This window comes from Haemaphysalis longicornis, unplaced genomic scaffold, assembly GCF_048455015.1.
Source record: "Haemaphysalis longicornis isolate Haplotype H1 unplaced genomic scaffold, Haemaphysalis longicornis Haplotype H1 scaffold_10, whole genome shotgun sequence".
NCBI lineage: Eukaryota > Metazoa > Arthropoda > Arachnida > Ixodida > Ixodidae > Haemaphysalis > Haemaphysalis longicornis.
The window spans coordinates 12,905,520-13,038,590 of record NW_027526204.1 but is presented as its reverse complement, the minus strand read 5'-3'; the positions used below and the strand labels follow the sequence as shown (position 1 = coordinate 13,038,590).

At 48.9% G+C, this 133,071-nt stretch overlaps 3 protein-coding genes and 1 long non-coding RNA gene across 5 annotated transcripts; 2 read left to right on the top strand and 2 right to left on the bottom strand.

The window, feature by feature from the left end:
• Window positions 1-8,411: 8,411 nt before the first annotated feature.
• Window positions 8,412-14,874, bottom strand: LOC144158200 (uncharacterized). The gene is made up of 3 exons (XR_013319982.1): window positions 14,614-14,874; window positions 12,871-13,140; window positions 8,412-9,986 (listed from the first exon to the last, which is right to left on the bottom strand). It is a non-coding gene; the product is annotated as an uncharacterized LOC144158200 (long non-coding RNA).
• A 23,918-nt stretch (window positions 14,875-38,792) lies between these two features.
• Window positions 38,793-54,116, top strand: LOC144158198 (uncharacterized). 2 transcript variants are annotated; one of them, XM_077688894.1, is made up of 5 exons: window positions 38,793-39,290; window positions 41,099-41,222; window positions 41,296-41,358; window positions 43,594-43,690; window positions 53,695-54,116. In XM_077688894.1, exons 2-5 carry the CDS (start codon window positions 41,141-41,143, stop codon window positions 53,942-53,944), a joined length of 492 nt encoding a protein of 163 aa, XP_077545020.1. In that variant the 5' UTR covers window positions 38,793-39,290; window positions 41,099-41,140; the 3' UTR covers window positions 53,945-54,116. The 2 variants fall into 2 exon arrangements, with proteins under 2 accessions (XP_077545020.1, XP_077545019.1); XM_077688893.1 differs by having other exon boundaries at window positions 38,966-39,290; window positions 41,117-41,222.
• An 8,635-nt stretch (window positions 54,117-62,751) lies between these two features.
• On the bottom strand, window positions 62,752-68,472 carry LOC144158194 (uncharacterized). The gene has a single exon (XM_077688886.1). The coding sequence runs from the start codon at window positions 68,354-68,356 to the stop codon at window positions 64,268-64,270; it is 4,089 nt and encodes a 1,362-aa protein (XP_077545012.1). The 5' UTR covers window positions 68,357-68,472; the 3' UTR covers window positions 62,752-64,267.
• Window positions 68,473-69,099: 627 nt separating this feature from the next.
• On the top strand, window positions 69,100-130,305 carry LOC144158195 (glucose dehydrogenase [FAD, quinone]-like). The gene is made up of 11 exons (XM_077688887.1): window positions 69,100-69,352; window positions 69,914-70,116; window positions 74,123-74,315; window positions 80,475-80,609; window positions 85,920-86,041; window positions 89,708-89,878; window positions 99,283-99,439; window positions 108,043-108,200; window positions 115,114-115,291; window positions 122,615-122,837; window positions 128,235-130,305. The coding sequence occupies exons 1-11, from the start codon at window positions 69,223-69,225 to the stop codon at window positions 128,380-128,382; spliced, it is 1,818 nt and encodes a 605-aa protein (XP_077545013.1). The 5' UTR covers window positions 69,100-69,222; the 3' UTR covers window positions 128,383-130,305.
• The last annotated feature ends 2,766 nt before the right edge of the window (window positions 130,306-133,071 follow it).

Here is a 133,071-nt window from a genome sequence, read left to right as displayed (position 1 = left end):
CGACCAAAACGCGTAAATTGTCTCGCCTAGGGGCGGACACCGGAACGCCTGCTGGTGTAGGAAAAGTGGAATAGGGAGGAAAGTGTACATAGGAATTGGGGGATAGGGGAGAAGGTTGACATTAGCATGCATACAACACACAGCGCAAGTTGACATGGGGAAATATAAAACACAAAACACAAAACAAAAACAAACACACAAAAGAAAAAAAAAGGCAGCATCTCCAGTCCGTGGATGATGGCTAGGGTGCTGAGTACGGAGACTCGAAATGACATCCAAGTTGCGCCCCGAGTGACATCCCATTTGCGCTCTGACCGTCATTAAATTTGAGCCGCGAGTTGCACCTCGATTATTCCCTAAATGAAACGGCAACTCACGGTTCAAATCGAATTTCGCTTGATTTTCGCTTGATGGTGGTGTGCGCACGGATGGACACGGACAGACTTGGGAGGTCCTAAGGTACTCCGCACCGTTACAGGCGACGGAGTAAGCCGTTTGACTGTCGGGTACTGAGTCACGATCGTAGCCCAATGGGTAAGACGACTCAAACTAACTCTCTGTGGTCTAGGAGACACAGGCTCGAATCCTGCCGGCGCCTGTGTGATTCAAGGACCCGACAATCTGGACCTGGACGCTGACATACAGGAGTGGGAAGTGAGGCAAGTGCTTCAGGACCTCAACTGTAAATCGGCAGCCGGACCAGACAAAATCAGTAATAAGGCGCTGCGAAACCTCAACGACACGGGGATCGCAGCGCTGACAAGGTATTACAACCGCTGCTGGAGAGAAGGATTCGTGCCCAAGCAATGGCGCACGGCCCTCACGGTTCTCATCCCCAAGCCGAACAAACCCCCGGGGATCGACAACCTCCGGCCAATCTCCCTCACCTCCTGTATAGGCAAAGTGCTGGAGCACGTACTGAACCGAAGATGGACAGAGTTCATGGAAACAAAGGAGCTATATCCCCCCACGATGCTGGGCTTCAGAGCGAAGCTCAGCACGCAGGACGCGATGCTCATGATCCACAAGGACTTGCTGGAAGCACCCAGCAAGGTGGATAACCGCGCCATCCTCGGATTAGATGTCAAGAGTGCTTTTGACAACGTCCTCCACTCAGCCATCCTCAAGCAAGTCGAAACGCTCGGTCTGGGCAAACGCACGTACGCTTACATAAGGGCCTTCCTAACTGACAGAACCGCGCGGCTACAAGTCGGCGAACTGCAGCTGGAAGAACGCAAGCTAGGCAGCATGGGCACACCACAGGGAGCGGTGATCTCGCCCTTCCTGTTCAACCTAGTAATGATTCCGGTGGCCCGCCGCCTCAGTCAACTAGAGCACGTCCGCCACACGATATACGCGGACGATGTGACGATCTGGGTCAAGGGAGGTCCGACCGGCCGCATCGAGGAGTGCCTCCAAGCTGCCGTAAGGCAGGTAGAAGAAGGTCTCCGAGGCACCGGCCTCCACTGCTCTCCCCAGAAGTCAGAACTACTGATCCTCCCCCCATCGGGACGCAACCGCAATTCGGCCGAAGCGGAAGCTGCGAAGATCAGCGTCCAAACGAGCGACGGCGCAGACATCCCCCGGGTATCCGAGATCCGGGTCCTAGGTATGCACATCAACACGGGCACGGGTAACCACGCTGCCCTGACCAAGATAACCACGAAGATCGGAATCGCCTCCCGGCTAGTCAAACAAATCACCTCGAGGAGATCCGGGTTGAGGGAAGAGAACCTTCTCCGACTTCTTCAATCCTTCGTGGTCAGCCACGTTGCCTATGTGGGCGCCTTCCACAGATGGCAGCAACACGAAAAAGACAAGATCAACGCGGCCATCAGAAAAGCCTACAAGTCTGCCCTCGGCCTGCTGGGATGCACTAGAAATAGTGCCCTAGCCGGGCTGGGGGTGCACAACACCTTGGACGAGATCAGCGAGGCCCAGCGCATCTCTCAGCTCGTCCGCCTGGGCACTACAACGACGGGCCGGAGCATCCTCCAGGCTGCTGGCATGAACCCGCTAGGAACCGCGGAAGACGCAGACGGCCCCCCTCAAGGGAAGATCGACCGACAGCTCCTTCAGGGACTGGTCGTTCATCCCCTACCGAAGAACATGCACCCCACCCACGACGTGGAACGACGCACAGCCAGGGCCAAGGCGCTGGCACACACCTACGGAGACGACCGCCATGCTTACTTCGTGGACGTCGCTCGAGTTCCTCGCAGACGACAGACGTACGTGACTACTGTCGTGCGGGCCAGCAGCGGACAGCTGGTTAATGCCTGCAGCGTGGAAGCAGATTCGCCGGAGCAAGGGGAAGAAGTCGCCATTGCTCTGGCCCTCAAGAGCGCAAACGGGATAGGGACGATCCTGAGCGACTCGAAATCGGCAATCAAGAACTACGGAAGAGGGAGAGTGGGCCCGAAGGCGCTCAGACTTCTTCCCAGGGGACTACCAAGCCATGTGTACCTCCGCTGGTTCCCGGCCCATATGGGCCGTCTTCCCGGAGGAGTACCGAACCGGAACGAAGAAGCGGACGTCGCCGCCCGTGAGCTCGCACACCGAGTGGCGACACCCCCCGATCTTCAAGTACGGGACGGGCACCTCTCCCCCAATGACGAGGAAGATGCAGAAGAAGACCAAGACCCTGTGCTCAGCTACGGTGAACTATTGCGGTGGCACCGGGAACAGAGGAGGACCTTCCCCCCTCCGCACCCGAAGCTCACCAAGCAAGAAGAAGTGACGTTACGCCGGATACAGACGGACTCCGTCGTTACCCCGGCCCTTGCGAGACACGTCGCTCCCGGGCTCTACAAGAGTGATCTGTGCAGTGTATGCAAGACGGTTCCCGCGACTCTCGGACATCTACTGAGTGAGTGTAGTGATAGTGACACTAGCAACAGCAGTGATGGCGTGAGGCCATGTGTGCCGGATGAAATCCCGGTGGACTTCATGGGCTTGCTCCGTTCGGGTAACCACGAACTGCAACGTGCAGCCATCCAGCGGCTCGAGAGGGCCTTGGCTAGGCAAGAGCGAACGGAGGAAACTCCTAGTAGTTCGAGCCCGGCCGGCATCTCTTGAGGTCTAGCAAGACAGGGACCCCCTGCCCTGCGCGGTTTTGGGGTGCTCCCGCACGCAGGAATTATGAATAAAGTCTTTTCTCTCTCTCTCTCTGTGATTGTTTGCGATTGTAAATGCTATGCGCACGGACGCAGACGGACATTGTGCGGTGCTAAGGTACCCCGCACCTAAAAGAAAAAGGCAGCTGCTAGTTCGAATTGCTGCAGAGGCTATAGCCGCGGCAGCATCGTCGAAGGTTCTTTTCTATAGACAACGACGCGCGACGCTCGAGGCAGTGGGTGGCAACACGCGCGCTGGGATGCAGCCGGCTGGTCTGTATACAGTTCTGCCTACAGACGTTATGCTTAACACTGCGGCGGTTTGCCGCTCTGATAAGCGGTGCAGATGACTATTTATAATGCAATTTGCCGTCATATGATCACCTCCTTCCTCGAATATCGAGCTTTGTTTGCGCCATGATTGTCATTTAGTGGAGCGGTAACTTGATATCACTCAAGCTACTGCGGCTGCCCGCACGGCGACCGAGCATCTGGTGCTTTACGCGGCTCTCTTACCGCGCAATGCGTGTTTTCGTGTTTTCGTGTAATAAAAAGCAATAAATATAGAGTGCCTCGAATCGCTGCAGAAATTAGGTAGCGGCCAGCTGACCGATGAGCCAACGAAATCCAGGTGCCTCCGCCGCCAACGATTGGATCATTTGTAGATCATGAGTAACCGACCTCCGATCGGAGCGTGTCGAGCCGGCGAGCAACACCGGAATTGCGAAAACGGCCAACAGAAACTCGTGATGTGTTTGGATGTTGTTTATTTACTCCACATACAAGTCGACGTTGATCTCGCGAGGACCTCCGCTGCCTGCTCGGTTGCGTTAGGCAAACTTTAAAACTTATTTTAAATATGTCAAAGGGTGTATTTCCCACTGACATTTTGTAGATGATGTAGGTGTGTTCACACCAATCTATCGCACAAGTTATCTCGCCTTCACAGTTTTCTGTCACTACTCTTTTAAATGAAAGTACGTAATTTCCAGCGGTGACCGACGCTTGGGCAGCCCGCTATCACGCTCCCACTTCGGCAACCTGTTCCTTTTGAACGCCGTGCGTCACAAGCTGACGCTAACCATCTGTTATGAACCTGTCCAGCACCTAAAGCCGCAGGCATGTAACACCACCGATGCACAGGCCTCCGTCCTGACAGCTCTGCAGATCTCCAGCAGTGAATATGCTGGCAGCAGCATCGGCTTCTTCTCGTATTTCTGCGCGAAACAGGTGTAATGCGGTATCTTTGATGTCTTTCTTTTATGCCTTAGGCATTGTCTCACACAAAAAATGCTGTTTGAGGCGGCATCAAAATCTGGCCGCGGGGGAACGCACCCTAATATTTCTGGGACCACGATGAAAAAGAACTGCGAAACGCCCGAACCTGGTTGCTATAATCAGACACCCTTTTCGGCACTTTATGCGCAAATCCCCAATCCGTGTTGTCAGTCCGAAAGATCGGGTATGCGCCATCACAACAAGAACAGAAGAAGTCAGAATGGCGCACCTCGGGCGCTCGCATCCCGTTCCTTCGCCTCCCAAGACGAGTGACGTCCCCGCCAACCGGGCAAAGCTGTACCCCGTCTTGTGGCTCCCCTGCATCGTGGTAGCCTTCGCAAGCGCCATCGTTGCCATCGCCGTGCTTAGCGCGTTCTTCTTCAACCCTCGGGGCCACAGTTCCGCCGACCGGGATAGCCTCTCCTTCTGCTGCCCCCAGGGGGCCGAAAACATGTCTCGGTACGTAAACCTTAGCCTGGACCCCTGCAAGGACTTCTTCGCGCACGTCTGCTCGGGCGTCATCAGGGACCACCTGTGGCGAGACGACCAGCTGCAAGCCGACCTGGAGATCACCATGGTGACGGGCGTCTGGCCGCGAGGTGTGCCCAAAGAGAAGGCCGGACTCTTCCTCGCTGCCGTCCACAAGTCCTGCGTGAAGACCACACCGCGGCACGACTCGCTTCTCCTCGACCTGGCCGTGGGTCTCGCGAAGGCCATGAGGGAGTTCCTCGTCAAGCCACACTCGAGAAACGCCCTCTCCTACGTCCTAATGGCCTCCATTGAGTACCGCCTCCCACCAGAGCTAGGAGCTCAGTACGACCCAAAGAACTCAGAAATGCTGTTCCTTAACTTTGCACGCTGTGGGGCTCGCGCCCACAGGCTCACGCGCAAAGCTTTAACAGCTGCTGTGGTCGCTCTTAAAGACGTCCTGAATATCACAGCAGCCAGCGAAAAGGCTTCAAAGCTCAGATCGACAGTCTGCGAGTTCCATCCCCACAGGTCCGGTGGTTCCACGTACCCGCAGTCCGAACTTCATCGCAGCTTTAATCGCGATGCGTGGAACGCAGACGACCTGGTCGCTGGTCTGCAACTTCTCGACCCACGTATCACTGCCCCGACCACCATCTACGTCGAGGACGTCAGCACTATGAAGGCAATTTACAACACCTTCAGCACTGAGAGTGTGGACCACGCTGACGGGTACAAGTCCGCCTATCTGCTTTGGGGCAGCATCGATTCCTGCGTCGATTGGTTCTACCCGTCGAATGAACAGACTGCTGGAGTTCGAAGCTTCGACATTTGCAACGCCACCATCACGTCTTTCGAAGCACTGTGGCAGTTATTCACTGCTGAAATGTTTACTACACGCGAGAAGGATCTGACCGCAAGCACAGTGTTCGCTAATGTCAAAAACGCCGTGTATATGGACACCAAGTCAAGCTCGCTTTTCGAGCCCGCTGATGCTCAAGAGGTCAACAATTTCTTCACGGGCATCTCAATAATCTCGCCATTGGCATCCTCTGAGCGCCTGCTCGAGGTCCCAAAGCCTCAGAAGAACTTCGCGGAGAACTTGCTACGGGCTCGTGCGTACGAGTTCAAAACTACCCGACTACGGTCCTGGGGCCTGACTTCGGCAGATATACTACTCTACGGCCCCGCAAAACTTTCGGATGGCCGTCGATACGAGCTTCCAGCGACGTTTTACAGGGGCATCGGCGGCGCCAGATCCCGGGACTTGAAGATTCCCGAAATGGCTGATTTGGGACGTCTCGTGGCGGAGAGCCTCTGGCACTTCGTGCTTTACGGCCGGAATTGGAGCCCGAAAACTGCCGCTAACATACGGCGTCTGGAAGCTTGCTACCAGGGAAGCGCGTTCAGACCAGAAACAAACAGAGCAGCTGCCGCGAACCTGACTGTGCGAATTTTGGGCCTGTCGTCTGTTCTCCGCGCCCTTGACCGTACGAAAGACTGGTACACACTAAAAATTTTTACGCCCAAAAGGGTGCTTCAGCTTGTCGCCGCAGGAGCACCCTAAAAACTGAATATTTTACGCCCTTTAGGGTGCTTGGATTTTGTCGCCGCAGGAGCACCCTCTGTGAAGCACCCCAGAAGACAGGTGCCTTATAAACACCCTTGTCCGCCTAAAAGTACCCTAGGGTGCTACTTAGCACCCCAATCTGTAGGAGCATCTTCTGCAAAAGCACCCACCTAAAGGGGTACAAAACGGGTGCGTCATCCTCGGTTCACAGGTGCAGCAGGTGTGAGACCACATATTGCACAATATCACACACGATTATGGTATGAAACATTCGTGCTTTCCAAGCTCGGTTCTGTGAGACATTCCATTGAAGCTCAACATCAGCTGATAATTTCCTTGAACTTGTGTCACCGATTGTTAAAACATCAATTTAAAAAGTCAGGAGCCACATCTCAGTACAGTTATAACTTTAGAGGTAGTTGATTACCCAAAACTTCGTAAAAAACCAATTATATGTTCACTTTGCCGAACTGCAGTACACATCCTTCGAGATTCACTGCAGAGCCTAACCATGCTGTGCAGTGAAAGCAATTAGGTGTGCAACACTTCAACCACACAAAACTTCCTTGAACCTTAAAACCCTTGGCTTCTTAGTATTGCATCAAACTTCCAATCAAGGTAGAGCTACCTGCAATGTTTAGTGCCTTATTCTTGAGCTGAGCAGGAAGGTTCAATATCAAGGAAGACCAAATACAAAATGTATAGTTTCCTCCGTAATGCGGCTCATAATATAGTTCCCTCCGTACTGCGGCTCATAATCTACTTATAAAAGTTGGGTACCCAAGCCATTTATTTTCGTTTGCATTATTCTTTTTGCTTTACGGAAAAATATTCATATGGTACAGCACTTGCAAGGTTTGGTGGTATTTGGAGTTTTATAAACATACCTTTAGACTAAATGACCCCACATAGCAATAACAAGAACTGCAAACATCACAGAACAATGCATACAAGTTCCCTGGTGAAGCCCATGGTTGAAATGTAATGCCATTGTTCAGAAAACATTATTTTATCATGAGGCTAGCTTGTACATGGTGCCTTGCATTATGTCCCTGCCGGTGGATGTGGGGTCATTTGTCACTGTTGCAAATGAAAAGCCAACAGCCAGGGCCCATTAGTTTTGGCTAGTATTACGAGGTGCCTCACGGTAAGCATTCTACGTCGATAGACTTTTTTAGAGTTGACTAGAACTGAAATCAGCAAAAGATTCTCTACAAAACATTCATTCTATCCGCAGCTTTAGGGTTTGCTAATTTTCATAGTTGGGTTTCTTCTGCCTTTCTTAACAACATTTTTCTTTTGATAAGAAGGTGCACAACCAAAAGCAAAAAGCTTTTCTGTAAACCTTTGGTAGCTATATAATTGTTACAAAATATTTTACTCTAAATATGGCAGCTTAAACTGAGAATATTTGCATTTAAAAACATTAAAATAAGTTTAAATTGATCATAAATTTTTAGCTGTTTTTACGCAAAACTGTATATGGGATATGAAGTGCACCACAAGGAGGGCTTTGGATTAGCTTTAGCAAATTTGGGACATTTAAGGTGCACTGAAATCTCTACACATGCGCTTTTTCACTTTCTGTATCCACCAGGAAAATGGCTGCCAATTTAGACAGCGATTCTAAATAGTAGTTGACGTGCATTTTAAAATAATCACAAACATTATAGCCACAAAATTAATTTTTACAAGTTGTAGACATTGCCCGTTACACCAGACATTGGACTACACTGTCAAGAGCTTTGACATCTACAATGACGTCTACAAAGCAGGCTTATACTGGTAGAATGTTTCATACCATAATTACTGTGTGTTCAGAGCTCACGTGTGAAGTATGGATACTGCTGCTTCAGCAAGAACCGAGGATGAGCACCCTTCCTGGTTCTGAAAAAAAATAACAGAGGAAATGCCTTAAGCAGGATTCTGAAACGGGGTTGAATGAAACAAGAATGAACAAGAAATTCTTTCAAAACATGTAAAGCAATGCAAACAAATATTTATTTCAACTTATTTCTACAAAAGACCACCTCATGAAGACTGGTGGTGGGGTATTGGCTCAAAAAAAAGCAGAGAGCACTTATACAAATGCTACAGGGAGCTTTCGCAGCCAACAATTGTTTGAACACACCTAAACTAATCACTGTTCAACAAACTCATAAAAAATCTTTGAATGCATAAAAAACCAGTGGTAAACACAGGAAACAGTTAAAACAGAATGACGGCACAAGTTTGTCCCGTCGTTCGCTTCTGTGTCCTGGGTTTTCCTATGGTTTTTCATCCATTCAAACATGTACCAGCTAGCCCAGTCCAACGCCTTGGTATCATAAAAATATGGATAGTCAATCCTTACACAAAGTTGAAAAAAAAAAGAAAGTATAAAGTAGGTGACAAAATTAAAACGACACCAAATTGGTTGGCTTTTAATTTTAAATGATAATATAAAAAATAATGGCATGAATGAAAGTGAGCAGCACGCGAAGTACCTTGTTGCTAGCCCGACATTCCACTTTGAAGCAAAATGTCCGCTTTCAACACTACATAGGCTAAACATGCAATGAGGCATTCCTTTAGGCACACAAAATATACCATAATTGTTAAAAAAGCTACGAATCAGTTGAAAAAACCTGACCACGACAAATTGGAATTAGTGACTAGATACAGTTTCAGAAATACACAGCGACATCATATAAAAATATATGGTTCCCATACAAAGATTGATCATAACAAAAATTCAGGACATTTATCAGACTGGCATCAATGTGCAAAGCAGCTTAATGAAGGAAGACGGTCTTCATTAAAAACATGTTAATATTGGGAGCTCATGTGCTTCCCTGCAAGTTGGGTGTGTAAACCCACTGATATCTTAACTAACCCGCCTGAATCATCACTTGATAGACATTGAGGAATTTTACGAATTGGTTTATTGTAGCCAGCTGTCTAGTTTATTTCTTTATTTTTCTTGGCATTTCGTGTCTAATTCTAAATTTGGTGACTAGATAGCTTTTACTATGGTCATGCACTGGTGACAACGAATATTTGATTTTACTTTAAAAAAATTTCAGTTTTGTTTTATTGCTCACCAGCCAACGATCTGAAATATCAGAGGTGCTTAAAACGTATGTTGGCATTTCCTTCCTGCAGTGTAGTACAAATAATCATGACTTTTACCATAATTTGTTCACAAATCGTAATATGTGGAAAGTATTCAGCTTAATGAAAATGTCATTTCAGAAGCATGCACAATCAACAAGGCCTCAATGACTCTCATGACGTGGTCCACTTGTTTCTGTCACAAATAACCTGAGTGCAGACACATTCCACCGAAGACGAAGGTATGCCCTCTTGGGTGATGAATATTTAAAAAGCCTTACGAGTAAATTTGCTGCTGAGCACGTGAAATTGTGGCATTAAAACAAAAGATCCCTCTTCGGCATCTTTCACTTGAAGGAGCGCTTGACCACAAACTTTGAGAAGCTGGAAAATGTTCCATGAGCCGCTCCAGCCAGCAGAAACGATGCAGGACACAAGTTGGTAGGCGGACCGTTGGCATCCTGCGATTGTGAAGATATTTCTGTTTAGTAGATGCTCTTCTTTTTGTACCACTGTTTATTTCACCTTTAACAAGCAGCTGAACTCCTTAACGTTCGCATAATAAAATGCTGCAATGCGGAACAGTTAGCAGGGTTACCTCAATTTTGCTTTTCTACGAATTAACACAATGTAGGTAATCTGCACACAACTACAATCAAAGTACAATTTTCACCTACTTCACTGCTAACATCAGCGTTTGACTGCTCAAGCACAAATACAGGTTAGACATGTGAGCAATCTGCTAAACGTATCCCCACAAACTGAACAATCAGGCATCAGAAATCGGCAAGGAAGGAGGTGTCACGTTTAAATGGCACTTTTTTTGTTCAAAACATAAACAACACCTGGAAGCTTGAAGCGTGAGAGGGGGTCTTTCACGCTGACAATGTCAGAACATAGCTTGCTAGTGGGCACCTGCACGATGTGCACAATGTGTTTCTTGAAAATGCGTGCGAAAATTTGATTGATGTGTAGGACGAGAATTGCAGCACGTTTTGACACAGGCCTTGTGGACGCTTCTGCCTGCTAATGTCAATGTGGATTCTTGCTAGTCGCCCTCTTCGCTTCTTTCTGAATATAATGCTTTAGGCATTATATTCAGGACAACGACTGCATCAAAACGTGCAGCAATTACCTACGTCCCACACATCGGTGAAACTCTCGCACACATTTTCAAGACACGCAGTGCATACATTGTGCATGTGCCCACTAGCAAGCTGCGTTCTGACATTGTCAGCGTGAGAGACCCCCTCTCACGCTCCAAGCTTCCGGGTATTGTTTATTAGATTCCATGCGCTGAATGCAAATCAGTGTACATTGGCGAAATGGGCAATCTGCACAGAAGATTAATGCAGCACTGGAACGAAGTGAACAAGGGCCATGCAAAAACAAGTCCCCTGGCAGAGCACCGTGAGAGGACGGGACACGTGGTCGACTGGAACAAGACAAAATTACTGACAACTGAGTGCAATCTATCTTCTCGATTACTGCTCGAGTCCCTCATTGTTCAGACGACGCCCAACATTATCAACATAATGGATGGCAATCTGCACCATATCTATGCAAACTCATTGCGCCGCGTAATGCCCAATATATAGCTTCGTTTTCCACGACACATGCTCACCGTGAACAAGCAACAAACCGTTAAATGGCTTTCTTGACTTGGTCAGTGACCTACGTTTCATCACTGCAATAATGCTTCTACCTGCCTACACGGCATTCCGTCAAACACTGGACTACACCACATGAGCCATTGGCGTTCTTAACCTGCACCAGAGTATATAACCTTTCACTACTGCTATGAGATAGACCCATAAACGCACTTCAATATGGCCTTTATATTTAGCTCTTGGAAACATTATGTATAATTTTACCTTTAAGTTGCACCTGCTACAGCAGCTGGTACTATACCAAAAACATGAAAAAAAAAACGGTGGTTTAACACGCCAAAGCTACACTTGGGATATGGGGAGCACTGTAGGGGAAGGCTTCGCATTAATTTTGACCATCTGGGTATTTTTGTGCGCATCGAAATCTCCAAACACGGGCGTCTTTACGTGTTGCCTCCATCTGAAAAGCGGCTACACCAAGCGGTATCTAACCGACATTCGCCTCCACAGCACACCACCCTAGCCACGGCAGTGGGTTAAACATATGAAATAAAGCGAGTTTTGGAGTGCAAATGAAAATATTAATCACACGTCTTATTTTCCCAATCGATGTACCTTTTGAAATCCACCATGCAATCCCCCCTCCCCTACCGGCCTACCAAAACACCTTTGTCTCAAGAGGTAATCAGGCTGTTGTTAATGAAGTAAGTATTTACAATCCGAGACTTGCTACCGTTAAAGTCATGCACTTTGTTTTAGAGATAAGCGACATTAGCCATTTGCAGCACCAGGAGTTAATTGCGCTAAGATCAGATTGAAAGCATTGACGGTAGTAGTTGAAAGAAATTGTGTGATAAATTACAACATCATCTGCAAATAGACTTACATGGGAGGATATGCAACATGGAAGATAGACCAAGCAACCTGCCTGGGGGGACAACAAAGTGGCACGAGCAAAAGAAGTATATAGTTATTACAAGTAAACTGCATTTGAGAAGAATGAAAATCTTTTGCTCAAGTGAGGACATTAGGGTGAAGTTTGAGAAGTAGTCTGTGGTGTGCAATGCGATTGAATGCTTTAGAAAAATCGAGAAAAACTACCGCAGTTTGTAAGCCTGTGTCAATGGATCAATGTAGATCGTGAACAAATCCTGAAAGTTGTGTTTCTCAAGTAACCCTTGTGAAAACCGTGGTGATACTCGAATGTGATATTGTGATTTTATAAATAATTAGCGACCTGAGAGTGGATGAAATGTTTCCTGACCTTGCATATGGTGCTTGTTAGAGAAATTTAATGGTGAAGTACCGTCTCCTGATTTAAAGACTGGTGCTACCTCGACTATCTTCCAACCATTGAGATTAGTGCCTGTCATGAGAGACTGCGAAAAAAGCGCTGTCAGAATTCTACAGACTGCGGGGTGTACTTTTCGGTATAGTATGATTATTACCAGTATGATCTGAAGTAGACCAGTTTGTATTGCAAGTTTAAAACCATATTGAAAGATCCTAAATGTTTGCTTGGCTTGATTACATACGAATACTTGCTTCAAAGTCAGTTCAATTTCTCTTCTTGCCCTTTAGTCGTCAGCCCCAGATTCTCTTCAATATCTCTGCTAAGCAATGACACGCTCCATACGCACAGCACTGCTTCATGAAAATGTTTCAAATAATCAGAGGCCACAGCACTGATAACAGGTATACATCATGGCAAGTTCCACAACATGCAATAACTAACCTGAAAATACATAACCGGTGGGTGCACCGATATGGCAGCAGTGCCTGGACCGATGTGTCGAGCAAATGCGCTGACTTCTGAACGGGTGGTCCAAGCGGCCAGATGATGGATGAATGACCATTCCTGGCGGCAAAGCGTACGGAGCACCAACGAAAGGCCAGGCAGTACTTGGGTACAGCAGGTGCAGTGTCGGTTGGCCAAGGGAGGCCCTGGCAAAGCCTTTGAAACTGGACTGGAAGGCAGCTGACCCAGGACAGCCAGCAGCAGCACCTGCAGGTGCATAATCTGTGAGTGTGCTGACACTTGTTGAAATACAAGAAGAGCACACACAAAGCACGAATGCTTACATCAAGTAGATTTTTAATCGTTTAAAGACAGTAACCTCCAAGGCACTAATAAGAACATTCCCGGAACACCCTAAGTGAAATTTAGGTCACAGTAAGAATGTATTTATTAGACCCGCAGGTACTGTGAGTGGGGTATGCATGATATATGCAAAGCTAGCTACTGAGCTAATTTGCATGGAACGCATGCTAGCAGCTCATCTGTATCCCTTGCTTTCAATCGGAACTGGTGTGTGATAGTTGAGGCTCCTCCATTTCAATGTCTGACTTGTATCTGCACGTTCAATTCTCCAATATAAATCGAGTTGAGTGAGTGCCTACAGCTTTTTTGTTAGTCTCTGTATGGCCTGCGGTTTTGCGAAAATGAGAACTTGCGAATTGGCTCAATTTTCTGCACTAATTTAAACAATACATATGCCTCTGATATCAAGCCCCAGACTTCACGAGAGCTACTCTGACAGAATCGGCAGGCGCCTCGTAGGCGTTGTGAAATCTCCCCCACTACCCCGAGACTATGCTAACTCCCTGCGAGGCCACATGCGCGCATTTCACCTTCAATTTGCACGTATGTGAATTCTATACCTCTATGAACTCTCAGACGGGCGTCGTCATATTCGTGCCGGACTCGTGAAACTCGGCAACGTAAATTACCGCACTCGCTCGCTGGCACGCGGCCCGAACTCTCTCACCGTTTCCGGCCCTTGCATACTATTTTCTCCACCTTGCACTTTGTAAATTCTCATGTTTAACTACACCTCGTGCGCCCTCATCTCTTGCCTGCTTTTCTTCCAGCACAACTCCGTCAGCACCCGGTCGACGCGTACGCTGTCGGGGCGCGTTGGCGAGCGAGTACGGCAATTTCGCTGTTGTCGAGCTTCACGAGAACAGCACACATATCGCGGCCCGAAGACCGCGAGGCGTACGGTCGCCGGTCTCGCGAGCGCAATAGCTGCGAAGCGCACTGCACGGAATTCGTGAGGGGGGGGGGGGGGGGGGGGAGAGAGAGATTTCACAACACCTACGAGACGCCAGTGTACGCGTTTTCACATGCACTTCCAGGGAACCTCCTGTTCATGTTATTTCTTGGTATACCGCGGGTATTCACGAGGGAGGACTAATCACAGCGTTGTGCCACTCACGCGAAATTGCGACTGCGATCTGCAACCGCAAAGGCACTGTTTGAGAGACACATAAACAAACGCCCCGGTGTTAAAGAGCCTTGCGTGATGTGAAATTATTAGCAGCCGTGTACCGGGCGCCAAGCAGCCGGGCGCCAAACAAGTATACTAACTCACGTAGGCTCTCAGAGCAAACGAGATGGGGGTCTAGCGAATTACTGATCCATAAACACCAGAACTCATTCCAACCAAATACAGAATAATAAAAAATGCGTACTTACCCGAGCAAAAACGATGTTTCCAACGTAAAATTCTCCTTCACTGTCGTCTTCATCTCGCGGACACACGAACACGCTTTGTTCTGATGCAATGTCATCCACTTTTGACGCGCAGTATTTTATCCGGCGATGATCGTTCTTCCGGGGTCCCCATGTTCAACACACGCGTAGGTTAGAAGGGTAGACATCACCCATAAAGCTTCTATAACTAGGATTTAAGCTTGAAATAGATAAAACAGATTAAAGAATCACGCCACCAACCACTCGGCACAAAACGCCATGAAAAAACGCACACAAAAGTGAGAGATAGTTGCCAGACTTCAAATGCAGCACCTCTAGTTTGACGAAAATTGTGTTACTACTGTAATGTTGGTAATTATCTTTCTGCTTTCAAAGTCTGAAATGTGTTTATAACTTAAATTTAAGGTTTTTAAACACAAAAAGTGAATACACATAAAGTAATTGACATATATACTGATATTGTAAAGAGGTTTGACGTTTGTTTTGGTTTTGTTTTCACGGCGGGCTTCTCAAGAGAGAACGTGCGAGAAAACGAGCTACTTTGGGTTTAGGAAGAGGGCGGTAAATGTCGGCGTGATAGAAAGCAAGGAACAGGTGCTTACCCTGGTCGTTAAAAAAGGAGCTAATGAAACCCTCACGTAAAAAAAAAGAAAAAAAAAGAAAAAAAACACGTTCGACGAGGAATCGAACCATTGACCTACAAAACAGTAAACGGACGCGTTAACAAACAGCTATGTCGGCGGGCGTGTTCAATGCGGCTAAAACAACTCTATACTTACGTAAGTTGTCAACGAATATTGTTGCTTGTGTCTAGTCATCGCCTCCTTTAACGATGGTCTAGTTTATGCTGCATTTTTGAAATTCTGGCTGTCCTAACGCTTGTTTCTCACGCACCGGTCTTGCAGACGAGGCCGCATTGCTAGCGCTGCAAGCGATTGAGCCAAAGCTCCATTATTTGACTCGAGCAAAGCTATCGCAGTCAACCCGACCTTTTCTGCGCAAGCCACGGCAGCCACGAAATAAATGGAATGTGCCGTTAGAATTATGGCGTTGATAACGCTTGTTTGACCGGCACCGTCTTGCAGACAAGCAACGTCGCTCTAATACTACAAGCGATGTCACTCCTGGCATGTCAGGCGCATCAAACCCATCGTGTAAAACGACTGCTAACAGTGCGAAAACCTCCGAGTTTGTAACAAGTGGGGATTTGCGGTGGCGGCGACGTAATAGGTACAGCAAGCAGGTAGGCAGAACAGCAGCGTAGGGTTACAACCTTTCCCCGAAAAAAAAATCGGGCCTTCCGGGGGGGGAGGGGGGGGCGGGGGGGGGATTGTGTTGACGCCAAAAGACGCCATGTTTTTTAACATGCAGTGCCATTTATTGTAGTGTTTTCTTAGAGAGAAATCAACATAACGTTTGTACTGAAAGTGATTGAGAGCTTGGTTAATCGCTCTGCATGTGCTTCACTGAAAAGTAACCGCAATTGCTGACCGCGGCGGTAGAATTTCGTTATTTTGTTCTTCCCTTAGGTCCCCCTCCATCTGAGGCAGCGCGCTCGCCCGCGTATTTTCTCTGCTCGCGTGTCTTTGCGCAGCTTGTCGACATAGGCGTGCGCAGAGTTCTCAATTTGGGGGGGGCAAAGTCTTACCGCTGCGCCCCCCCCCCCCCCCCCCCCCCCAGAGCAACTCCCGACCTCTTCTCACTGAAGGCCTTGCGGTGCGAACGCAGTGCAAAGAGGGATGGTTATAAGATTTTTATTTCAATGTGATGGAATTGCAACACACACAAAATATTTCTGAGCAGAAATTTTACTTTCATGTGTTACATCGGCAAGGCAGGCATGGGGCAAATTTGGCGCCCCCTTCAGATAATTAGGGGGGGCGGCCGCCCCCCCTGCCCCCCCTGTGCGCACGCCTATGCTTGTCGACACGTATTTATCGTCTTAGTTGTTGAATTGACGCTTATAAAACGCCAAAACGGGCATAATCACGGCACAAAAGCCAAAAAACCGGCTGATGACGACTGGTTTTAGATATGGACCGGCAACCGGCCCGCTGTTTAAAAAACCGGTCGGGCCGGTCCAAAACCAGGAAGGTGGCAACCCTACGGAAGCGACGAGCGAAAATGATTTTACACGACCGCCCCCGTCGGCCTGCGCAAAAAAGGAAGATAGAACCCCTGCATACACGCCCTCGAAGAAAGCTGTACAGCCGATCCAGTTTGTTGTGGACGAAGAGCAACCGAGGCTGCAGCCACAAACGATTGCGCTTGCCGTGGTATGAGCCAAAGCATATCTTCACATAGTTATGTTATCGTCCGTCTGACTGTTACTTACTGAAGGGAAAATTCAGAACACAAACGTTGACGTCTAGCGTCTATGCCAGACATAGACGCTGCTGTTTAGGCCCTAAAAACCACCTTCAGGGCGTCTGTCGGTTCTGTCTGATGGCGCGCTCGCGCCGCTGATTACGAACGAGGCGTCTGTTGGCGTTGACTTATCGTGTTGGCGAGCCGGTAAACGCCATCACGGTTAAACTCCCTGTTGGAAGACTACGCTGTTGGGACGATAGAGTGCCGACAGAGCTTCTTATTGGCCCCACAAACGCCATCAAGGTTAAACTCCCTGTTGGAAGACTAGGCTATTGGAACGATAGAGTGCCGACAGAACTTCGTATTGGCCCCACAGGCGTGCTGTGAGCCCAACAAGAAAGTCTTGTTGGAATTTTTGCCCGGGGCATAATAATACGGGAACAAATTCTTAGGTAAATTCGATTTCGTTGAGGACACCGATGCCTCGCGTAAAAGTTTTATTTATAGGACTACAAGAGGCATTTTGTAGCCTTTCCTTCCCGTGCACCCAGACATCGAAACGAACCTTGTGATACACTCGAAGCAGTAGATTAGTGCAGAGTGGAATTTAAACATTCAGCACGTTTTGTTCAATTTACGAACAGCAATTTTAGAGCCTTTCCCCTGGTCTATGTGGAGAGTTCATATTTATTCTCTCAACGGGCGGTGAAATAGTGCAATGTGCGGTTTAAACATTCAGCCTGTTTTTGTGCAATTTTGCATGCTTGCATTCACACACCGTTCTTTTAAGCACCCTAACGATAAGGTGCCGTGGTAACACCCCAATCGAGAAGAAATACTTTTTAGCACCCCTGTAACGGTCGTAGCACCCTATGAAACTGTTGATTACACCCCTGAATTTCGGCACCCTCGAGGTGGGGTGCCCGAGCAATATTTGGGTGCTTGAAAGGTGCAAAAAGGGTGCAAAATGTTCAGTACACCCTCCTTGCACCTTAAAGGGTGTAAAAATGTTAAGATTTACACCCCTTAATATGTGGCACCCTCATGATTGGGTGCCGGAGCAATGTTTTAGTCCTTAAAAGGTGCAAACAGGGTGCAAAATGTTGAGTGCACCCTTTTAGCACCTTTAAGGGTGTTAAAAAGTTTAGTGTGTATACGGAAAAACTAGCATGGAGCGTTTGGCGTCTTTCACACGCCCAGTTCTTCTACATTCTCTCCACATTCCCACGCTGCCCAAAAAACGCCACGCTCGACAATGCGCGCTACATAAACGTGCCACTTGCCAGCATCGAAGACTTCGCGAAGGCCTTCCACTGCAGCCCTGGAGCGGTGATGGCGGACCCTAGGCGCTGCACGGGCCTGCCGCCAAGAGCGCTATAGCGCTCCTTTATCGCCATAACGCGGTAGTTGTAGTCAAAGCTTGTTTGTGTATTAATGGCGATGAGAGACGTCGCCTCGCGCAATAAAACTGGGCCCCTAAGCCTTGCGAGGCTGGTCTTGTATATCCATGCCGCTCTCAAAGCTGTGCGAATAGCTTCATGCAAATTGACGCTTGAAGAGGGCGATTTTTTCTGGGTGTATTTAATTCTAAAGCGTTGGTTAGAAGGCGAATAACTCGGAGTCATGGACGTCGTAACCTGAGAAATGTCAGACAGAACGTCCGACGGCCTCAACAGAGTAGCAGTTAAGTGGTACGCTCCAAAATACAGCAGGGTATATTTGGGGCTGGGGGAGAATTGAGCCCAGGGGCTCTCATACACATGATCTTGGGGTGCGCACACAACCCAGCCCTCCCACCTTTACCCACTTCCCTTCCCCTCCCTGAGCTGTGGGAGAACCTGACGACCAGCGCCGGCTTGGATGCACAGCAACTCCTGGTGTCCAGGGCTGAGACAGCAAGGTCGCCCCATGGTCTCCTGGACTGAGGAGCCACTCCCACATCACCAGGCTCACAATAAAGTTTTTCCTCCTCCTCCTCCGGAATGTGACACGAGTACTCATCCATAACGCCGCCGCCGCAGTTGGTGGCTCTTGCTGACGGGAGGGGGGGGGGGACTGCGGCCTTAAACTTAGCAACCAGTGCCGTAGACGTGTACTGAGGTCTAGACAAGTTATCTGAAGACGCTCCTCAGAAGTAGCGACAGGTCGAGCACGAAGGTACGCTTGCCTTGATGTCTTCTTTCCTTGGCGATGCGACCGCGGCCATTCGCTGACGTGCCGTGAGGCAGCGTAAAAATCCGATCCCTGAAAACCGCTTCGCGCTTCATTGCGTACAATGCGTTTAATGTTGCTTGGCGCATTCTAAGGTTCAACTTTACGCTTACTATGAGCTCAGAGAAATCAGTCAGATTTTTCAGTCGTAGTAACGGTGCAGTGAAAGAGACGCAAAGGGGAAGGAGAGAGAAAAGTATGGACAGCGGGTGGTGGTAGCCCGCATATTTATTTACAGAAGGTAAAAAATGCCATGTTGCACTCTGGAGGCGTTTGGTGTCTCGGGGATAGTTGTGGGAACTGCGACAATGTAATAAAATAATACTGGCTCTAACGATGTACAGAGGGAAAGAAAGGCGTGGAGACCTGGTGTCTGTTGGAAAATCCGTAGGGCGATTGGCAGACGCCTGTTCACCACTTAGATTCGGCGGGCTTGGGTATAGCCAATCGGTCAGACTCGGTGGACTGATAATTACGCCTTTCGAAGGGTTGTTCTGGCGGCAACGAGGGAACTTCCGCAGAGAGTGTGCAATGTCGTTTTTGGTTGCGAAACTCATCGAAAGTACTGTATTTTGTGGCGCGAATATGGAATTTCGTGGCCGACCCAGTCCGAATTGTATTGATGATAGTAGGCCATGTTCTGGCCCAGTGGTGAGCGATCTCCGCATGCTTTGTTGGAGCTTCACGCGGGCCTTGCGTCCAGCGGTGGAGATGGAGAAAACAGGGACAACAGATCAGTGGGGCGCAAAAAAAAAAAAAAAAAGGAAAGCAGGGAAGAGGCGCCTCTGGTCGAACGGGACATCGCCACTGGAGGGACGGGGCTGCTCGGAGGATTCCGGGGAGTGAAGGAGGGGTCCGCTCTTGGTGGCCCCCGAGGTGGCAGAAAGGAGGAACGAGAACGACTCGGAGGGGCCCAGGGAAGAGCATCGCTCCGGGGACCCTAGTTACACGGTGGAAGTAACCGCAAGTTTCGTTAACCGTGGTTACTAAATTCCAGGGGTGGGGACAGAGCAGCCACGTGGTTACGTTAAAAATTAAAGCCGTTCCACTCAATGTGAAAGCTGTCGGAAGTGCAGAGCAGTGAATCGCCCGAATGGCCTGTACCGCCGTTATCCACTTACAGGTACCACCCCATGCAATTCAAATTTCCCGCCTTCGCAGTGCTCGCGCACCCCCGGCCTGAAACTGTGCCAGAGGGAGTTCTGTTCTCTTTGTGCTTTTTCTCCCTGCACATTCCGGCGTTGCACTGCTACATTTTGCGTTTACTATCGTACAAACCCATAGAGTTTCTTACAATATAACTAGAGGGGAAACTGGCGCTGCGATCGTACGCCTCAATGGGCGTGATGGGTAATTGTGGATTCGGATTGGCGCTTGATGGCTCGTGGAACTTACTATGGATTGCAGGCAGTTTCGTTTTCGTTTTGGATTTGCATGAACGCATTTGCTTAGGCGGGGTGTTGGGAGGAGTGATCAAAAATACGTTTCTCCTTGAACTGCATGCCTCGCGTGCACTGACGCCGCCCTGAGTGGAATGTTTTACAACCGGAGTTGCGAATTGGGTGGGTTATCAATGCATTGCCGCACAGCGAGCATGAAAATACAAATGACGGCGCTCTGTGCGGCGAAGTTGTCTGCTAATTAGGAGTTGCGGCGCTGCTCATTCGGCAGAGCAATGTATTGTCAAAGCTGACGACGCTTGTGAATCGCTTGGAACAGCCACACCTTTCGTGCGAACGCCGGCTCCTACGGCGTAGACCAGCAGCACCGGCGGCTGATAGGAACGCAGCTTGATGGATGTCACTAATTCACGCAAGAATAACTTCTCCAAAGGTAATCGGTTTCTTTTTTCTTATGAGCACAAAACTTCTCTTACTATTACAAACCACCAGCGCCGAAACTTTTACAAGTAGTTTTTAAAGAAGTCCGCGTCCTGCTGTAGTTGGCGGAAAATGGCAAACCTGCTCCACAAACCTTCTCGACTCCGCGTCTGCTTTTATTTAAACGCACCGTTTTATTTCGTACAAAACTGCTTTTTCGTCCCTAACTTTTTTGTTCGCCGTGTAATTTGTAAACGGAGAACCGGACAATAAGAGCTTTTTTGTCAGAAAACACAATTTGCGCAGCCATAAGCCCGTTTTGATCCTACGCAATCCGGTTCCAAAACTACCCATCATTCCCATTGAAGCGTAAGCGCCGCTGCCATGTTCGCGTTGACACTAGCGCCAGTTTCCCCTCTAGTTATTTGTATGAAACTCTATGGTACAAACCATCCCAACGGGTGTCTTTAACTAAAGGAACGCGGGCGCTGCCGGTTAATTACGTATATTTCTCCTCAGATTTACCTGCAGTTTTCTTTGCGCTAAACAACGGGAAGATGGCTTTAGAAGGCTCTGGGGTACGCCGCGAACAACAGCGTTAGTTGGATTGGCTACACTGGCCTAGGTTGACCAGTTTCGCGTTGCTCCTGGAGAGCTGCGCGGCGCCACCGCGAGGATTGGATTGGATTAGATTGCATTGTATTGAATTGCATTGGATTGGTTTTTGGATTGCATTGGATTGGATTTGGATTGGATTATAAGCAGCAGAAAGCATGATAATCAGCTGATCCTAGAACACAAGGAAACCCAAGAATAACCAGCCGAACCTAAGCTCACGCTACGTATATGCTGGCATAGCCGCTTGGATTTCGAAGCCTATGAGTTACGCCGCGTCGAAGGGACCGTGACAGGCTACACCGTAACGCCGTGGCGATATGCTTGGTTCCAGCGAGTGAGCTAGGACCACAAGGCGAGCGCCTAAAGTGCTCTGCACTAAAAGAAACAACAGAGAAGCAGTGTAGACAGAAGGAAATATCGTTTAAACAGTTGCTTCAGACCGAAACACAACGCACTCGCGCGCGGCGAGTTTTAGCAGAGGGAGAGGGGTTCCCCAACAGCGAGATCGCCACCAGGGGTCCTACACCGAGCGGACGTTCCATGCATGGGCTCCACAGTTTTTACACAAAAGTGCCGTAAATTCGTGTCGTGCTTCCAAACTGGTACCACCGCCATCAAGAGCTACGTTCTGTGCACCGGAGGACACCTTTCACTTCTCTGTGAGTGCTGTTTAGCCAATCTACGGCAGTTGTTTACCACGGCCCGAGCTAGGCCTCGTTCAGCGGGGTAGGCCTAGCAACGAGCACGACCAATGCCGGGCTCGACCGTCGACCCAGGAGACCGCTCCGCGGTGCTCCCGAGCAGTGACGCAAGTCAAACTGAAGACAACACAATGCTACAAGACCCAAGTGAAGGCGACTATGATGAACTTGCGGACGCAAACTCCAACGCAGAATGGATTGATGTCGTCTTCCGAGCTCAGCGGCGACGAGAGCGGAAAACCACGCCAGCGGTAGGCCTAACGCCTCCGTCGACTACTTATCTTTTGACTAGACCTAAGACTGCCCCCAGGCCAGCTCCCCTTCCCAGGGACGATTACAAACTCATGCTGCGACCACAAGGTGGCCTCAAAATAGCGCAACTCGACTTAGCGGAGGTGTTGATCGCCTTGCTGAACCCAATACATTCAACGTGGCGCCAAACCAACATGCGCGTTCGCTACGACATGGTGCAGAACATCTCTACGGTCAGCACCCCATCGGCGGACGCTGCAAAAGCCTTGAGCCAGGTCAGGCAGATCCAAATCAGCAACGTGACCTATCCAGTGCAACTCTATGGACTCGCGTCTGATGACTCCGTCAAGGGCATTATAAGAGGAGCTCCCCTCCGCTTCTCAGAGCGTGAATTGCTGGAAAATATGTACGTACCAAAACACGAGATCTACGCATGTAGAAGGCTGGGAAATTCAAATATTGTTGTAATCACGTTCGCGCGATACAAAGTCCCTTATTACTTTACCCTCTTCGGATCGGAGTACCCGTGCTCCTTGTACAAAAAGACAGTGCCTGTGTGTGACAAGTGCCATGAACTCGGACATAGGGAGACCGCATGCCCTCAGCCAAATACACGTGTGTGCCATCAATGTGGCGCCAAGGAACCGCAACCCCAACACGACTGCAAGGCCCTTTGCTCGCTATGCGGCGGGGCCCATCTCACGGCTACCAAGAGCTGCCCGAAACGTTTTCTGGAGCCTTTTACGTCTTCTGGAGAGGGCGGAAAAACGAGCAGCGCGAGCGGACCAGCCAGCTTCGCAAGCAGATCAACGAGCCTCGCGAGCGGACCAGGAGCCACCGCGAGGCCGGGCCAGACACCAAACCAGAACAGCGTCCGCGAGATCAAGCACCAGATCCAGATCCGGGTCCCGAAACCAGGCACTGGGAACCGGAAATGACGAGAAACAGGTGAGCTGGGCTGGCGTATTGTCTCTCACTGCTCCAGGAGATCCCACACCCAAGACACCAAAACACGCAGATCCACATTCGTGTCAGGAATGCACAACCCTTAGATCACAGTTGGCGAAACAGTCGATTATTGCGTCATTAGAAAGCCGCCTAGCAGAACTAGAGAAATCCCGAGAGGACTCGGTCACAGACAAACGCAAACGACCATCACGTAATGCCGCAGAAAATGATGTGGCCATGGACACAACCACCTCTCCCACTCCGGTGACATGCACAAATCCCACGTCGCTAGTGGAAGAGAAAACAATGAGGCAGAACAAGACAGTGCCACAGGACACCACTAAAGCCTTCTCGCCATCTGTTCAATCGCAAGGACACCGAGCCTCCTTCGAAGACGTGGTCAAAGCGTTCTCAGACAAGCAGAACAGCCAACTTGATGAGTTAGGCAGGGCACTCAAGGCCCAGATGAAAGCTCAGTCTGACCAAATTAACCAGCTTCTACAGGCGCTAACCCCTAAGGTAGCGGAGAACGGCGTCCGAATTGATCAAGTAGTAGCTCGGGTCGACCAACTCGGAACTCGCATCGATCGGATAGAAGAGAGACTGGATATGGTAGAAAACACTGCTCTCCGCAGAAGGCAGGCTCCATACTCCCGCCCACCCACGTGTGAAACCAAGGATTCCGTCTCCTTCCCTGATGACTACACAACTAAATAGGCAAGACATCACTGCGCTGCTCCAATGGAATTGCCGTGGAATTAAAAAGAAATCAGCAGTGCTACAACAGTACCTCGCAACACTGACTCCGACGCCTGAAATCATTGCAATTCAAGAAGCGAACAGTCCAAGTAAGCTTCCAGGATACATTACTTACACAGATCCCTCTGGACGATCTACAGCAACCTTGGTTAAGAGCACCATAGCAGCCATTCAGCACCTCACTCCGCAAAGAGATTGTGAGCACACATTGGTAGAGCTCGTTCCACGCGCATCAAACTGCGAAAACAGCTTTTTCATTCTTAACATTTACTGCCGGCCCTCCAAAAAGCAATCAGGCATTGAAGAAACTGTACGAGAAGCCCTCCAACTCGCCGGCAACGCCCCTCTTCTTATAGTGGGAGACCTTAATGCGGCACACCAACTTTGGGGCTACACGTATAACAACAGAAGAGGTAAAGATCTGCTCAACGTCATAGAACTAAACAATCTCACTCTCCTAAATGACCCGCAGACCCCAACGCGCACAGGAAATAGCGTTAATAGGGACACATGCCCAGACTTGTCCCTTCTCCGAGGCTCTCTCGACATCACGTGGACCAACACAATGGAGAATTTGGGATCCGATCACGACATTATAAACACCCTAATCAAAGGTGTGAACTACAGGTCACACATAGGTATGGTCAAATTTACTGACTGGGACAAGTTCAGAAAAGAAAGGAAAGATCGCGACCCCTCGCAAGAACAATCCTACGAACAGTGGGCGGAAAGTGTCATAAGAGATGCAAAAGCCCACACGAAAACGATTTCCATGACATACCAAGTGCCACACGTTGATAGCAAACTCTTGCACATCTGGGAAGCCAGGCACAGCCTCTCAAGACGTTGGAAAAGGCAGAGGCATAACCGCTGAATCAAGAAGCGCATAGCGCAACTAAGTAAACAGGCGGCTGAGTACGCTGCCCACCTGTGCAGGGAAAATTGGCTCACGTTGTGTGACGGCCTTCAGGGTACGCTCTCTACTCGCAAAACGTGGCAACTGCTGAGACATCTCATCGACCCCCTAAAGAACAAGGGAGAAACCAGTAAAGGCCTGGCGCGCACCATGCACTTGTACCCAGGAACGACCGATGACCTCATCCAAGATCTGAGGAACAAATACCTACGTCCTGGAAAGGCAGACCCTCCTCCTTTCTATGAAGGCACACCTAACCTTGAGTTGGACAAAGACATCAATATGTACGAGGTCCGAGCAGCCATTACTGCCACCAAACGCTCCAGCTCGCCTGGACAAGACCAAATCACCAACAAGATATTGGCTAACCTGTACGACAAGGCTCTAGAATATCTCACGGAGTATTTCAACGTCTTTTGGCGCACAGGTAAACTTCCCATCTCGTGGAAAACAGCGGAGGTGCGATTTATTCCAAAACCAGGAAAATCACCCCACATAGATAATCTCCGGCCGATATCGTTGACCTCCTGCGTGGAAAAATAATGGAGCGAATAATGCTTCTGCGGCTTCAGCAACACCTTGATGGCACGCAGCAAATGCCTGACTCCGTGTTCGGTTTCAGAAGGCACTTGGGAACCCAGGACATCGTCGGACATCCCCTGCCACCAGACACTCGCCCCGGGCCATACTGGCCCTCGACCTTAAAGGGGCGTTTGATAACGTGTCACACAGGGCCATCCTCCATAAACTGGCAAAAACAGGCTGCGGGGAAAGGATGTACAATTACATTGCCGACTTCGTGTCGTACCGCCAAGCCATCATAAAGATAGGGGATGTCTCCTCGGACCCAATTACCCTCGGAGACACGGGCACCCCGCAAGGATCTGTCCTATCCCCCATTCTCTTCAACATTGCCGTTATTGAGCTGCCGAACCGATTAGACCAAATTCCCAACATAAAACACGGCCTCTACGCCGACGATATTACTATCTGGACGGGCACAGATTCCATTGGCGGCCTCCAAGACACGCTCCAACAAGCAGCCGATACTGTCAATGAGTATGCTAAAGAGTGCGGACTAACATGTGCACCGCAAAAATCGGAACTTCTGGTCGTGCGCAGGCGAGGCCGAAAGAAAGACAAGGACAATATACAAATCATGCTGGAAGGTCATCCCATCAGGCCTACAAAAGCGATGCGAATTCTTGGATCAGACATTCCTGCGGACACAAGGAACACTGGCCTGATTAAAAAACTCAAGACGACCACAGAACAAGTCACTCAGATGCTACGCAGGGTGGCCAACAGACAGAGGGGACTGAAAGAGCAAGACACCACCAAATTGGTCCAGGCCTTCATACTCTCACGCATTACTTACACTGCACCGTACGTAATTCTGACCAAGAGTGAAGAGGACCAAATCGACGTCATCATACGCAAAGCCTACAAACAGGCACTAGGAATCCCCATCAGCGCTTCGACAGCTCTACTGCTAAAGTTTGGCCTTCACAACACCACATCCGAACTAATCGAAGATCACCTTTCAAGCCACAAATTAAGGCTTGAACTGACACCCGCTTGTAGAAAGCTCATGGGGAAACTTCAGTGGACCCCCCAGGGACAGCTACAACCCAGAGCTCATGGTGTCAAATACGAGGCAGTGCATACAAATCAGGCCAATCCCTCGGAACATGCATCCCAAACATCACGAAGGAAGACGACAGGCCAGGGCCAAAGCCCTAGATAAGACTTATGGCAGGGATGAGGGAACAGTGTATACAGACGCAGCAATCTGCAAACAGAAGAGAGCAATGGTGGCGGTGGTGACGACAAGAGACAAATGCCTCACCAGCGCAACCATTCCAAAAACATCCAGTCAAGAGGAGGAAGAAGTGGCCATAGCGCTGGCTATTACTCAAACCAAGGCAACTACAATCATCTCTGACTCACAGCAGGCTTGCAGAAGATACATTGCAGGAATGGTGACTCCAACAGCACACCGCCTCCTGAGCGCAAACCCCCCAAATCGGAAGGTCGTGATAGTATGGGCGCCCGCACACTCCTCTCTCGCGGGCAACGATTTCGCCCACGAGACGGCCTGCGCGCTCGCCAACCAGGCCACGGAAGGAGATCCTGACCCCACCGCCGTTTTTCCTACCGAGACATTACCCAGCACTACAGGCTCGAACGAAGGATCTATTCACCGCCACATCCCCAGTTAAGTAAACACCAAGGATCCACGCTTCGACTGCTACAAACCAACACGTTCGACTTCATAAGCAATACCCTAACCAGCATTCACCGCATTGCAAGTTCTGCGGACAAACAGGCTCTCTGTATCACATAATTTGGGAATGCAGTCAAAACCCAGACTTGCCAACCCCTTTTTCTAGCCCAAACCTCGAGCAGTGGGAGACTGCGCTGTCCAGCGCACACCTCGCCGACCGAGAGGGCTGAACGTGCTGACGGAGAGGGCTGAACGTGCGAAGACAGCGTTTGGACTTCTGGACTGAGAACCCACTCCCACGCATAAATACGCTAAATAAAAGTTGCTCTCTCCCTCTCTCTCTCTCCCCCCAACAGCTTGCAACCAGCTTTCGTTTCTCGGGCCCGCTCGGTGTTGGGAACTTTAGCCTTAGCATCGCATGGATATTTCAAATTCAAATTCAAATTTATTCAGGTACGTAAAAGAGTGTATACACCTTGGGGTGAATTTAGAGGAGGAGGTCCCAAGCTTTCCGAACGCAGGCGGGACCTCCTATGCTAGTTGTTTTGTAGATAAGTTGTGAGCACAATACAAGCGGTAAGTGTTGCAGAGGTTATACAAATCTTATCAAACATCGTTTAACAATACGATATTGTAGAGAATACAACATGAAACATCGTTTAACAATAGGATATTGTAGAGAATACAACATATCGTGGAAAAATATGGAAAGTTGGAATCAATTGGAACAAGCAGACAAAAACTCCCAAACAAGTAAAATATTTCTCGGAGTTAGTGGTGAGTAGCTAAGTACATCTTCAATTTTCTTTTGAAATGTTCAAGTGAACTAACTACCTTTATTTCCAGTGGTACGTCATTCCAAAAAGAAACAACAGAAAAAAAATTTGCCATAGTTAGTGCTTACCTTCGGCAACAGCAAGTTCAGGCGGGAGGAAAATCTAGTGCAATTAGGGTTGGTTAACATGTGTCGAGGGAAACATCAAGATCCAGGAGGCTAAGCAGCACTTGAAAACAGAATTCCAACGCTATACAAATACATTTCTGGCAAAGGAAGTGGTGGGGACATTTTTGAGGAAAACGTTATTATACGAATTGCTTGAAGTTTCCCTAATGAGGACAGGTGGTTCTTATACGATCGACCCCGGGATGTGATACAATAGTTCATGTGGCTATGAATAAATGCATAATATAAATCCCGCAGAGTTTTCACACTGAAGTACAGTCTAGCTCTAAGAAGCGCTCGAATGCCAAAGGATATTTTTTTACACATGGACGAAACATGGCATTAGAACCTCAGGTGAGTGCCTACAATAACACCTCAAAAGGGCATTTGGTTCCGCAGTAGGATGGGATTGGGACCTATATGGAAACAAGGATTAATTTGCAATTTTTCACTCCGGGAGTGAAATACCCTAAGGGACGATTTTGACGAGTTAATAGATAGCCTGTGATTAGTAAACCAAATTTCAAGGGAAGATAAGTCATTTTGCAAATCAGAAATTAGTATCTGCATTAAAATTGTCTGAAGCGATGGTTGTATCGTAGCGTATAGAATACATTTCGACTGCGTGAGGCACTGCGGCAAGTCATTTACGTAAGTACGGAATAAAAGCGGTCCTAAAGTAGAGCCTTGGGGGACGCCTTTCCTGGTGCAGTGGAACCCCACTGATACGTCCCCCGGCCTTACGACGACCCGCTTCTTACGACGGATCACCGCGGTCCCGGCAAACTCCCCATAGAAACAATTCATTATAAACACCGGTGATATGTTCGGGTGCACGTGGTCCGCTTCATACGACGAACCCTGGCGCGGATAAACCTGCTTTTTCCCATATTTTGCACCGCTTCGGCGCCTCGTCCTGACCTTCCCTATCCTTAACTCCCGTTTGACGCTGCTCGATGTGCAAAATCCGTAAACGGGTCGAGCGCTTACTGAACAGCCGCAAGTAGGCGGGTACTCGTGAGCGGGAGTTAACCGTCGACGGCCCCACGCGGCAGCAGTACGACAACGCGCCAACCGCGAGGAGTCGATGTTCAGGTGGCAGGTGTGCCGTGAATTTGAAGCTCCCGTTGAGCCGCCGACGAGCACGAAAACACACACCAAAGCACATACGGCGATGGCGGGACAGCCGCTTTCCCCACCCGCTTGATCCAAGCTTCTTCCTTTAACGACGCTCTTTCTCCCTACATCTCTGCTCTCTGCTTATCAGTGTCTTTCACAGCCGCGTTGTCCCTCCGCTCTTTCCTTTGCTAGAGTGCCTCAATTCAAGAGTGGAGCAAATGCAGGATGCGATGGGTGGAGACACCCTTTGGCATCGCCATTTCGGGTCACTCGCTGGCCGCCGCAGCAAGGCACTGTAGCAAGACCACACTATAAGTTTCGCCGCAACACGGTTCACTCGCTAAGGTTGAATTATCTTACAGATAGATATTGGTTTGCTGGCTCTTGTGGGAAACAAAAACAGATGTGTGTTGAGCACTTTAACGCAATAGCGATGGCGCGGGAGCGTTCAAAAGGTGTCTCCACCATGTAGGGCAACGCCGTCTTTAGTTCATCTCCGCCTTATACTGTCGTTCGTTTGGCTTGGCCTTGTCAGTTTCACACTCGCCTTTTCCCCTTCTTTATTTGCTCGTCCACGTCGGCCTTATTGGCGGTGAGATTAAGTGTCGCTCCCTGGCTCTGATGTCGGCTTAGGGACTCGCACCGTTGACGTCTGCTACACTCGCAACGCTGCTGCATTCCCGCCGCTGTCGTCCGTTTGTGAGTAGCACCGGTGCCTGTGCTAGAAGTCATCCGCTTTGATGCTTTAGTGCATTAGAAACCGCATTTCCAGTAATTCAGTTATTTTGTCAGCTTCCCAGTTCTTAGAATAAGTTCGAGCAGTATCCCGCACAAGCTTGCAACGCCCGCGGACAGAGAGAACTTCTTCCTTCAGAGCATCGCTCAGACGAGCGTCGGTAAATCGTCCTTTCTAGCTTATTTGCGAGGTTCAGTGCACAGAGATCTTCGATAAGTATTCAAAACGCGTAGGCTTCACAAAAATATTTTCGATGTGCTGTTATAAAGACTCTACAGTCTATGCTACGCACCAAGCAGGGGGCCAGCAGGAAATAAAAAGGCTGTCTTCTATTTCGTTGTCGTTGACTTGTATGAGATGAATGTTTTTTCTGTGCCTAACGTATTACTTTTTCTGCCCCGTCACACACGTCCTACGTATGAGGTGGTTCGGGATGTTTGGAAGGCTCACAAAGTTCGTGCGAATATTTTATTCGGGCTGTAAAGCATACACCACCTTCTGTAAGGCATACACCACAAGAAGGTGCATATTCGAAGCGTGCATTGTTCATTCACATGAAAATGCAATGAGAACGAGACGGGAGCATGTGCTACGAACGCGCCTTATGTCCTTCACTCACTCAAACTACGTCAAGAAGCTACTGATACAACGAAGGCGCGCGAAGCTGAATGTCAACGGAAACGACGAACTGAAAACTAATGGGAACTTCAGTCGACCTCATGGCTGCTTCGCATAATACAGTCAAACCCGGCTATATCGAACCCGGATAGAGCGAATTATGCTATATATCGAACAAAAATAATTCAGTTAGGGAAATACATGGGAAATATATTCCTTATAACGAAGTTCACATCCGATATATCGAACTCTGGGGCCACCGAAATGCATGATTTCGGAGCTGCGATTGAGATGTGGATTGGCCGTGACCACGGAGCAAGAGCCGCGACTGAGACATCGCGCCTTGCATGGAGCGACGTGACGCCCAATACTTTCCGTAACTGTTTCCGACGCACGGGACTCGCGACGGAACCCGCCCAGTCAGCCAGTCCGGACCAAGACAGAAGCATCGGTGAACTGTGGGAAGAGCTCGCCAGCGTTCCCGATAAATGTCGGGAGTGAAATCCGCCCGACGCTTATAATGAAGCGCTTTCGGCAGTTGATGTGCTCCGCCAATGCTTCTTAGATTTTTGAGGACGCGGACTCGAACTGGTGCAAACAATGTTTCGTGTAGAGAATGCTATGTTAGTTGAAGCCGCCGAAACGAAAGTAAAAACAAAAATCACAGCTTTTTTTTTTTTTGCAACGTTGGCAATTAAGGTGAAAAGTAGCTTTAATTCTTGCAATAAATGGATTTTTTTGGAATGGTAATGGCTACTGCACTGTGTTCGTTTCTGCATACGCGGAACGGCAGAGTTGGCGAAGGCGCGGAGGGGGGCTCCCGCAGATTGCGAACTCGTAACAATAAGCTCGTTAGAGGCGGGTTCGGCTATATCGAACTATTGGATATATCGAACTAATCGCGGTGCATATTGCAGTTGGCTATAAACGGGTTTGACTGTACTCAGGGTTCCCCTACGGGAAGATGGTGTAATTTTATTGTTTTACAACTCCTTCAGGCGTGAAGAGCGATTCTTGGCCTGCTCGGGATGACATTCGATGAATTGAATGAAATTATTCCTACACTCTTGTCCTGGACCGAGGAGCCCACCCACTAACCAGCTCGACTTTACTGTTAATTAAGTTTTCTCTTCCTCCGCCTCCTCCACTTCTTGAGTGCAGTTTTACTATAACGCATATCTGAATATTGGGAAGGCATGGCTGTCGGAAATGTACCGAAATATCCCTCCAGGACTGAGGAAGTATAATGTTACAATATTTTTACCATAGACGTGACTCGTTTTGCTCAATGCGCCTCCAAACTGGTTAGAAGCCTGGAATAAAAACCAGCACAACTGAAACTCGACCTACATTTTTGCGCCCCATAGTGCATGTCGGCATACTTTCATGCTATGACAAACTAAAGCGTTGTGATGCAACACTTTGCAGTGGCTTTACCTTACATACGATTACCGGGAATCGCAATGCCGTCTGCCAAAGTCAACAGCCCCGAAGGGCTGGAATTTGTTTTGGTCTGGCATTTTCGCTGACATCGGTTATTAGACTCTGACTGTTATAATTGTTCGAAAGATTGCTCGATGCAGAAGCTGACGCCTAGCTCCGACTCTTCGCGCGTTCCGCACAGGAACGGATTCGCAGGAATGGGGCGACGCTGTCAATGTTTCTTCAAGAGCGGTATCAAAAACTATACTTTAAATCACACCTTCAGCTAGTGTATGCGATTTTAAGTCTTTTATTGTGATAAAAAGTTGCGCGTACGCAAAATCTGGTGCGGACAAGCATCAAAAGTCAACCTCGCGCAAAGAAACCGCAGGGAGAGAAGGAAGGAAGAAAGACTGTTGAATGCCTGCAACAGACACAGTGTGTGCACTGCGCCCGGACGTAGCCACTCGTCGATCCCGACGTCACCCCTACTCGGACCACCCCTTCGCTACTCGCTACGGGGTTGAACGCCGCTTCCCGGTAAGGGAGGGCGTCGCCCCGCAGCTTTCGCTCCGGTGCTGCTTTTCGAGGGCCTCCAGGACCTGCTGGACGGCTGATAGTTGAGTGTCTTTGTCACAACTGCGCACTGCTTCTTGGGTCCACGGCGGTAGGTCTGTCCTTGTTGCCGCCTCGTTAGGTCGCACTTCACAGTCCCAGAGTAAGTGGGCGGTCGAGGCCCTAGCATTGTTACACAACACGCACGTGTCGTCCGCATAGAGTTCTGGCTGTATGTGCTTGATGACGACCGGGGTCATCAGTGAATTCGTCTGCAGCTGTCTGAACGTGGACGCTTCCTCCCTGGTTAGCTCGGGGTGATGCGGTGCCAGCACCCTCCTACTATTTCTATAATATTTGGTGATACCCTGAAAGGTATCGTACCTGTCCTTCGTCTCGGTCCACCACTCTGCAGACGATTCCACTGCTGCCGCGCGGCCAGCTAATCCTCGCGCGACTGCGGTCGCCGTCTCGTTGTGGTTGGTGGCGAGTTCCGATACCTCATTCCCCGCGTCTTAGTTAGGAGGAGATAAGGGAGGGAGTAAACTAGCCAGCTTATGACAAAGGCTTGAAGAATGCGACTACCGCCTCTCCCGCTTGACCTATCCTCCGGCGGACAAAACTTCAGACAATTCTAAGGCTCACACGTGGCGACTTTTAAGTGCGAATGCACTTTATAAGCGACCCCGAACCTTCCGCCGTCCGCATAGCAACAGCTGCGGGTGCGCGCGCTTTTCGTCTTCCTTAGCAACGGGGGGAGATGGGCGCGCGCTGCCTGGCCGCTGACATGGCACATACCCACGTGGGAGATTGGCCAGGAATAAGTGCGAATGCACTTCTTAAGCGAGCCTGAATCGTCCGCCGGGGAGGTGGGGGTCCCGCTCACCTTCCCGATCTAAACTCGGTCGAAGAGCGCCTCATCTCGCCTCGCCTCCCCTTCATGGCCATCAGGCGGCTGACTCGGGGCAACGGTCAGTACGGCATTAAGGGACAGATCGTGAACGTGCCCATCGACGTTCCGAGCGTGGTGGAGTGTCTTTCGCGGCTGGTTCCCGAGGACGTTGCGATAGACGTGCACGTGAAGCGGAGGCTGGTGAGTCCGGCTACGTACAGGCGCGGACTAGTAAAGCGTGGTAGCATCTTGGCGTGGTTGAAGCACCTGGAGCATGCGCCGTTGTATTACAGTGCCTGTTGTATGTCGCTAGCGGCGTGCGCATCGACTGGAGTCGGCTGGGTCCGGCTCCGATTGCCCCCACCTGCCCGAAGGGAATCGTGAAGGGAAGGGAAGGGTTAGGTTTGCACTCACCCTCGGCGCGCGCCTCTCCCCTCGCCTGACAGCTCCCCCTCGCCGGTACTGCGCCTCTCAAGGCGATGGCACAATTACTACGCCGTGTACTCTCGGCGCAAGAAATGCATTCGCACTTCCTCACGATTCCCTTCGGGGAGGTGGGGGCAATTTTTTCAGACAGGCACCTTTCCTAATCCCGCCGTCCTGACGCACATCCACCCAGCTCTGTACCCCACTTCAGCCTACTGCTTATGTAGCGGTCATGTCACACTATCCCACATCATCTGGGCTTGCCCGAAAAACCCCTTTCCCGAAATACCCTCCAAGGAACGGTGGGAGGCCGCGCTGCGCAGCTCGGACCCGGAACTACAGGCCCGCTTGGTCGCCAGGGCTGCCGAGGTCGCTGATCAGTTCACGCTGACAGTCATCAACGCGATCTAACCACCAGCATCGCATGCATAATCACTGATATTCCTCGAAATAAAGTTTATTCTCTCTCTCTCTCTCTCTCTCTCTCTCTCTCTCTCTCTCTCTCTCTCTCTCTCTCTCTCTCTCTCTCTCTCTCTCTCTCTCTCTCTCTCTCTCTCTCTCTCTCTCTCTCGTTTCCCGCGTGGGCGGGAAACCCCTTGATTGTCACCTTGCGTTCATCGATGTTCACCCGCTCGAGCACCCGCACCGCTTCACAGCACAGCCAACGCTTGGCGAAATTGCGCACTGCACTCTTTGAGTCGCTAAGCACCGTCGTCGTCTCTGGGTCCGCGATGGCCAGGGTGATGGCCAGCTCTTCCGCTCGCTGCGAGTCTCTCGTGACGATGCTCGCGGCGTACACCATGACTCCCGTCTTCCCATGTATCACTACCGCCGCGAAGCACCAGCGGTCGCCGTACTCCGCACCGTCGACGAATCTGGTGCCCGGAACGTTCAGGTGATGTTCCAACACAGCCTTCGCTCTGGCCGCTCTCCTGACCGCGTCGTGGGTCTGATCCATGTTCTTGGGTAACGGGCACACTCGGACGGCGTTTCGGACTGCCGCCGGGACTTCGCGCTCTTCCTGCTTGCCGATCGAAGCTCTGGGGGTCGGCCACCGACTCCATTCCGAGCCGGACGAGAATGGTCCTCCTCGTTCACGAACCCTTGAACCGCTCTATCTGGCCGACCCGCTGGGCTTCCATGATCTCCTCCAGCGTATTATGTATTCCCAGGAGAGATCCCCATTGAAGCAGACGACAAATGCCAGCATTCCTAGGCCGACGTCACGGAGGCGCGCTTCGCAGCGCCACCCGGGGTCGCGCTCCCTTGGCTGGCGGGCTACCTGGACGCCATTAAGGGAAGGGGGGCACAACATTGGCGTTGCTTTTTTTTAACTTGGGATTTCCTCTAAAGGGTCTCAAATCACGCGACAACGCACTAGATATAGTAGTTAAGTAAGTTCTTACCCACCGGACGCGTGAGACCGTCTACTAGGCCAGCATTTAACCGCTCCCCGGTCGTACGACCCCCCGGTCATACGGCGCTTTATCGCCGTCCCTTGAAAGTCATATTATCGGTGTTCCACTATAAGCAGGGGAAGAAAAAGTGCCATGGACGCAAACAATTTGCGGTCTGTCAGACCAGAAGCTTCTCAACATCTGATTTGATTTAATTGATTGTAGGGTTTAAAGGGACACTGAAGTGATATGTAAACATTGCGGGATTACTTGCGCAAATTGTAGTCCGGAGTCCCCAGGCCATGTTACGACCACTCTGGGCGCGTTTACACGATTTTATTTAGTAGAAAAATTAATTCGAAAATGCTGTCCTCCTCTCTTTACGCTCGCCCATTTTCTGAGGCGTTTTCGTGTGACGTCGAGGGGAGCCGAGCTCGCAATTGGCTGCGCTACTGCACGGCTCCCCGGCCTTCAGACAGAGTCAGTCGGCCCAGCGTTTCGTCCGCCGGCCGCCGACGGGTCGTCGCAATTTGTTCGCTGAGTTGAAACGAAGCCAGGACACGTTTGTGAATGGAAGAATGGGCCTTTCTTTACTTGGTTAGTTTGTACACTGTATCTAGCTCCAAGTCAAGGTCGCTTCACACAAGCGCTGCACAAGCGCACATGCGACGCTTCGCTGACTGGTACGCCAGTAGGAAAATATAAGGCCTCTTGAAGGCGGGAGAAGAGTCAGCGAAGTCAATATAGGTACTAAGCAAATAAAATCAACTGATATTTTTAACGTACAGCGTAAAACTAGGGCGCGGGAAGCACGTTTTTGCGCTGGGCGAACAAGCACAGCGGTCAGCAGCACGACTACGCATCTGCGAACGCTTTTTCGTCTACGAAATGCAATTGCTAGACGTGAGCTACTGTGGAAACTCGGGCGACGCTTACTGCACGAGCGCAGTACAACAAATAGTCACCTAAGCTGCTTGAAATACGAAAACTAAATAAAAGTGTAAACCGGTTGTACAATATATACCCTATATTAGCATGTCCATCGCATCCCGCTCCGTGGCTCAGTTGTCTGGGGCGCTAGGTGTGTCACCGCAAGTGTTTTGCGAGTCACGAGTTCTAATCCCCGCGTGTGTGTGCTTTTAAGTTAACTTTTTTGTTTTCCGCCGATGTTTTCTGTATTGAGTTCACCTTTTTTTGGGCCGCAACGTTCATGTCTACACGAACTAGTTCACAAAACGCGCGCAGGCTGGCACTGGCGCGCTAGCGAGTTCTCGTTAGCGTGCTGTTGCCATAAGCACCGACTGCTTGCAGGCAGTGGGCACAGGCCAGAATGAACAGACCCTTGGCCTGGTGCGAACACGCTTTTTACGATACAGGCATGAGGGAGGCAAGCTCCAAATATGGGGGAAAAGCGCATGACATTTGGGCGTCTGCGGGTACGCGGAGGGCGTTCATGCACTGCGTAGGTCTCGGCTAGTGAATGTTACGACTACAAGCCGTCCTGAGAGGCTTATCTTGTGTATTTTACAGCCGACAATATGGCAGAAGCGCGGTACGATGATTACTGAGATATTGAGAATGCCCATCCAACAACGCCATTGGTTATGTTTTACAGAACCGTAACCGAAACCGAAACTTGTTTGATTGCTAACCTTGGGCATCGTCCAATCACGGCGCCCCTCCTCCCAACGTCACAGCCTTAGTTGGTGCGGCCGCCGCAAACCGCGCATGGTAGTTTTTCTTCTTTCGCGCTTTGTAAAATAATTACCGATTTGTCAACCGGATAAACGATGAAAAGTGTGCTAATTTGAGCCAGTCTACACAGTGCAAGCAAAAACGGGAGCTTGACAAATTCACTTCAGTGTCCCTTTAAGGTGTCTCTCATGATAGTGGCGTTGATTATGATAATATTTTAGTGCCAGGTGAAGATGCAACCTGGGAGAAAATCCGCAGGCCGGCTCGCGGGCCGGGCTCGGGCTTTCGGGCCAGCCGGGGCCCGTGCAGTGCACTAGTGTGGCCCCATTTTTCGTCGCACCGCGGCGCGCGTAGGGCGGGCGCAGACGAAAACTCGGCCTTCGCAGCCTGTGTGCGACGTTTATTAATAAAAAAGTTACCGCACACCAATGCAGGTGAAAGGTAGAAGTAGTTGCTGGTGCCTTTGAATTCTATGCCCGGGGTGATGCATATAAGTGAATTCATTGCACAGCAGTATTCTTTCGCATGGTTCCAAAACACAACACGTTTTCCGGTTTTCTTTCTGAAAATCTCGTACATGTTGTGTGGAACGCACGGAACGCATATTCTGGGCGTTCCGAGCAAGAACCAAATTATGGGAATTGAACCGACCGAAATCCAACCATTAGTAAACATGAAAATACCCCCTATATCGTTTCCTTTTTTCTCCTTTAAACGTGTGGTATTTGACAGATAAAGTAGATGACATGGCAACACTACTTGAAACGTTTGGCGCAACTTTTACCGCGATGCTATTAACAGAGACGTCGTATACTTCAGCATCTGAAGTGTATACTGTCCAAATGGCTGAGGGTAAACGGGCTGGTGCTGTTTATTGGCATGCATGCTTGCATATACAAACGTACAGACAGACTTCCAGTCTACCATAAATGGACGTGGTCTAAGTAACGTAATAAAAATCTACCCGAGTTACGATTAGTTCCCCATTTACTTACTTACAGCCGATGTTGTGCATACAGATATTAGTGATCTCGCGACCTCGCGACCTTAACTCCTCAACGAAAAAAATAATGCCCTTAATATCATGCCAACAAATTATGTGCAGAATATATTACCCCGGCAAATATATAAATTCAGAAGCAGTCTTTCGAAAAAATACACATGTAGATATGAAAGGCATATCGCGGAATACCATGACTTTTTCACTCACGGCAAATAATTTGGTAGCGAGATTGCAGTAGGTACTTGAAAAGCATATTAAATAAAGCGCAAAAAAATGAAGGATACATACACGCGCGCGCGCACACACACACACACACACACACACACACACACACACACACACACACACACACAACGGATACCCAGAGCGTTCGAAACAACTTAAAAGGCAAAAAAAGCACATTTTCGTGCAGCGATATCGCGCGATAATGCTGCAACAGCGAAAAAAGAACATTCACTCTGCCCGACTCCCGAGATGACAGAACCCTAGGCTATGGCATTCGGCAAAAGGTACGTTTTCAAAAGGGGCAGTTACGAGAATACCGCCCCAGGTGCAGACTGCTTCGAAAACAAAACCGAAACTAAGTTATTACTATTCATAATCAAAATCTGTGGTGCCAAAAAAACTAAAAAGTAAAAATAACGTCATATTTTAGCGCAAGTTGGATCTAAATAGAATTTATGGGTTTTAAATAGAAAGACTACTATAAATAAAACTATTTAATGTCTCTGCCACATTTGGCATACAATCTTTGGCAGTCAACAAACATTGCGCAAAACTTGTGTTTGAAAAAAAAAAAAAAAAAGCACACACTTCAATTTTACTTGCCTTGTACAACCCGTGTGTGCGTGTAGTCTTTCAGCTAGCGGAGTTTAAGAACAAGCGTGCATAGATGATAGCAAATTACCGATTTTCCATTAAGAAGCGCAGCTCCTGAGATAGCGGCAGGCGCGGATAGTTGCTACCCTTGTGCACGCCTCCTGATGCGTCAAACGTGCAGTGTGTAGTGGAGGCGTTCAGTGCTGACATATCAGCACTTGTTGCCACAAAGCCCTGGATTGTCGCCGGCGCCGGAACGTACTTTTGAAAAGGTAACCCTGCCTGCCTTCACAACACCTTTAGCCTCGCTACTTGATTCAGGCACTCGCTTCTGCCGCCTCTGTCAGGCAAAGTGATCCCGTCCCGGTTTCCTCCATCCACTGTAATTCTGGCCGTGTTACGATTACTTTCTTTTGCCGCATTCGGTCCGGCTGGGTTTCGCCTGCAACCTAATATCATCTGCACAAGTCTTTTCTGGCGTATAGGTGCCGTCAGAAGTAATGGGAGCGCGGGAGCTGTGGCCGAACCGCATAGGAGCGCCGTGTAGCTGCACCGGCGGTAAACGAAAGGAGCAGAACACGCATGCGCGCCTGCCGACGGCGGTAGCCCCTATACGTCTCAAACCACTTCTAGCGCGGCTTCCAGAATATTATTCGCAGCATACTGTTCTCAGCGATGGCGCTGATAGCCTACCCACCTAAAAATATCAGAAACGAAAAAAGTGTCACTTCAGATCCCTGCGATTGCGACGCTTCTCCAGCAGTTCGCGGCTGGAGAAGCATAGGCTGGAGAAACCGCATAGGAGCGCCGTGTAGCTGCACCGGCGGTAAACGAAAGGAGCAGAACACGCATGCGCGCCTATACCATACTTCTCAACCCACATCTTTTAGCGCGGCTTAGGGCATTATTCGCAGCATACTGGTCTCGGCGATGGCGCTGATAGCAGAGGCGGTATCTGGCAGCGTCGCTCACACACTTTCAGCGCACGCGAGCGGCTGGAGAAGCGTCGCAATCGCAGGGATCTGAAGTGACACTTTTTTCGTTTCTGATATTTTTAGCTGGGTAGGCTATCAGCGCCATCGCTGAGAACAGTATGCTGCGAATAATATTCTGGAAGCCACGTTAGAAGTGGTTTGAGACGTATAGGGGCTACCACCGTCGGCAGGCGCGCATGCGTGTTTTGCTCCTTTCGTTTACCTCCGGTGCAGCTACACGGCGCTCCTACGCGGTTCGGCCACAGCTCCCGTGCTCCAATTACTTCTGACGGCACCTGTTCGTCATCACCGCTCTGCGAGTTTTAGCGCAACAGTTATTATAAACCGTTTTCAGCGAAGATGTTAGCTTCTAGTTAGTCGGAAAATTTTGTGTCGTAAACAAAAAACCCAGGCAGGACCCAGCAGTCTTGACCAAGACACCGAGCACATGCGTCAGGCTAGGCATGCATACAGCACAGAGCTCAGTATTTGTGTAAAGCAAAAACCACAAAACAATAATCGAAACCGCCTAACGGATGACAAGGCGCCGGTGAACAACGTTACCCCCCTTCCCCATGTGTTCCTGGTAAAGATTATAGGTGTCTTCGATTTGGCTGCGCTCGCTGCACTCATTCAGGTAGTACAGCACTCCCCTCTTCGAGTTTTGAGTGCAGCACACTTTCTCTTCGAGTTACCAACGGTGCAGAGAGTGCAGGATGAGTTCACGGCGTTCCCTGCACTTCCCAGGAAGGAGGTGCAGACGACAAAAATGCAGGACCGGTTCTGCAGTGGCGGCACCTGCGCTGAACTCATGCAGAAAGTGCAGGCCAAATCGAAGAGACCCTATATTTGCAGCTGCTCTCGAAAGGAGGGGGTGATGTTGTTCGAGGGCGGGAGCATACCTCAGGCTCGACACGATCCAGCATTAGCCGCCAGAGAAGCCGAGCGCAAGCGACAAGCTTGCTGAGACGACGAGGCACATTTCATACCCTCCCGGCCCATCATCATCATGTGTAGTAGTTTGCAACAGCTTGGCTGGCCATCCGCTTTCGGAGGGCGAGATGGGGGCCATTTTTTTATGTTCTGATGGTTTAATTCTTCAGTAGCAACTTCTAAACTCCCAGGATCCACAGCCACTTCGGGCCGCCATGCCAGCAGTCATAACTGGCATCGTCGGCCGCGTGTTTCGCCGGAGGGGAACCCAAGTATCCATCCGTACCGCTGACACAAGTATTGCTCCTGGTTGATTCTTGCCACCACTTTACGTGGCTGTTGGTCACTGTTGCCGGTGCCTTCTTTTCAGGTACACAGAGCGCGCTTACGTTCGCCAGAAGTGCAGGATGCCAGACGGAGGACGAATTCCCAGGTTCGAACATTTTTAATGTTCTGTACCGCGTGAGAGAACGCGCCTACTCTGCAATATTTTAGATTCAGTAGACCCCGAGGTTTGAATGTTGGACCCTGCGTTTGTACCAGAAATCCAACACCGCTGTGCTCTGTTACGCATGTGGGAGTAGTGGCTTTTACCGTCGTAGCAAAATTAGTTTTTTTTGTATAATTTTCAAGCAAAAGATTTGAATAGTGGCAAGTGGAAGCAGCCGTGAGAATGGCAATGAAAGCTAAACTTGGCATTTGTTTTCATCTAAAACGTAGACAAAGTTGATTAATTTTGCTGCAAGTGAAAAACAAGTCTGAAGACTCCAGAGGCCCCGTCAGAATTGCTCTGCATAGCAGTCGTTCATGCTGGCTATTCTTCAGCATGCGGTATCTCAACACTGGGTTCTGGTACGCTACACGTCATCATCAGGGACGACTACCCTTGCTGTGATTTCAGCAAGATGACAACCATATGCAGGCACACCGGGCAGATGAACATAAGAAAAACTTTTGCTGTGTAGCTCTTTTTTGTTCTTCAGTGTGCCTCTTGCGATGTCTGTTTTTTTTTTTTTCCACAATACTGTGATCTGGCTGCGTCGAAATGTGGCTCCACTGGAAGTGAAACTTCCCCATCGACACAATGCCTGTCGGCCTTCTTTCTAAGCTTCGAGACTTAAATAGCTCATTGAGCAGAAAGTTAGTGTGCGTAACCGAAAAAGGCGTTCTCGGAATGTTTCGTATCGCGGGGCACTCCGAAACACAAGTGTAAACTCGGCAGTAACAAAGGGTGGCTTCTTCAGAAGCGTTCCATAGCTCGAGGCATTTCACAAGTTCGTACAAGAAGTGGTTATCCACGCTAGTACACTGCAGATGGAGGAAGCTGAGCGCAGTGAAATGAGTGAGTATGCAAGCAGCTAAATTCACCGTCGTTGTCAATAGGGAAGCGGTAGAAGCCTAAAGGCTCACGGGTACGTCGTCTGCTCCCACCAGTTCCGGTTCAAAGGCTGTCCGTCCACCACCGGCTTTCACGTGCCTTCTTTAATGTTGTTTATTTGTCACAAGTCGCTTACTTTTCACAGAAGCCCCTGGTAGCATCAGTTGTTGTTATTTGTTAAAGGGACACCAAAGGGATTTTTAAACATTGCGGGATGACTAGTGCAGATTGCAGGCCATGTTTCGACCCCTCTCGCTGCACTTACGTCACTTTATTCCGTAGAAAATCAATTCGAAAGTGCTGGCCTCCTCTCTGCAACCTCCTTGCCGTAGCAGCTCGTATAAATGTCACTGTTTTAGTTGGTGTGGCCGCCGCAGACCTTGCATGGTAGTTTTTCTTCTTTCTTTGCCCTCTCTCTTTGCCCTCGTCGGCCTCTTTGCCGACGCTGTTGGTCTGTCGGCCTCTTTGGTGGCGCTCTTTGCCCTCGTCGGCCTTGCGCCATTAAACAAAAAAAAACCATCATCTTCTTTCTGGCTTTATAAAATAAATACCGCATTATCGACCAGATAAACGATGAAAACTGTGCTCATTTGAGCCAGTCTACTCAGTGCAAGCAAAAACAGCAGCTTGACAAATTCACTTCAGGGTCCCTTTAAAGGCACGGTGTGCGAATGTTTCCTTTCTGTGGAAACAGATAAACAGCCTGCAAACACACGGGAAAGCCGGCTGCGGATAGGAGGCCAGGAGATCTCTCGAACTGGAAGTGGCGGAAGCAGGCAACCCACCCGTGAGCCTTTGTGCTTCTACTAGTGCATAGGAGACATGTCGAAGTCACCCAAAAACGTTAAGGATGCAAAGCAAAGCATGTGAAGTGACAACATTACAAAGCCCTTGAACAACGCAAAGCGAAAACAAGGCACTGCACGCGTTTGAACTGAAGATTTGTGCTTTCGCATTCACAACCAACAAGACGTGCATAGGTGTCCTTGGACTGTTTTTGTTGTTTCTGTTCTCCACTCTGAGCTTTATCGTGAAACTGCCGCCCAAGCGAAGAAATCGCCTGCTAAACTTTTTCGTGAATACCATCTGTAGCTCTACTTGGCCTGTGTTGTATACGCATTAACAAATTCCCCAGTATGGCGCTTTAAACTGCATAAGCTTTCATGATGCATGTAGCTTCAGTGAGTCCATCTTGCAAGTAATCGTTGAGGAAAGCTTTTGCGGGTTGAGAAATAGACCAGCTGAGGATTTGTATGGGCACTGTCTTTTTGACCCTGTTACTATTTTTAGAAACTGAACAGGTTGAAGGAGCAGTGGAAGGGACCCCAGCAGACCGGCGAACGGGTCATCTAACCTGCATCTGCTGTCCACACCCCAGGCATAAGAGGTGAGTCAATTTGTGATGCAGGTTGTCCAATGTTTGCATTGATACTGCCGCAAACGTCTTGTTTGCCTCAGTTCGATGTGTTTGGTACAAAGGAGGTAATTCAGCAAGTCCAGTGAGAAGTATGTCTATACCAACAGGAATGCACGTGACAGTGGCTCCATTTAAATGATCCTGACACACTTATCCGGGGTTTAATAGTTCCAGTTAATACGATGGTAGGTGGAGAATAATGTTTCTGAGCTTGGGCCTTGTATGCTTGAGATCTGATGTGAAAAAAAAAACTTGTATTGGGACCCTGATGACAACATTGTTTCAGTAAAAAGATTGCCATGGTGGAATCACATTCCACCATGGCACCGTTGCCAGAGGAAGGCAGAGTGCTTTCACATTCAAAGCACATAAGGAGATGTAAGTGTACTACTTCCAAACCACTAATTCATGTGGTGTGGTCAGGGTGCTTGCCTTTCATTGTGCCTGCCTGGTTCAAATCCCTTCCTGCCATGTTGTTTTTTTTTAGTGGAAGTCATGTGGAATTTTACTCTGGGTTTTGGCCGCCTGGGGCACATAATGCTTTTGCATTAATATCAGGAACTCGGGTCATCTACTTTCTCAAAGGAATACTCAGTTGATCTCATGTTGTCGTATTCTCGTCAAATCTAAGCCTTAGCACCAGGTTCACTGTCATAGCACCACGCCATTGCAATGTTGGAATGCTTCTGTAGATATTGGAAAGTTGAACATGCGTAGCCCGGTTTTCAGTCCTGCCAGACCGTGTGCCACGACATGTTGGCAACACACCAACTGTCTGCTTTGTCTCTGGAGACACTCGCCATATGGTCACGTGCGAGTGGTGGAAAAGCTGCTGGAGTGTGTGGTACAGGAGAAGATGGACTGTGGAGCCCTGATGAAGGTGATAGCAACCAAGCTGCCGAGGAGCTGTCCGCAGCCCAGACGAGCATTGTTCGAGCCATGGTGGGACAGAGAGGTGCGCAGTGCCATTGTAGGCGCCATACCATGTGCAGGGACCATAGGGCGGCACTTCAGAGCAGGGAACCAGGCCATGCGCTGTCAGTGTGCACTTTCTAACAGAAGTGCAAGGCACATGTGGCAGCCCTGGACCAGGCACATATGCAGCGCCTAAACAGAAGTGCCATGGGCAACTCAGACAGTCCAGATGGAATGCTCTGTGCCATTTATTAGAAGCGGTTAAGAACAGCCACTACTGGACCTAGCATCCAGATGTTGTGTGCCACAGCTCCAGGAGGCAGCACATCTGCCCGTACCAAGAGGTAGACACGGAGTCTGTAGGGGCCAAATGCAGAAGAGGACCTCTCAACTGAAAGCACTGGGTACAGCTTACTCTGTAAATGGTAGATACAGAGGTCACAGTGTGGGTGTGATCCCTCCCAAAGGCCGTTGGAAAGCTGACCTGAAGCAGACTGCTCAGGGTGGAGGAACTGCACCCAGCAGCTCGTGTGGATGAACAGGGAGTGGCAAGGGTGGTATACAGGCCCATCAAAGTCAGCTTGCTTGGCCCAAAGGTTTTGTGGTTTTGGTGGATCCTGTACCCAAATTGGTGAAGGGGACCGCTGTGCCACCGAGCTAGAGGTTAGGTGGCTAAAGCCACTGTACAATGGGACTGGTGAAAAAGGGGACCTGGCCCACTCCAGACCCAGGCGCTGTACAGGGTGACCATGCAGGTCCCCACACATCACCTTGGCGCTGGGTGGAGTGAGGTGTGGCGCTCCAAAGTTACTTCAGAAGGGTCTGGTGCATCGAGGACAATCTTTTTGTGGTCACTCAGCGCATGGAAAGCGCTGCAGGAAAAAGCCAGTTCATCGCCGCATTCTTGGACACCTCGAAGGCCTGTGACACAGTAGACAGAGGCATCCTGGGACAGCATCTGAAGGCACAGGATCTGAACAACACGGACGTAGTCTTAGTGAATGGCCGGTTGAGGAGCCTTTCAGTGGTGGGGGAATGGGAGGTACCTCATTCCTAACAAGAGGGACTATGCCGGGGGTGTCTGCTTTAACCCCCTACTTTTCATGCTCTACATTGCAGGCATAGAGCAACATCTGCAAGACTAGACAATGTACAGCTAAGGTTCAACGTGTTCTATTAAGGGTCCTGCACATGGGTCCTTGATCAAAAAGTTTATTTCTACAGTTATGGGGATGAAAATTGAGAGACATGCCGTAAAATACCGATCAAGCGCCCTTATCCATGCAAGCGCGCCCCTCTCATATTCTGAGTATTTCGAGTTCTTGCGGATTACCGGACAAGCGCCCCCCCCCCTCCCTCCCCTAACCACCTGTTGATGGCCCAAACCAGTGAAACTGAAACCACGCAGAAGCACTTCTGACGGCGCTCTTGTCTAAATCAGAATCCAATCCAAGAACACAGGGTAGCCGTTGATTCCGCACATGCTCGCAGTTTTGTTATTGTCATCTGATATAGCTGAATGTGCTTGTGACTTTGTGACAGCAGTGATTCATGACATGCATTTATATCGAAAGCCAGAAGCCACTCGAAGATTTTCTAGAGGCGCCAAAGTTCTTTTGCTCTGCCGTGAACATTCTCCGAACACGTCACGAGTATGCCTTGTTCAACACCTCAAAAATGGACCAGATGGTTGCAACAATGGATTCTCTGGCTAACAGGACAAACAACGCGGTTGACGGGAACACCGTATGAATTGCTAACAACGGTTGCGCCAAAAGGGGCTTTACAGTCTTCAGCTTTACTAAAAATGTGTTTCTCTCCAATGCACTGCATTATTTTTTTCTTTTTCAAAGGGCGGAGGGTCGGGGAACATTTACGTGCCGCCAATTGAATTATGGAGCAGTTTCGAACAAGGGCCCCATCTTCAAAATTCTCTGATCTATTCACACTTCGAGGGGGGGCAGAACTCTTTAATGTGGGCTGGAGAGGTCTGGTCTGCTAGCGGCAGTGCTTGCTACGCCGGATGGGGAGCTTGCCCTGTATTTTACGGTAAGCAGTTTTTCATTATGATTGTAGATATAAATTTGTTTTTGTTTAAATGACTACATTTAAATTTACTTGCATTTTGATTTTTTGGTAGCCTTTGTGCATGAACAAGGTGCCAGTGAACTGTGCACAAATCAAGTACTGCAATAAGACCGACAGTATCATTCCATCTAGTCTGTAGCAGAGGTTACGGCTGTTTGAAGTTTGGACCTGGAAGGCAAAACCGGTTTTTCGGGTTCCCACCTCCCAAAGGGTCGTAACTTCTGCTACAGACCAGATGGAATGATACTGTCGGTCTTATTGCACTCCTTGATTTGTGCACAGTTCACTGGCACCTTGTTCAGCTGCATTCCTCCACCAGTTCTTGCACAAAGGCTGTCAAAAAATCAAATAATAAAATGCAAGTAAGTTTAAATGTAGTTGTTCCACACAAAAACAAATTTTGATATCTACAATCAGAATGAAAACCTGCTTTTGTCCATCAGTTTTCATCACCATAACTGTAGAAATAAACGTTTTTGCCCCTTAATGTATGGGGGAGGGGGGGGGGGGGGACGAATTTTGGGGACGATTTCTGCAGACAGTATGCTGGGGCTGGCTGATTCTGCCAAAGGCCTTCAGACTAAGCGAGACATCTGTTTGGGGGAACGCAACGAAACTTTCCATTCAGTTCAGTCAATGGGAAAGTGAATGAAACGAAACTTTCCCTTCAATTCAGTCAATGGAAAAGTGAATGCAATGAAACTTTCCCTTCAGTCAATGGGAAGGTGCAGTTTTCATGTGGGGAGAGTGACAGGGAGGTGGTTTGGAAGCGTCAGGGAGGCGTACTGCAAGTACAGGGAAAGACCAAGAACAGTTGCGGTCAATCTGAATGTGACTGCTCTATTTGCAAATAAACAAGTAGCAGTGCCATGTTACAAGTTGTATCGTGGTTGTGTCATACAGGAGGCCATGAGAGGAAGAAGGCAGGGCTAGCTTTTGTATCCAAAGTTCTGAAAATGACCTCTGCGCAGCTTGAAAGGCCCGCTGATCGATCCTGTCAGATTGATCATGACTGTACCCATGTAACACCTTAACAGTAACCCCTGGCTACCTGGACTGCCATGCGAAAGAGCTGCAGCCGCAATGGTGACCAGGCAGGTGTTGTGGTCTTTTAATCGGTTTGAGGCATAAAACCATGTTGGCCTGTATCAGTAGATCAGAGTCGGGAATACAAATACAGTTAAACCTCGATATAACGCAGTCGTAAAAATCGGCACTATGCTTCGTTATAATGAAATTTCGTTGCATCTAAATTCGGTACCTACCAAAGCAATCACTCCTTTATTTCCTCTGGAAGTAGTCCGTGACCTTCTTTCACCCGCACCTGCTTGTCGCTGGCATCCACGTTGATGCACAGAAGAGCCGTGTACGCAGCTTACTCTGCTTACTGCCGTGGCACCCATTCCCTTTCAGTGCTAGCGTCCTATTCGGCAGCATCTGATAAAAAAATCCTGTTTCGTCCGCATTGTAGACTTCCGATGGCTGGTATCGCGTCAATATTTTCGGCATTTCCTTCTCCAGCCAAGTAGCGGCTTCAGGCGCGTCGGCCGATGTTGACCGACCACATTTTGCGGAGCTGAGAATCACGTACTTAGCTTTTAAAATTGTTGACAGCGTACTTTGTGATATCGCGAAACGAGCTGCAACGTCTCTCTTCTTTTTCCCTTTCGAAACGGCTTCCAGGATCGCCGCTTTTTGCTCAAGCGAAATAGCTTTTTCCTTACAGCCCCTCATGGCGGCGTCGCACGCGGGAAACAAAAGCGGCGAGAGAACGCACCAGGCGATGCGAAGGCATGAGAAAGAGGGAGGCCACTTTGGGTGCTTTGGGTCACAGCAAAGGAGCGTGGGGGGAGGAGGTATGCAGCGTCGCGGCAACTCGGCCGAATCCTGCACCGGGTGAACGACCGACTCGCGGAGACGGCGTAGGCGTCGCTTCGCTACGATTTGTTGGATTTGAAACTTCAGCCATCGAGAGTCCTGATTGGAGTGATTCAAACTTCTCTGGGCTCAAACGAACTTCCGGGGGTATAGAAAGCCGCCCGGAGGCACTTATGACGTATCGTCGGCATTCTTCGGCGGCACTTTTCAGAGGCACTGAGTGGAGAGGTGCTGTCGCCTTTGTGCGAGCCATATAACGTTTGCTTACCCTTCTACATACTGCATATAAATGTTGCTTCAACTTTTCGTCGACTCGAGAACTTCCTCGCTCTGCTCTACGCCGCGTCGATAGCGGACGGATCAAGGCAACGTCGCTACACCGGTGGCTGCGCTCGGATGGCCAGTCGCAAGAGTGGTGGCTGCGGTGAGCGGGCCCAGTCCTAACAGCGGAGACAGCGTCAGGATGGCTGATAACCAACATCGGAGACAAGCTGGGATGCGAGTCGCAACCTGCCCATTCGCAACAGCGGGAGGATTTCGCTGCTTCTCCCTTGCTTGCCACGCGCCCCGGGAGGCACGGCCGCGTGCGTTACCCAAGTCGCGTGCGCTGCCAACGCTTTCCCCTCAGACGTCGTCACGGGGAAATCGTCCTTGTGGGTAAATTTTCTTCAAGTTCAGAGACTTCATTGTAATGAAATTACAGCAACATTTGCTTCGTTATATCGAGATAAAATATACATGGTTTCCAATGGGAAGTACATTGTGTGTGCCTTGTAACTTCGTTATATCGAGAATTTCGTTATATTGAAGTTCGTTATATCAAGGTTTAACTGTATGCTGCTTGCAGCAGCAGCAGTTGCTTATTATTAACACGGAAAATACCAAAAGCATGAATAGAGGATGAAAGCTCCACACACGTTTCTAAAATACAGTGTGACATCACAAATCACAAATGCATGGTGAAACGGGATTGGTGGTGGAGCATTCCTCTGAACCAAACACTGATTCAGAGGCATGTCGGTGCAAAGTATGCATGTGGGAACTTTAGTGGGGTTGCATGCTTTTTAAAAGAGACCTCAGCTAGCAAGCATTATAAAACGGGATACATCACCACAGATGGTAGGCTTTGATTCAGTTCCAACTTTGTTGAAATTTTTTTTGCATACCAGCCAAGCACAGTCAACAGGTGCCTGTGGGTGAATGCGAGAGCCTACCGTACGTACAGCACACGTATGTATATACAACAGCCAGCGGCAAAAGTCAAATATTATTAGTGTGATCAGCTAGCCACAGTTTGCGACAGCCCCAGACTTTATCGGCGGTCAATTTTTGCCCGCGTATTTTCTATGCCTAAATGCTCACTGGCAAATGAAATGGAGCGCCCTTGGCCGTGATGTCCGTGACAATAGCTGACGTAAAAAATTCCTTAAAATTTTCCCTCTTGATCACAAGGGAAACAGTGTAAAAAAATTGGCGCAGCTTGCACTGTTGGCGCAAGGCTGGAGAAACAGCAGAGCTCCCTTTGTCGGAGATTCGGGTGTTGCATCGTCGTCATGAGCATAAGCCCACTAGCTCCACTGCAGGCTGAAGGCCTCACCCACCAACCTCCAACCACTTTCGTGCCGCGCCTGTGCTCGAGTTTATTCTCTGCCTCCGAATTTCCTCATTTCGTCCCTGCATCGAGTGACTGGCCTTCCTCTTTTTCTAGACCCGTGTCTTGGTATCCACTTTGCCACCCTGCTAGTAGTCCACTGATTGTCATTTCGCCTAATTGTGTGGCCATTTCTTTTTCTTTGTTTGAACTATGATATCTTCTACCCTAGTTTGTCCTCTGATCCGGGAGGCTCATGTCTTTTCTCTTAAGTGTGACTCCGATCATTATTCGTTCCACGGCCCGTCGAGCCGTCCTAAGTTTGCTTTGAAGTTGTTTAGTTACGCTCCCAGTTTCTGCTCCATATGTCATCGCCTCACATTTATTTCTGAACTTGCCGCTGAAAGGTGTTCATGCCTGGCAGGCTCGGATCCTCTCATCCTCAGGCTTTCACATCTCTCCCAAAGTGGACCGCACTAGCACGTGCTGGGACCCGCGGCCAAGTCCAAAGCCCGTGCAGCTAACCCAAAGGAAATGCTGTGCACTCGGAATGCTGTGATAGCCCAATCGGATAGACGTCGGTTTTGTGACGCAAGGGAAGCGTTTTTTTTTCCCCCCAATTGGCTGCACATGTTGTTGTTCTCCACCGCCGGTAACCCGTATTCCTGGGGCCTTTGGGGTGGCCCAGTGGTTAGGTTGCCGGTTTCATGCCGTAAAGATTCTTGGTTCAATTCCTGGGAGCTCCCTAACCAGATTTTTTTCTGGGCATGACAAACAGATTTTTGTCGGCATAAACAGCTCTGCTATGAAAACTTCATTGCGTTAACTAAACGTAAATGCACAACTTACGGTGGGCAAAAGTTGAGACGACGACCGTACCATGCCCGAATGCCAACAAAATTTTTAGCTGCACAGCCACCTACCTCGGATGAAAAGTGAACGAATGCACTTCTAGTCACGTATCTGTGCATGCGAGAACATCGCCTGCGCAAATATGAACACTGACAATGCGACACCAGGTATTCTGCTTGAATACCAAGGGGTGTTGAAGGCCAATGTTGCACAAATTATTTCATCACAGCTGCCGCGGGTGAAAGTTCACTTGCGGGACAAATGTTGTGAAAGATTGGTTGTGTACTAGTGACTAAACTTGAGCCAAGTATCGTGCACACGGCGCTTTGAGTCTTGCCTGCTGTGTTTCACAGCCTGTAAGGAAATGAGACACTCGAGCACCAAGCCCCAGCAGTAAAGAAGCCGCCCAGGCGCGAGTTATAGTCTTTTATACAGCTCTTCCTTAGGCCCAGGCACAGATTGCAGTTTTCCAGAAATTCGATTTTGTCATCTATTCAAGTGGGGTGCTTGTTTAAGTCCTATAATTTCATGTTGTTTGCTCTCACTGGCATTTCCTAAGCACAAACACACGGAACAGAGTCCGTGCTTTGCACAACTTCAATAAGCGGAGCGAGAATAAGAAAAAAAAAGAGTGTGCATGTCGAAAAGACAAGTTTAGCACCACACAGCACACAACACAGCAATCGGCGCTTTGCACAAGTCCACAAAAAAAAACACGGTCGGGAAAATGGCTGAACACCGGCGGTCATATCTTCACTGTATTCGCTGCACAGCAATTTACAGCAGCATTATCGAGACGAAATAATCAGATCGTGAATTTTTACGGAAAAGGCTGAAATCGTAACACACCCACAAAGCCACAACAAACCAGTACACGAACACCGCAGAGAATGGCCGCCAAGGGGCAACATCTCACCATACGACCTGGCACTTAATTGGGAGTGAGATTATTTTCTTGTTTTTTGTCATTGCTTCTCTCTTTGTAAAAATATATCAACCATATATCCATAATTAACTTTGCACATTAGTTGTAGTCATCTAAGCAGTCACTGTTTTATGGTATTTCGTGTGATTTTCAAACCAAAAATGAACGGAAGGGAAAGTCAATGAGAACAAGCTTTCAGGAAGATGATGGCGATCGGCCAAAGTTGGGCCCCGGTTCACTATGCGTGCTTTGTGATGTGCACTTCGACGTCACAAAAAGAGTGAAAACAAAAATGGCAGGGAGACATTTGAGCCTAAGTTACTCATTTATCAGCACATGAGGCATCCTTTGTTGTCAAACAAAAGCAGCGAAATCTACAAAATGTGATCTTTTAATTGAAGCAAAACGTTAATTAAACTTTAGTGCTTCTTTAGACTGAACAGTTTACTTCGCAATACTGAAATTTTATTCAATTTAAGATGCATACCTAATTTAGATAAATGATCCCAGTTTGCCTGCCTTTTGCAAGCACTCAATCACTACAGTTGTGACTTTTTGTGCACCTGATCTGGAGGATAAGTCAGTGTGTCATGCTGCATTTTTGTCCCGGGGCCTGCGTGGTGTATTTTTGCTCACTAAAATCACTTCCAGAATTGCCACACAAACTACGGATGTGCACACCCGCCGCGGTGGCTCAGTGGCTATGACGTTGTGGTGCTGAGCACGAGGATGCGGGTGCAATTCCCGGTCGTGGTGGCCGCTTTACTGATGGAGGCGTAAAGCAAAAACGCCCGTGTGTACGGGATGTTGGTGCACGTTAAATATCCGTAGGTGGTATGATTTAATCCGGAGCCCTCCACTACGGCGTGCCTCAGCGCCTGCATTGCATCGGCGCATTAAACACTACGATCAATCAAATCAACTCATGATGGGTACGCTGTGACCTGGGTTGCTTCTTCCCGTCAACGGCCCATCATCACAGTAGCATCAGTGGCCAGCTTATTACGTGTGAGTTTGGACAATGCCGAGCCAGCGGCAGACTTGGCACCATTTGATCTATCACTAGAACAGCACAGCAAGGTTAGAGCTAAGATGGAGACAAATAGAGAAAATGCCTGTGTGCTGATATTTTGGCGCACAACCCAGGTGGTCAAAACCACTCTCAATTTCCGAAAGAACGCCCACCCAAAGTACGAAGATATCAAGCGAAATATACGGGATGGGTTATCCTTCGGGTCAGGTGTGAAAAACTAGAAAAAAGTGGCTGCACCGCCAACCAAAACTGTGGAGATACCAAGAAAAAAAATACCAGATGGAGAACTTTTGGTTCAAGTGTGGGAAGGACAAATAAGTGACCGCATCAACACATGAACAGGTGATTCGAATTTATTTGTTCACTCATCGGCGCTAAAGCCCTTGGTTTTATGGGGTGGGCGATCTTTGGGGCCTTTTAGTGAATTGCATAATTCACCCCTAAAGGGGGTGGACGTTCGCTCGGAACTTTACAGTAATCCAGAGCCCTCCACTACAACGCCTCATGGCCTAGGCGTAGCTTCGGTGCATTACTGCAGGCATTACTGCTAACTTGGTTGCTGCAAAAGTTCCGACATAATCATTCACTTCAGTTGGTCTGTCTGTCTTATTTGTCATGTTTCACACCAACATGATTCGCTTCTGTCAAACCTGTGATTTAAATTGTTCTTGCGTCTTTTTCTGCCTCCTTAGTGAGCGTGCCAGCGGCCAAAAGACAGTGCGGATCCAGGAAGAGCCTCACACCTGCCGCTCCTGTCCAAAGTGCAACCACCAGGAGACTGTGTGGATCGTGCGTGAAAAGTGGATTGTGAAAGGACATCGCTTGGGCACAGTGTTTCCCCAGAATTCTTCATTTCGAACTGCGATGTGCTCTCTCACACCGAAGAGAGACCCTTTGGCTGCAGTGTGTGTCAGAGGAGCTTCTCGAAGAAACGGTACCTGAACGCTCACGAGAAATTGCATGTTGCCGAAAAACCGTACGCTTGCCGGTTCTGCCCTAAATGCTTCAGCAGGAAAGACAGCCTCGATTATCACGAGCGATCGCATACCGGTGAGAGGCCCTTTGCGTGCAGTGTCTGTCAGAGGAAATTCGCCAGCAGATCGCACGCGGCAAGTCATGAGCTCATACACACTGGAGAAAAACCCTTTTCCTGCAGTGTTTGTCGGAAGAAATTTGCGAGAAAGTCATACATGATGTTTCATGCGAGACGGCACGTTTCAACTGCCCTACACCCGCCAGTTCTGCCCCAAATCTTGCACTGAGAAAGACAGGCTCCTGTCACGAGCGATCACACACTGGGAACACCCTTTGCGTGCAGTTTCTGCAAATACGGTATCCAAAGGAATTTCACTTTGCTCTTTATGAGGAAGTGCTCACTGAGGTAGAGCCGAAGCCTGCCAATTGTGCTCAAACCGCTACGCTCCGACGAGTCTCCATGTTTGCATGAAAACTTACACTGCTGACTTTTGTCTGAGGAGCTCTGGACACCCATGATGGTGTCCAGAGCACCGGTGAAACCCCAGATGTGCACAGTGTCTCTTGGAAGTGCCTGTGCCCCATGGCCTCGAAGGTTGCACGCCATTGAGGTCTTGTCCAGGCAGTAGTTGTAAAACAGACCTTTAATAAAAGAGAGCCTGCTCAGACAGCTGCAGTGGCTGATGAGCTGAAACAGATACTGAAGTGAATTTGTCAAACTTCTGCTTGTGTTTGCATTGCATTGCATTTCTTATTACCTAGACTAGCTTCGCTCTCTCCTCTGTTGCATTTAATTGGCCTTGGGTTTTGTACAAGTGTACCAGTCGCACAGGCATATCCAGCTTACAACTCCATTGAAGTCAGCAAAGCGATGTAATGCCAATATACGGTTTGCATAAGCACTATTGGGCAGTTATTTTTACTTAATTTTACTAAGCTCAATCGCTCTATAAACAATCAAAATGGAGCCGCATTCTTCAGGGCGCAAATCTTGTCACTGCTCAGTTTTCGCTTTGTGATCGCCTTCTGAGTAAGCGTCGACAATTTGGCGAGCTGCACAGCAGGAACAGTCAAGCCACGTTCACTAGTAAGCGTCACAGGAAATCTCGCAGGAAATCGGCAAGGAAGATGTGTAAAGGGCAACCGTGCTTCCGAATTGAATTTTCTATTAAATTTGCATAAATGCACCCAGAGTGGTGAAAACATGGCCTAGGGACTCCAGACAAGTAAGCTGACTCTTCACAAATCAGTTCAGTGTTCCTTGTGTGCAGTGCCTGTGACAGAAGCTGTCATGGAATCTCCTTGCTTGCTTTTCACATTAGGCAGCATTGTGGTGCAGTGCCCGATGCTTTCTGGTTTTATTTGCACTGTCTATAGTGTTCCATGATGGGGGAACACTGCCATGAGGTCCAACATCAGCAGTGTGTGAGGAAGATTTAGAAGGAATACCACCTGCCTGTGTGTTAAAAATGTGGGCTGCTCGATCCCCTGTATCGGCAATGTCCGTAAAGAGCTCTCCCGTTCAAAAAAACAGATCACACAAGACAGCTCATTTTCACCTCCTAGCAGTGCCATTCTCTCTGAGGTCAGGCACAAAAAGTGCACGCCTGATAGCAGCCTTGTGTGCACAGTGTACCGCGAGTCATACCAAATCGCCTTCAGTGTTTCACATCAACAGATGCAGGAAATGTTGTTCCTGTTTATGCGCATTTCATGGCAAAAGTGTGAAGTGGCCTTTTTTTTCGTGCCCCTGTGAGCTTCATTAAAAAGGGGCACCAGGAAGCAGAAAATTGCATGGGGCCAGAATCTTGCACAGTTTTGAATCGATGCAGCAGCGTTCAGATCAATTTTTATGTCAAATGTCAAGCTGGGCGCAGTGCCAGCAAGGTGTGACAAACACAAATGCTAGTAAGCTGCATGCTGGTGTGCTTGCAACCACATGTCCGTCATGGACCCGTGGAGTGACACCAGTGGTGGGGCCACCTAGGGCACCGCGATTTCCTGGGTCTATTGTAGCCAAGGAGCCCGTAAGAAACAAGCATGGAGCATTAGTTTTGGGTTATCCAAATTGCACCTGTAATAAGTATGCCCCATTTCCAGTGACTTCTGTTTCTGAAAGTGCTCCTATAAAGAACTACTGACACCAAGGTTGGGTACCTGAAAACTGGCAAGGTTCACTTTTTGTTCTTGCATTTTTGTTTATTCAATGGCCTCGAGGCTTAGTGAACATTGAGTCAAGCATGAAGCAAGCACGAAGGATAATTGCTTAAAAACAATTTTAAACCAATTATGCGGTTAAACAAGAACATTCTTGGTCAGCACCATCGATAGCAAGCATGCTCAACCTATTCATCCCCATTTGGTATCGGGTAAGGTGTACTGTTGATAGTATTATGGTAGTTGATCGCGAGGGTTAGTGACACTAACCCTTGCTATCAAGGGTGCTGTCACTAGCTTCACAATTGTTGGCTAGCGATGTCACGAAAAATTTTTTGGTAACAGACTACGAATAACACTGTTCATTTAATTTTGCAACAATTTTTTATGCTGCATGAGGTAAATTATTAGTCTCTGCTGTCCAAGTCCCCAAATGTGGGCATCACTACTATATTCATTCTCAATACTGATCAGTAGTGAACCATGCCGAGCAAGTTCATTTACTTTGAGATCTCGAAATGCAATAAATATTTGACGAACATGGCTTGGTGGGCTTGTTGGTGATGCATATTAACAGGCTTACCAGCATAGGAAGAAACGACAGGACAAAGCGCTGAACTACAACTGATTTTTTATTCGGGAAAGAAAGAGATATAAAACCCCGCACTGCATTTTACGGGGTAACACGTGTGTTAGATGTGCCAGCCACGTGTGTCAAATCGCTGCTTCCCTTTTGCTCCAACCACACCAAACTCGTAAAGCGGGGTACCGTCAAGTCTAGCCTCAAAAATTCCTTTTTGCAATCCTGGGACCATTCAGCAGAAAAAAGTTTCAGTGCCCCGGTTTCAGTGCCTGTTTCAGTTTCAGTTTTCAGTTTCAGTTTCAGTTTTCAGTTTTCAAAAGTTTCAGTGCCTGATGACAGCGGGCTCCCCGCATCACTTGCTGACATCAGTGGCTCGTGCCTTGTTGAAGGACGTCAAATGTGGCGACCAGGAATTCCCGGCAATAATACCAAGGAAAGAAAAATTTGTGGTGGTACCGTACATGTGCAGGATTGCGCACAATCTTAAGAAGATTGGTGTGCGCGCAGGCATTGACGTCATTTTCTCTTCCCCTAACAAACTTTCCAAGCTTGCCTCCCGATGGTAAATGGCAGGGGCAGATAAAAAGTGCGCTGCTTGTAGAAGCACAGGGAGCAGTTTTTCCAGTGTAACGAAGGCGTTGTTTACTTTCTCCCCTTAAACTGTGGCAAGACTTATATTGGCCAGATGGGCAGATGCGTCAACAAGAGGCTCAGGGGACATAAGAACCTTAAGGAAAAGGCTGTTGTTTTGGGACATTTGGCTTCGCACTGTCGTAAATGTGCTTGCATCCCGTTCGCTGAGTGCGAAGTTGTCACCAGAGAGAAGGACAAGCACGCCCGCAAGGTTGTCAAAGCGCTTGAAACTGAGCGGCTTAAAGAAAACTGTACAAGCGTGCCTCGCAAAAAGAAAAGGATTATCTGGTGCAACATCTGTAACGTGCTGGAGGCGAGAGGCCAAGTGTTGATGTCAGGTTGTGTTGGCCATGCGATTGGATGTGCGGGGTTTTACGTGTCTTTCTTTTATGAATAAAAAAAAATCAGTTGTAGTTGCAGCCTTGTCCTGTTGTTCCTTCCTTCCGTGTCCTCGTCTGCGTGCGCTGGTAACCCTGTTAATAAATATTGTTGAAGTGCAGTTGTGCACACCTGTAATGGCTTTCTTTTCGGCCGTTTTACTTATTGTGTCAGCTAGGCATTCTGATGGAGAAGTGCAAGTGTGCGTGAACTTCCTGCACCTTGAGCCTGCTCCTTCCATTTTCACAGTGTGTTGGCGGTGTCCAGTGATGCTTGCGTCACGAAGTATTATTCCTTTTAAGTGCGAATGCACTTTATAAGCGACCCCAAACCTTCCACCGCCGGCGGCGGCGGCGGCGTCCGCAGTCCTCCTCTCTATATAAAAAAAAAACAGCAGCCGGCGCCAGGTTTCGATCCGAGGACTTTGCGGCCGCAGCGCGACGCTCTACCGACTAAGCCACGGACGCGACGCTGATGTCAGTGTTAGTAACGCGCCTTATATCTTTAACGCATTCAAACTACGTCGTCAGCGGCGTTATAGCGGCTTGATAACTGCGTGGTGTACACGTGATACTACAAACCCGATGGAAGAGATGGAAGAGAAGGCGGCGAGGCGGTGGGCTGCGGGGGCCGAGCGCAAGCGCCGCAAGCGGGCCGACAACCGTGCATTCGCACTTTCACATTCTCCCCCTCGGGGAAATGCGGGGGAATTTTTTAGCACAGCACAAACTGCACAGACAAAGCTTCAACAATGTACCACTCATTCCATTCACTTGGACACAAACTTTACAGTGAGCGTCATTTATCACCCTCTTAGTTATTCAATTTATTATTTCTTTGATAGAGTTAAACCCATTCTAGAACTTAATGCATTCCATGAGCTTTCATCCTTGATAAGTAATGACAGAAACGTTGACAAACTTGGAAATAAAGAAACCAGATATATGAATTCACCTCGTTCAATTATAGCTACTTCTAAGCTCTTCAGCCAGTAAAATTGGCTGAAGAGGTCTGAATCACCCCGAGTGTTGCAAAAAGAGCAAAGGACTATATTTTGTGGACAGCAGAAAAATTTCGTCTTCAAAGTCTTGGTACAGCTAGCAAATGGCATTAATCCTTTCAAGGTTGTATCCGAGTTCAAATAGATGCGTAATCTTAGATTCCTCTTTCATTTTATCCACATGCCATGCAATGATGTTAAAAAGCTATTTCAGTGTTACTTGTGTTAATTAAAATGTGAGTCGTTATTTTTAGTCATAATAAGCAATTTTTATTACTCACTATTTGGCAGTCTTGTGATATGGTGAATTGGATCACCAGTGTCCAATATAGATAGTGCCGTACTTACCCGATTCTAACGCGCCTTTTTTTCGCAAAAATACGCCGAAAAATCGCATGCGCGTTAGAATGGGATACGAAACCGGAACGGCCGAAACAGCTGAAATTTTGTTCACCCATCGCCATCGCCATCTCAAGATGGCGCCAAAGCTTTTCGAAACGATTTTTCGGACGCAGGATGCCTAGGCGCCTAGGCTTTTCCATTGGCGTTCACACAAATCGTCAAATTATTCCACTTGCGCGCTTGATAACAGCAATAGCAGCAGCGGCAACGAAGGTGCGTCGCTTCCGCGGCTTACGAGCGGCTCCCACGCGTTCACAACGAGCGGTTGGCTGAAGCGTACGCCTCTGGAGAAGCTCGCGGGATGGGCGTGCGAGGCGTGGGCCACGATCCCATCGAACATGGTTCAACGTTCGTTCAGAAGTGTGGCATCGCGAACGCGCTTGACAGCACCGATGACGAGATGTTGCGGTCGGCGTAAGGAGACAAGGAGCTCTCGGAGAGTGACGAGGGTTGAGATGAGTGAGATTACTTCTGGAAATAAATCGCCCGTTTCTTTCGCATTCGTTTTTCATGCTCACAAAGTTCCTTACGCGTTGCAATCGTAGGTGCAAGTTTTTTCGGTTTTTTGCCTGGAAAATCAGGTGCGCGTTAGAATCAGGTAATTACGGTAATAATGGCTGTAGAAAGGAATGCTTTGTATACTGACCAAGTAAATTCGATTGCAGACGCAGTGTACTTTTGCGCAATAAAAGTCTTTTCTAACTTCAGCAGTTAGTGTGTATGGTATTAAAAGCGTAACAAATAGTTTCTCAGTCCCAACCTTTATCGAGCCCACGAAATCCTAAAATTTGAGGTTCAACCTGCCTGCAGTCGACAGTGTTTACATCGAACAGTGCAGTACATTGAGTGGTGCTGCATTGTGAAACAGTTCACCAGTCAGCGCTAAACAAGGAAACCTGTTTTGTAGCATTGAAACGTTTCCTTGCAGCAACTAGCAGGTACTGTTTGGCTTGATTGTTACTCATGTATGTTGATTTGTGAGCAGCTTCATTAGTGTAAAAGCATTAGTGACTATGTAGGTAGAAAACTTGTGTCCTTGGCACCTGAAATGGCAGTGTGCACCAAAGATCAGACAATGTGTCAATGAACGCTCGGAATGACGTCACATTTATCGGGAAAGCTGCTGCAAACAAAATCAAAGTTGGCTTTCCTGCAGTGCATTCTGTGGCATGCACAAAGCTTTGCTTTAAAAGTAACTTGTTGAGTCTGAAAGAAAATTGAGCAAATTCAGCTCTTGCGGGGGGATTCAAGGCGGGGGCTTCAAGGATGCAAGGTGAACATTTAACCCCTGGACCATTACAACTTGGTGATTTCAGTAGGCTAAAGGTGGATATAGGGAATGGGATGTGGCCTTTAACTTTGAGATGTGCCTCACGAGACGTACCACACCCCACAGAAGTAATTTCAGGTGTCCTAATTACAGAGGTACCAATTAGGCTACTGGAAAAGTACCCCCCAAAAAAACGCTGCAAGGAAAAGTAAAATAAAAAGGAATGTGAATGTTCCATGCGCCGTGTTTCACGCTCGGTGCTTCACACTCAGGTGAAAACGCCCGATTGGACGCGTTAACACGCTGCACACGTCAAAGTTGTACATGTGCAGGTGAGCGATTGGAAAGGATGTTTTATTGCGGGAGCAAATAAATGGGGCATGTTGGCAAAATTTTCACGTTGTTCCGCAGAGCCGCATCAACAGAGCAAGTGGCGAAAGAGTGGACAAAGCAGGCGGGGTCGGCTGCTTTCGAGAAAGGCATTGCCTTAGCAGTGGTGGTGGCGTTGGCAGGCATGGAGTTAGGCCAGGGTGGTGTTGCCAGGCTGCCTAGCTAGGGAAAGGGATGGCCTGGCCGGCAGCAGCAGGCGGTGAGGAGCACCGAAAATTTCGCCAGAAGGCTGCACGTACCAGTGGGTTTAACAGGAAGAGTTCCACAAAGATGAGTAAATTGGATGGGCACGGGTGCGTATATGGCCCTTGGGGTTCTTACCAGATTCAGAGACAAGAATTTAAGGATATTCAAGGCACTATCAAGGGTGCAGGGAAGAACGTGTACCAACTTTTTACTACTGCTCTGCTCATACGCTAAACATTTGCTTTCACTTGCTAAACGTTTACTTCAAGAGAAATCTCTTTGGAACAACTCCACCCTTTGGAAGTGGTCAAATTTAGTGCCACACAATAATACCGAGGGAGCTGTACCCCACCATCTTGAACTTTTTCGATCTCCGCAAATCCCTTAGTACTCAGTACCATCAGATAGTGCGGAACATAAATTAATACCTCCCGCCATTCTCCTCTTCTAAGTTTGTGTGCTCATCAATTAATCATTGCGGGGGACTTACGACTCTAGTGACTGTCCACCATCACCGCCCGTCAAAGTAAAATATTCCTATAATGCTTAGGAGCTAGGTGTTCTCACATTCATGGGGGTAATAGTGGGCAGAGTCACTAGAGTCGTCAGTCCCCCTCCGTTCCGGACAAGAACCTTTCCGGCGCAGAAGCTCAAACACAGGAAAATCCAGATGAACACTTACCCTAACAAATACCGGCTATCCAAAATGTTCCCTCAAACACACACAGAGGCATGCAATAAATGCGGAAACCCTTCCAACTTATTTCAGGCAACATGGGCCTGCCCTATCATGCCGCCTTCAGGAAACACCACAAATACGGTCGCGCTATGGGAGGCAGCTGTGGCAAGCTCCGAATTCGGGATTCAGAAGGACCTAATTCTCCGAGCCCGGAGAGGAGCAGAAGAGTCTGGGGCCCTGGAAGGAGGGCACCACCCCTATTAAACGTTTATCTCTCTCTCTCTCTCTGCTCATTTTTATTTCATCCTGGAGTTTTCAAGATGCAGTGCAGAATAGCTATGGTGAGGCACAATCTACACTAATTGCTGCCTCGCCCGATGCGGGGATTTCTTTCCGTACGAGCCGTCGTACAAAGCAGCACGCCTGTACTCCCCAGCTGGCCTGAAATTGTAAAGGCACGTTTCTGATGGGGAGTGTGCCACACTGATAAGCCATGAGAAGCACGTCCCATATTTGGGCCTCCTCTTTATCGCCCAAAGAATTAAAGGGTATTCAAGGAGAAGGAAAACATTCCAGGCTTTCAAGGCCCCGGAAAACTAAATTCTCAATTTCATAGACCTGTACGAACCCCGTCAGAGAGACTTTACGGACAGACCTTTCGGGTTCAGTTGTGCGGTGCGTGCCAGACTGGTGTGTGACCGATTTGACGGTGGTTGGCAACGCTCGAGATGTCGCGAAGCACAAACACGCAACGGGCATGTTGCTGCACACCTTTCCTGAAAAGGCTCACATGGCAATGCTCGAAATGCACACGATGTGCAAGGGTTCCTCACTGGGCAGTGCTGTACATGCCATGGCTCTGAACGTCAAACGAGTATACCCCATGGTCTTGAGTATTTGGTGTATTCCTGCTTTCCCTCTGTCACCATTGTTGATGTAACATTTGGCTCCCTTTGTCTGGTGCTTTCAGTGGGCTATTCATGTAGATGTTTATCGAAGTTGGTGACACTAGGCATGCCTGGTCGTACTCGTGAGGAGTGGATTAACCCAGCACCCACAAACTCCCGTAGCTGCGCCACCTGCCTCCACCCGTGTGGCCCTCCACATGTACGCACCCTCCTAACCCACATAGCCACTTTGCCCACTTACTGTATTTTCGCGCGTATAACCCACCCCTGCATATAATCCGCAGCCCCCTTTGCATCGACGAATAAAAAAATGTATCCCCGCGTATTGCCCGCATATTTTATACATAAGAGGATGGACCAACTCAAGCAACATTACACGTTTGTTTGTGCAAAAGAGCTTGCCTAGCTGACTACGTAACTATATGACTTACGCATACATTTTTTCAGGTTGGTATATTGTTGGGCTGCGGGTGCAAAATAAGCACAAACCAATGGGATAACAGTAGCTTAGTCACTATTACTGCTGTAGGGGCATCACGGCCCAATGCGCACTGCAGTAAAGCTGCACAAAAGGAAATCTCGCATATAATCCGCATCTCTACTTCACACCTGAAATTTTCGCATTTTTGGTGCAGGTTATACGCGCGAAAATACAGTAGGTCATCCTCTTTGTAATTAAAGTTTCGTCAGCTTGATCTCCTCCGTGCTGAGGCTATAGGTTAATATTGCACACAGCTGCAGAGCCCTTTTGTGAACTCAATAATTTAGCATTCACAAGTAGAGTAGCAGCATTAGTGTGCACTGGCTCTGGCACACCAGTGCCCTTTTCAATCTTCGATAAAGTACACTGGACATGTTCAATTAGATGGTGCGCACCACTGCGGTGCAACCCCAAGGAGGGCCACTCAAAGGTCTCGATGCTGGGCCACTAACTAGAAGCAGTGATAGTTTTTTTGTCTAGTGCAAATACTACATAATGTATGTTCAAACTTTATTTTACCAATTCGTCTCTGTCAGCTGGTGCTGTACATTTCGTCCAAAATAAAAATGTCAAAAATGAAAAACCAAAAAATCTATCACCCCAATGAAATTAAATAAAATGAAGGGTGGAGTCCAGTCACACAAAAGTATTAAAAGCAGCATAAAAAAAATTACATCGCAATTACAAAACTGCACGTACAAGACAAGGAGGTAAATTTCAACACATTGCGTGCAGTTGTACGTACAATTATTACAGACTGCACAAAAGAGTACAAAGTTAAAAAAAAGTGCCACCGGAAAAGACAGCCCAGTAAAGAAAGCAGCAGCTCGCGAGTGAGTACAAGCCAGATAAGTGTTATGAATGTACAATGCATCTATTGCCAAGCTCAACTCAAAGCCACTAATCAAATGGGAACTTTCTGGCTCGAAGTTTGCTTCACCAATTAGGCGTTTTCTTGTGACACGTGCAAAGATCGGTCCCACATGTTTCCAGCAACACACATCAGGATTGGGCTGGCACAACAACACAAGACGCGGCCAGCACTTGCAGTTCAATTGGCAATGAAGATGACACCAAAGGGGTCAGAGCCACCAGAGCCCAACACGACTGAAGACGCCACCCAAAAGGCACTCGGAGCAAGCACCTCTGCTCTCAAGTGGACACGGCGACGAAACAGTCTGCACGGCACACGCACGCACAACACAGGGCGACAATGAAGTCAATCAAACCAGAAAAGCCAGCAGCTCCTCGCTGCCTGAACTCTCCACGTCCGAGCCCTCCTCGCTGCTGGACTGTGCACAGTTGACACGGACCTTGTCCCTCTCCATCTTCTCCCCCAGCAGCTTGAGTCCCTTGGCCCACGTGTTCACCGACAGGCGTTTCTTCTTCCGGGGAACCTTGGGCGTTAGGGACGGTGGTGGGGCCGCACCCTTCTTACCCCGGATTCCCCTCAGTATGGCGTTGGCAAAGAGGGGCGAAACCAACATTGTCGCACTCAGGTTGCTGGAGACGGAAGAGCAGCTTCCAGCGGGGCTCACGTGCGGTGAATTGGGCGTCGGAGTTGCCATGGCTGACACCCGCAAGTTGCTCATCTGCTCCCACGGATCGTCGTCAAAAGTGTCGCCCGCCACATACACGGGAGCCCCAGTGGCGCCGTAGATGTCGTCGCACCCACCCCGGGCGGCCAACGCTTCTGTGAGCTGCTTCACCTGTGCTTTGCGCTTCTTGGTGCCTTTTCCCGCCGTTATTGCCAGCGGAGCCGCTGTGGACGGTGTTTTGGCTGAGGGCTTTGGAGCCCGACTGACATCTGCGGCTGGTGTTCTGCTTCGTCCAGCCCGGGCCGTGAACGCGCATTCACTTCCTCGAGCACCCGTCGAAGCCAGCGTCTCACCTCTGCCGCCCTTCCTGGGCCCCGTTGGTGTGTGGCGTGCCTGTGCAGCAAGCTTGCGCACACTTGTGACATTCGGTGAAGCTGGCTTCCGACCTTTACCGGCCTCCCGGCTCCTACTCTTCCCGGGCTTCCTGAAGGCAGTTTGCTCCGCATTTTCTCTCCCGCTCGTCCCTCCTGTTTGTCTGCGAATAGCCTTCTGGGCTGTTGTTGCCAGCAGCTGGTCTCTTGAACCCCGGCCAAGATCGGACCTTCGGCCTGGTTTGGCGGGGGCAAGCTTTCGGCCACTCCTTTTGCTTTCAAGCGCATCAACAGACTCCGATGGTGGGTGAGCTTCGTCAGCCTTTTGCGGGTTACTTTGTGGTTTCGCGGTGGCATTCTTCATTGTTGTCCGGGAGGACCTGCGCTGTACAGCCCTCTGCTGGACTGCCTCCGTGGCAGACGCTGTGCCCACTGTTTTACCGCCGGGTGTTGAGGCCTTTTTACGAGGGACTTCTTTCCGGGTAGGCTTGCAGTGCTGGTCACTGCCTGATGGAGGTGGCTTCAGAGCTTTGCTAGCCCTCTGTGGCTCACCACAGCGAGTGAGGGCGTCACGTTTCCCAGCACCGTTGTTAGGCTTCGTCTGGCCAAGCGAGCTTGCACGCTTTTGCCTGAGAGCCATCACCTTACCCTGGGGCAACAATGTGTCCAGTGGCTGCGTGCCATTGGCCTCTGTTGCACAGCCAACCTTCACGGTACACGCTCGTGTTTTGCTAGGTTTTCGTTTCTGTGTCAGCTCGGAATGCCGAACATCCCTTGTTTGGGACGTCTGCCCTTTGTCAGGATTCTCAGTGGCTGCAGGCCCTGGAGATGCGACAAGGTTTGAGATATTAGCTGGTGTCTTGCTTGCACCTGGCTGTTGGTAAAGTTTGGAGCTGGCCCGTGGTGTTGCTGCAGGTCGGCAGCGGCGTGCAGGTAACTCCCGCGCTTCATTAGCCTCGCGCCGCTCGTTAACGTAAGAGTTACGTTCCTTAGCAGCTTCATTCCGTGCTCCTGTTGCCAGCACTCGGCCTGTGGTCTTCAAAGAGAGGCTAAGCCTAGAGGTTCCTGCTTGCTTCCTGGTTCGCACAGGTGTTGCGGCACGTCCCTTCTTGGCAGCGACCGTCATTGCCCTGGTGGCTGCTGAGGTTGAAGCTCGGTTGGGCTGCGAAGTTTGAGCTCGTGTCTTGCATGGTTTCACCCCTTTGGGGGGCAATTTGAGATGCTGACTGGAACGAGAGGCACTTGACTCGGGCTGCTGCCGATCTTTTCGACCCTTCGCTGTCTGCCTTTGTGCTTGGCCAGTGCAGGTGCGCACCCTGCTTGCATCCCTCTTTTTCACCTGTGCAGCTTCATTTCGTTTCTTGCCCCTACTAAGAATGTCCCTTTCCACAGTAGGCGTTGCGGCACGTCCCTTCCTGGCAGCGACCGTCATTGCCCTGGTGGCTGCTGAGGTTGAAGCTCGGTTGGGCTGCGACGTTTGAGCTCGTGTCTTGCGTGGTTCCACCCCTTCGGGGGGCGATCTGAGATGCTGACTGGAACGAGAGGCACTTGACTCGGGCTGATGCCGATCTTTCCGACCCTTCGCTGTGTGCCTTTGTGCTTGGCCAGTGCAGGTGCGCACCCTGCTTGCATCCCTCTTTTTCACCTGCGCAGCTTCACTTCCTTTCTTGCCCCTAATAAGAATGTTGTCAGCACTGATTACTGACTGCGTGCGTCGTCGTCCCTGCATGGCGCTGCTCTCCCTTTCCACAGTTTCTTCAGCACTCAATGGCCTACCTTCAGAGCGGATGCACGACTCTGTTCTATTGCTGGACGACCTTTTGGGTGAAGGCATGCCTGTTTGTTCCCCAACATGCTTCGCACGATCGCACTGCTGCGGACACGCAACTTTTTTCTGCAGCTTACTCGCGAGTGAATCCTTGAATTTCCGTGAGCTGTTTTCACTATTCAAAGAGCTTCTCAGATTTAACTTTTCCCTCACTTCTGACGCACTTCCGCTTCTGGTGCACGCATGGCCAAAGCTCCTGGTGCTTCGCGGCTCTCGACGTGGTGGTGAAGACAGGCTCACAGCTTTTCCCTTTTGCTTGCCTGGGCGCACTTTCCTTGAGCGTTCAGCTGTGCTGAGACTGCGGCCTCTCCTCTGCTTCGGCTCCTCTTCCCTGTGCCCTCGCCCTGCACTTGGTGGCGGAGCTCCAGGCATCATTCGCAGTGACGACCTGGTGGTTGCGGTTGCAGCGGCAGGGCTGCCAGCAGCGGTGCCTCCCTTTCTTTTCTTCTCCTTGCAACACTCCGAAGCCCCCGGCTCTGCAGCCCTCTTCCGGTTGAGTTCCTTGCTTCGCGGAGCCTCTTGCAGACCTCGTGGAGCGCCAAGTGAAGGGGCCTGCACCCGCGCTTCGGCACTCTTTCCCAACTGTACGAGTCCATGGAAGGAGGCACCTTGGCGCCGAGTGACCATGGCTGTTCCAGTTGCTTTCCCTGCAGCGGCTATGCTGCCGCTTTGCAACTCGGGAGCTGGCATCCTGCTGCATGATGCTGCTTCTGAAGGAGCAGTTCCTTTGGTCGCTAACACAGGAGCATCTTCTCTCGTTGCTTTGGCTGCGCTCATTAAATCTTCCTCCCGCTTGGACGAGCTGGCCTCCCCAGCAACCACGCGCGCTCCGTTACTGCGGCGTTTCCGATTCTCGCGTCCTTTCTGGCCACTGGTGCTAAGGCGAGTGGCACGCCTTTCGCCCGAAACTGTAGCGCTGGGAACTTGCGGGCTGCGCATTCGCTTGTCAGTAAATAACTGCACGTCTCGTTTGGAGCTCGTGAAATTGGGAAGAGGCTCCAAAAGAACGCTGACCTTTCTTAGGTGTGGCTGGTTCTCCTTTATCGTGTCGGCTACATGACTGTCACTCACTTGGCCTCTTTCCGCCTGAGACGCCCGAGGTTCCTCCTCGGTGACCGGGGCGACGCGCGGCAAGCTGCGTAGCTCCGCTCGCTCGCAGGACAGGTTGCTTTCGCGAGGCCCACGCAGTCTTCCACCGTTCGCGGGAGGTCCTGGTACAGGACGACTCGTTGTCGAGCTCCCGCGGCCACCTGAAGCAGGGCGTTGCACAGGGCTTGTCTCTTTGCCCGGCGACGTTCTGGGCCAACCGTAAATGATTCGCTTCCAGTCTGCCGGCACGCCGTTCTCGAACTTTTTTACTATATGCAAAGGAAGGTTGACGCTCCTGCAGGTGTCCCGGTCTATATGTCCACACAGCTGGTAACACACGCCGTCGACGGTGACAACGCGATACTTGTCGAGGCGCAGTTGAACGTCTTTAGTGACTACGGACTCTCCGGTCTTCGCACAGGTGCCATTAATGGCCATTGACGAGACACCAGTGGGCTCAATCAACCACTTTTTTAGTTCACGCATCGTTGCGCGATAGAGAGTTGCTCCTCAGCGTGCACCACAAATGGCTCATTTGAACAGACGCTCGTTTATGTGCGCGCCCATGGAGATGTGCGCGCCACTCGTGCTCATGTGACCTCATGGAGGAAAGAATACCTTTTTTTTTTCCATGTGTGACCTACAAAAGGGTAATGATGATGATGGTCAAAAGCTTCTTTGACACCATACTGAACCATAGCCTCCTTTATGACTGAACCCAGTAGTGGAGTTTATAAGGCTTTAAAAATTTTCTGCCAAATAATTTTTTTTAGTTTTAGTCATTTATATTGATAAAGCAACGTTCAAAAAACCACAAGCCACAGTAACTCTGGGCGAAACCACGCGATAAGATTAGTAAAGCTTTGCTTTAAAACTGTCAAAACTTCGGGATGCACAATAGTTACGTTTGCTCTCCTACTTTCCTACTATGACCAGGTAGCAATTAAAGTCCCTCGATCGGCGTTTAGTAGCAATGATCTGTAGGTTTGCTCGGTGCATGCGCACATGACAACCTATGACAACGCTCAGCACGTTCAAGACGAAACTTTTGTTTATTTTGCCTTCCGTAACTATTTTTATTGTTTTTTCTTCCCGTCAATTAAATACCAACAAGTCAGTTTTTATTTTTTACAATTACGAAAACCGAAATCATTGTTAGACTGGCTGGCTGTGGCTTGCTGTTTCTATTCCAGCCAAGTCAGTGGCCAAATGAAGTCGTCAGAGTCACGTGGGTCACGTGCTGTCTGTTTACTTCGTGCGCGGTGCGCGCGGTTTGCACGCATTTTTCGCGGATCCGTCGTCTCTGCGGTGTTGTGCGAGTTCGTGCGGTTCGCGCCTGCCGGCCTTCGGCGATGGCCTCGGCATGGTTCCCCAGCGTCGGCACCGTGCTGCCTCTGGCAGCGCTCATATTTTATCGGCTCGGAGGCGACCAGACCACCATGCAGACCATTGACCTGTTCCAGGAGTACGACTACATCATCGGTAAGTTCAGCACGGGGTGCCGCTTGGGCGCCCGCTTCAAATCTCCGCCGGCCGAGTCCGACATTAGCGGAGCCGTCGTGTGTAAAAGCGAATTTTCTCTGCACGGTCGGCCGACTGGTTATGCTTACCCGAAGCCCCACCCACCAGCCGATGTGCGCGAACAGCCGCAGTCCTTGCTGGTGGCTTTCAAACAGGACTGTTTTTATTGCCTGTCAGAAGCCGCGACGGTAATATTTGTTTCTTTTTTTACCTCGCAGACATCACTGAATTCGCAGTGAGCCGCTAGTGCTCATTTGGCGTGTTATTTGAGTTTCTATGCGTCTTCCAGTTCGTTCCCTTGTGTACCAATAGGAAAGGAATGCCGGGCGAAATACTCGGCCAAGCGGGACGGAATGGTGCGTCCTTCAAAGCGCAATGAAAACTGAAAGCAGTGGGAACCCGCGAAAGTGTTCGGAACGCGCAGCTACTCGGGTTTACTGGCTCGCGTCGTCGAAGTGTTAACGCCCCCCATTGGGTGCGCACGTCGTAGCAGCTGCATCCGGTCCTTCCCCAAAACCGCAGTGGGCGCGGGTTCGGCCGGCTGCGTGCTGGCCAACCGTCTGAGCGAGGACTCTGGGCGGACCGTGCTGCTGCTGGAGGCGGGCGGCTGGGAGGGCGAGCTGGCCGACATCCCGCTCATCGCCGCCACGGTGCAGGGCACGCCTCTCGACTGGCAGTACGTCACCAGGCCGCAAGAGTCCTCCTGCTATGCCCTCCACGACAGGGTGAGAGTCGCAGGCCCTTTGGGGGTGCTTTCTCTTTCTCGTGTCTGTTACCTAACCCCTTCACATACACTGACCTTGCGTGTTGTTTTAAAGCAAACTTACGCGCTGTCTTGGGCAGCGCGTAAGGCAGCCTTTTCCCTTATCCACAACACAGCTCCCCTCGCAGTTTAGGAGAGGAGGCCGCTAAGATTATTTTACCTGCAGAAGACCAAGGTCGGAGGTCAGTCCTCACGGGGATGTCTTCAAAATCTTTCCCGCCCTTTAGTCTAGTGGAAACCAGAAAAAAAAAAGAAAAAAAGAAACCAACAATTAAATCTTTGCCGAACAGGCAGCTGGAGCACCCTTGTAAAGAAAAACCATGGGGGAGGGGCCCAGGGAGAGCTGGGTACCCATAATGACACCTATAGGGTGCATCAATTGATTTGATGGGAGAAACTGGCGCCTACACAAGGATTTTTGGTGTTGCACTTGAGTGTGCTCTTTTAGGTTACCTTCGTTTAGGTTTCTACCACGCGCAATCTTGCCTTTCCGCATGCCTTCGTGTGGTTCTGTTAAATAACTCTCGTTTGCTTTGTTTTGACTTCGGCTGTAAGCCATGCTTCGCAGACGCGCAAGTGCTTTTTAAACACAGACCGTGCTACCAGGGAAATTGCTGAAGCCTTCCATGTCCGGATTAGGGGTTCGGATTGTATGTCACCTGTCACTGAGCAAGCTAGATAAAGAAGTGTTACTTCTCAAGGAAATGGGTGAGAAGAAAGAAAAAGGGAAGCTGGCGGTTGTCCTCGTGTATGGCCATACGCATGTGCGTGGGTCACACGTGCCTGATTGTTGGGTCTTGGTGTACGGTATATATGTGCCTTCGATTTTAATAAATCTTTCAGTTGATAGTAAGTGCTGGTGTCTTTTCCCTTTCTCATCCTTCTGTCAGTTTGTGCTTAATTAAGCTTTACTCAAAAATGACACTGTCAGTGCTGCTGAATGGTTAATACTAGGCGATGTTGAAAACTGGCTGTGTTGGTTCATGGTGGAAAGAAATGCGTCCACACGTCTTTTCTTATCCCTGTGCCCCAAGTCCTTAGGAGGAAGTGAGAGAGTCGACCTGAATGCGGACGGGTGCACCCTGAATTGTTCTAGGTATGTTCGACTAGATGGCACATATGCATAGGTGCAGCGCGAAATACGTGGCAGCAAAGCTGTTACCAGACAAGGGTGCCTTCTGACAACTAAGGCACGTCAATTTTTTGGGCGGTAACAAATGCGCACCTTGGTTTCATCCCTCTGCATGTGTGTCGGGCAGTTTGTCCTATAATGGTGATGTTTCTCTTCTTTCTCGACCCGCCGCGGTGGCTCAGTGGCTAAGGCGTTGCGCTGCTGAGCACGAGGTCGCGGGTTCGATTCCCGGCCACGGCAGCTGCTTTTCTGATGGAGGTGAAAAGCAAAAACGCCCGTGTGTACGAGATTTCGGCGCACGATAAAGATCCCAGGTGGTCAAAATTAATCCGGAGCCCTCCACTACGGCGCGCCTCATCGCCTGCGTTGCGTCGGCGCGTTAAACCCTACAATCAATCAAATCAATCATCTTCTTTCTCCAGTGTTGTCAGGAACTGGGCGAGGTTGCGTGGTTTAGGTTGGAGTGTGGCCCTGGGCATGGACAGTTTGCGTGCAGCAGCTGCTCCCATGGGTCTAGCGTGCTATTGGCCGATTGTCAGTCATACTGCTATGCAATGCACTGCACCTGTTGTTATTTAGGTCTGGTTACCTAGGCTGGTTGGTTGGAATACAGTCCTATGCCAACGGCCGTGCACATTTTTGCAAGTGCATGCATGCAGAGTAGGGTGGACGGAATCCTCAGTGCCAAAAACTGTACTGGAGGGGGTGGAGGCGAAATGTATACGTTTTGTTCAACTACACGGTTGTCATTTCACACCAAGCAATACGAGCTGGGGTGCGACAAAAAAAAAATTCTACTTGAAATATGGATTGTTGCCCAAAAAAGTTCTTTTTGGCAGATGTTGAATTTGTAATGTACGCCTTTTGCAAAGTAAAGGTTAAATATTTGCTGAAAATAATATGTGCTGCTTGATTGTGGTAGAAAGACATGCCTGAATTGAATCTTTAAGAGGGTGAAATACAAGGTGCTTTTATTCCAGAACTCCTGCCCTCATTAGCTCGATTCTGGCCCCAAAGGGTGTTGTTTCCATAAAAGGAGAGACGAGATCAGAATATATTCGAATACCTTTCAGACTTCATCTTCCACAACATTAGTGGCGATATGAAAAACAGCGGGATCAGTGTATCAACTCCACACTATCCTTCGAGTGGCGCGATTAAACAGACCTAGAGGCACTGCTACAATCCCACAGTCACGCTTCTTGGCTGTGGCCTTGTTCGGCAGCTACCAGGGCCGTACCCAGAAATTTTTTTTTTCGGGGGGGGGGTTATGAATTTTGGGAAGGGGGTATTTTTGCTGAAAGCAACAGTAAGTATTGTTTACGTGCTGCCTGGAAAAGATTTCGGGAGGGGTTCGAACCCCCAAACCCCCCCTCTGGGTACGGCCCTGGCAGCTACCAATCCCTGCAACGTTCTAAGGGCTGGCTGAGTGACTGGTGGATCGCCCCATCCTCACCTGTTTTTCTTGTCATCTAGATCAATGGTCCTCCTCTTTTTTTCGTCATCTAAATCAATGGTTCTATAAATGGCGGTATGCAAGGACATTTCAGGGGTCTGCAAAGCCCTTCGCAAAACTCCTTTCCCACCTCCTTTTTTCCCCCTCCTTTTTGCCAAATCCTGCTCGGTATGCAAAAAGGTGGCTTCACTGCATGGCACGTATGCCTATTTCTCCCCGCAGCACGTTTTAAGGTTGGCTGTTTGCACAACATGCCAGCTATGCGGCGTAACAGCCAGACGTACAACAAGCTACATATAAGCGTTGGGGACTTGTAGCAGCTAGAGCAAACTGCTTCACAGCAAGAGGTGCAGCAGCATAGAAGTCGGATGCAAAATGCAGGCCTTGAATAAGTATGCGAATGACTATCAGAAACTGATAGGTTGCCTCATCACTTTTATCACTATGAAAGGGGTCGTTGGCATAGTCATGGCTGAGAGCCAATCCTGCAGATTGATTGTGTGAAGCTTGTGTGGAAATTTTCGTCACTGCATTAAGTTGGCAGGGCAGCCTTTGTAATGACCCAAGCCAAGACAGCTTGGTCACAATAACAGTAATGCGAATCATATTGCAAACATCAAGTGATTCGACCAGTCTGGATGTTAAGACAAAGGCTGGGGCGACACCCCAGCCTTTTTCCAGGGATTTCTGTGTGACGTCTGAGAACCTTGTTTGTGCGATTGCCACATCGAGAGATCGGGGTGGGGTCTCCAGTTCCGTTTGATCGCATCACTTGAAGGCTAAGGGGCAGTTCACACGCTGATAACTGTGCTCTCGGTGCTGGCTGAGAATACTTTACTCCTGCCCATGTTATGTCACTGGGGTGCAAAATTTGAACGTTTTCCAACTTGTTTTGTTTGTTTTTCGGTTAAGAAAACGCCCTTCATGGCAGGAATGAAGCTGAGAGAGTTACCAAAGGCCAGCTCCTTCAAACTGAACCAAGTTTTATCTGGTATCTTTTTTAACAAACACATTGCAAATTCAGCCCACACACCCGAAACACTTCGCAAGTGGTACACCCCTCGAAGTCCTCACTGCCATACCACCGCTCATCAGACCTCGCACACCTAGTTTGGTGGTGCGCAGCTTTCGCCAGGCGCCGTACATTCAACTCACCCCAACCACATCCCGATCACTGATGCATAGCTGTATTGGCTATACTGGGAACGACCAGCATTTGTTTATTTTCTCTTGCCCTCCCTCCCCATTCCTTTTGTGACCAGTGGTCGTCCTTTTCTCTCTTCACGGCCCTTTTAAAAAAGGATGCCTGGTGTGGATCACCAATTAACACAGTTACTGCCAGCCTGCTGACAGCCGCTCCCCCTCCCCTGTCACGTGCAGCGCAGCAAGTGGCCCCGGGGCAAAGTGCTGGGCGGTTCGAGCGTGCTCAACTACATGCTGTACGTGCGGGGCAGCCCCCACGACTACGACCGCTGGGAGCGGGAGCTGGGATGCCCGGGCTGGGGGTGGCCCCACGTGCGCCCCTACTTCCTGCGCTCCGAGCACAACCGGGACCCGGACGTCGCCAACAACGGTGGGTCACCTTCCGTGAGGCCCCTTGCAGGTCTCGGGGAGTTTGGGCCTGTTGGTACGACAGGGCAAAGGGCTAAGGACAAGCGAGTAGACACACACAGGGCAGTTTTATTAAGAGACAGCTCCATGCGTATATAAATATATATGTACATAAAAACTGGCCCACGTCATATTGCGTTATTTACTCACGTCGCATATCTTTAAAAAATCGCGCTCTTTTTTGGTAAGGCCACCGAGGCAGTGCTAATGCACTGGTCTTCCGCATTTTCTATCAAATGAGCATCCAGTATGTCTCGCGTGAGCTGGTTTTTGGGTTTGGCAACAATTGCATACTCGCAACTCTGTTCTACAACTACGCATAACGGTGTGGTCCCCACGGGGCAGCAGAAGGCCAATGCACCTCGACAAGTCAAAGTCCAGATGGCCGGCAGACCGCCAATTCGAAGCTCCCGTCGAGCTGACGAATGGGAAAACACACCACACCGCAGCCCTACGGCGATGATGGCACACCTGCCTTCCTCGCCCGTGGGATGTAAGTTTCTTCCTTTCCCGGCGCTAACCCTGTTCGTTGTTTCAACCTCTGCACCACCCCACGGCCTTTTCTTTACAACTGTTGCCACCTGCTCACTGCTTATCAGTGTCTTCCAAAGTCTGCTTGTTGCTCTGTACCTTTTCTTTACCTGCATTTCTTTCCATCGCCACCTTGTGCTGTCGTTCACTTCGCTTGGCCTTGGCAGCTTCACACTCTCGCCTTTTCCTGCTCAATTTGTTCGGCCACATTGGCCTTCCCAGCTTATCTCGCTGGGGGAGGGGGTAGCCCAGACAGTGCAGAGAGGAAGGGGGCACGAAAACGTCTTTTTTTTCTAAATTCGAATTTCAGCTAGGAGTTCACAAATTATGGGAGAGCGTGCTAAATGTAGTACCGTAATTACCCGATTCTAACGCGGACTTTTTTTCCTGAAAAATAGGTCGAAAAATCGCATGCGCGTTAGAATCAGATACGAAACCGAAACTGCCGAAACAACGGAAATTTCGTCCCGCCCATCACCATCGCCATCTCAAGCAGGCGCCAAAGCTTTTAGCAACGATTTTTCAGACGCAGGAAGCATAGGTATAGTGCCTATAATATTCTAGGCACTATAGCATTGGCGCCTAGGCTTTTCTATCGGCGTTCACACAAATCGTCAAATCGTTCCACTTGCGCGCTTGATAACAGCAATGGTGGCAGCGGCTCTCACGCGTTCAAAACGAGTGGTCGGCTGAAGCGTGCGTCTCTGGAGAAGCTCGCAGGATGGGCATGCGAGGCATGGGCCACGATCCCATCGATCATGGTTGAACGTTCGTTCAGAAGTGCGGCAGCACGAACGCGCTTGAAGGCACCAAGAACGAGACGTTGTGGTCAGCGGAGAGCGACGAGGAGTGAGATGAGTGAGATTATTTCAAGAAATAAATCGCCCGTTTCTCTCGCATTCGTTTTTCTTGCTCACAAAGTTCCGTGCGCGTTACAATCGGAGGTGCAAATTTTTTCGGTTTTTTTGCCAGGAAAATCGGGTGCGCGTTAGAATCGGGTAATTACGGTAATTAAGTTCTTAGCCAACCTGTTGGGTGAGACCATCTACTAGGGCGACATTTATCTGTACCCTGATCATGCGACACCCCGGTAGTATGACGCTTTTGCACGGTCCCTTGAAAGTCGTATTATCAGGGTTCCGCTGTACATGCTAATAAAACTGTTGGAAGTTAGTGCCCCGTGTGTGCCTACTCACTGGTCCTTGTCGTGTGAGCACTTCCATCGTTTGCAAAGTTGTGGAGGCTAGTGAGCTTGTGTGGGGGCAAGCAGGGACAAGCACAGAAGAGGTGACTGGCACGTGTCTGGATGAGCCACACTGCAGCGAGTGTGCCATCAGGGACTGTGCAGAAGCATTCCACATGTCCTTGGCTTGGCTTGCCAACAAGCTCAAAAGTTGCCTGTGGTTGCGAAAAAAAGAAAAAAAGCAAGAATATTATTGTAAATTATTACTTAAATTGTTTTATCAATAAGAAATCAAAGCTCCAAAAAGCTATTTGTCAGGGACTATTTAGAAGCTTCGTACAGGACAAAAAAAAGTTACCCTTCATGGCTAATTTTGGCATCGAGAATGAAAAGAAGCCACGTGGCTAGCCAAGTAGGAGAGGAAAATTGCCAGCTGCTATGGTGGCTGTCACGATTTAGCTTCGCATTGGTGAACCTAGGAGTTTCGGGGTACCCTCCAGCCGAGTGACGACCGGCAGCGTGCTGGTGGTGACGGTGACTGACCGAGAGCAGCCGTGCTCATCGGTGTTTATTGGTCAACCGTGCACAATGTTTCCCACCGAGCCTGGTGGGGCCACCGAACTTAGCGGCCAACGAATATCAGGGTCGAGGGGCGCCACACACTTGTCACAGTGGCGCTGACTACGGCACACGATCGCAGTGACTGTTTTCCCTCTAGTATATATGAGCATGAAACTCTGTGGGGAAAACTTGGTGCAGTACTGGCAAGGTTGTTGGCAGTGGCCGATGGGGAAAGCAGTTAGAATGGCATCTGCCAATGAGGACACCCACAGAGCATCTGCCGGATGTAAGAACTTGTCGAGTACGCTTCCAGAAGGACGATGTAGGCGAAGCAGCTTGGAGCCACGAGTTTCAGAAGCTGCGTGCAGCACGGTGGAGGCTGCCCACTGAGCAAGCCTAACTCACCGCGAAGGAAAGCAGTGGTAGGTGTCAGGTCTTGCAGTTCCCCCTCTGGGGAGGAGCCAGAGGGGTGAACTTTATCGCAGTATGCAATTTAGGGGCGCATGGTGACTTCGGCAGCATGTTCCACCAGGACTTTCTGGACCCTGGGCTCAGAGCCGCCCAGTGACGCCTCCCATTGGTCATTAGGGGGGTTTCGGGGGCACGCCCACATAGTAGTGGGCTGTTGGGTACCGATCGGGTTATATGCGATAAAGGTGTGCGCGACACAGAAGGGCATTAGTCTGAAGGAGCCGCCACAAGCATTCTTCCATTGTAGAAAGTGAGTGATGGGCTGGGAGGTATTTCTGGAGGAGGAGGAGGCGACAGTGCGCGGCGATAGCAGTGTATGTAATAAGGCTACCTCGAGTGGATTGTGCCCTGTGGTTAGGGTGAACGTCCTTTCTAGGCTCCCTTCAGTGGGCGGATTGTTGATAACAATATCCTCTACAGTGCTGCACGCAGCTTCTGAAAGGCATTATGGTTTCTTTTGCATAGCGTTGTCAGTGCCTTCTTTGCACGTCATAGCTTTTGCAGGGAAGCTCTAAGGGCAGAGGGCGTAGCCATTCTGATAATCCTTTAGCTTTTGCGCAACATTGAAGTGGCTCAGCGGCTAAGGTGTTGCTATTTTTCCAAAGGAGGTGGAAAAGGAATGTGTGTGGGTACATGAAAGGGGCCGTGCCGACAAAACACAAGTTTGGTTCATTCGAAAGACTGCCTCGTTAGAACTACACCGACACCCCTTTTAACCTAAACTTCGCTCGAATAAGCTACGTAATTAGGAAGAAAGGAAATGCTCGTGTGACCCACTAGATCATTTCCCACTGTAGAATTTAGGTCATATGCCCAGCTGTGTTAGCAATGGCAAACACAATTAGGCAGGGCTCATAACCTTGCCAAACGAGCTATTCGGGCCTAAATTTAGGGCACATTCTTTTTACAGCAAAAAGAATGGTACGGTGAAACATGGAAGTTACGAAAGTATATATAAACAGAGAAGTACCAGCGCCTACTGCTGTTGGTACTGCGCACACTATGCTTGTCATAGCTGCACAGCAGTGCGGCGCTTTGGGGTGGTCTCGGACAACGCTGCCCGATAGGCGTGAGCGGCATTGTCCCTAATTGTCAAACATACCCCATGTTTCACGAATCGATTACTACCTACTGGAACAAAAACAAGTCCGATGCAAATACGGTCAGAAACAGAGCTAAAGCTGACGGGGGTCCTGCGCAGTATGGTGGTGCCATCTAGGAGGAATTACGGTAAACAAGACCCCGCAGCCTGCTACAGGCTGAACAGCTCACTAGAAGTTCGCTTGAAGGCCCGTACATGTGAAGTCACGAAAGATGTAATGAAAGACACGATTTGGTGGGACAATCAAAATTTTACCCTGCATTGATTAATTTCTCAGTGACTAAAGCGTCACTTGCTGCCGGAAAAGTGCTAGGGGCATAATAAAACACCGAATCTTTCGACTAAAACAAACTTCGGTGTTTTAGTCGAAAGTCGTTTATGATCCCGGTGTTTTGTTACTGTCGGACCACCCAACTGTAACTGAATTTGAGAGTGGCTTGTGCCTGGTTGCCAAGGCAACGGATGTTTGGGATTGCCAAAGTAATGGCGTTCTTGCCAGCATTAGAAAACTCTGACCCGCAGCGGAGCACGTTTTTCCAACGTTGCCACTTCCTACCATGCGTCGGCTAAAGATTAACCGGTCACGTGACTAACGCACTGGCTAGCAATTGGGGGAGAGTGGCTGGAGTGGGAGAGGGCTTGGTTAACCAGTCCAGGCTGATGTGTTTGGCCTTGTAACAGGAGGCGATGGCCTGACAGATGCCACAGCCGCCACCATCGCCCTCAGAACCAGCCAATGGGGAGGCTCGTAGAACGCAGATGACTGAGCCACGACAAGCAGCTCCGAGACCTTGAAACTTTTTTTTACACTTTCTCTTCTCTCTATCAGGAAACGAGAGGTGTCGCAAGGTGAAGAAGCGCGCATTTCAACGGCACCAAAATAGTTGTTGCGTGCTGACGTTCCGGAGCTAGGCGCACTTCAAAACCGAGATTTCTCCATTGATTTTCATGAAATTCTTATTGTATTGCCTCATAAATATTATTTGTGGTACTTAGCAGTCATTTTCAGCAGAAGTACTTCAGAAATCATAGAAAAAAGATCAAAGATCCAAATGTTGAACTTTCTAAAAAGTGATTTTTTGGTTGTTTTTTCAGAGTTGATCCCCACGTGCATCCTTAAAGATTCCCGTGGAGGTTCCAAGTCAACCTAAGTGTGCCTTCTCAGTGTACCGGCATCACCCCAAACGCTCCATGCCAGTTCACGGGAGGGGAGAGCCAAATGTGGCGGTGGATAAGAAATTTCTTTTCTTTCTTATCTAGGGTCACACTGAGCTCCTTTAGAGTTCGTAATGACTGTAATGAAGGAATCCATCCGGCTGACTGTGCATACCACACTTCATTCTAAAGACACCATGGGGCACTGCCGTTCTAAGGTTGGCACTTTTTCCATCGTGCCATGACTCTCCCGCGAGCGAAAAAATGTTAGCTGATAGCGTATGCCGCGTCAAAGACGCACTGCAGGAAAGCCGACTTTCTCCAGCAGTGATGATGGTGATGTTAGGTAAAGGGAAAAAGAAAACACTTCTCGTGGCCGAAATCCTCTGCTGAAGTCCACCATTCGGGCACGGTTGAAGCAGTTTGGTTTGGGAGAGGGGTGCATGAACGTGCAAGATTAGAAAGACCATGCACTCCTTTGTGTCGCAGTGATGACAGTTGAATGCAAAGCTTTCTTTGTGCGAAATCAAAGATCAAAGGGTAACATTCAAAGCCGCTGCAATCGGAAGTCCAAACTGCGTGCAAGTGAAAGTCAAAGCTCAACGAGCTGAAGTCGGTGCTCGGACGACAACCGAGGAATCCCTCGTGAGAAAGCTTGGCGTTCAACCGTCGTTGTCGGTCGTCGGTCGTTAGACAGAGGGGTGCACGATTTTTTTTTGTTCCTAAATGTATCAATAAGTGTTGCCACTGTTCTTGTTTCAAACAAAATACTAGACCACAACATGCGACATTTGCAAAATGTTGAACGAAGGAGTTGTTTGCAGAGAAAAAGTTTTATAAGTTGCTCATACTGCTTCAACACTGTCTATAGCTCAAGCAAGTGCGGTGCATTCTTTTGTTGAAATTCCCAGGAAATACGTACAGCGAGCACCGCTGCAACTTGTCAACATTGTACGTATGCACCACAATTATCAATTTGCCACAATCTTTTTGATATTGTCGCACCCTTTTGTGTTTCAATGTGACAAACATGTGCTGGTTGATGCCGCAGAGAGGGGGGGAGGGGGAGGGGGGGGGGCACGTGCGTGGATGTTGCAGCTGTGTTGATCTGTGTGCAGGTCACCACGGCACGGACGGCCCCCAGTCGGTAATGCGGTCACCGTACCACACGCCGGTCGCCGAGGCCTTTGTGGAGTCTGGACGCCAGATGGGGTACCCCGCCACCAATGACATCAACGGACCCAGCATGGCTGGTCAGTTTGTGCAGTGGCAAGAGGACTTTCTTTATTCTATTCAGTGTTTTATATCCCTCAAGAGCCCATAGGGCAAAACTTGGTACAACAGTGTCGTTTGGTGTTTGGTGAGGGAATAATACTAACAACATAGTAGCAAGTCAGCAACAACCTGTAACACACTTGAAGATGGGCAAGCAAGCACACATTGTCAATGTACAGAACACATTTTACGTGACAAGAGTGGCTGCAAATCGTCATCGCCTTCTAATCACCATCAACTTGTTGAAGCAATGTCAATAGAGGGGCAACTTTGTTCAGTTTGGTAGGACAAATGGTTTTCTTAACCAAACGTGATACTCTTTTCTTAACCGAAAGAAAGGAAAGGAATACTAGAACACTTTAAAATTTCACACTACAGTGACATGCCGTAATTACTCGAATCTAACGCATCCTCGATTCTAATGCGTACCTGATTTTGGCAACTGGAAAAAAATAGCAAAAGTTTCGTTCGCAGGACAAGCTCCATTTATTGATGCAAGAACTCCATTTTTTATCGAACTAGGGGCAACATACTCCGTAATAAACCACCCATGGGGGCTGCCCTTCCAAATTCATGCAACGAAATTTCGGAAAAATCTTTAGAAATGTTCATGTTCATGGAACAATGTCATGGAACAACAATCCCTCTGTAGAACGGGGCGCACTGCACAGTACACATAGGTTCTCACTGCTCAGTCTCCTTTCTTGCATACAAAGCGGGGCTTGCTATCTGAAAATGGGCGCTTGCTATCTGCTGGCGTCTATTAGGGGCTCGGGCTGTCAGCGTTGGTGTCATCTCATGTAGTCACTGTACTAATAAAACACTGGGGCACTCATTTTCCAACACCTCTCACTAGAGTGTAATGCACAGTACAAAAAAAAGTGTATAAGGGATAAAGACGGTTCAAAATAAACTAATTCGGTGTAAGGATTTGTGGAACGCTCCCTGTCCGCTTCCGCAATCGTCAAGCACAGGCAGAAGCTGTTTGTAGACTGGTTGTAATTTGTGTTGCACTCAAGTAGTCACCGCCTCTCGATGCTAGGCCTGATCGGGTCGAGTGGTCGGTCTAAGCAAGAAGGCACACTCACCTGGTGCCGGGGCCTTATCGATCACCGAGGATGAGCCTCCAGGGTGGGCATTGCACTGCGCTCGCGTTGACCCCCGCCACTACCCCAACTGGGGCAGATGGGGCATGCAAATTGCTTAAATCCGGTTCAGCGCAAGAGAGGGCGCCACCGCCTCAGAAAGCGTGCTATTTCTAGTTTCACCGGTGCTGCTCTGGCGCCTAATCAGTGCATGCTGTGATAGTGCAAGAGAGAGACTGACAATCTTTGATTACACTTATACACTGCATGTTTTGCCCCTCCCCAGGTTCCTTGTTAGTGGAGATGGCTTTTTTTAACTTTTACCGACACAAAAAGCACTGCAAGGCCCCACGGAGCCTTTGCGCCTTGCTGATAAAACGCAGTGCCCATACCACCCACTGGGAGGATACGTGCATGCACATCCTTTTTTGTGCGTGCTTGTGCGTTGTTCTCATTCTGCACGAAGGCGTAAGCTTCTTTTGGAAGTTTTTTTTTATTTTGGCGTTGCTTGTGGGTCACGCAATGTTTGATGCTTAGCTCGCAGAACTGCAATTACGGTCGCCTCGCTAAGTCGATAATGCGTGGTAAGCAACCTCTAGCGCTGTTTTGGCTGGTACTCGATTCAAACGAGCATACGATTTTTGGCCTTATTATTTCAGAAAAAAAGGTGCCCGTTGAAATTGAGCAAATACAGCAATATGGGCAAATTCACATGTGCGTGATGGAAGCTGCAAGTGACACAGTTAAACCTGGATGTAACGAACCTCTATGTTACGAATTCCTGGATCTAATGAAGTTTTTAAATTCCCCATTGCCAACTCTGTTGAACGCCATATGTTTGCGACCTCTGTCATAAAGGCGTTGCGGCGGTTAACCTTAATGTAACTGATTTGCTACGCTGATGAGTTATTGTCTTTTGCATTTTTACTGACAGTTTGGCCGGAGAAACTCGCTACTTTACCCAATACAGTTAAACCTCGATGTAACAAAGTCGGTAAAATTCGTAATTTACTTCGTTACATTGAAATTTCGCTACATTGAAATTCGCGGTAAGTGTTCATCCTGTGAAGCGTTTCCTGCAAAAGAAAACGTGGCGCGCATACACGGCTGGCGCACTCTTTCTGTTTCTATCGGAGCTTAATCGTCTACGTGGGCATTAGAGTGAACCTCGTGGAGCGTTTTCTCCCCGCAAAAGCGCGCCCCGCAAGCCACAGGCGCGCTGACGCAGCCGCGGAGACAACCCGCGCGATGTGAGTAGCTCCGGCGACCGCTTCCGCTCGCTGAAACGCAACTCGTGGGGCAAACGAGAGGGGCATGCGAGAAAAAAAAGCGGGTCACGTGGGCGAAATTTTCACTGTAAAGCGCCATACGCGCCGCTTACGTAAGCGCCCATCAAAAATCCTCGGCATGCCCGAGTGCTTCGAAGCTACCGCCATAGGTTGCTCGCCTCCCCATTGGCGAAAGTGGTCAGGCTCCTCCCACTGCCGCGTGCAGCGCGAGTCACTTCCTGGCGCAGAAGCCGCCGCCGGCGCGCAATCGCGGACGTGGGTGTGAAAAAAATGCGCGCACAAGGCTCATAAAGATTCTCAAATGCCTGCTGGAACGATGAAACCCAACAAGCATGAGCGAACTCGACCGAAGGGGAAAACGGCGGCATACGGCGGCGGCGGCCCCGCAAGAGGCGATTAGGCTTATCACCGCGGAGGATGTTTGATGCGCGCTTTCGTAAGCGGCGCGCATGACATTTTACTGTGAAAATTTCGCTCAAGTTATCCGCTTTTTTTTTTTTTTCTCGCGTGCTCCTCTCATTTGCCCCTCGAGTTGCGTTTCAGCGAGCGGTTGGAAGCGGTCGCTGGAGCTATCCACATAGCGCGGGTGGTCTCCGCGGCTGCGTCAGCGCGCCTGTGGCTTGCGGGGCGCGTTTTGAGTTTTTGCGGGGAAAAAACGCTCCATGCGGTTCACGCTGATGCCCTCGTAGACGATTAAGCTCCGACAGAAACAGAAAAAGTGCGCCAGCCGTGTATGCACGCCAGGCAGTTTGTAGGCAACGGGCTCGCTCACAGGCCCGTGGCTCGCTGCATCCGCGGTATGGGCGGCCCGTGTTGCCGTTCGCCTTTTATTGAGACCCCATTTCGGCGCTTGCGTCTCCCAAAATATACCTCTACAACTTCAATTTCGTGCCTCGTTCTCCATGAAACTTCGTTACATTGAAATTCCGGCAAACGGGACTTCGTTACACAGAGGGTGAAAATACATGGTGTGCATACACTTGAAGTTACGAAAAATTCCATGGTTCGTTACACCGAGGGTTTCGTTACATTGAAGTTCGTTACATCGAGGTTTAACTGTATTAGCACTATTTTATGGAGCCAGCAGTTACGAAAATGTTTACAATTACCGAAAAAGAAATTCACCATGATAATGATGATAAACGGAGCAGCCAGCTCCTTCTAATGACTACCGTGGCACCCACTTTAGGTTTCTCATCTGTAGCATGACACTAGGTGGCAAGAGTTTGTGCACTTCCCTTTTTTTCGCCCCCACCGCAAACTATTGTGCGTTTCCACGTGTGAGTGCGGTGTCGGTTCGATGCGCAAGTTCTGAGGTTCTAGGCCTGCCTGTCTGCGTGTAGTCGCACGTTTCACTGCTGCCTTACAAGTTGCGCTGCCAGAAAGCAAAACTTCTTCTATTTTCAAGACTATGTTGCAATTTTAAATGCCGTCTTCGCCCGACACAGTATCCCGGCTAGCATCCTCTCAAAAACTTTGAGTGTGGAAAAGAGCCCCAGGCTCGCGAAAAGGCGTCCTTACAGCATAGGTTTGATTCTTGAAATGCATGTGGAACCAAAGAGCCTCAAGAGGCAAAAGTGATAATTAAGTCACGTTTAGGATTGTGGGTGTGGGTGATCTTGCTTTTTTCGAGTGCCTTGTAGTGCTTAAGTTTGTGCAAAAGCAGCGGGCGCAAATCGCGCAGTTTTTTAGTTTGAAATAATTCCTTGAAGGGTGAGTTAACCTCCACGGATGTCTAGCATTCTGCTTTCGTTTCTGCTTCATGCACATGAGCCTTAACTCGAAAACTGCATGTAATGAAAACCTGGATGTAACGAAAAATCCGAGATTTTGTCGACTTCGTTATATCAGGGTTTAACTGTATTGCGAGAGTTCTTTGTATTCTTTGAGCTAATTCAAGACAACTTTGTGCCCTCGAGAGAAAGATAAACAATTGGGCGAACAGTGCAAGCAGGATCCCAAGTTACTAACCTTTCTGTATTTTTGCATGAACACCTGATGTGTCGGTCAGAAAAACCTTAGCTGTCACTCGGGGAGACCGTCTTGTGCAGTGGACCCTGAGGGCTTTGAATTTTCTCCTAATCTTATTATGGTATCCAAAGTAAAAAGGACCAGCTCTGAACAGCCACAATGCCGCCGCTGCTTAGTTTCCTTGGGAGTGACTCGCGCTGCCTTACCGTATTTACCCGATTCTAACGCGCACTTTTTCCCCCCCAAAATAGGCCGAAAAGTTGCATGCGCGTTAGAATCGGATACAAAACCGAAACTGCCGAAACAGCGGAAATTTCGTCCCACCAATTGCCATCTCAAGATGGCGCCAAAGCTTTTAGCAACGATTTTTCGGACGCAGCAAGCCCAGGCGCCTAGGCTTTTCTATCGGCGTTCACACAAATTGTCAAATCGTTTCACTTGCGCGCTTGATAACAGCAATGGCAGCAGCAGCTCCGACGCGTTCAAAACGAGCGGTCGGCTGAAGCGTGCACCTCTGGAGAAGCTCTCGGGATGGGCGTGCGAGGCGTGGGCCACGATCCCATCGACCATGGTTGAACGTTCGTTCAGAAGTGCGGCATCGCGAACGCGCTTGAAGGCACCGAGGCCGAGATGTTGTGGTCAGCGGAGAGCGATGAGGAGCGAGATGAGTGAGATTACTTCGGGAAATAAACCGCCCGTTTCTCTCGCATTCGTTTGTCTGGGTCACAAAGTCCCGTGCGCGTTACAATCGGAGGTGCAAGTTTTTTCGTTTTTTTTGCCAGGAAAATCGGGTGCGCGTTAGAATCGGGGGTGCGTTAGAATCGGGTAAATACGGTATTTATACAGTCCGTCAAAGTTGGCAATGTTCAGAAGCTGTGAAGGGCATATGGAAGCCAAGACGGGTGCAATCCGTGATCTGATTGCTGTGTCCGTGCCCGTGCAGGGTTCGTCATCCCCCAGGGCACCATCTTGGAAGGGCGTCGCCAGAGCACGCGGCGGGCCTTCCTGGACCCCGTCCTGCACCGAGAGAACCTGCACATCTGTGTCTACTGCCACGTCACGAAGGTGCGACTGCTTCTGGCCTCTTGTTTTACAGCACGGCTGTTTATTGCCCCTGTGTTGCTGGGATTTAACGGTGCATGCAAAGCGATCGTTGTCCTCGGTGCATGTGGTTTCATTCTGCACTGCAGGAGCCGTCCCTGGTCAGGAAGGTTTTTTTTTTTTGTTTGCTTACACCGAGGGTCCTAGGCTGTATGGAGGGAAGTGGTGTGCACCAGCATGCTATTTTAAAACTGTCAACAGTAAAAAATGTATAGCTATACAAATCAGGGGAGCCCAAATATCGTATAAACCGGAATATAGGTCGACCCCCTACCTTGAGGTGCGAAAAGTTGGCAAAAAAAAAAAAACAAATAAAAGTTGGCAAAAAAAAAGTTGGCAAAAAAAAATAATAAAAAAAGAGAAACGCACAAACAATGTCTATATTTATTTTCGACGCCCGTCCGTCACTGCCACTCACTATGCCTGCTGAAGTACTCGTCCAAGCTGTCAGAGTCGTCCGAGGATGACTGCTTCTCACTGTCATCTTCAGTGCCGTCGAGCGTGTTGCTGATAAAGCACTTCCTAAACGCTCGTGCAACCATGTCGTCGGGCAGCAACTGCCAAGAGGACACCCAGCTTGACACGGTCGCCAGGGATGGTCTTCGCAGCCCCCCCATAGGTGTCTTTTCGTTGTCACCGGCTATCCACTCGTACAGTTTGTGGAGCCGGTCCGCGGATGGCTTCTGCTGTAACCAGCAGCGATCGTGAGCGAAGTTCCCGAATGAAGTCCGCCACTTTGTTCTCCAACTCGGGGTGCACTGCTTGACGTCCACGGAATGATCTGTTCCGGGGGTTTCTCGCGCACAGCTTATGTTTCTGGCTCCGCCAGTACAACACACTTTTCTCCAAAATGCCAAACTGGCGTTGCATCGCCATATTCCCATTCTGCTCGGCGACTCAATCGCCTTCAGATTAAGCGCAGCGGTGAACTGGCATTGACTTCTGCCACTCATCCCGGAGCAGACACCTACAGAAATGCACGCACGCACACACACAAGACGAGTGAAAGACTAAAAACTAGAGAAAAGCGAAAAGCAAATAAAGGCCTTGTCGAGCGAGGGAGCAGTCTGACACAAAGGGTGATGGCAACAGACTATGCTCGCTAGCAAATGCGCTAACGCTTTCACGGCAGCTTGCACTTTGTTGCCAGGCAACAATTTACATTCTGCCAATGACCGCTATTTAAGACGAGGGGTGGCTTTTGTGCATATTTTTTTGGAAAAAAACTCTACCTATATACCGGTTTATACGGTATGTTATAAAACAATACTTTCAACACTGAACGTGAGTTATATCCCTGCCAATTGTGCCTATTTAAGTGCACCTCCACAGAGTGCACTCTGCTAAGATGTCATTCAGGCGCAGCTAAACGGCAAACCCGAATGACACTTACCACCGAACCTACGTTAAGCTGAGTGCGTTTCTGAAACACACTTTACCCGGGCTGGTTCGCTGATTGAGTTGTCTGGGCCGCAGGGGTCAAAAATCGGGGAAAAATAGCATAAAACAGCGAACGTTTAGATGATAAGTTATGTTACAAGTTATCGATAGGTTGTTCAATTATTGTTACAAAAAGAAAAGTGGCGATGAAAAACATGAAATTAACGTCGCTCTCAACGACGTGCCAATGCCGCCTTGTGGGGTTTTGCTCCATAACGGCCGTTCTCTGCGGCGTTTTTGTAGGTGGCTTCTTGTGGCCCTGTGGTGGTTTTCCCGTTTCAGCCTTCTCTGTTATATTCCGCGCTTTCAGATAATTTCCCCCAAATTATTATGCTGCTGTAATTCACTGCACAGAGAATAACAGTGAAGCTATCAGCGCTGGTGTTCAGTTGCAGTCTCGACTCCGTTTTTTTGTGGACTTGTGCGAGGCGCCGATTGCGATTTTGAACAATGCAAACACAAGGTATCGGTTACATGGTTTTTCACATGATAAAGAGGGGAAGTTTGAAGTCATTTTGCGTAATATTTACGTCTTCTATAGTCACTGACATCATGGCCAAGGGTACTTTGATTCGTCCTTTAGCAGCACGCAGCCAGTGTCATTCGTAAAGCCCGAGTGCACTTGGCGTAAGTGCACTTAAATAGGCACGTTTGACAGGGGTATTATTCAGTGCTAATCTGAAGTAATTTATGTTAGGGTGATTTATGAACAGAAGAGAAGTTATGCAAGGCTAGACGTTCCAGTTTCACCAGGGAGAACGGGCCCGAAATTATTAGGGGTGTGGAAATATTTGTAGCTTCTGAATGTCAAAGCAAGTACAAACGCAATATTCAATGCAGTTTTGAATCTAATAGCACCATTAGAAAATTCTCAATAAATTTTTGAAGTCGAAGTTTGAAAATACGCACTGGCGCTCTGCTGCTGGTGACTCTTTTTACCAACGGCAATGGGAAGACCTTTGCTTTTGGCGAACGCCTCTTATCTCCTTGGCATCAGGCCAACCCAGGCTTCTCTTTTGGCACCCTGGTAATGTGGTCGCCATCAAGCTGTTTTTACGAATTCGATTTAGATAAGAAAGCCCGGCTAAGTACTGTCTCGGTCCTCTCTGGTTTGTGACCAAATTATGCGCAAATTGGTCTTTTTTGAAAGCTGGAGTGTTCCTGCTTTTTTTTTCTATATTGAAATAAGAAAAACTATAGTATGTCGGTCTTCGTGTTCCTTTGTTGACAAGCAGACATTGACACTGTGACACAAATGAAGCTGGTTTACCGGGCAGATTTGTCATCAGGCGCTTACATTTTTTACCACTCATTTGCACCGATTTCGGCCTCAACTCTTTGGTATGCTTGTATTTGGCATGACAGAACCAGTATTTTAGATTCTTGTGAGTGCTTGCAAAGAGATGTGCAGTGAAAGTGCTTTTTAAAAGCAGAGTTCATGAGTTGTTACTGCTGGGAATGGGAGCTGCAAGAACCAAAGGTGATACTATTTACATTTCTTGTTTGCAATGGGATTGTGCTAATCGTGTGGGTTTCCAAAGTGTGTATCCTATTACACTGATGCACACTGAAGCACTTACGGTTGGAGTCATCGCAAGCAGTGAAAGCTGCTCCCCCCCCCATGTAAAATCTACCATCATTAAAGCTAAGAGCAGCAGGATGGCTTCTTTGAGCTTGTTCTATGCCACATGGGAAGGGTGCAAAACCCTCCACATGAACCTTTTATTTTTCTCCGGGCTAGTTGCTAAAACGGGCTTGAGAAATCGTAAATTTTTGTTGTCTTATCGGAAATAGTGAAACGTTGGCTTCGATTCGCATTTGCAGGAACAAAATCATTACTTCCCTCAAAAGCACAAATCACTGTTCGCACACCCCTAGAAACTATTGACATAGGGCCTCCTCGATTATCAGTCCCGGATCGTCCGCGGACTGCCCGAGACGCAATCTGGCGCTCGATTTTTCCGTGTATTCCTATGGGACTTCCGGTCCGAACGCAGTCCTCGGACTTCCCGCGGACCGTCCAGGACTGGGAAATCGAGGAGGCCCAGAAATTACAAACGGCTGCGGTGGTGGGGAGGGCTGCCACTTTGGCAGTCACTGTCTCCCTCTCCTCAGGGGTGTGTGGCAAGGAGGTTGATGTGGTTGCCTCTCAGCCAGTTTCTGTGCTTCCCCCCCCCCCTGACTGCACAGATTCTGGTGGACAGTGGTCCGACGGCCCGCGGCGTCACCTTTGACCGCTACGCCGTGCCCCACCAGGCCCTGGCCAAGCGGGAGGTGATCCTGTCGGCCGGTGCCGTCGGCTCCCCACAGCTCCTAATGCTCTCCGGGATAGGACCAGCCAAGCACCTGCGCGACGTGGGGGTGAGTTCGTGGTGGAACAATAGCAGTGGGCTCTCACTCGCTATGTGGGGAACACATTTGCAGCAAGCTTCGTGGCACGGGTGCCGACACAGGATGTCCGGGCTGCACTGTTTATGAGTGCTTTGCTATTGCACTCTGTTGCACCAGGTGGTGGTAGAAACAGTTATTGAGCAATTCTCTAAGATCCATGCAATCCATGAGGCAATTGACTGGTCTTGGCTCTGGAAGCAAAAAGAAGCTAGGCACCCAGTTGACCACTGGACGTCGTGTTCTCGCACAGCTAAGAGAGCGCGGGGGGAGGATTGGGTTTTTTGCACTCCTAGGATGGTGTGGTTCACAGCAAGATTGGCATGCGGCAGTCGGGGTAGGCAGAGCGAATTTGGTGAGGAAGAGTATTGGTTCGAAGCAGGTGGGGGAGGTTGTTTCATAGTCTTTGGGAAGTTTTGGGTGTGAGAGAGGATAATGTCTCTCTTGGAGGAACACTGCTCGAGTTGGTTGCAATGCTTGATTACATTGCCTGATTGAAACCTACAGAGTTCCGTCTGTGTTATGAGCTTTACCTGGCTCATTTATGCGCATTTTTAATAGAGCAAAAGCTTCAGAAGGGCCGTTTCTCTCGCATTGTCCTTCCCATTGGTTTGGTAATGTTAACTTTGATGCCCCTGTGTTGAATCAGCTGGGCTAAAGTCATAACATTGCAGGCATGCTAAAACAAACACAATGTCGCGCCAGGCCAGCTGGTGTCACTTTGGTGCAGTGAGGTTTTTCCAAATTTTAAGGCAAGACTTCAGTGCCCCATTGTGCTCAAAGCTGCTGCTGTTGTTGTTGTCACATGGTCATAAAATAGCCGCCATTCTAAAGGGTAAATAAAAGAAATTGGTGCACATTGCACTAGTGAGGCAAGGCTGGAGAAACAGCAGAGCTGGCGGCACCACTTAGCTTATTCTTGGTTAGGTTAAGTTATGCTTGGAGTCTCTGGCAAGTTTTCTCTGTGTTGTCGTCGTTAGCCCCCCAATGAGCATGGAACACTCGGTCATTAAAGTATGCACAATGTGTTGTTTTATTGCCATTGCCAGTCATTTGTTTCGGGATTGAACCGAAGTCGTTGCATCCATTCTCGGGTAGCGGCTCTTTGGGCGGGGCGCTCTTCGTCTGTCTTTCTTCGTCGGCAGCCCGGCTATTGCACCTGACATAGATATCAGAACATGCCACTTGAAGGAGCCATGAAGACAACATACAAGTTTGTTCTATTCAAAAGATTTCATGTTTTATAGTGCCCCCAGCGCTTCTCCGGATACAAAAGATGCTTTATTCACTGAGAAATTAATCAATTTAGGCTAAAATTTTTATTTTCCCGCCGCTAAATCGTGTTTTCGTGGTCCGCAACATCATCACAGGAACCAACCGCTGTGCGGCCAATTTCGAAGCCTTGTTTACCGTTAGTGAACCTAGATGGCGCCACCATACCGTTGCAAGCTGTTTTCTGCCTTTGGTTTGTTTTTGTCCGTATTTAAAGCTGTCTTGTTTTTGTTCAGGGAGAAAATAATCGTTTCGTGAAACATAGTGCTCGCTCGACAAATATGGTCACGCAAGACACCGTTGCTTGCGTCAGTCGGCCAGTGTTGTCTGAGACTACCCCAAATCCACGCAGTGCTGTGCAGCTAAACCAAACATAGTGCGCGCGGTACCAACAGCAGTATGTATCAGTACTTCTATGTTTACATGTGCTTTCGTAACTTCCACTGTTTGTCCCACCATTCTTACTGATATAAAAAGAATGTGCGCTAGATTTAAGTGCAAATAGCTCGTTCGAGAAGCTTATAAGTTCTGCCTAATTTGCGTTTGCTTTTTCCGGCCTCCGCCATTCGCAGAGCTGGCTGGTGTGACATCATAGGTTCTGTTGCGGGAAATGAGCTAGTGTGTCGCATGGCCATTCCATTTTTTCCTAATTGTGCAGCTTATTTGAGCAAAGTCTACGTTAAAAGTGGTGTCAGCACAATTCTAACGAGTCAATCTTTTGAATGAACCAAACTTGCACCTTGTCCCCATGGCCCCTTTAAGCAGCTCCTCTGTTAAAAACGCGTGCATGATTCGACAGGATTTAAACCTGGGTGCGCAGAGCAGCAGCCCAGTGCTTACCAACTGTGCATTTTTTTGCATTTGCATTTTGCAACTGCATTTCCTAGCCTTTTTTTTTCGTTACCGCACAAAAAACTTGCAATTAATATACAATACAAAAGTTAGCAGTGATTGAAGAAGCACGTCACTGCAGCTAAAATTAGGCACCCAGTGGAACAAAACTCGTTCCTTTTTTCACAGCTCGTACCCGCTCGGGGAATCAGCCAGAGATTGGGGTAGTGTGCCGGCTCCACAAAGTTGGAAACATAAAAGTTGTAGGATAGTGTGTGCCATGTGACACCTGAACATGTGACACGCGAGCAGAGCAGGTGCACACCAGCCACACAGAACCCCAACACCAGGGAAGCTGCGGCACGTGCCGTGATTCGCACCACGAGGCAAACAAATGAAAGCAGGGGGAGAGACTCGCGTACGATGTAGCAGCATTAAGTACTGACACGAAAATTTGCTTTTGTCGATGCCTAATGGTTTGGCGAACCCAACACAGCACTTTAAATACTTCAGCGCGCGATAAATAATTACAGTGAACGGCCTGAACATCATTTGTTTCCATTGCCCGCGCTTTCAGCCCGAAAGGCCCATATGACTGAATCCCGGCATGACCTCACCGCTTTGCGCGGACGTCAAAACACTGCGGAAGCCGGTGGGGGCGTTGTTTCGACCACGCCGCCGCCAGAGCTGAACGGCTTAGCTGCTGAGCTGCCTGAAGGTGTAGGCCTACCATTGCGACGGAAATTCGATGACCGCTTTCAATAAAAGTCCTAAGGGCGACTTCTGTTGCGATTCCGCGCTATATTATCGCTTCCTTTCCCGTGTCTGGAACTTTATTTTTGCCAACAGTGCCTTTCTTGGCAGCAGCCTGTAGCTCTGGCTGTGTGCACCCATTTGTGAATGCGGTGGCACCCAGTCGCCGCTCGCAGGGCTGCGCGCTTGAAGTGACACCACGAGTTTTGTGACGAGCGGTGTCGACGTCACTTCTTTTTGGCTACCACGGGATGATGTCACGCTGATGTCCACTTGCTGGGTGCCACTCCACATGCTGTTCCGTCAGCGCGATAAATGAGATCCACTTAAAGCGTGTTCTTCGCGTCGCAGGCCGCTCATATTTCAACCAGGGTATTCTGTTGAGTGAAGGATGGGAACTGCGCAATAATATTCAAGGCGAAAATTTGTGTCAGTACCCCTTTAAATGGGCCCTAAACAGGGTTCCAAAGGTTGCGATTTTACGTGCACAATCGTTACAGTACTATTAAAAAAATGTCCTGCCACAAAAATGGTTTAAAAGTGTTCAGTATTAGCCAAGTTATTGTCCATTAAAAATAGCCCCCAATAAGGCCTGGCGCATTTACCTTTCACTGCGCCTCCAAAGCACTGTGGAAGCCGCGACGTCACCGACCAGGTGCATGACCACTTAGAGAAACAGGGTTGGTTCGAGATGCGCACAGCCATTCGCTCTGCTCGACGTTACGTCACTTTTTTTTTTTTTTTTTAGCAGACGGCCAAGCTCCGCCTACTACAGCCAGCCACTACCGCTCAGCGGGACCGGTCGGTGGTCGGCCCGCATTGAACTGCTCCTCGCACTGGCCGTGCCCGCGTCGACACGTCAGGGGTTCCAAACACAACATGCTCGCTCACGACAATATATCAAGATTGCTACCAACAACTAGCGCCTGCCAGCGTTTCTGCTTGAGGCGCTGTCGCGGCAAACTGGTCCCACCGAGGTTTGGAGAAAAGGCTTAGCATCGCCGCAGTTCTTCAGACACCGCTTTGCGAGGTCGCGCCGACGACGATTCCCAGCCAAGGGCATCCGCAGAACGTTTTTGCAAGGGGGGGAGGGGGGCATCTATTAGCTGTGGAGGGGATGGGGGGTACGGTTGGATAGTACCAAAAAGCGCTATTTGTGGTTGAAACTACGCATATGAAACAAAAATTAGAAACAGCGAATTAGAACCAGACTTGAAAAATATACATTAGATTTTATTACCGAACAAAGAAATAAAGAAAATGTGAAAAGCTACTGTCACTTTGCAAAGAAGAGCAGTCAGTCTCGCTGCGTGAGGGTTCTCTACTCACACCAACTGATCACCAGCCCACAGCACAATACGTTCACATACAACTGCACTCCGTCAGTCTTCCTTGAATAGCAGCTGCAGACGCCTCGGGTTTTTCTGGGCAAATTGCAAGATGACGTGTGATGAAGTCACTCTTATGTTTCATTACACACTCTTGGTGCGCACTCATCATACAAAGGCCATCCGGCGTGTCCTTTGTGGTAACTGGCAAGGCCAGTGCTACATAAATGGCTTTTGCGACAGCGGGAAAGAATGGCTTGGCCTGAAGCAGAAATTCGGCGCAAGTTATTTGTGAGGGGTGCCCCATTTTGATGCGCCACATTTCGTACCAAGAGATGCCCTCTTCCTTTAAGTTTTCAATGCTGTAAAAGCCTTGGAAGTTCTTCAGCAATGGCATGAAATTCAACACAGCTCTAATACCTCATTTTTGCTGGATGCAGCTGGAGGAGTTTGAAACTCTTCGCGTTGTTTTCAGAGAAGCCACAAGCCAAAGAAGCAGTGAGTCCAAGTAGGGCACATATAATTCCACGTGGTAGTATCCCTCCGGCGATTGAATCTCGTAGTTGTGTTGGTGGGCCTGACGACAGACTTGTCTTGGCACAGATATGAACACATTTAAGCGATTGGCTGCCTCACTTGCTGTTTTCATGATGCCAGAAAACTGCCCTTCAGCGTTAGTCCGGTGGCCGGCAGAAATATTCTGCAACTTAGTGATGGGGTCGTGTACAGAATGGAAGTCCATGGATACCCTCTGCAGAACGTTCATAACCAATTCCAGCCATGCGCTGTGCTTCGCTACAATGTGCAAGCAGACAATAAACGATGAACTTTTTTGTTGTTGCACAGTAGAGGATGTGAGCTCGTTGCTTAGTTGCAGCATTCGATGTTGCTTCCATTGACGCGAGCTCTTCGAGTTCTTTGACTATGGCCGCATAATGCTGAGACAAGATCCTAACTGACTTGTATTTTGCATACCACCTTGTTTCACAGAGCATCGGAATGTTGGGCACTAATTTCCTTGGAAGCATGCCCTCACGGAAGTTTATAGTTTGTTTGATAGCCCCTATTGTGTAACGAATTTCAGAGACTTCGTTCAAATGTTGATCATGAGATTCAGCTTGTGACTTGTGCAGTGGAAGAATAGTGCCTTTGGAAGTTCTTTCTGTATTAATCTGTTGACTCCAGCTTCTTTTCCAGCCATTGTAGAGCATCCATCGTACCCTTGTCCAACGAGGTTTGAAAGAATCAGCCGGGCATCCTTTAAAAACTTCAAGATCGTAGCAGCGCTGCAAGCAGAGTTCAGTTGCTCCAGCTCTACAAATCCCGTAAACTGCTCTCGAACATAGGCTTTGGTTCCTGTCTTGTCAATGAAGCGAATGCCTATAGCTATCTGCTCTATTCCTGCAATATCTGTGGTTTCGTCTGCAAGGACGGACAAAGCAAATGGTGTTAGCTTCGGCCACTATCTGCTCTCTCAGGTAGTCGCCACAGATTGTGATGACCTCATTCTGAACTCGTACGGACTTGTACTTACCATTGCCAGCAGCAGATGCGAAGTGTTCCTGAAAACTAATAGTATCTCCAGCTTCTACCCGAAAGTCAAGATCATTGAAGACTACTGCCAGGCTGCTTCCCGCGAATTGCCACGTCATGCAGCATTGCGCAAAAGATGATCGTAGAAACAATCGGAAACGGTTTCTGGCGGTTCCTTTCAACCTGATCTTGCAGTGTTCTATTCAGCTGCTGAACAGCAAGTTGCCTGCCATCACTGAATCCATAAAGTTTTGTGAGGAGGCTGCTATTGAGAGTTTACGGGATCCCTGCACATCTTGTGCATTTTTTTTGTAGTTACTGACTACCCTGGGTACCCCGGTGAACATTCGGAGGAAAACTGACGCAGAAACGACAAAGGGCCCCTTTCAATGTCGCTGGATACGCAAGCAGAGGCCAGCCATTGGTAGCGAAAAGTCCTCTTGTCAGATGTTGCATCTCTTGTAACATTTGGCGACCAGGGGTTAGTCAAAGGCGTAACTTCAAACAGGCCGAAATGCCCGTGTGTTTAGCTTTGCGCAGAAACTCTCTTAAATCATGTTCTTGAGACAAGCTAGTTGCTTTCTTGCTGCTCTCACCGCAATTCAATCCCAAGGAAGGAGAAAGGGAATCATCATGGCTTCCTACGTCACGGGAGCTCACTGATGACTGAGTCCCTTCCATGGAGTCGACGACCTCAGCTACTGTCCGCTGATGAAAGTCTGCATCACTCTGGTCAAGTGGTGCAGCGCTGTCACACGTCGCACCAGAATCTTCGGCTGGGCAGCTGGGTAACCCTGCGTCAGACACCTGCTGACGCTTGAAGAAGCAGCGTCGGATGTCCATCATTTGGGCCCACACGAGGCACAGCTCGCTAGAGTTTCTGGTGGTTGATAATAGTGGAAAATGTGCGCTAATTGAGTGGAAGGAACAGGAAACCACTATATTTACAAGGAAAACTTATTTACAGGCTAAAATACATGCTCACAGCTTCATACATGTCGCTCGATCTCGCTCGAGCAACCGCACACACACTGCTTGCCACTGTCGCTCTCTCGTCCGCTGTCCTGGTTGTTCCCAGCTCCGTCGACAGCCGGACACTTTAAAACATCGAATCACACGAACACACACAGATGCACGCACGTGCAGAAACTTACTGTCCAAGAAGCGCCACAAAGTGCTACTCAGAAACGAGTTTCCGTGTCGGCTCCTCTTGTAAACGGGGTATTGCATGACGCCAAGTTGGCGGATGGACGGAATCGTTTATGCGCAGCCCCCGCTGTGGCGAGGTTCCCCGCTACGGAGGTGCACTCAACGAAATGCACACTCTCAATGGTTGCCAGCATACCCGCAGTTCCACGCTGTACAGACGCACTGCAGCCGTGTTGAGGACAGTGTGGCTTTCTGGTGGTGCACATCGTTTACATTAACCTGAAGCGCCTGACTCTCGCTCTCATACAGAAAAAACGAAGCAGGGAATGCAGTGCTGTGTATTAAACTCTTACATTAATAAAAAGCGTATTTGATTAACTATTCTATTTAGATAGATAACCATGCACCAAATTTAGTTTCCGTTTAATTTACCTGGGACAAAAATAACTATGCTGTGCTATCCTAATCTTGTCGCAATGGCTCACATAATATACTACTGGCCTCCCTGACTTTCACGGCAGTACAGGCGTACAAGCGTTGTGAGGGGCCGATTTATAGATTTTGTTTCGGGGTTTGGGTGGTGCCGACATTTCGCAATTTCGAAGGAAAGGGTGTACAGAGATGTGACGGCACGGGAAGATGTTACACTCTCCCTACTAAGTGTAGCGGCTACGATTTTTTCCTAGATATAGCTGGCAATTTATTCGAAAACTGAAGTCTGTGCGGTAAGACTGCATGAATCTAGAGTTTAGAAAAAGAAAACTTGAAACCTTTCAGAATTGTTCGGTATCTTCAATAGCCAGCACAGGCAGTCTGTTTCACTGCCGTGACATGACCAGCAATGTTAGTCAGTGTTTAACGTGCAATGTTCATGCGAAGTCCTGAAGGGCGTTTCATACGGATACACAGGACCTGAGTGTGCTAATCATGTGAGTAGTGTGGATGGTTGGGCTAGTTGGTTCACGTACATAAAAAAAAAAAAACTTTGCGCTAAAGGTTGGGACGAAGGAGGGAACGTCAATGTTGTTCTCTACTCTCTTTCATCCTTCAGGGCAAAGTTATTTTAATTGTGGGCTAACCAAGCTGTGCAGCTTTTTTGTAGTGCATAAAAATATCCGAAACTCCAGCCCCTCCCTTGCCGTCCCTTCCAGACGCCCATGTCCCCAGTGCAATCTTTCACTGCACTATAACCCCTTTTCACGCATTTATGAACTGATTTTTAGCAACAGTCCCGCTCTGGCGGGCGGTGACGAGTTGTAGCTGCTGCCGTGTATGCTGTATCGTGCATACACCACACAGTGGGCTGCTTGTCGATCGTGCAGGCAGATGCTTGCCGCAGTCGCGCGTGTAGTGGGTGTTTTGCCTGCAGAGACGCTCCGTGTTTTTCAGCGTTATTCATACCTTGTAAACGACTCACCATATCCACAAACTCAGCTAAGCTCGTGTGGCGGATGCCGGTGCATACGCTGTGCCACCGGTGCAGGAGCGCCGTGCACACCCGCATTTCCCCCAGAGCCGGGAACGCTGATTGGCTACAGCATTTAAAGAGGCCCACCAATAGCGGCGCCGTAAGGTTCAGTGCTTCATGCATCACAGAAACTGCGTCACAAGCAATCTGTCGCACGTCAGAGCGCGGCAGTGTGGCGGCGAGAAAGCGGTAGGTGAGCAGGGAAAGAAAGGATCTTTGTTGCGTGTTTGTGCGGCTCCTGCTTTACGCTGAGGTGTAATATGCGGTACGTGTTGTCACGAAGGGGTACGCTAGCAATTGCATTTTTAAGTAGACTGTGCGAAAATTGTCACTTTTGCGGATTTATTTTTTCTGATTTCAAATATGCCAATATTTCTTGTCAGTTAGTTCCTGAGATAATTAGAGATAATTAGCCATTTTTGGAGGAACAATCGACAAAACTGTGTTAGTCATAAAACTGTGCTCTTCATATTTTCTAATACTAGGTGACCGGTAAAAAGTGCAAAGTGCAAAGTCTCATGGGTACATTGTCGGCTCCCTCGCCTCCCGTATGCCGACGGCTTTCACGTGTGCGTGCGTGCTTGTTGTTTATTTCCATTGGGAAAAAAAAAACTCATGCATCACACATTCAATGTGTAACAACAATGAACAACAACAAGGGCTCCTTCAATGTGTAACAACAAGGGCTCCTCTGAAAGTTTGTCACTCTGTGACAAATAAACACGCACACGCGCGTGAAAGCCGTCGGCGTACGGGAGGCCAGGCAAGATCTCGACCGGAAGTGGCTGGAGCAGACGACGTACCCATGCGCCTTAGCGCTTTTTACCGGTCACCTATGCTATGAGCACTGGTGAGTGCACTACAGGAAGCAACTTTTGGATGCATCGCTTGGAACTTATTTTACAGCTTGTTAAGCTTTGGTGCTTTAAATGGGCATCGAAAATTGTTCCTTGCCACTGGTGCCACCACATTTAATGAGCTGAAGTGTTATAGAAAAGAGCCTGCAGTCGTCCTCCTCTTGGCCCGATTCCCGCTGCTCCTAGGTTCCGGTGGTGCACGAGCTGGCCGGCGTGGGTGGGAACCTGCAGGACCACATCTTCCCGGGAGGCCTCAACTTCCTGCTGACCAAGCCGGTCTCGATCCTGCAGTCACGCACCTTCACCCTGCGGAACGTGGCCCAGTACTTCACCTCCCGCACCGGTCAGTGCACGTGTCGCTTGTGGCATCAGTGGCTAAGGCGTTGCGCTGCTGAGCACGAGGTCGCGGGTTCGATTCCCGGCCGCGGAGGCCGCTTTTCTGATGGAGGCGAAAAGCAAAAACGCCCGTGTGTATGAGATTTCGGCACACGTTTAAGATCCCCAGATGGTCAAAAGTAATCCGGAGCCCTCCACTACGGCGTCGGCGCGTTAAACCCTAGAATCAATCAAATCACTTGTTGCATCAGACGCAGTCACTGGGCCTTCTCGATTATCAGTCCCGGATCGTCTGCGGACTGCCCGAGATACGATCCAGCGCTCGTTTTTCCCATGTATTCCTATGAGCCTTCTGGTCCGAGGGCAGTCCAAGGACTGCCCGCGGATCGTCCAGGACTGGTAAATCGAGGAGGCCCACTGCTGACCGTACAGTTTCACACTAGTGCTGGTATTCACTGGCGAGGCGTGCATGCAGGCAACCGTGTGAGTGCACCGTCACTCGTTACGTCGGGCTCCGCGGGGTGGCGGTACTTGTCCGTGCTAAGCACATTGTGTTGCACGTTAAAATCTCTACCTCACCGAACGCAAAGTATTGCCTCGGTCCAATGTGAGTGCGATTAATATCGTCTCTGTTGACACCACTGTTGAGAATCGGGTTGAAACGAAACAGATAACGCATGCCGGCGTTTTTCTTTTTTTTTTTTTTTTTTTCGTGTGGGCGCAGCGGCCCAAGCCGCGCCATGTCCGTGGCGCATTGGCCATGTCTGTGGCCATTTCCAGTGTTGCCAAGCGAAGAAATTGACAGCTAAACTTTTCAACGGATACCACCTATACTGGGGTAAAACTTAAGAATGATGACGGAAGTTGCCCCTGCGCCTTATGCTCATCTCAAATAGTACGTTACGGCGAGTATTTTGGGCGGTACGCAAGTCGTCCCCGTAATTTTTAGGACTTAATCTGCTTGTAAATAACTGCAGCGACGGCAAATGAACTACTTGAAAAAAAGCAGACAATGTCGCGCCCTAATCGTCACCTCCTTTCAAAACGTGCGCACGCGTTGATATTCAAATCTGTAGCTTCTGCAGACTGATCTGCTGCACGAGTTATGGCCGTTCTTAAGTTGTGCGCGGGTATGATATATGGTAGAGGGAAATCTGGTACCACTGTCTGGGCACGCCCACTCGATCTCCAGCTGTCGGTTCGGCCTGCCAAGTGTTCCTCTGCGCCAGTGACAGCGGTAGTTCCCTTTCACTCCCCTGTGTCACCTACAGTGCTCGCTATCGGCAACGCGGCAGCGGCAGCTTGGAAATGAAAACAGCCGCAGCGGAACGAAAGCTGATTCATTCTAAGTTCCTTGGTCAGTTGGTTCGGATCAAATGAGAAGAATAATGGGTCATTTTCCCATACTGGATGTGGCACAGTCTGTTGCAGTGTGTTATCATTGGACATGCCTCGAATCACGGTTGTGTTTGTCTAAAGGTTGTCCTTGAAAATACGGATAATGAGAAGCCCCGCCTGTTTGACAGCTTGCAGTGCCCTGAACACCCGGTGTACACAGCCGGTCATTTTTGAGGTTCCTGGTGAAAAAATACCCTACGGGTGAGCCATGGAAAGCCCTCAAAGAATACGGCAAAGGAGCCTGTTGCCTATCGCAGTAATGCCACCAGTTAAAGGTTCACAGCCGATGTCAACAAGCCACAAGCCTCTCAACTTGGCGATCATAAATTGCTTTTAGCTGTGTTGATATTTTGTTGATATTGAGGTTGCAGTATGGTGCTTTTTCTGACAAGAACTTTTGTCTCTCCCCTGGGAGCCATTCCTTTATTTGGTTCGATACGCCAGTAGAAGATCTGACAAACTTTTGTAGCGGACCTGCAGGAGTGGCTCAGTGGCTAAGGCGTTGCGCTGCTGAGCACGAGGTCGCGGGTTCGATTCTTGGCCGCGGCGGCTGCTTTTCTGATGGAGGTGAAAAGCAAAAACTCCCGTGTGTACGAGATTTCAATGCACGTGAAAGATTCCCCTCATTTGGTCAAAATTACATCCGGAGCCCTCCACTACTGCGCGTTTCATCGGCGCGTTAAACATCATAATCAAACTTTTGTAGCATGCTTGACACCCCAGTTTCAGCAGTTTTCTTCCCCACGCGGGATCATAACCTTTACGAGATGTCGCCTTCCACAACACACATTCCCGCAGCATGAGGTGCTGCCCAGTTGGCCAGGCCTCATCACAGTTGATCATCTGTTCCATGACAAATTTCGCATTCATATCTCCTCCTTGCACTTCTTTCAAAAGGGTCTTTAGAGCTTGTGCAGCTCGTTTGTGCTCATTTTTCTGATCTGTTTCTCTGAATTCATCGCAGGTTTGCTGAAGCTCTCGTTTAGTCTCTGCACTTTCATTTGAAGGTGGCTTTTCATCTTTGCAATATGTATAACCAGATCAAATGTCGTCTGGCATTCATCAGTTCTTATTGCACTTTCCAAGTGCCCCGCACGGTTGGCATACTCGTTCGAAGCTACGTGTTCTTGCGGCTGGTGTCCTGCGTGTTCAGCCTCGGGTTCCCCTAGACGAGGACATTTTGCCTTAACATCAATAATGCCGGCACCCCTCAGTTGCTCTCTTGCGTGCACACTTTACACAGTGCTCGAAGAAGTTTTCTGCTCCTTGGAACAAGAGGTAGGTATCGGACGGAAACTGAGTTGGCACAGCTGTTGGAAGCGGCAACTAGAATTTTATTTCTACCTTGTAATCGTCTGCGTTGAAGTGAAACAAACACAAGATGGTCTTGGAGCTTGGCCGCAGCTGGCTGCCCTGGTCACTCTTTTGTCGAGAAATGCTCTGCAGCCGGGCACTTTGAAGGTTTTCTTTGGATGGCAGCTCACGGTGCTACAGTTCCAGGCTTTGTGAGGAATTCAGCTTACCAGGTTGCATGCAACAATCCTTAGGCATTGCGGGCAGTGTAATTCATCCACAGACTGGTAAGCCTAACAGCAGTCCCGAAAGGAAAATTGAGGGTTGCAGGCTGACCACCCGACGACAGGGTAAAAGTGCCACAGAGTAGAAGAAATACATTTTAGCATGAGGCGTTGCAAACAGATGCAGGGCACTTCCTTTGCCTATAAGCAGCACCCCCCCACCTCCCACCGTGGCCAGGGAGTCGACTTGTCCTTGTATGCACGTTCTTTAGTTAGCAAGACAAATTGGCAGGCCACACCAAAGGGAGAGAGAACAAGGGGTTGTGGTCTGGGAGATCCGCACTTTTGGTGTTCCGTCATGTACCAGCTGGGAACGTTCCACTTGTCCTTGGGATTTCTCATCGACAGGCTCAAAATTTACCTCTGGCTGCAAAAAAAGAAAAAGAAACACAGTACTGTTGCAAAAGATTATGTAAAGTTGTTTTATCAACACAATAGCGGAGCTCTCAAGAGATCTATTTGTCAGGGATTATTCGGGTGCTTCATGCAAGGTGAAGAAGCAAAAAATTTCACCATTTCTTGTTGATTTTGGCTTCAAGAGCGAAACGAAGCCACTTGTGGCTGCCCAAGCGAAGCAGAAGAGGCATGCGTCGAGCTGCTGTGGTGCTGCCCGCGACGCACATGATTGCAGTGACAGATTTCCCTTCAGTATGTACTAGTATGAAACTCTGATGACAGTACGAACAAGTAGTCCTTGCAAATACCCCAGGAAGCAAGGTCAGCCAACAGAACAACACAGGAAGTATGAATTAGCTGGCCTTGGCGTTCTTCAGCAGCACATGGAAGCCCTGTACACGGCAGGGACTGTTTGTAAAGAAACTTTTGTTCTCGCTTAGTACATTTAGTACAAGTTTCCTGTTTTTCTAAACATACGAGATTGCTCCCCCCCCCCCCCTCGAGTAAGTGGAGCAATGTTTAGAGATGGGAAGTTTCATTTGTCTGGAGTAGACATTATCGGCAGCTAGACGTTTGTCCACAGGCCCGACCACATGGAGACGAAATCACACTTTCGACGAGCATTGGTGTCGTGTTGATGTTGTTCATGTGAAGGAGCAGACAAGTTTCCATGAGGGAGCGACGTTTATTTCTACATGAGTGACTAGTCAAGATAAGAGAGGCGGCAGGTTGCAGTGTGCAACTTTTATTTCTTTGGCGCGCATGCACCTTATCGTCCTGACGATGATCTGCGGCACTCGGCCAGACACCACATCCCTCCCCTTTTATATTGGGGAAATTAGCAAGGTAGACTCTAGCTTGATATCTGTCTGGTGGTCGACTGTCTCTACTCGGGTAGCGTCTTGCACCCGCCGTCTGGACCTCTTGAGAAGCGGCAGGTCCACTGGTGGTAGGAGTGGAGGATGTCACCGGGCTGGCGCTTGGTTGAAATGTCAGGAACTCATCTCCCTCCTGGTCCAGTTCTTCGCTGTCCAGAGACATGGTCCGCGCAAGCGGCTGGTCCTCTTGACAATGCCAGGTGAAACTGCCTCTGGGTGTGGTAACACGAACGGTAAAAGACAAAGGGCTAGGCTTCCCCACAACACCAGGAACCCAGTTTGGTCGGCCTCGGTAATTGGGAACCATCACTAGGTCACCGACTGCCATGTCGCGATCACGACAAGGGCACGCAACGGTTTGCTTGCACTGGTTATACGCAACCCTTCCTTCCACCGCTGGCTTGACAACATCGAGTCGGTTAGGCATGTAAACATCGCAAATCCAACTAAACGTTCACTTCGCGAACAGCTATCACAAGCGCGCACACCACGTGTCACCCTCCGGGGTCTGGTGACGGTTGAGTCACGCGCACCACGAAGCGTTCGATGGCCTCTGCCTTTCGAGCGCGCAGCTTCCCGTTATCTGCTTTGTGATTTCAGGCATTCCCATCGCGGTAACGTCTGTGTTAAATACCACAGACTGAATAGAAACTTGACCGAGCGAAGCAGCAAAAATGAACCATAACCACACTCTACTCAGTTCAGGCGGCCGCCATCTTGCGTTGTCGCCGCGACACCCAATCAGGAGGGTTGTTTTAGCGCGCCCCGACTGGAGGGTCAATAGGGCTTCAGCATCTATTTCTAGCTTCGTTTGTGCGTCGTTTCTTTTTTGCCGCTTGTGCGTTTGTGAAGGAACGAAGATAAAAGAGATAAACGGAACCGCAAAGACGATCGCTCGGCCGATCTAATGTCAAAATGGCCGCACCCAGTGGCACCTTTGCGGAGATTGAGGGCTCCGAAATATGCCGTTTTTTCGCCCTTTTGCACTGATTTGTCACCGCGCCTGGCAAAAGTATTTTTTTATGCTGCTTGGCGACGCTTTTCAGAGTAAAAACTTCGCAGTAGCACAGAATAAAAAACATAGAAGCCGAATATGTGGCTTGCAAAAGAATGATGTTTTGGTCATTTTTCTGAAGTTGAAAGCCGCGTCCCTCCTTAACTGTCGTCTTGTAGTCACTGCAAATCCGTATGCTTACATCTTGCTTGATTACTGGTACTGTTAAGTTAGCGTATTCTGGTGTTGTAACGGGCGATATAATGCCCAGTTTTTCCATTTTTCGTCTGAACCATGCTGATACGCAGGAGAGGGCAAGTAACCACGTCAGAATGGCGTGGTCACATTCCAGCCATTGCGTCGATGTGTGTTGCTAGAACATGTTTTCCCGAAGTCTCTGTATGTGTCTTCAGTTAACTTTAATTTTTTTTTAGCAGTTATTTCTGATTCTTTTGACTGCAGTTGTCAGGGTCTGAGCTTTGCCCATAAAAACACTTTGCCTTGTTTATTCATCGCTAAGATTGTTTTTGTGCCAACTTAGAAGGGCAGGAAACTGTATTTTGAACTACAGTATAGACCGCTTATAACGTATGTCGCGGGAGCCGCAAAAATCTGCACTATAAGCGGTACCGCACTATAACCAAAACACGCGCGAATTCAACCACATCGCCACCTATCTCTCAAGTCAACCTATATATATCATCACTCAATCGCACAGCACTTAAAAACGAAGGCACGGTCTATATTTCGTATTATTTTTAACATCAGCCGCTGCTGCAGGGCAACAGCGCAGTATCAAGAACGGCGAGCGCGGCTTTAACTTCCGTTGTGTTTGTTTCGAAAGACCGTGGCTGCGTTTTTAGCGTCTATGAACAGATGCCGCAAGACGTGATAAGAACGCCAGCAAGTTTTTTTTTTTTGTTTTAACCCCATTTTGTGTTCACGGTGCCGAAGGCGGCTGCATATCAGCGCGACGTACTGGTGGTGGAAATCTTCGGCTTCGCGCGGCTCGAATGTTCGGAAAGGGAAAGAGCGGTTGCTTATCTGCACAACGTTCTAAAGCGTGAACCGCGTGGTAGATTTGGTATCGCGAAAACGTGCAGTGCACGCCAGCGCGGATACAACTGGCATGGTGTGGGCGGCGTGGTAAGAGGAGGCAACATGGCGTCGGCACTGGCCGTGAAGCGGTGCAGGCAGTTCCAGTAAGTTCCAGCGACCGCTTCTAACCGCTCGCTGAAATGCTGCACGGGGCCGCAAGCGAAGATGCTCATGCAAGAAAAGAGCTAATAATCTGGGCGAAAAGTGGAATATAAACTGCCATCCACGCTGCTTGTGAAAGCGCCCATCAAAAAATACCGCAGTGGTAAGCCTAAACATCTCTGGCACGGCTAGCCGGCTCGGAGCGCTTCGAATCTCCCGCCATTAGGTACGCGTCTCCCCATTGGTGCAAGTCGTCAGGCTCCTCCCACTGCCACGTGAAGAAGCCACCGCGAGCGCGGAATCGTCGATACAAGCACGAAAAAAAAAAAAAAATCTCACACGCAACGTCGATGTGCACGATTTGTGCGCGGAAACGGGCCATGCGGTTCACGATTAATAAAATCAACTTGCCACGCGCGGATGGGGAGTCTGTCGCTATCTTCCGAGGTGCATCAAGCAAGGTCAGTTGTGGTTATCAGGTACGCACGAACTAAAGGGTGCCTATTTTTTTTTTTCTTTGGGTGTATACGTTAGAGGAGGGCAAGGGGTGCACGCTGCGTCAGATGGCCGATTTCATCCTTTCTTTTTTCTTTTGCTACCCTAAAACGATGCCCCAGCTGCGCCGGTCGATGAGCAGACCCGCCGAAAAACCGCACTATAAACGGTATTGTGCTTCGGCCAACCGCATCTTAAGCGGTATGCTTATGCATTGAGTTCTATGGGAGGCAAACCGGTGGTCGCAAAAACCCGCGTTATATCCGGTCCCGCACTATAAGCGGTTACGTTATAAATGGTCTACACTGTATAACCATTAAATATGAGCAAAATCAGACAGCCTGGTAAAGAAGAATGGACTTTGTACAACATTACTTGATGTGGTGTCGCTAACATGGCCGCTGTTTATTACAAGACCTACCCTGAAGTTAAGTACTGATCGGTTCATGAATTGAAAGCATGGAGTTACGCTCAGCGCTGCCTTGCTACTGAGGTTTGAGTCAAGCATCACTTGTGGATCGAAAGGAAAGGAGCAGTGCATATCCTGGTGAGAGGAAAAAAAGGAAGTCTAGGAAATGCCAACTGCATAAAAAAGAGGGGGTTCTTTTGAGGTTCAAACCATTGGCTTTCAGAATACACGCCAAGCACCTAACCGCTCGACTAATTCAACAGATGGCAGGCTGCTTGAAAATTCAGCATAGCCAGGTGGGTCACCCACGAATATAGACTGCTGTGCCTGGTTTCTGTTTTATTTTGAAAAATTCTGGCAGTGCTAATGGTTCTTTCTCATGCACTGCTCTTGCAGACAAAGCCCATCGTGCTAATACTACAAGTGATGTAGCCGGAGCTCCACTATTTAACCTAGATCCCCAATCTCCCCTACGCATGCAACAGTAGCTACAAATGGAACGGAATGCGCGTTTTCGAACAGAACAGGTTGCTTTAATTTGTCTTCAGGCAGCTTATTGCCGCATGAGAACAAAAACTTGGTTGTTTTTGTTTCCTTGGGGAATGAAACAGTGCTTCAGAGGGCTAAAACATGACTCCAACGCTTAAGACTGACCAGACACTTGGACACTGCCATCTACTTTTGGATGCTTTGTGTCCGCACCATGTCTTGTGTCGACAGCAACATCTGTCGACAGCAACACCATGTCTTGTGTTGACAGCAATATGACCTTTTAGTTGCCTGCCCAAAGCAGGCCAAAATTGGTCGTGCCATAGAAATTCTATGGTGCCATAGAAATTCTATGGGCAGGTAAAATCTGGAGCTGCTTTGAAGCAGTTCTGAGAAATCCACAGTGATGAATAAAATAGACCTGTAGACATCGGCCTGTTGCTGGCAAATGCGCAGGTTTGCATACATTTTGGTGATGCGTATGGCCTGGCATGCTTACATGCATACTCATACTTAAAACTGCGCATTTGGATGTGACAAGGAAAAGAAGAGACAGGACTGCGCCCGTCCTGTGGCTTCTTTTCTCTTCTTTTCCTTGTCCTGTCCAAATGCGCAGTTTTGAGTATGATGAACCAACTAGCCCAACAACAAGCTTTACTGAGCTTACATGCATGTTGATGCCGAGCCGTCAAATCTCCAAGTGTTTGCTGCATGAAAGTGGGCCTTGATGCGGGAGCTGAGAGGAGTGTCTGCTTTGGTGTGCACATCATGCAGGGCCCCTGACCCTCCTTGGCGGCGTGGAGGGCCTGGGCTTTGTGGCGACACGCTACGCAAGCATGGAGTGGCCGGACATCGAGATCCACATGGCCTCAGGCTCCCCCGTGTCGGACAACGGCGAGACCTTCCGCTCCGCACACGGGCTCAGCAACGAGGTGAGAACAATGGAGGAGCCGGGGGCCGTGGATTTTCGCACTGGTGTACACTGGAGCCACACTGGTTCTCAACCTGAGCATGTGGGGGACCCCTTTCAAGCGATGGGGAACCCACGGTGAAGGATGTTGATTCGCGATTTTATGTCAGAACAATTAGCGCTCTCGGCTAAAGTTGCCCGCATAGTTAATCAATGACCGTGTTTGGTATTTATCCTGATGTGAGTCATTGATTGATTGAGTCATTGACGCGCCGCAGGTGATGAGGCGCGCCGTAGTGGAGGGCTCCGGATTAATTTTGACCACCTGGGGAAATCTCGTACACACCGGCGTCTTTGCTTTTCGCCTCCATCAGAAAAGCAGCTGCAGCGGCCGGGAATCGAACCCGCGACCTCGTGCTCAGCAGCGCAACGCCTTAGCTGATGTGAGCCATATTGTCACACAAGTTGCTCTTGCAGCTAATAGTAACCCAAACACCCCTGTGTTGCGTTTTGTGTGTCTGGCTTTTCCACGTAGCTGGCGTGGTGTGCAAAAAAGCCAATCTTAAAACTTGCGCTACCAGGAGAAATAGGCGTGCATGTCATGCAGTGAAGCCACCTTTTTGCATGCCAAGCACCGTGCCGGAGGTGATGAAGCAGGGCGTGCACACCGAACGGGTAGTACTCGCTGCTAACAGCGAGATCGTGAGGTGCGGCAGGGAACTTGGGCTTGAAGTGATAGACGTGAACAGGGTAGTGGGCAGCATCGGACATAGACAAGCTTTTCAGTGGGACGGGATTCACTTCAACCCCAGGCTAGGAAACGAGGTGGGGTGGCGCTTAGGTGGGAGAGCGGTAGCTTTTTTAGGGGGCCCCGCGCAGCTAAGGAAGGCAAACTAGGAGACAAAGGGGAAGCAAGAGACACATGCACACTCAACGCGGGGAGGCAGCCAGGCCTAGAGCTAAACGGAGAACCTACGGACGTAACTGAGAGCGTTGACAGAAGCCATTTAAGTGGAAACAATGGAGCAAACAACTCTGTAAACGACAAAAACAGACCCCGTAAGCGGAGAGGGAAAAACAAATGCAATAAATATTTAATCAGCTACATAAATATGCAGGGAGGCAGAAAGCCAGATAAGTGGGTGGAAATTCAAAAGCAACTTGAACGGGAAGGAATAGACGTGTACGCTTTAGCCGAGACTCACCTCCGGGACCTAGAAGCCCCACCTATCATAGACAATTATGTCTGGGAAGGTTGCAACAGGACCACAGGAATGAAGAAAGGGGGAGGTGTTGGCATGCTCATTAAACAAGGGACCGACTGGCAGAGAGTGCATGAAAGTTGTAAAGAGCATCTATGGGTTAGAGGCACCATAGAGGGGAAAAATACATGGTTAGGAGTGGTGTATCTGTGGACCGGAAGTAGTGCTAGGGAGGAAAATGAGGAAATGGTAAACTGTTTGAGAAGAGATATAAACGAGTTCAAAGATTCGGGCGAAATAATCATAGTTGGAGATATGAATGCCCATATAGAAGGTTTGGATGGATACACAGACCACAACGGTTCTCTAGTGGTAGATCTATGTCAGGAAAACCGGCTTGTAATAGTAAACACGGAAAGCAAGTGTGACGGACAAATAACGTGGGAAAGTGGTAACAGGCAGTCCAGCATAGACTACGGTTTAGTATCCGAGACAGTATACGGAAGGCTGCGGGAAATGAGGATAGATGAAAATGGAACAGACAGCTTAGGAAGCGACCACAAGCGGTTTAGCTTGCACTTTGGAGGCGCAACCCGGACAAATGCAGAAATAGGTACAATAGGAGGAAATAATTTGAATAATGAGCAGTTAAAGATCATCGCTGATAGATTGGAAGATGAAATCAATAAATACCCAGGCAAAAATTGGGATTACGATGAAATAATTGAGTTCATAAAGGGTAAGATTAATGAAGAAAAGGAACGAAACCGATGGAAAGGGAAGAGAAAGCCGAGAAGCTGGTGGAATAAGGAAATAAAAGAGGCTATCGACCAGCGAAGAAAGGCGTCTAGAGAACATAGAGAAGCAAAAAGAACTAGTATTGAACCGGAGGTAGTGAAGGAAAAGTGGGATGTCTACCGTGGGAAAAAACTAGAAGTGCAGAAAATGGTGCAAGCGAAGATCAAGCAGAAAAGCGAACAATGGATGGCAGAAATACGGAAGAAGGACAAAAGCGCATCCAAGAAGTTTTGGAACCATGTAAAATCACTAAGCTCAAAAAACGATAACCATCAAAAATTCCTGATTGATGAGGAGGGGGAACACTTAGAAGGAGAGCACGCGTTGGCGCATATTCATCGAGTGATTAGTGAGAAGTTTAGGATAATAGTGGTAGGGAAACCTGCACCGATAACATCAGCGCCACAAAAGACTGCGGAAAGGGAAATAAGTTTGAGCAACCTTGATTGGAAAAAAGCAGAGCAAAAGGTTTCCCCTCAGACAGCAGTGGGCCCGGACGGAATACCAATGCAACTGATAAACCTACTTGGACCTAAAAGTAAGGAATCGTTTATGAGGGCAATAGATAAGGTAATAGAAACCAAACAAGTACCAGAGGACTGGTTAGAAAGTAGGATGAATTTAATATATAAAGGCAGAGGAGACAAAGCCAGTATTGAGTCATACAGACCACTCACAGTAACGTCGGTGGTGTATAGATTCGTAATGCAGGCGATAAAATCAGAAATTCAAGCATGGATGGAAGAAAATGAAATACTTGGGGAACTGCAGAATGGATTTAGACAAGACAGGCGACTGGATGACAATCTGTTCGTGATAACGCAATGCATTGAAATTGCGAAAGCACAGAATAGACCACTATGGATTACGTTCTTGGACATTAAAGGGGCATATGACAACGTAAACAGAGAACGGCTGTGGAGAATGTTGAAACTCCAGGGATTAGATGACGAGTTAGTACAGTTCCTTATAGCAATCGATAAAGACAATAGAGTGCACCTTACTTGGGAAGGACAGAAATGCGCCCGGCAGGTCAACATCCATCGGGGACTGAAACAGGGATGCCCTTTGAGCCCAATACTGTTCATGCTTTACATGGCAGGGTTAGAAAAGAAACTGGAAGAAAGTCAAGTAGGGTTTAGCCTAACCCATATGCTGCAAGGCGAAGTGGTACAACAGCATATTCCGGGAATGTTATACGCAGACGACATTGTTCTTTTAGCTGATAACCAAACCGATATGCAGCGGCTAATAAATATTTGCGGCCAGGAAGCCACTGACCTCGGGTTAAATTTCGGTGCAGAAAAATCAGGAATAATGGTTTTCAATGACGCTACCACCGACGTAATGTCTATCCAGCAAGGCGAATTACCTAGAGTCAAGGAATATAAATATTTGGGAGTGTGGATAAACGAAGGGGATAGCTACTTAAGTACTCACGAGGAGCAACTTAAGGTTAAGGGAAAGCGAAACGCAGCTATAATGAAGCATAGAGCTCTGTGGGGGTATAACAAATATGAAGTAGTAAGAGGAATGTGGAAAGGAGTAATGGTTCCGGGTCTCACGTTTGCGAATGCTGTACTCTGCTTAAAATCAGACGTTCTATCACGCCTTGAAGTAAACCAGAGAACGGTAGGACGTCTGGCCTTAGGCGCGCATGGAAAAACAACTAACGAAGCAGTTCAGGGAGATATGGGCTGGGCGTCGTTTGAAGTTAGAGAAGCTCAGAGTAAAATATGCTTTGAGATGAGGTTGAGGGCAATGGATCAACGAAGGTGGGCAGCTAAGGTTTTTAGGTACCTATACTTGAAAAGTGTGGACACGCAGTGGTTAAGAAAGACTAGAAGGCTAACGATGAAATACGGAAAGAACAGTGGGGAATCCAAAACAGCCAAGGTAAACCAAAAAAGAGGCAAGGCAGATTGAAACGAATAAATGGAGGGAAAAAATGGAAGCCAAAAGGTCGTTAGAGATGTACAGGGCTGAGAAGATGAACATCAGAAAGGAAAATTTCTACGATAATTCCCAGGGCAGTGCTTTGCTTTTTGAGGCTAGAGCAGGTTGCCTGCGAACTAAGAGTTTTGTGGGGAAGTATTCACAAAATGATGGGGTATGCGTGGTCTGCGGAAAAGAAACAGAAACTATGCGGCACATCGTGCTAGAGTGTGAGGGTATCCATCCAAATCTACATGAAGGGAATATTGGGCTGTCAGAAGCCCTAGGATTTAAAGGTATCACAGAGCTGGTGGACGAAAAGCAGAGAGGGGAATATTGCCTAGGACAGTTACCACTTGTAACAGAAAAAAAAAAAAGTATTTTGTGCCTAATAAGCTTTTTGTGCCTGCCCTAAGCAGCGCTAGTATTGAACCAAAAGTGTAAAACATAGGTATATTAGTTTTTTTTTGGTAAGATGACATGTCATCACCCCGATACAAAGGGGAAACCAATAGAAATCATCATCATCATCATCATCAGCAAGGTTTGGCATAAAGGAAAACAAAAAAGCAGGGAGGGGGGGTGGGGGGGGGGTTCAGGAAGGCCTTTGTGGAGCCCCATTTAAGAACCATTGTGCTAGAGAGAAATGTTATCGTCGCTGCAATCATGTGCCGTCGTGGGCGCCACCATAGCCGCTAGCCACGTCCGTCACTTGGCTTAAATATTCATATGGCTTCTTTTTGCCCTTGAAGCCAAAATTTACAAAAAAAGGTATTGGTGCAGCTCTTGTTTGTCTTGCATGATGCTTTTAAAAATTTTCAGACTGTGCCAGAGATCAAACGTTGCTGCATTCTAAGTTTTCTGAGTGAAACGTTGCTTTTTCTTTTTGGTCTTGAGAGGTGAAACACAGGCCACCCGATGTGTGCGCAAGAAGTGTGGTCATGTTTGGAAAGAGCAGGACAGAAAAGAGAGAGCTGCTGCGTGGTGTTGTGTCGTCTTCCACTTTCCAAGGTTGAGTACAAGCACCTTTGCCAGGGGTTTTGATAGCAGAGTTTGTTTGACAGCTTCATGCAAAAATGCTTCACACAAAAAACCACACATGCCTACATGTCAGTGTAACTTCCTGGTAGCTGATGAGTCTTTCCCAGCGTTAACAAGCTTGCTGGTAAGTAGAATCGAACTTACCCGCATGTTCTGCTGGTCCCAAGGGACACCTTGTGGGCATTGTCTGAAGACATCATCTCCCCACGGTGGGCTTGCTTTGTAGTAATGACAAATGATGACAGTCCATCTGTCATCATCTTTCCTTCTTTCTTTCCTTCTACAGGCTTTCTTTCACAAGATTGGCGACGCATAGTGTCTCAAGTAGCATCTTGAACAGTGTTTTGTGTCTAGAGGAACATTACACTTGCTTTTGGGGGGAAAATATGTCTGCCGCCTCCGGTATGTCTGATATTACGTACATACAATTTTTCCACATTTCGTCAGTTACATTCCATCACGCTTCACCAGCTAGCCCAGGCAGCCACGTTAATGAACACTAACTTTTCGTCCCTCTCGCTGCAGGGTGGGAAGATGCGAACAGGAGAATTTGGTGTTCCTTATTGTCGATGTTGGAGAAGGGACACAGACCCACAGGGAAGGCACGTGATGCAGCTACACAGTCTCTATTGGTCGCGAGCCTAAATATTAAAGGAGTACTGACACGAAATTTCTCGCTTTCAGTTTTTATGCTGTAAAGAATACCTATTGGCCCAGTAGTAACGAAAATCGAACCGAAAGCCGTCAGCTGCCAACACAGAATTAATTATAGCACATTTATTGCAACCAGTTTCAAATTTGGTCGCCGCGCGGGAAGATGACCGTTCGAAGGCCAGCCTGCGAGTGGGCCAGCCTTACGTCACGGTCTCACCCGTGACGTCAGGGACGTTTGCTGCATCGTCTGCTACGATTGCACATGGTCCGCACTTGCCCGCGCAGTCGACAGTCGACATGTGGTGCGCGGTGCGCGTCGACATCGCGCACCACGCAGTTTTCGGCACCAGTGCAATGGAACACCATGCGCCGGCCACGAACTGAAGAGCAAAGATGTCGAACACGCAAAGTTTACAAGCATTGCTCACACAGCTACGCCCACGTCTCCTGCCCAAACGAATACCACCGACAACAGCAGCGCAGGATATCGTTTCCGGTTCCGAAAACGACTACATGACGTCACCCTGAACCGGCCAGTCACGGAGGCCGATATTTCGTCACGCCGAAAGCGATTTCGCTAGTGCTGCCGATTTGTGGAAGCTCGCGACCGGGACAATAAAAATCGATTTTAGATGCGATTCCGGCCTCGGATCGCTGCAAAAATTTCTGTGGGGCATCTGTACAAACTACTGAAGCCAATTATATCATTTTTTAGGTGTCAAAATTTGGTGTCAGTACTCCTTTAAATCCGCTCGGATTGCCTCCACTGCCGCATGCCAGCAACTGTGTGGTGTGTTTTGTGGGACTGCACTCTTCTGTGAGACGCACGGGCAAAAAGTTTCGAAAGGAAACCATGGCTTATAGATTGGGAAATACGGTACTTATAGTCTGCCCACCTTCCTGCACAACTTGTCTTTCCCACAATCCCGCTGGTACCACAGCAGGGAACTGAGACTACGCAAGTAAAGTCTGAATCGCGGGGCTCCAATGGCGCTCGCCAATTTGGCCTCTAAATTAGACGTCTCCTCCTCGTCTATTTGTCTTCCATTTCCTTAGATTAAGTTGTGCTAAAATGGAGCTGCTTTTCTCAGTCGACCGTGATGTGATTTTTCATTGCCGATGGCAACTCCCAAGTGTGAAAATTGCGTTGTTGCATTGTATATGTATATTTTCTGACCGTGGCTTTGTTTGTATGCTGATCCTATGTATATTATGCGTTCAAGTTTTTCTCTTCTATGCCCTGCCTCTGTAATGCTCTTTGGGGCCCTTAGGGTATATGTGACTAAACAAACGAATGTGGTGCAGACGTGGGAGTGGACCTTTGCCCCCTACCTGGGCCGGGAGTCCATGTCGCTGTACCCGGTGCTGCTGCGGCCTCGGTCGCGCGGCCGGCTGCGCCTGCGCTCGCGGGACCCCTACCAGGCACCGGACATCGATCCCCGGTACCTCACCCACCCGCAGGACATACGCACCATGCTCGACGGTGAGGACGGCCGTCACGTTGATCAGCGAGCACTTCACTCGGGCACCCTTTGTGTGGTCACTATGCTCCGGCCAAAGTTTGATATAGGGACACAGCTGCCGCTGGGGTCGCCGCTGTCAGGGAGGGGCATGCCACGCCCACGCCAGCCGTGCACGCAGTGCACCGCTGAAGCTGCTGCCCCTTCGAGGCAGTCGTTGACAGTGCTGGGAATATTTTGCGTACCCTCATACTATTTAGTTTGACATGCAATAGGGTTGCTGTAATTTCGCGTAAAGTTTTCTTCGCTTACTTTTGCAAGATATCAACGTTTCAATGGAGCCAGTCATGCCTATACGCAGCAGATATGCATGTACAGCCTTCATCAAACCTTTTGTAGGCCAATCTTCAGCTCACCTGACCTCAAAGAGTTGAAAGAATATGTTTTAAATTTAAATGTGACTCAATTATTTTATGACAGTAAAAAAGAAAGGTGTTGTGTTTTATCTCGCCTTCTGGGATAGAATGTTTCAGCCTCGCTTGGGACGTAAGCTTGTACGTTGAATTTTATGCCACCTGTGCATTTCCGGCTTGGCCTAGAAAATTTTGACAAAGGCTGTGCGTGTTGTTGCAGCAGCTTTTTTTTTTATCTCGTGCAAGGCAGCGTAAGATCGGGCTTCATTTAAAGGGACACTGAAGTGATTTGTAAACATTGCGGGATTACTAGCGCAAATTGTAGTTCGGAGTCCGTAGGCATTGTTTCGACCACTCTGGCCGCGTTTACGCGAATTTATTTAGTAGAAAAATCAATTCGAAAATGATGTCCTCCTCTCTTTACGCTCTCCCATTTTCTGTGGCGTTTTCGTGTGACGTCAGCAGATGAGCTGGAAAATGGCTGCGCTACTGCACGGTTCGCCGACCAGCCGACCTACCGATCGAGTCAGTCGGTCCAGCCTTTCGTCCGCCGGCCGCTGACGGGTCGTCGCTATTCGCTCGCTCAATTGAAACTAAGCCACAACACCTTTGTGAATGAAAGAATGTGCCTTTCCTTACTTTGTTAGTTTGTACACTGTGTCAAACTCAGAGTCCGGGTCGCTCCACACAAGCGCTGCACAAGTGCACATGCGACGCTTCGCTGACTTTACGCTAGTAGGAAAATCTAAGGCCAATTGAAGGCGGGAGAAGAGTCAGCGAAGTCAATATAGGTACTAAGAAAATAAAATCACCTGAAACTTTTACCGTACAGCGCAAAACTAGGGAGCAGGAAGCACTTTTTGCGCTGGGTAAACAAGCACAGCGGTCAGCAGCACGACCGCACATCTGCGAACGCTTTTTTCCGTCAAAGAAATGCAATTGCTAGACGTGAGATATTGTGGAAGTTTGGGGGACACTTACTGCAGGAGTGATGTACAACAAATAATCACATAAAGTACTTAAAATGCTTAAAATAAATAAAAGTGTAAACTGGTCATACATTATAAACCTTATATATCCAAACTGGCCAGCGCCGGCTCGTGGCCTAGCGGTCTGAGGCGCTGGAATTTGTTTTGAAAGTCGCAAGTTCGAATCCCCGAGAGTACATGTATTTTTTTTTTTTTGTAAGTTGATTTTTTCGTATGCGGCCGATGTTTTCTGAACTGAGTTCACCATTTTTGGGCCGTAACGTTCACTGCTCCATGAGCGAGATCGCAGAACGCGCGCATACTGACAATGACGCACTAGCGAGTTCTCGTTGGCGTGCTGTTGCCACAAGCACCGACTGCTTGCGGGCAGTGGGCCCAGGCCTGAATCAGCACACCTTTGGCCTGGTGCGAACTAGCTTTTTACGAACAGACATGAGTGAGGCAAGTTCCGAATATGCGGGAAAAGCGCATAGCATTTGAGAGTCTGCGGTGACGCGGAGGGCGTTCATCCACTGCGTAGGCCTCGTCTAGTGATTTCTACGATTCCAAGCCGCCCTGGGAGGTTTATCTTAGACATTTGACAGCCGACAACATGGCAGAAGCGCGGTACGGCGATAATTGAGAAATCGAGAATGCCCATCCAACAACGCCATCAGATGTCAAGCATGTTGTTTTACAGAACCGAAACCGAAACTTTTGATTGCTAACCTTGGGCATCGTCCAATCACGGTGCCCCCCCCTCCTGACGTCACAGCCTTTAGTTGGTGCGGCCGCCACAAACCGCGCATAGTAGTGTTTCTTCTTTCGCGCTTTGTAAAATAATTACCGATTTGTCAACCGGATAAACGATGAAAAGTGTGCTAATTTGAGCCAGTCTACACAGTGCAAGCAAAAACGGGAGCTTGACAAATTCACTTCAGTGTCCCTTTAAGCAAAGGTTATCTACTTGGGTTTGTGACACTAGCGAACCCTTAGATTTCAAAACTCCCAAATATGAACCGCGCAGGGAACCTTGCGGCGACGCCGATCACGCGGTTTATATGCAACCTGACCTTTACGCGGCCGGTGTTCACCACGGCTGCGGTACCAAAAATAAAGCTATAGATTTCCCGTGTTTAACTGAAGTTAACTTCAGTCCTGTGCGCTTATCGCATAGACCTTCGGCAAATTTTCAAGTGTCGAGTGATGAAGCTTGGGTCACGTGAATACAGGCTGATCTCTAGTATCCTAACCCAGCTTAGCTTCGAGTTCGCATCAACCTCATGATAATTTTCATGAAATTTCACCAGGACAATGTTACACAGGCACCGCACAAAGCAGGGTGCGTCTTGCGTAATATGGTGCAGCCACTCAGTCATTCGGGAAGCTCCAATTTCTGAATGCATTGAGTACCCAGAAATGTCCCACCCTCTGGGCAAATCCTTTCACTTACCACCTCGATGCTGTGTCGCGAAGTCATGGTTCAGTCTGCTCTGTTGCCACTTACCGAGGGAGGCATTCACTTGAAAATGGCTGCGACGGGCTGTCCAGTTCAAGTACCCCAATTAATCAATGAAGACCAGTGGCAGCTGCGTCATTAGCCTGCGTGCCTTCTTTTTGCTGGTCGGGCTGATGTGTTCGAGGGGTGCTTGAAGCAGCCGCAGGAGCGCTTTCTGTCTTTCATGGTTCACCGTCACTGTTGCAGTCCAATGAGGGCAGGCAAAACGAGAGCAGAAACAAGTGGCACAACGCCGACTTGGGGGGGGGGGGGGGGTTTAGAGAATGAGTATTAAAAATTAGGGGTGTGCGAATATCACTTTTTTAATTTCGAAGCGAATTCGAATAATAAAAACAAAGTTCGAATCGAATCGAATATTTTTCGAATATTTTTCGAATACGAATACTTATTGTTTTTTGTAAAATTAAAGTTTTCACCATCTAGAGACACAAAAACTGCAACTTTATTGCACAACAAATCATACAAAGTAAAATTAGAAATTACACAATATCATTGCACTCAACAAGTTAAGGTCTGCACTCACTTAAATGTTAACATGGAGAAAGGTTAACTGCTCGACATGTTCGGGGAGCAGTGACAACCTCCTGCTTGTCACTCAGTAGCCGCTCAGTTGAGACACTAGTGGCTAGCATGCCCGCGCCCGTGCACATTGCCGCGCGCTGATACAGTAAAATCTCGATGATACTAATCTTGCGGGACCGCGAAAAATATTCGCATCATCCGAAATTCGTATGAACCAACACAGACCAAAAAATTTAGCGCTGAAAAAAGTTTTCGTTTATTTCTTCTCTTACTTTCGCGTGAAGAAATTCTTGATTTTTTCTGCCTTTTTTTAACCCCCATGTCGCAAAGCAGTCCTTTCTGGAGCACGTAAAGCGTCGCGCTCGTCTCCCCACTCACTGTGCCCAAGCTCGCTACACGCCGCAACAGTCAAGCGTGAACCGCATGGTGCGTTTTTATTTACAATATACTGCGGTCTCGAAAAAGACCAAGCAGGAGAAATATTCGCATCTTTTTCGTTTAAGCGAAATCATATTCGTTTTTGCACGCGATTCGCTCGCGTCGGTTCTGCGAGCGCTGTATTTTCACGCCCGCATCGACGATTTCACGCCCGCGGTAGCGCCTACCTCGGTCAGAAAATGACGCACGACGCGCGCGGCAGAATGGAGGAGCCAGACTACTTGCGATGAGAACGAGACAGCCGGCTTGGCTCCGCCGGAGATGGTTAGGCTTAGCACCCCGGCAAATATTTTACGGGCGCTTTCTAGCGCCGCGGATGATGTTTTATAGTACCGTTTTCGCATGCATTATCAGCTCCTTTACCGCACAAGCAACTTCGTGTCTCCCTTGAGCCGCATTTTAAAGAGCGGTAGAAACGGTCGCTCGAGCGCCCGCGCCACTTCGCGACTGCAGCCGACGCCATGTTGACGCCGCCGGCCGCGCCGCGCGCAGCGTGGGGGTGGTTTTCCGGCGGTGTCAGCGCGCGTTGGGCATGCGCATAGCGTTTTCGCGAGCAGAAAACAACACCGATACAGTCTGCGAAAGCACGTACCGTTCGCCGTGTATATGCTTCGCCACTTTGCTGCTAAGACACGCTCTGAATTTTTTTTTTTTTTTTTTTTTTTTTTTTTAGTTTTGGGTGGTTCGAATATTTCGAACCATAAAAGTGTCATTCGAATCGAATCGAATACCAAAAAATTCGAACCGAATATTCGAAGTTTCGAATATTCGCACACCCCTATTAAAAATACATTACGATTCGGCTTGTTTTGTGCAATTTAATTTCATTGCAGTTTTAACAATTTATGAAAGTATTGTGAAATCGCATTTGGTTCTGAGAAGCTCATGGTTTGCAAGCGCCTGCTTACGAGGCTGCTAGCTGCGCCTTTTCGTCCGGGAAAGGAGATGGGCGAACACCCCTTACGGGAAATGCCCGCTGCGCTGAAGGAGATTCTGCTTTGTCGTGTGTCACTGAGGCAAACGCTATCAGTCCTCTGTAGCAGTCCTCTGCAAAGGCCTCTTAGACACCCGTGTGTCATGGGTATAAATAACCCAGAGATGAAGCTCAGTCGACCAACGAGAGCGAACGAGGGTGGATGCCGGGAGAGTGACTTAAATATGTTTAGCTGAGTGCATTTAAGTATTTCTGTTTCCGTGTAAATTGTGTACATTTGTTCATTGGTATGTCTCGAATTGCAACCAAACGTCATCTGTAGATTAAAAGGAGTTCACCCCAGGACCTCACAGCCATTTTGCGCTTCATCGCTGTATTGCAGTCCTTCAGTGTTCTTCCATGTTTTTTTGAGAAGCATTGAAGGGCTTTGGCAGTACTGAGCATGCTGTTAAAGCGGCAGGCCAAAAACAGTCTCTGCAATATGTGACCAAAGGCGCTACATCGATTAATTACTTGAAACTGAAAAAACAACCTGCCGACGCCGCTGGATTCTGTGGGAGCCTAGCTTTGTCAATGCAATGCGCAGTTCTCGTCTACCCCCTCCGTGCTCCCAGCGCCACCGCCGTGGCAGCTTCGGCGACATAGCAACCTCCTCCCATAGCGTTACAGCGGAGTTTCATGACCAGAAAGGCATTTAGGGACTTTGCTACTACTGTACTACTCTAATGCATGCGTATTGCCACGTGGTTAAGGATGATGCAGGGCTCTCGAGGTAGCAAAGTGTATTGGAGTGAACTTGTGCCCCACAAAGAACTGAAACGATACGCAAACATTGCGAAGTTGTCATCGAAGTGATGTGAATGGACGAACGTCAGCGAAACAAATGCTGCGGCAACTACCCCGCAAGCATTTATCTCTCCGCGTTATTTTTCCCTGAACCATAGAATTATATCGCGAACACTGGCCATCAAAGAACAGTCTAGTCTAGTGGTGGCAAGGGGAAACGCGCTTCGCTCCGAGCGCAGATGGGACAGGCAGGTGCAACCAGATGCTGGCAAAGAAATGCATGAACAGACAAAACAGTAGGCATGGCTCGCGACAAAATTTGACGGCTATTGAAGTGGAGAATATACTGCGAGGATAAGTAGAAAGTGTATTTGTTATTTACAGGGTGCAGCCAACACGGAGAACACTGTAGCAATAGCGGGCAGACTGTCCTTGGGACGACCCAAGAACGTCCTGCTTCTCGGCACCAGTCAGCACTCATTACTGCACCTTGTGCAGCCAAAAAACATTGCTGCCCAACTAGTCACATCTCCCGAGCTGATTACTTGCGAGCAGCTGCTAGGTTGTCAGAGTCCCTTCTTGCTTGGGGCGGGGGACGGGCCTGCTCACTTATGCTCGCAAGGAGGGTTCAGTACAGAACAGCAAAATAATATTTTAAGGCAGAGCTTTCTAATCTTGTCATACCGTTTCTCCATCGCGGGGAATTTGACTTTCCGTATCCTTGGAATTCCATCACATGACTTGGAGACTGAGGAAGAACAAGCCGTTCAGCTCTCAAAACGCCGGAAGCAGGACCACAACCGTAGACAAAGGCAGTACAATAAACTGGGGAAACCATGACTTAACGAGGCTAAGCGAAGCTTTTGCTTTGCCTATCCAGGACTGGCTGAGCTAAGCAGCGGCTGCCATTTTTTTGCTTTTGACAATAAGACGGCAAGAATAGCAGGAGGAAAATTGCAATGGCAGCTGCTCACAGGACACATCCTCGTGATTTCAAGTGGATGTGGATTGGCTGTAGCTCTGGTGGGGCAAAGCAGGCTTGTGCTTCATAGCCACATTTTGTTTATGGGCGACACTGTGGGTGCATGTTTCCAGCGAAACTAAGCGGTGCCGATGGCTGGCATTGCACCTAGTTCATTGCAAAATAAATATTCAAGGCCAAGCGAAAACAAGACCGCTTGTGGTGAAAACGCTTTCAGTAACCTGTATGGCTTCGCTGAAATGGTTTATAATTTGGGATAGTAGAATCTTCAGACTACTTTATCGCGCTACTCACACAGACTGAGCGGTCTGATTTTTGAAATGCTATTTCTTTTCTTGCTCTTTCTACCTTTCTGTCTGCGGAGCCTTTTCTTTCCTCCCTTACGCTTCCCCTGCGTTGTGGCATGTGGGTGTCCAAATTCCAACAAACATCTTAGCTTTCTCTTCTAGTTACGAGGTTTCTCTCCCTCTCTCGGCCTTTATGGCTGTGTGATGGGGAATTAGAATTGTCTTGTGGAAGTGGCGTTTGCTGTAGCATGGTTGAACTGTATGTAGTCGAAGCTGGATTCAGAAGTTTTGTTCTGGGCTCCTGCGAGGTGAAGCCTTAAAGTGCACATTGACCTTGCAAGGAGTCCCAGGAAGGCCATTAGCTTGATGGAGGGACAAATTGAGAAAATTTGGGAGCAGACAGTGTACTTGGGCAGTGCAGGGCCTGGAGGTCAGTGGATAGAGGCCTTCGTCCTGCAGTGGGCCTGAGCAGGCTGGGGATGACGACCTGTGCGCAGCCATGAAGCTGTGCCTGCGGCTGGCCTCGATGCCGGCCCTGCGGGAGCTGGGCACCCACGTGTGGGAGCGGCCGCTGCCCGGCTGTGAGCTGTACCCGTTCCTTGGGGACGAGTACCTGGCGTGCGCGGCCCGGTCGTACACCAGCACCCTGTACCACCCCGCGGGCACCTGCCGCATGGGGCCCGCCAACGACACCCGCTCCGTCGTCGACCCCGAGCTCAGGTGGGTGGGAAAAATTGCCCTTAACGAAAGACTCCACGCAACACTGCCATGCATTGGGTGGCAGGTAAGCGGAGTGCCCGGATGCAGAGAATGGCCCTCGTGCAGCGGCTACATTCCTTTCACTTTGCGCTGCACCTTTAGCCACCATGGCGGCTCTGTGGCTAAGACGTCGGGGGTTTGTGTTCCTAGCCACAGCAAGCTTTCTTTCTTCTGGGGGTGGTCTAAATTTGCCCACAGCCTTCCTCTGGGGGGCACGCCTGAAGTCTTGGCAGTAGCACACCTGACAACTCTCCCGAATTATCGTGGACACTCCCGAATTTCGACCACATCTCCCGATTGTACGAATGCTCTCTCGAATCTCCCGAAAAGTGGCTGTCACAGCACAGAGGTCTGTTTTTTTAACCACACATATACATCAGTCTTTCCTGCTGCGACAGTTGCGGTGCTGTGGAAAACCACTTGCCATCATACTTCTAGTAAGCTTACTGTAGAGTACCGCTAAGTATATTCTGCCCCATGAGAGGAAGGAGTAAAGATGCTCTTGAAGTGCAATTTTCAGGACTGCAGGCACACAATGTTTCTCGGGACATTGTAAATGAAGAGAGGATTGATGTTGCGAGAAGTGAGAAGAATGACTAGTGTTGATGGGATTTCGTAGAGAGGCAAAGGCGATGCTGCAGCCACTTGCTGTTTCAAGCGCGAGGAGTCAGTCTGTGGAGGGGCTTGTTGCGAGTCAAATGGTCTTTCTGGATTACCGTGTCTACTTTCTTGAGTTCTGCTGCAGACAAGAGAGTGTATGGTAGAGTAGGTGATCGGGGATATGATAAATTTGTCGAGTGCACAAACCTGCCATTGGAGCTTGGGAAACCCCCCCGTGTGGCAGTCTTCTCACTTTGACCCTGTCCCCTCCTTGCTCACTTTCTCTTGTTGAAGAGAGGCCAAAGAGCGAGTGGTATCCACCCCGATTCCTTTTTATTGTGATTATTTGCTAGCTGGGAGTGAATTGCCACTCCTGTCAGGGACCATGAAGGCAAAATAAAGGTCTCATTCATGAAAGGCTGCTTTGTTCTGATAACAATGGTAGCAATTTTATCGCAAACTTCAGTCAAGTAATGGAGATTTAAAGGGACACTGAAGTGAATTTGTCAAGCTCCCGTTTTTGCTTGCACTGCGTAGACTGGCTCAAATTAGCACACTTTTCATCGTTTATCCGGTTGACAAATCGGTAATTATTTTACAAAGCGCGAAAGAAGAAAAACTACCATGCGCGGTTTGCGGCGGCCGCACCAACTAAGGCTGTGACGTTGAGAGGAGGGGCGCCGTGATTGGACGATGCCCAAGGTTAGCAATCACACAAGTTTCGGTTTCGGTTTCGGTTCTGTAAAACATAACCAATGGCTTTGTTGGATGGGCATTCTCAATATCTCAGTAATCATCGTACCGCGCTTCTGCCATGTTGTCGGCTGTAAAATGCACAAGATAAGCCTCCCAGGACGGCTTGTAGTCGTAGCATTCACTAGCCGAGACCTACGCAGTGCATGAACGCCCTCCGCGTACCCGCAGACGCCCAAATGTCATGCGCTTTTCCCCCATATTTGGAGCTTGCCTCCCTCATGCCTGTATCGTAAAAAGCGTGTTCGCACCAGGCCAAGGGTCTGTTCATTCTGGCCTGTGCCCACTGCCTGCAAGCAGTCGGTGCTTATGGCAACAGCACGCCAACGAGAACTCGCTAGCGCGCCAGTGCCAGCCTGCGCGCGTTTTGTGAACTAGTTCGTGTAGCCATGAACGTTGCAGCCCCAAAAAAGGTGAACTCAATGTAGAAAACATCGGCGGAAAACAAAAAAGTTAACTTACAAAAAAAAAAAGCACGTACCCGCGGGGATTCGAACTCGTGACTCGCAAAACATTTACGGTGAATTTCTAGCGCCCCAGACTGCTAGGCTACGGAGCGGGACGCGAAAGCCTTGCTAATATAGGATATATATTGTACAACCGGTTTACACTTTTATTTAGTTTTGGCATTTCAAGCCGCTTAGGTGACTATTTGTTGTACTGCGATCGTGCAGTAAGCGTCGCCCGAGTTTCCACAGTAGCTCACGTCTAGCAATTGCATTTCGTAGACGGAAAAGCGTTCGCAGATGCGTAGTCGTGCTGCTGACCGCTGTGCTTGTTCGCCCAGCGCAAAAAAGTGCTTCCCGCGTCCTAGTTTTACGCTGTACGGTAAAAATATCAGTTGATTTTATTTGCTTAGTACCTATATTGACTTCGCTGACTATTCTCCCGCCTTCAAGAGGCCTTATATTTTCCTACTGGCGTACCAGTCAGCGAAGCGTCGCATGTGCAGCGCTTGTGTGAAGCGACCTTGACTTGGAGCTAGATACAGTGTACAAACAAACCAAGTAAAGAAAGGCACATTCTTCCATTCACAAACGTGTCCTGGCTTCGTTTCAACTAAGCGAACGAATTGCGACCAAGCAATTTTTTTTTAACCTCCTTGATTGCGACGACCCGCCGGCGGCCGGCGGACGAAACGCTGGGCCGACTGACTCTGTCGGCCGGGGAGCCGTGCAGTAGCGCAGCCGTGGCGCGGCCAATTGCCAGCTCATCCCCTCCTGACGTCACACGAAAACGCCACAGAAAATGGGCGAGCGTAAAGAGAGGAGGACAGCGTTTTCGAATTAGTTTTTCTACTAAATAAAATCGCGTAAACGCGCCTAGAGTGGTCGAAACATGGCCTGGGGACTCCGGACTACAATTTTCGCTAGTAATCCCGCAATGTTTACATATCACTTCAGTGTCCCTTTAAATGAAAAGATGTAAAGCAGTGTCGACTGCCTAGCCACTTTCCGGCAACTCTCCTACGACGTCACAGAATCTTGTTTGTGCGACTGGCGGCTGCCAACCCGAACCATCACTAAGACGCGTGACTGGACGGTTGTGTAATCACATCGCTTGAATGCTGACGTGCAATTAACACGATCACTATGTCCTTAGTGCTGGCACATATGTTAGTCCTGCCTATAGCACGTCACTGCAGCAGGAAATTTGGAGGTTGTTCGATAATTGCGTCTTTGCAGTTAAAAAATGCCTTTCATGGCTGGAATGGCCCCGAGTGAGGTACTGAAGCCTGGTTCTTTTAAATTAAACATGAATTTTGTCTTCGTGCATGGCCAATGCATGGCAGGTGTTGCAGAAAAGGCTGGGCTGCTGCTGCTTTTTTTTTTCTCCTGTGGCAAAGAGATTGCAGGAAATCGGGGAAGTTTCAGTGGGTGACCCGTTTTTGTGCACTGCATTCTCCACCTGCATTCGTATGGTTCTCCTCCTGTGGCCTTATGTGCCCGAATGTTTCAGTGTCCCCCTCTCTCTCCCCCCCCCCCCCACGGGTGCGCCAACTCTCTGTTGTGTCCCTGTTGCCCAATCAGCTGTTGCCTCAAATTCGTTTAATAGAGTTCACAGTCATGAAGCCCATTCTGCTCTATTTTTATTATGCAAACCATACAAAAGGTGTGGTTGGCATTTTGTCTTGTGATTACTTTTTTTGTGTGTGCAAGGTAAATATTTCCATTAGCGGTCTGCTTGTTTTTCATGTTTGCATGGTTTGGGTCCTGCCCACATCCCTTGTTTTGGTGTTTCAGGTCAGTCGGCTGCAGCTGATTAGTCCGACTTCCTGGGGTTTCTTGGTGGCATGTGATGTTGTGACCGAATCAAAATAGGGACGCATTTGTAGTTGCGGGTACATGGGTTCCAGTATGCGCCATGCCCATTCTATTCTGTGATTCGCACAGCAGTAACTGAAAGGTTATCAAGTGCGTATTTGCAAAGGTAGATTTGTTCTTGGCTGATCTGGTGATGCTCCATATCCCAATTTCACTTTGTCCCTCCGTATGGGAGACTTTGTAGGCTTGTGGTGGCAAAATTCTATTCTGTGCAAACTCACGCACATGGATGTGTCTGCCGTGGAATGTCAACCTGCAGCCGATATTGCACTGTCCTCTTCCTAAATTTGACGTCGGTGTTTGCTGCGAGGCAAACTAAGCCCATGCTAGGAATCAATACTGTTCCTTTTACCATGCACAACGCTTATTTTAAAAGCAAACTCGCCTTTGCGAATTGTGGTCCACATTTTTCCGTCATCTGTTTACCCTCTATAGGATGTTTGCCTTGCCTGTAGAGTTGTGCCTGGAAGCTTCCAGGTCACTGGAACCATCTCTTGAGCTTGCATCACAGAGAAAGCTCACAACGTCAGTACTATTAAAGCGGAAGCTTTCTTAGTGCGACCCATGGCCACAAAACTAAAGCATTTCCCCATAGACTGGTTGGTCGACCAGAAAGCTCTGACACATGGCATGTGCGTAAAACCGGCCCTCCATTGTGTCAAAATGGGAAATTGCCGAAAAGCATCGATCATGGCGGAAAAGTATATTGTTATCTCGTAAACCACGTATCGATGTACATTTAGATTGTTCATTCGTAGATGCATTTATAATTAATCCAATCTAATCCAATCCACTGCCCCTCGCGAGAGAGTGTTCGCTATCGGAGAGGAGAGGGGGCGTGAAAAATCGTCTCATTTTTCGTTTGCCATTTGGGTATTTGGGGGATTGACGATTGACTGTACACACTTTCAGCAAAAATTGGGCACACTTTTAGGTTTCCCGCTTCTGTCAACTTTGTTTAGAAAGGGGTGGTAATTTTTTCTGCGTGAGGATACTTTGCGTAACACTCGGGATCCTTGAACGGCGCCGAGTGTATACTCAGTTGCAACTTAAGAACGGCAACGGAAGTTGCCGCTGTGCCTTATCACCGCAGCCGGATGTTACTCCGCGCGACGCGAGTAAGTGCGTCACTAGGAATATTTTGAACATGACGTCGTTCGCGTGATTTTTTGGACTCGCTATGCTTGTAAATTACTTCAGCGACGACAAACAAACTATGCACCCGCCGCGGTGGCTCAGTGGCTAAGGCGTTGCGCTGCTGAGCACGAGGTCGCGGGTTCGATCCCCGGCTGCGGCGGCCGCTTTTCTGATGTAGGCGAAAAGCAAAAATGCCTGTGTGTACGAGATTTCGGCGCACGATAAAGATCCCCAGGTGGTCAAAATTAATCCGGAGCCCTCCACTGTGGCGCGCCTCATCGCCTGCGTTGCGTCGGCGCGTTAAACCCTACAATCAATCAATCAATGACAAGCAAACTACGCGAGAAAAGGCAGACGATATTACGCATTCATAGCAATGTCCTTTCAAAACGTGCACGCCCGTTGACATCCGGGTCCATCGCTTAGGCGGAGTGGTGCCGCACATGAGCTATGGCCGTTCTTAACGTGTTGCCGAGTGTACCGTGTATTCCTGCCGGTTACTGTCGATGCCATCCCTCACCCCCCTTCCCCCGCTCCGTTGCAGGGTGATTGGTGTCAAACACCTCCGCGTGGTGGACGCCTCCATCATGCCGGACCTTGTGTCGGGCAACACCAACGCCCCCGTCATCATGATCGCCGAGAAGGCCTCGGACATCATCCGGCGTCACTGGGACGATGCCCCAGCCCCTTGAAGAGCTCAAGTACAGCAGGACAGCTTGCTCCTCATCCTCTTGAGAAGGACTCGGAAACTGCCGGCACCCACCAGCTTCTATCGCTGTGCCACTTCTCGCCGGCGGGAGGAATGCCAAAGAACCATCTGTTTTCTCAAAACAGGCCTTTGGCGTGCATGGATGAACACAAGAGGAGATGCTGCTAGTCCCTCAAGCAAGAGCTCTTTTCCCTCAAGATTTCTCACACTCACTCCCTAAAGTGACCTGCTATGCAGTTATGCCAAGTTTTGAGATGACCGGAATTTGTTTTCCTTCCGCGAGAACCAAAAATGGTTGAATGCTCCGACCTTTGAACTTGGCAGTTGGATTTCTGAATGTGCGTTGAAGATGGCATGAGGAGCACTACGATTAAGAAGTCCTGCTGGCCGATTGTGCTGTGTCTGTCTCGTTCCTTGTCTTTGTTACTTGTGCAGCGAGGTTTTCCAGTGTGACAAGTCACATCACCTCTGCTGAAGAAAGGTGCTAGTAATTATTCAGAATAGGAAGCAAGTGAGGTGGTCGGAGCTGGTCGGAGCAGCGTAAAAAATGGGACGTAGACTTTTGAGGCACAAGCTGTGTTTGTGCCTCCTAAGTCTACGTCCCGTTTTTCGGGCTGTTTCGTCGCGTGTGTTCGTAATTCTGTGCTTGAAACACTGTACATGCAACTTTCGTGCACTATTGCAGTAGATGGTGTTAACTGCAGAGTACCGTCGTTTGTATGTACTTTGTTTACTTTCAACACTGTGATATTTTTTCTGTTTACACGGTGAGGCTTCCCTGGAGCAATCTGTTCCCTTCTTTGTAAAAGTGTTGTTTGCTTTTATGCCCACATTTTTTGTTTCTGCGCACAGCCCGTTTCCAAAGATGCCCAGACATGGCCTAACGGGTCTAGTCAAGCCTGATGTATTTTTGCTACTTGTTGCAAAACTCAAGCAAGCCATGTTGTCCAACTTTGTAGTCAGTGACACCTAGGCAGTACAAAGAAGTGAAGCATGTAGGGAAGTGTTGGTTCTGATGTTGGTTTTGTACTAGTTTCTGTGGACACCACTTGAGTGTTTTCTGTGGGGCCTGGGCTATGTCTTGTGACATTCAGTATGAATACACTCTCGGGGCTGACTCAGCCAAATGTCGTACTTGAACCATCAACGTCCTTATGCCAGGACAGTGTGCCTTGTTAGTATATTTCTTGTACTGGGATTGTAACAAGTTGCTCTTTTGAGCTCGTGTGATTTTTGATGGGCACAAGTGCCGTGCAGGAAACTGTCAAGGTGCTCGTTTGAGCACGTGTGTTTTTAATGTGTGTTACTCAGGAAAGTGACGGTGGTCTCTTTTGAGCTCGAGAGATTTTATGGGACAAAAGTGTGCAGTGCGGGAAAGTGACAAACAAAATGCTTTGTTTGTGATGAGAGTGCGGCAACCTATTTATGCAATTGGGGAGCACTAAGCAAGTTTCAGGTTGTGAATGCAGCAGGACATATTTTTCTGAACATATTTTAGCTTGCCGGTTGCTCTTTTTTTTTAGTGGAGCAAAAGTCCAGCAGTTTTAAGATTACTTTTTATTGTTGTTGCTATACAAACTAGTCAGGAGCAAGATGTGCTCAAGCTGACTATTGTCTGGCTGTGTTCTGCGAAGTCCGGTGGTAGCAGCGTCGTGCCAAAAAACTCAAGAAGTCAACAGAGCAGGGACCAACAATGTATGGAACATCGCCTTTGAGTGGAACTGTACTAGCATATTTTGTGCTGATTTCAATTTTGCACCCCAATTCTGTGTTACTGACCGAGAATTCATCCGGAAGCTCTTACTGTGAATGGCATGCCAAAGATGAGCCACACGGGGTTGATAACATGTTGCATTTAAGGACAGAATCTAGTCACGTGATCAAGTGATAAAAGCTATAAAGCGCCTGTGAGTGTTGCTCTTCACTTCATGAGATTCGTCATTGTCACATTGTGTGTTTTAAGTATTGTCACGCATTTTTTCTCTAGGCAGTGTAAAAGCTAAGTCTCAAGTCGGTGCACTGCACAACATTGTCACGATTTTGATGCAGTCAGCCAACCACAGCTGTCTTTGCTTTGTGGGAATTGTGAAAATAAAACTCCGCATTATGCTTGCTGCTGGCTTTTGTTTACAACTTGTGGTGTGGTATTTTATTTAATTCTGGCCACAACGAGATGCCGGTTGGGAAGGGACATAATCCATTTAGTGAGAACTCACAGGAGTCCCGAAATTGGCTCATAAAAGTAAGCACACAAAATCTGCAAATAGTCGCTGGGAACATGCGTCGACGCAAAGCATGCAGCGCCTCTTCTGAAGGGTCACACTGTTCTGTATATTTGACATGGCGTGACATTGAGTCGTCCTTGGTCTCGCCTTTGTGTGATCATTCCAGAGACAAAGGCACTGCTTAAACTCCTCAGTTTGTCTTGTCACAAACCACACTACTGAATACACGCTGCATGCCTTGTAAAGAATCAGCTGGAACATTAAGAATTCTTAAACGTTGCGCCTTCACACTTCACTGCTGTCATTGTCATTCTTCATAATGATCATTTCCACATTTTAGATAAAGGACCGTTTCCACCTATATATACAGTGCTTTCAGCCCTTCTAGTAATAGTACTCGTTACGTACACATATTATTAACCAGGCAGACTTAATGACCATAAAACTTAGTTTTGGCGCTCTGGCTGCAGACACCATTGCACCATTTGCACCCAGATAAAAAAAATTAGGTTCCCTGTGCCATGCTGAGTTGGTGGGCTTCATCTCGTTGTGATGCTACATAACGGCAGCAGAAGCTAGTGTGCTAGAATAATTCGGCCATTTAGCGACTGCTGTTCATAAATTGTGTCCACTCGTTAAACTTTTTGCTTTTTGATGGCTTCATTCACATTGCGGCACTTTTGTTAGTCATGTTCTTACATAGTTAGGCAGAAATTGTATTGTACTTCCTCCACACACTGTGCCATTGCTTTCTATATATAAGCACCAAGTGCCTTTACAGTACCCAAATCACCTGAAAATTTTTTTAATGCAGTGTGAGTCGGTGGTTGCACAACACTGTTAACAAACTCAAAATCAGGTCCACTTGTCAGTTGGAGGGATAGAATTGCAAGTCAGTGGGTTCCGAAGCAGTGCAGCAATTGGCAGCTATAGCATATTGTCACGAAGCCTAAGATGACGCAGTTGGCTTGAAGGAAAAGCAAGTTTATTGGAGCGAACTTGTGCTCCCAAAATGCACAAAAATGCTCAAAAAACTAAAAAAATGCACAGGTGGCGAAGCAGCAGTCAACAAAGTGATGTGCGCAGGCGACTGTTTCTCGAGCCGCCGTATTGCCCCCAGAACACTGTAGATTAAAAGAGCCGTGAAGATAAAACACAAGTTTGGTTCATTCAAAAGACGGTCTCGTTAGAATCAGACCGACACCAGTTTTAACGTAAACTTCGCTAAAATAAGCTATATAATTAGAAAAAAAGGGGAATGGCCATGCGACCCACTCGATCATTTCCCGCAACAGAACCTATGATGTCGTACCAGACAGCTCTGCGATTGGCGGAGGCCGGCAAAAGCAAACGCAAATTAGGCTGAGCTTATAAGGTTGCAGAACGAGCTATTTGTGCTTAAATTTAGGGCACATTCTTGAAAGCAATAAGAATGGTGGGACAAAGAGTGGTAGTTACGAAAGCACATGTAAACATAGAAGCACTGATGCGCACTGCTGTTGGTACTGCGCTCACTATGCTTGGTTTAGCTGCACAGCACTGTGGGGTTTGGGGTTGTCTCAGACGACAGTGGCCGATTGACGCAAGCAACGGTGTCTTACGTGATCATATTTGTCGAGCGAGCACTATGTTTCACGAAAGGATTTCCTCCTAGAAAAAAACAAGCAGGTTTAAATACGGTCAAAAACAAACCAAAGGCGCAGATGGCGCCACGTATGGTGGCGCCATCTAGGTTTAGTAACGTAAACGAACGCGCGAGTACCTCGAAACCAGCGCCAACGTACAGGGTGGAGACACCCTTTGAACAGTCCCGTCCCGCTGCAATTGGGTCAACGTGCTCAACGCGTTGTTCTTTCGTTTCCAACGAGACCCAGCAACGCGAAACAAATAAGATGATTCAAACTTCGCCAGTAAACCGCGTTTCGAGTGAGCGAGTGACCCAAAATGGCGGCGCCAGCGTATACGTGTCTCTACCCTGTACGGCGGACGCGTGCGTGAATCAAGGGATCCTGGGCTGCAGAGCGGTACCGTTCCTGTGATGTCATTGCAGACCATGAAAACACACGATTTAGCGGGAAAATGACATTTTTAACTTGAATTGATTAACTTCTCAGTGAATGAAGCATCGCTTCTATCCGGACAAGCGCTGGGGGTACTATAAAACACGAAATCTTTCGAATAAAACAAACTTGTATTTTGTCTTCATGGTTCCTTTAAAGATTATTCTAGGCTGGTGACGTCAGTTCGATACACTCTCCCTATCAAAGGAGATAACACGTGCCGCATAGAGAATGGAACGCGCGCTTCGCTTGGCCCGCGGATAAAAGATAACACAGCCCGGCGCAGCCGGTCGGCAGAAGCATAAACAAACAAACCGAATGCATGGTTCGCGGCGCAACATGTACACTTGTCGGTCGGGGGGAACGGATTGCAATAAGTCAATGGGT

Coding starts and splice junctions, on each gene's coding strand:
- LOC144158195 (XM_077688887.1), top strand. CDS start 69,223: ATGGCCTCGGCATGGTTCCCCAGCGTCGGCACCGTGCTGCCTCTGGCA. Junction 70,117..74,122: donor GCTATGCCCTCCACGACAGG/GTGAGAGTCGCA, acceptor TGTCACGTGCAG/CGCAGCAAGTGGCCCCGGGG. Junction 86,042..89,707: donor TCTACTGCCACGTCACGAAG/GTGCGACTGCTT, acceptor CTGACTGCACAG/ATTCTGGTGGACAGTGGTCC.
- LOC144158194 (XM_077688886.1), bottom strand. CDS start 68,356: ATGCGTGAACTAAAAAAGTGGTTGATTGAGCCCACTGGTGTCTCGTCA.
- LOC144158198 (XM_077688894.1), top strand. CDS start 41,141: ATGCCAGCAGTCATAACTGGCATCGTCGGCCGCGTGTTTCGCCGGAGG. Junction 41,223..41,295: donor CATCCGTACCGCTGACACAA/GTATTGCTCCTG, acceptor CCTTCTTTTCAG/GTACACAGAGCGCGCTTACG. Junction 43,691..53,694: donor CCACACCCCAGGCATAAGAG/GTGAGTCAATTT, acceptor CTGCCTCCTTAG/TGAGCGTGCCAGCGGCCAAA.